This window comes from Paroedura picta, chromosome 7 (genome assembly GCF_049243985.1).
Source record: "Paroedura picta isolate Pp20150507F chromosome 7, Ppicta_v3.0, whole genome shotgun sequence".
NCBI classification, from domain to species: Eukaryota; Metazoa; Chordata; class Lepidosauria; order Squamata; family Gekkonidae; genus Paroedura; species Paroedura picta.
The window spans coordinates 25,643,363-25,778,358 of record NC_135375.1 but is presented as its reverse complement, the minus strand read 5'-3'; the positions used below and the strand labels follow the sequence as shown (position 1 = coordinate 25,778,358).

Genomic DNA, 134,996 nt, shown 5'->3' with positions numbered 1-134,996 from the left:
TTCGTCGCTCTCCTCTGTACCCTTTCAATTTTATCTACGTCCTTCTTGAAGTGAGGCCTCCAGAACTGCACACAGTACTCTGTGCGGATATATTAGCTTCCTCTAAATGCTCAGTGTATTTCATACATACGTAACGTCATTTCTGATTGTGCCTATGCATCTTCACAGGATTGAATTCGCACCTCCAATTGTGTGTCACCTTGAGCTATTGTTGGATGGTAGGAAAGGAGGCATGTAAATATTTTAATTAATTAAACCACAAATATGACTCCCCCCAATACAAATGCAACAAGTATCGCATGTTTTTTAAAGCCCATGCTGCATTACTCTGTTAATCTTTTCACCTGCAATCTTCGGGAGGGTGGTGTAGGAAAAACAATCCCCCCCCCCCTTACAGACTGCAAGAAGAGATTAAATAATGTGATGCTACCAGCGGCAGCAATTTTGAAAAGTTGTTGGAAGGAGAGAAACAAAACTTCACTTTTTGGCATTGAAGAAGAGCATCCAAAGCGAGATAGTTTCCTTGGCTGGACCCGCTAATTATTTTGTTGTCAGAAATTGCTCTATAAAAGGCATAAGAGAGCAATTCAATGCTGTTTCCTTTTATCTGCCTTACCAATTGATGTCTATACAGAGCAAGCGGGGCTCCCCAAACACGTCAGTCTGTTTCAGATACACAAGATTAAGTAGCAAGTGACATTCAAGACCAATCGGCCCACCCAGGAGAAGTGAAACCAGCGGAAAAGCTGTCAGATCCCCCCTTTTCTCCATAAATCTTGAAGCTTTTCAATGCTGCCAGGACGCATCTCCATCAAACAAGCTGGGAAGAGGGTCGGGCTATTTTCTTTCCGCTAACCCTCTCCTCCTATCATACTCTTTTGAGTAACCCCTTTTGTACTGGGCTTCTGTTTTTCAGTGCCTCTGGCGCCCCAGAATTACCTTTACTGGTGACAGACAGAACGCTAGTCAGCCATGGTCCTCAGTCCTTTACAAGTCAGATCCAAAAGAGGGTCTTTAAGCCGTGCCCCACAAGCGACACAAATATGTATAAATGTGAATAAAAGATATGTGGGTCATTTGGATCAAACCCTTTAAACTTGCCTGTTTATTTCACAACCTAGGCTGCTTCTGGGTCTGTGCCCCAGCTCCCAACATGATGTGGTAGGGGCTCTACATCGCTGTTTCCCATTGTGCTAAAGTGAAGATGATTTAGCAACAATTAGATTGAGTAATAGCTAAGGATATGTCGATCAGAAGCTACCGATAGTCGGTCTCCACACACTTTATAGCACTCATTCTATAAATTGCAGCTACTCCCCTCCCTCCATCCCCTATGATAGGATAACAGCGGCACATCTTAAAGGGAGCTTCTGTGATGATGAACAAAACGATGTGTGAGAAAACGGCTGAGAATGTAGGCAAAAGTAAGAGTGCCAAGGCTTTTCACAAAGCCCATTGGCAGCTGTAAGAGTTACCTGCAAGTGAATGTTTACAGAACCAAGTGATAATCCTTGCAAAGGAGAACTGAGGGAGGTGAAAATTGTAGGTTACCTGAAGCTGAAACGAAATCAGGAGACCAAAGTTGAAGCACAGTGGTGCCCATAAGCTTATTCCCAGGATTGTTGGGTTAAAGGGCCACTGACTTTGTTCTGCTGGATCAGACCAACATGGCGGCCCACCTGAGGCTAAATCAGGAGACCGAACTCCTTTACTGGTTGCATATCATGCCTTCACACACACACACACAAATGCTTTTGTCACAAACTGCACGTTTAAATGGACACACAAATGATTCCACTGATTTAATCCATACAATGAGATATATGTGGGAGTATGCAATTGCGTCTTCTTAAATATTTATACTAATAATGTTTTCTGACATTGTCATAATATTTCCATATTGTAAAGAGAGCATAGGATCAGATGTATGATCCAGAGCCATGCAGCTGACTGAGAGAGTTTACTGTGAAGGTTTACATCAAGATAAGTGATCTGATTTGTGTTTGGTGAATTCACACATCACAGCCATGAAAGGATGAGCAAGCAAAAGGGTTGTTACCATTTCTGCACTGGGGACTTCGCTGCCTTGGCTCCCATATGGGAGCACAAATCTGGGGCGGATGAGGTGTATCGGGCCAAATGCTCCCCCATTCAGGGAGAGGTGAGGCAACCTGCACAAAGCCCCTGGTGCAGAAACGGGTACTCTGGAGGAGCATTAGCTTGTATAGATAATGGGGGAGGGGGATAGAAGGGTGAAAATAAGTTATATGAAGAGAGAAGTATTATGAGAAACAGAGGAAAGTACTAACAGAAACAGTAGTGGGGTCAGAGGGAAGACTATTTTGCGCAGATGATATACTTTGGGCCCCCAACTGGGGTGAAAGGGAGGCTGTCAGTGAAGTACTTTCCTGTTCAATTTCCCTTCATAATTGGTGATGGGCCTAGAACAGCCTTTTTCAGCCTTTTGACTATTTTCAGGCTTCAAGAACTCCCAGAAGTCATGTCAGTTGGTCACGCCTCCCTGCCAAACCCACAGACGTGACTTAACCACCTTCACCCTCCTTTCACTCCCTCTCTCTGCCTTTACTACTACTCTGGTGGCTCCACCTGATGCAGGCCACAAAGAAGGGCAGAAGCTGAGAAGACAACCTGGACCACCCATAGCATGCCACAAATGACTATCCCCCCTTTGATCTTTACACCCTTGGCCTACCCACCAAGCCCTGTGGACAGAGGCAGCCAGTTCCCTGGCTTGTGACTGTCCATTAAGACAGGGGGGGATAGTCCACGGACACCCTCCGGAACTCCCGTGGACCCCTGAGTCCATGGATCCCTGGCTGGGAATCCCTGGACTAGAGGAACTTAAATGGTTTTTGATAAATTCTGATTATCATTTGCGAGGAGGAGGAAATGAATCTATTGCATGTGCTTTTTGATAGTTTGTTTTCTCTTGGTGTAATTTCCAAAGAATAAAAGCTGGAAAGCTCGGTTTTAGAAGCACCTTAAAAAGAACTAGATTTATTATATCAGCATAATCTCCAGGAGCTTCCATCCTCCTTTATCAACTGCTGAAATGGCTGCTAAGCACATCATGGAGGTAGCCTGAGCTTTAAAAGTTACCCTGTTGGAATCTTCAACATAAAGTTGACCCACCTTTATTTCTTCCCTCCAGTTTTATAAGGAGATAATGAGGGAAGGTGCGAATGAACGAAGCGTATTCTGCTGAAACGGAGATCCCAAAATATAAGGAGGCCCATTAGTGGTAACTCTGGAAGTGCACAGACAATGCCCCTAATTGGGTCTCATTAGATTTTATGTCCCATGCGCAATGAATGGTGTGTGACTGAGCTGCCTGACACAGCCGTTGTGCAGGAAAGTCTCTTTGAAAGGGAAAGGAAAGGACCGCTCTGTGTTTGACATGCATGGAAGGGGGCCTGTCACCGTGATCACTTTACCCAGCAGTAAAAGACATAAAAGAACAGAAGAGGGGCTTCACAGTTCAGACTAGCAGGCCTAGACAGTGTTTTCGGAGAGCAGCCCATTATCGACGCTTTGAATTATTTCCAGTTCCCTGTAGCATTTAGATGCTCTAGTTCTTCTTTACTGACTACTTCAAGGCTGCTCTAATATTGGGGAACACATTTGCTGCTGCCCCTCCTCAGTCTATCACAGTTCTGGAAGAGGGGGCCAGCCTGAATCAGGAGCCGGTGCAGCTGTTCAAACGCAAATCTTGATGTTGTTCCAGTTGCCATCCAGGATTCTGAGAGGACTCGTTGAAATGGGGCATCCTTTCAAAAAAAATCTGCTTTATATTTTTCAGGGAGATAGAACATTCAAACATTTTTATTGTATCACTTTACTCCATGTCATTCTATGAATCTGTGCTGGCTGCCCATTTCTTTCCAGGCGCAAATCAGAGAGCTGGTTCTTAACTTAAAGCTGCCTTTTTCAACCTTCTAACTGTAGAGGTGCTCCTGAAGTAATTTTTCAAACTTCTAGGAGCCCCGGATGTGATGTCAGCTGGCCACGCCCCCAGAACTGACATCACGACCTGCACCCTTAGCCATCTTTTTGCTCCCTTCCCCTGCCTTTGCTTCTACTATGGTGGCTCTGCCTCATGTAGACCAGAAAGAAGAGTAGGAGTAGTAGCCTGGACCCCCCCCCTCCCATATGCTGCCACTTCAGAGCTCCTGTGGACCCCCTTCAGAACTCCATAGATCCCTGGTTGGGAATCCCTGCCTTAAAGTCTTGACGGGTACTTGAAGGACTGTCTTGGCCTCCTCCCGTACAATGCACTTCCAGCTAAGATCTTCCTCACCACACCCAGTTCTTTATGTCCCTGCTGTGAGAGGTGAGGTGGATTGCAACCAGAGACAGGGCCTTTTCGGTTCTGGCACCTCACCTATGGAATACCCTTCCATAGGTGAGGCTCCTCTGGCACCTGCATGACTCTTTATGCACCAGGCGAAAAGGTTTCTGTTTAGCCAGGCTTTTAATTAAGACGGTGATCGTTTAACACTCTTTTTAGAATGCAAGCTGTTTAATTCATTTCACTATTCAGTGATTTATGGTTTTATGCTCTCGCTGTTTGTTTGTTTTGTTTAAATTCTGAGGTTTTAATTAACAGCTTCTGATGTTTTATGTTTTTATTCTTTTATCATCTGTAAGCCACCTCAGGCAGGTTTCCTGGAGAGGTGGCACAAACGTTTGTTAAGTGAATTAATAAACCATTTACGTTGTTTGAAGACTATAAAGTTGAGAGTGCAGGAAAACTGTGAATAAGTAAGCATACACAAAACTGCCTGTGTCCTCTAACGGGAGTATGTATGATATCTGAGAGCCTACTCATGCGTTTCAGAAATCTGGCTGGGTGAGGAAAATTGACCACAGTAGTTAAATAGCCTTGGTGCGAACTTAAATGGACTCCGGGGAATGGTAGAGGACAGGAAGGCCTGGAGGATCATTGTCCATGGGGTCGCGATGGGTCGGACACGACTTCGCACCTAACAACAACAAAGTTAAATAGAGAGTTATACAGATTTCTAGATAATGATGGTGTTTGCTTCAGTGTGGTGTAGTGGTTAGGAGTGCTGACTTGTAATCTGGTGAGCTGGGTTTGATTCCCCACTCCTCCTCCACATGCAGCCAGCTGGGAGGCCTTGGGCTCATCACAGCCCTGATAACGCTGTTCTGACCGAGCAATCCTGTCAGAGCTCTCTCAACCTCACAGCGTGTCTGTTGTGCGGAGAGGAAGGGAAGGCGATTGTAAGCAGCTTTGTGACTCCTTCGGGCTGTGACAAACGGGGTATAAAAAACAACTCTTCTTTTTCGTATAGTTCTGTGATCTTTTGACTACTTCCTCTCTCAAAGGTTCAAGCGCATGTCTTTACAGACTTGCCATTATAAATCTTTTCCGTACAAATGTCAATGTAGGCTGCTTCCTGGTATCGGAAGGAACAGGATCCCGTGTATCAACTGTGATTCAGTGTGAGCAAAAGGAGTGCTGTGGGAACCAAAGGTAGGGGGGTCTGTGTAAAAACTAAGGTCGATATTCAAAGGGCCGTTGGGAGGCAGCCCCTACCCAGGAAAAACAACTTTATGGGGTAAGGTCTGCCTAGCTTCAACCATTGTCCAAAGACCCCAGGGAAGTGACTTCCCCATCCCAGCCAGAAAGGCTCCCCAGGGATCGCAGCCAAGAGTGGAAGGACACCCGGCCCTTGGCCAGACATTCAAGAGCCACTGGGTCTCTCCAGTCCAGTGGTTCCGGGAAGAACCACTAGCAAGGGAAAATTAGCCTGGCAGAGATTTATCCAAAAACTGTCACACAGTCAGGCTGCTATCAGTCCTCTGCTCTTCGTCTCCATTTCCTGTCCCTTGTGTGTTTGGGAGTCCCTGGCTGGGGCTTCCATACATTTTGTATTTGGAACTAAAAGTATATAGAAACCTGAATCAGAGAGGGATCATGGGAAAAGAGAATTAAGCCTTCTCCACCTAGAGAGTTACTTTTACCTAAACTGGCCCTAAGGAACTGCTTGTTTCCCACTGAGCCCTGAATGAGACAGTCATTTTGACAGGTTTCTGGAGTGAGGAACCAGCCCCGAAGGGTTTTCTGTCAAAATTCTGCATCTTTCCCCTTGCATTGGGGAATTTCTGCAGAATTTGTTTTTTTAAGTGCAGGGGATAGAATCTGGGGCTGGATCAATAACTGAGATGTAAACTAAACAGACAGGGACAATATGTTTTTGTTTTTTAAAGGAACAAGAAAAAAGTTTATGTAAAAGAAAAAAATATATACTAGCTGAAGCGCATATTAATAACTTGACACAGAGTTGTGGAATTTCAGGTTTTAAACTGTGCATGCCAAGGGAAATAAACCTTCCTAGGCAGATTTATTACATATAGACACAGCACCCCGCTACAACTTGTTTCTAATTCTGTAACCCTAGTCCAATTTTGTTGTTTATTGCTTGTCATATTCTGTCTGTAACTGATTTTTAAAAAATTGTGCAATCTTCTTTTAATTTCAGTGAGGAAATAAATGAAGTGAATTCATAAATAAAACAGTTAAACACTAGAACATAATACAAACACATACTGTAACATTTATTTTTCAGATTAGGTTTTAACCAAATCTCCGATACCGGTAAAACGTTTTAAACAGAAGGAAATTCGGGTCCAGTGGCACCTTTAAGACCGCCAAAGTTTTATTCAAGATATAAACTTTCACATGCATGCACCCAAAAGTTTAGACCCAGAATTAAACTTTGTTGGCCTTAAAGGTGCCATGGGACTCAAACTTTGTTCTGCTGCTTCACACCAACATGGCTACCTACATGGCTTTAAAATTGCAGTAGCTGTTGGGATATGATTCAGAAATGTGTGAAGTGTCCTGCAGGGGGCATCGGAGGAGGTGTGTATTTTGCATAGTTAGATTAGGAACTTCCTGACATTTTTCATATCCCCTCTTCCAGTGTCCTGATTGGCTCACTGGAGTCTTCCTTTGAGCACACTTCCTCTCTGCTTGCCTCCAGAATGAACAGACAGAATGTCTGAAGAAGAACTGGCAGACAATTCTCTCTCCTCTTTCTATACAAAGTTTTTTTTTTCTCTCACTGTACAATAAAAATATTTTATTCTTTCATGCAGCCTGGTGCTTCCTGAAATGGACAGAATGAACGAAGAAGAACAGTTAGACAGCTCTCTTCTCTCTCTTCTTTCTATACATTTTTTTCTCGCCTCACAATAAAACTATTTTATTATTTTATGTATTCCAGTGCTCCTTGCATACTTAGACTCTGTCAACAGCAGTATCCCTAGGTCAAACTCCAGGATGTTGTCATGTGTAGTTTGCCCCGAAGCTTTACGGCCTTCCTGCGATGCTTCATGCCTTATAATTTGGAGCATTATTGGCTAGAGAACTAGGTCATCATCCCCTAGCTCAAGGGCCACAAGGGATCACCTCGCAGTTACTTCAGCAATGTCTCTCAGTCCACTGAGGGAAGTGGGCCTGACCACTCTGAGGAGCAGACCACCATTAGTGTGGGGCAGCTCTGCCCTTTCCACCTGCCTGAGTAATTACTTCTCTAAGCCTCCCTTCTAGCACAGGTGGGGGATTTAACAAAACTGGCTGGATATTACACCTGGATTTCATTTTAACTGACACTTATAGGATTGCCAGCTCACCTGGAGAAAAAGCCACCCTTGGGGGGGGGGGGGGCAGATTTTATGTCATTATACCATGAGGTTTATTCTGAAACTCAAATACTTTGGCCACCTCATGAGAAGGAAGGAATCCCTGGAGAAGAGCCTAATTCTGGGAGCGATTTGAGGGCAAAAGAAGAAGGGGATGACAGAGAATGAGGTGGCTGCATGGAGTCACTGAAGCAGTTGGTGTGAGCTTAAATGGACTCCGGGGAATGGTAGAGGACAGGAAGGCCTGGAGGATCATTGTCCATGGGGTCGCGATGGGTTGGACACAACTTAACACCTAACAACAACAACAACAACAACACCATGAGGTGCCCTCCCTTCCCGAACCCTGCTGTTCCCAGGTTCCACCCTTAAAACCTCCACGTATTTCCCAGTTTGAAACTGCCCCACTGTTGGGGTTGTTTAGGGTGAGCACCGGGTAGCTTCATAGGATTTCAGGGTCAAGCTTCCCTCATTGCTGTTTTCCCTCACAGCAGAAGCAAACAAAATCTCACATTCTTCTTTTCCTGACCAGATTAAGGCAAAAGGAAACAACCCCCAGTGTTTGAATGTGCTGGGAGTCCAGATTCATCCAGAATGTGCATGGAAAACAACGGCTACTGGGTTTAGGGGATTCCGTAGAGAACTGAATTCTTCGGTTACTATAGTCTACATGTAAGAAATGCACAGAGTAATGGAAATCCGCCTCAACATACCTTTGTTGCTTTACTTCCAGACACCGGCACATTTGGTTAGTTTTGTATGCCGACAGTGCGGTACCTCGCAGATGGGTTGTAAACACATATTTTACTGGTTGTGTGCAATTAAACTGTTGAGTCAGAGTCATGCCAGCTGTTCAGAAGTCTGTCTTCGAGGAAAAAGCCATTTAAAAATAGTTCACCAGAGTGGTTTATTGTTAATTCCAGTGCACAATACGTTAGTACCTGAAATAACAAATCTCGATATGTTTCTAGAAATGTTTCAGCCACTTCTTTGTGCTCCAAATGTATCTCCCTGTGCATGAGAGATGTGTAAAACAAAATCCCATTGAAAGCGTGAGTCCAGTAGGCTAGAATATTTCCCCCCGTGGACTCATGAGAACTTGGGCTGTCAAAACGAAACACTCTGCTATGCTTATGTGTCCGGGTGCAGCAATTCCCAGTTTGTATAAAGTGGTGATGCGCATAAAGAAAGCTCTCTTTGCCATAAAACTGTTCTTCCTTTACTTCAGGGAAGGGTCGATCTTCATGCATCCAAAGGGGTGTGCAGTTGCCCCTTCCACTGAGCTTAATGGGGAAGTCTATGTGGATGGGGGTTCTTGTTCCAAACTGGCATCCAAAGTCATGCACCAGAGGGATTCATTCTTACAAACTGCAGCTTGTACTACAGCCATTTTGCACAAAGCGCATTTGAATGGCTTGTAGAAGGTCCCAGCTTCAACAGCGAGAATTTCCAGGGAAAGGATCCCTGATTGCCAACTTATAAAACAACTTCAAAGCAAGTTGAGAAGAGAGCGATGAGAATTGTTAGGGATTTGGAGTCTAAAGCTTGCCTTGTGAACAAAGGCTGAGGGCATCAGGAATGTTTGGCTGGGAGAAGATGAGGTTGAGGAGAGATATGCTTCTTTTTAAGTATGTGAAGGGCTGTCATTTAGAGCAGTGGTCCCCAACCTTCTTATCACCGGGAACCACTCAACACTTGACAATTTTACTGAGGCCCGGTGGGGGGGGAGGGTAGTTTACTCCTCTACTCTCAACCACTGCCCTAACGCTCTCTGATCGCTATGGTAATGTTTAAACATCCCTTCAAAATAAGATACAGACACGCCACAACAATGAACATAAGGAACATTTTATTTTCATGGAAATTTTAACTCATAACAATGACAAATCAATGGTAACCCTGAGCTTGTTTCTCTGCAACGAGATAGTCCCATCTGGGAGGGATGGGAGACAATGACACCCGAAGTGTGTTGTAAAGGGCCGGAGGGGTGAAGTAAAGGGCCGGGGGGGGGGGAGAAGGCGTCCTTCGCGGCCCACCTCCAATTAGTCTGCGGACCACATGTTGTCCACAGCCCACAGGTTGGGGATCGCTAATTTAGAGGAGCGTAGGCCACTATTTCAGTGGCTACAGGAGAATAGGACTCATCATTATGGGTTTAACTTGCAGGTGGGGAGATATCAGCAGATATTAGGAAAACAATGAGGGCAGTTCAGTGGTGGAATTGGTTCCACAGGCATGCTGTGGGTTCTTCCTTCTTGGAGGTGTTGGATAATTGGATAAAATGAATGGGATAATTCATTTTCAGGGATATTTTAGATCATTCTACATGGTGCAGGGGGGTGGGGACGGGCTGAATGATCTTTGATTCCTTTCCAACTGTTTAATTCCATGATTCATTCAAGTGTTTTACATTTGTTGTGATCTTCCCTGAGCTGGACACGGAAGGGCGGCATTCCAAAATTAATAATAATAATTATTATCATTCTACATTCCCAGTCATGCTTTTGCTTAAGGAAATGTGATCTACAGCTAATGGCGTTGTTAATTGGTAGCGATTTGAGCTCTTTATTAAGATCCCAGCATGATACAAGCAGAACTGAGAACTGAACCAAACTCCCCCAGGGCCCCCAACTTATATACACAGGCAAACCATGGATCTTCCAGCCAGTGCGTGCTATTGGTCAGTTTCAGTTTATACTGACTGGATCCGGCAGAGGGGATCCAGCCGCTCTTTGGTCAATTGCACTGTAAGCCCTGATCCTGCCTAGGACCTCAAGCTCATTCCTCGGCAGGTCTACAGACGCAGCAGCAACCCCGTGGGGCTTTCAAGGCAAGAGACAACCAGAGGTGTTTGTCATTGACTGCTTCGGCGTCATGACCCCGGTATTCCTTGGCGTTCTCCCAACCCAATATTGACCCTGCTTGGTTTCCGAGTTCTAACCAATGAAGTGGGGGGAGGGACACATGTGCAAAAGGATGACATCTCACCATTTGGAATTAGGACATCCAGCCACCACCCAAGCAGATCCTCATAAGAACTGTTCTTGGTTGCAAGTGGTATGAAATCTGTCTGACTCTTTCTTTCTCTCTCTCTCTCTCCCCGAGCAGAGGCAATCCTATCAAATATTTGACGGCAAGTGTTAATTTAAACCACATGACGTTTGCTAGCAACAATTTCCCTGCATCCAGTGCTAATTTTCTTTAATCCTGGCTGCTGACTGAAAAGCATGATCAATTTGTCTTTTCTAATCCGTCTCCTCTCCTCTCTTCTTTTTTTAACCTTTCGAGCGGCTGAACAAGACTCAACAAAGGAAATTTCGCAGCTTGCATACCCTCCTCGCTTCACAACTGGCTTAATTGCAACGATGTGAGGACGAAAACTGCCTCCGGGGCCGCGGCGACGCATGTGTGTCACTGCAAGCTCGCTAGGCTTTCCGAGACAGTTTAACAATAGTGGCAGACTTCATTACAGAAGTGTTTGTAGGATTGGCGCACACACACAAAAAAAACCCCTTTGAACGAATCTGCTGCCTTCATTAATTTTAATACATTTCACTCGAATTATTCAGGAGGTCGTGAACAGATTCTGCTGTCGGACACCATTTTATGGCTTCTCTCCTGCCCCCCCCTCCCAGCAAGTGGGACACTTATATTTAAACTTTTCTGCTCTCTGGGTAGCCACGTGGCTGAGATGTGCTGTGCATGGTCTCTGGTCTGGAATGGCAGACTGGAAATGCCAGGAGAAGGGTTGGCATGTCATTTGGATCTCCTTTGATTGCCTCGATGCCATTCATAGGCACTTCCCCTTGCAGATGTGTCTGCCGTGCATCCATGACTGATCAGAGTGCAGAATCTGCCGTGTGCATGATTGAGTAGTGTGTGAAGAGTGTCCTGCAGGGGGCAACGGAGGAGATGTGTATTTCGCATAGTTAGATTAGGAACAAAGGTGCTTATCCACAGCTGACAGAAACCACTTATACAGTCTGTGGACTATGACTGCCAAGTCCTAGGTGGGGCCTGGAGATCTTCTGGTATTACAGTGGATCTTCAGGCTACAGAGGTCAGTTCCCCTAAAGGAAAAGGGATTTCTTGGGGTATAGATTTTATGGCATGGTTCTCTGCTAAAGTCCCTCCCATCCCCAAATCCCACCCTCCTCATGCTCCACCCCCCAAATCTCCAGGTTCTTCCAAACCCAAAGCTGGCACTAGGAGTGAGTTAGGGATTCATGGACCCCATATCACCAGAGCTAGTTTAAGGATTTGTGGAGTACAATTGCGGCAGGAGCAGCCAGACTGGGGGCAGAGAGGGGCTCCCACACACAGTGAAAAGGGGTGTCACTCTGAGTGTCCCTAAAGAGGGAAAAGGGGGAGGGGAGAGACTACAGTCCTGGTCCCTGGGGGGGGAGGTATCCTACGGGGCCCCTGGAAGCATGGGACCTGTAGCACGTGCTACATGGATAAACCAGCCCTGGCTGGCACCCCTACTGTAGACTTTACCCACCAATACATACCTGCACATAGATGTCAAGCTAGTATACTACACTCATCATTTCTAATATTAAAGTTCATCCTAACCTTGGGGATCTTTATGCAAGACACCAGTCAAATTATCACTGTGGCACCCTTTATTCAGGAGCTCGTTGGCCCCTCCCCAAACACAATCTCTCTCTCTCCCTTTCCAGGTTTGATAACTGAACCGGTGCTATATGCATGAATGTCTCCTGTTGCATTTTAAGTTCAGTCATTTCTTCCTGGTCTAAGGATACCAGTCCTCAGGGGGGACCTGCAGATCTCCTGAAATTATAACTCATCTCTAGACTAAAGAGATCAGTTCCCTTGGAGAAAATGGCTCCTTTGGAGAGTGGCCTCCATAGCATTGCACTCCACTGAGATCCCGCCCTGCTCCAAATCCCACCCACTCCTGGCTCCACCCCCAAACTCCCCAGTATTTCCCAATGCAGAATTGGTAATGCTATGTACAGCAGACTGCTTTTAGGCATGAATGTCCCTAGATGCTGCACTCAAATAGCAAAGATGCACCTGGCAACACAGGAGGTGGAAGAGCATGATATAGGCCAAATCTTGTTAGATCTTGGAAACTAGGCAAGTACTTAGATGGGGGACCACCAAGAAAGAATCTGCAGAGGAAAGCAATGGCAGACCAGCAGTGCTTTTCACTCACCTTGAAAGCCCCATACTGGGATTTTCTTAAATCAGTTGTGACTTGTCAACAAATATGAACCAGGAAATACAGTGAAAACCAGTGGCCCCCTCCCACAGCTCTCTCTCTCTCTCTCTCTCTCTCTCTCTCACACACACACACACACACACACACACACACACACACAGAGTCTCCTTTAGTGGAGATTAGCTCAGCCTATCAGCAAGACATGAGTATTGCTCAGTGTTCTTCATTTCATTTCCCTCAAAGTTAGCCATTGTGATCTTAGTGCATGTCACTAAAGGCCCTTTTGATTTTCAGGTAGTCTTTAGACATGATCCAACCAAAGCAAAGCAGACTCTCTTGATTTCAATGAGAAAGACTGAGACAGAAGCACTATTAAAATTGGTGGGAGACAATGACCCTTGTATTTGATTGATTTGCACCATATTTGCTGTTTAGCATATCTAAAACAATATTATTTTATATTACAGTGCACAGCTGTGAAGGAAATAACATTTTTTGAGTGGATGCAGACCTAAATGTTTGTTTCATGGGGTGTGGAATATTTTAGCAACAAATTTTTGAGTCCAATGGCATATTTAAGATATATTCAAATGTGAGCTTATGTGTGCATGCACACGAAGCTCATGACTTGAATAAATCTTTGTTGGCCCTAAAGGTACCATTGGACTCAAATTTTGTTCTGCTACTTCAGACCCACATAGCTACCTACTTGAAGATTTTAAAACTTATACTCATCTTTGTTTCGGCTTGATGGTTGGCAACCTATCTTGCTGATTGTTTTCATTTGTCACTTTCTGTAATTCATGTTTTACACATCACAGTCTTGTATCTGCCTTTGGCCCTGTGCAATAACAATTACCTGCTGTAGCTGTTGTTGATCAGATGAGTGCCTGCGAGATTTTCCATGAAGGATGGAGACTGGACTTTTCTGTTGTATCCTAGAAGTCTCTCTTTTGTTGCCATTGTGGTTCAGAATCAGAGCTGGAAGAGACCACGAAGGGAATTCCAGTCTAGCCTCCAACTTTTCAAAGATTTAAAAATCACACAATCCTGACAGATGCTCATCCAATTTCCTCCTAAAAAATTTCAATAAATGAGACTCCACCACCCTTCAAGGTAGCATATTTTGCCTACAAACAGCCCTCACCATCAGGAAATGCTTTCTAATATTTCAGTGGTACCTCCTTTCCATTAATTTAATCCATTGCTCCTAGTCCTTGTCTCTAAAGCTGCAATAAACAATTTGACCCTCTGTTCAACATGTCTACCTTTTACATATGGCTGTGAAAGTTGGAGCATAAGGAAGGCCGAGCGTCAAAGAATTGAGGCTTTTGAACTCTGGTGCTGGAGAAGAGTCTTGCTAGTCCCTTGGACTGCAAGGCAAAAAAAACAGTCAGTCCTAAAGGAGATCAGCCCTGACTGCTCCTTAGAAGGCCAGATCCTGAAGATGAAACTCAAATACTTTGGCCACCTCATGAGAAGGAAGGACTCCCTGGAGAAGAGCCTAATGCTGGGAGCGATTGAGGGCAAAAGAAGAAGGGGACGACAGAGAATGAGGTGTCTAGATGGAGTCACTGAAGCAGTAGATGCAAGCTTAATTGGACTCTGGGGAATGGTAGAGGACAGGAAGGCCTGGAGGATCATTGTCTAGGGGGTCACGATGGGTTGGACACGACTTGGCACCTAACAACAACAACAACAACCTTTTACGTAAACACAGCTATCATGTCACCCCTTGCCCTCTTTTACTCCAAGCTACACATATCCAACTCTCTATATGTTTCCAGTATGGCATGGATCCCAACCCCTCAACTATCCTATTCGCCCTACTCTGGACACATTCTAAATTGTATTTGGGGGTCGCCATATCTTTCCTTCTCTTGAATTTTTGTTTTTGATGAAGAGTTCTGAGAAACCCGCTTATTTCCTACTTTGTGTATTTAAGTGTATCTACTTACGTATTTCATGCGTAGCCCACCTTTCTCACTGAGATCCAACCATTTGGCTGGATGTGAATAAAAATTACACTGCTATTGCTTTGCTTTCCCCAAAGAATGTGGCTACTAACAATCTTTCTCTGGGAGGCCTGGACTTTTGTGTTTTGTTTTGTTTTACAATGATAACATGAACATGGAGGGGGGGGGGTCTTGCTTGGAACCTTACAATCTGCATAACGAGGAACGAAAGGGAAGGTGAAAGGAAAACAGAGGGGACCCATCTGCTGGCAAGGGCTCTTGGTGGGGGTGGGGAGATCCTGAATTTCCGAAGAGTGTGTTAGAAGAAAAGTCAGGATGCTCGGCAAATCATGCATATGAAGCCACTGATTCCTGTGCATGGGAGTCAGTGGTTAAAATTAACACGACTTCTGTGAAACTTCGCCCAAACAAAAACCGTATCCCGACCCAACAACTCCTTTTGTTCTTCCTTGACTTGCTCTCTACCCACATTGGCTGTTTCAAACTTAAAAGACGCATGAATTCAGATTGCATTTCTTTTGTTTGTTTGTACAGTTGCAAACGATAGATACCCCTGTCTCCTAGCGTCTGCATGCGCTGATAGATCGCTTCCTTTCCCCTTTCATCCATTGGGTTGGTAATTACACACAAATAATGATCAGATTAGCGGGCTGTATTGAAATGCTTAGCACCATCTTTCAGCTAGATAGAATGTAAACATTGGTGGTACAGGCCTCCCCAGGAGCACTCCTCATCCTGACAGGAAAAACAAAAGCCATGCTCCGTTTGTTACCTTGGCCAGTTGCCGCAAGCTGCCTTTCTCCTGTAATCTCACAATGGCTCAAAGCGTTGCTTCATTCCAGGGCGTTCTAAGGCTCGGAAAGCTGGGCTTTCCCCTGCTGGTCTTGGTTATGTTCTGTGGCGTAAACAGCTGCAACTCATACCAGAAGATTGAAATGCAAAGAATACAAGCTAGGAAAAAGAGGTTAGGTTGCTATCAGTGGGACACAATTAACCTTTTAGAGTTCATTCCTATTAATAGGGCTTGGCACAAGGCAGAGGAGGAAACAAACAAACAAACAAAGCTCCTAGTGCCTTAAGTTTAAAAATGAATGGGATTTAGGAGACCACCCCACCAGGGACATAGGCTTTTGCATTTCCTAGGAGCAGGGGGCGCGGGGTGGAGGCCCATACTTAATCATCTCTTTTAAATTATTAGATGCTATGATCCACCTTCACTGAGATTTCCTCCCTCTCTTTGTTTTCCTCACAACTTAGGCTGAGTGTTTGACTGGCTCAAGGTCACATGGTGTGCTTCATGGTTAAATGGGGATTTGAACTCTAGTTTCACCAGTCTTAGACCAATACTCTAACAACTACACCACTCATATACTAGATGCTAACTGTGTGTGTGTGTGGGGGGGGGGAGGTTGCCCTGCTGGGAAATCCTAGAGGGCCTGACATGACACCTCTGGGAAATCCTTAGGGGTGGGGCTCAAGGTTCCCACTGCCCCCCTCCATAGTTTATCCCCCTGGCCCCACTACTTCTTCTCCCTCCTAGTAAATTTTAGTTACATCCATGTTCTCAATAGTTCCTTGGCAGGTCAAGAAAGCTATATCAGAACTATCTTTTCACAAAATGTCCAAAAAAAAAGGAGGGTGTTTTTGAAATGTAATGAGATCTATAGCAAGACAGAGTGGTCCGGAGTGGAGGCTCAATTGCAAGCTAAGAGTCTCTTCTTTTGACCTATATTTGGGAGGGTTTGAGATTTGTTTTTAATGTATGCTCGTTGGAGTGCAGCTGTTTGAGAGAAAAGTAGAATATAAACACTTGCAAATTAGAAAAGTAAAACATGTCTTTATTTTAGGGCAGGCTTTCTCAACCAGGGTTTTATGAAACCCTGGGGAGTTTTGACAGCCTCAGAAGGGTTTCCTGATTGGGTGGGAGTTAAAAGTTTTTATATATTTTTAAAATTTGTCAAACATTTATTGGATATGACCAGATACGGTCTTGTTGACCTGTCCCCTTAATGGCCAATGATGGGCCTGGGGGAGTGAGAATGGGAGACGTCCCAGGTGGGCAAGGACATACCTACGCTTCCCAGACATATTCTGCACAATTGTGCCACTTCTGGAGTTTCTTGAATCCTGAAGAATGTTTCAGGGATTCCTCAATGGTAAAAAAGTTAAGAAAGGCTGGAAGGGCAGGATATAAATAAGCATTAATTATTATTATCATCATCATCATCATCATCAACCCAGTATTTTAGTATTTAAAAGGCTGCCGTATTCAGTGATCCCCAACCTTTTTATCACCAGGAACCGGTCAACGCTTGACAATTTTACTGAGGCCCGGGGTGGTGGTGGTGTAGTCTTTTGCCGAGGGACGTCGCTGCCGCTGCCTGAGCCCCTGCTCTGCTTGCTTTCCCGCCAATGCAGCCCCCGAGGCAGCAGCTGGAGAGGAGGACGAGGAGGATCCGCCGCCTGGTACCGCCTGGTACCGACTGATCAGTGGACCGCTACCGGTCTCTGAACTGGAGGTTGGGGATAGCTGATATAGAGGATGGAGCAGAGTTGTTCTCTCTTGCCCCGAAGGGACGCACCAGAACCAATGGGATGAAATTAATTCAAAAGAAATTCCATCTAAACATCAGGAAGAAGTTCCTGACAGAGCGGTTTCTCAGTGGAACAGGCTTCCTTGGGAGGTGGTGGGTTCTCCATCTTTGGAAGTTTTTAAGCCGAGGCTGAATAGCCATCTGATGAAGAGGCTGATTCTGTGAAAGCTTAAGGGGGTGGCAGGTTACAGTGGATGAGCGATAGAGTTGTGAGTGTCCTGCATAGTGCAGGGGGTTGGACTGGATGACTCATGAGGTCCCTCCCAACTCTGTTATTCTATGATTCTATTCTAGGACCACCAGATAGCGAGAGAGAGAAGCTTCCTTACACTAAATATTGGTCCACCAAGGCCAGTACTGTCTACTCAGAATGGCAGCAGCTGTCCAGGGCCTTGGGGAGTGGTTTTTCATATCAGCCGCCACCTGATGCCTTTAACTGGAGATGCTGGGCATTGAACCTGGGACCTTCTACATACCAGACAGGTACTCTACCACTGAACCATGGCCAGGGCTGTCTTAATGCAACGGAACACTGGTCTCATGCTAATCTTTGTATGTATGGACAATCTGTGTTGAACACTTGAATGATAATAATTCGTAGTAGTTTCATACTGTGCCATCTCCAGCTGTATGATTTACTGAGTACCATTTACATGCCGAAATTTTTGTTTTTCAAGTCCAAGGCTCAAGGTCCAAACGTTTGTGCTAATTAACCTTTGCTGTACACATTAAAAAAAAATTAGACCCTGATTTTGTTGGAGGTACTGATAAAGGTAAGTTTAATTTTAATGATAATTTACGGGTTTTTTCCTGTGAATGGTGGTGCGCTGTTTTGCCTGGGGGCCTGTAATGCTATTAAGACAGCCCCTTATCTGAAAGCTTCCTTGTGGAGACCTCAAAGATGAAATCAGGGACCCTCTGCTCCCATTGAGTCAAAGGGATACAAAATCCATAAGGGAAACGACAAAAAGGCCAGTCACTATCTTTGTCTTCCTGCTGCCCCCTATTTCACTTCAGTTAGTGATTGTAACCTTGCATTTCATCAAAACACCTGACTCCCAAACAAACTGACAGCACCCACAAGCCAGAACAATCCAGTTCCCATGCAAAATGTCCCTGGATGAGGAAGCAGGAACTGGGTTCAGGCCTGATGGAGGGGGGCCTGGTGGCCTCAGCCACAGCAGCGGTTGACTGCTGAAAGAGGGTCCCGCCGGGAGATGGAATGATGGGTGCTTGGATTCGGCCTTCCCTTCCCTCTTAATGGCTTCAGTTATTTTAAAACTTTGAGGTTTGGGTGAACGTAGCGGTAACCTGGTTTGGTAGGAGTCTGACTACACGCTGCCTCACTACAATGCAACATTAATGAAGCCTTTATAAAAACATTTAAGTTAAAGGGTTTATTATCTTCCTAGTAATTACATATAGAATGCAGACAAGTAAATAATTTTCTCACTCTTACACCAGTGATGGGAGAGAGAGAGAGAGAGAGAGAGAGAGAGAGAGAGAGAGAGAGAGAGAGAGCACGTGGGGGAGGAGGAAAGGTAGCCAAATGGTGTTTGCTATGATCTGCAGGGAATGCAACAGGAAACAAAATGCAAAGCCCCTAAACAAATAACAGCATATCCAAAAATTGTTTATAAGAGTACTGCATAGTTGGTGTGTGTGTGTTAATTGGCATCCAGTTACTTTTTTCCTTAAATAATACATAATTTATTGCAACCAGTAACTGTTACTGGTAGCAATAAATTATGTATTATTCAAGGAAAAAAGCATGCATTCTGTTGCTTGAGATTTTTCACTTGACACAATAGCTGGTTCAAGCAACGCCGTGACTTATTTGTGCCCAGTTTGGCAAATGAGCCAAGTTCAGTTTTATGTACTCAAATGTTTATGACAAGAAATCAAGTCATAGCAAGGAACAAGCCCTTCCTTAAAGAGGCCTGTGAAGGATGTTGTAATCTTTTCTTTTCTGATACGTTATGCTGGAGAAGTAAAATATTCAGTTCTTAAATTTGTTCATATCCTCGTTCTACAAACATTTCTCCAAATTGTCTTCATTCCACCAAACTCACGAGTGACATGCGATACAAGTATTTTTAGACAGGTTAGGTGCTTGTCCAAACCACAGCACATTTCTACCATGAAAACGCACTAGCGATATCCTTTCTTCCTCCAATGGATCCTGAGCCTTCGGGGAGGGCGGTATATAAATCTAAATAAATAAAATAAATAAATAAATAATTTCTTGTGGTTCCATTCAGAGAGCCAGTGTGGTGTGGTGTGGTTAAAGTGTCAGACTAAAACATGGGAAACCGGACCATTTCTGCACTGGGAACTTTGCTGTCCTGGCTTCCGTGTGGGAACACAAATCCGTGATATCAGGGCTCTTTCAGCTTTACCCACCCCACAGGATGTCTGTTGTGCGGAGAGGAATGGGAAGGCGACTGTAAGCTGCTTTGAGCCTCCGGGTAGGGAGGTGGCTGCTGCTGCTTCTGCTGCTTCTGCTGCTGCTTCTGCTTCTGCTGCTGCTTCTGCTGCTGCTTCTGCTGCTTCTGCTTCTTCTTCTTCTTCTTCTTCTTCTTCTTCTTCTTCTTCTTCTTCTTCTTCTTCTTCTTCTTCTTCTTCTTCACCTGACATAGGCAGGCAGTGGCAGGCCACCTCCAAATGTCTCTTCCCTGAAAGCCAGGCAGTCTTAGGATCTCCTGGCGACATTGCACTATACGGGGTGGAATGACTGCTTCCTGTGATACTGTTGTTTAAGGAAACAACTTTGATAGAAAGCAGCCCAAATATTTGTACAAAGGGACATTCTTGGAATGCAGACACTACAGAACAGCAAACCAATGGTTTATGTGTTCAAGATGTATACAATAATACGTAAATCAAAAATTCTAAGTCCTGTTTACTGTCCAGTCCTTGGAAGCCAAAGGAGAAATTCTTGATCATGCATGCTGAACAAGACTGGTAAAACAAAGTCTGTTTCATGAAGTGGGTAGCCATGTGGGTCTGAAGCAGCAGAACAAATTTAGAGTCCAGTGGTACCTTTAAGACTTTTAGGGCACCCTTATTGCATCTGAGGAAGCATGCACGTGTGCATACGGAAGTTCATACTTCAAATAAAACTTTGTTGGTCTTAAAGGTGCCACTGGACTCTTTTGTTCTTCGGCATTAACCAGTCAAGACATAAGCTCTCAAAGACACCTGGCTCACAGTGGCTTGTGCCTCACCTTTTTATTTATCATTACATTTTTTAATTTATTATGTATTTTTTACATTTGACATTACATTATAACTGAGCGACTGCAGGAGGTCTTTTTCTAGTATCTACTGATCCTTCATGTCATTACAGAACAAGCACTTCCCCCCAAATATGAGTTTCACTAGCACTTTAGATTCTTTGGTCTCCTGTGGAGCTGGAGTCCACAGATTTTTCCCCCCTTAAGGGGTTCTAGCATCAGAGTTTCTTCTGCTGGGGAAAGATTACACCCGTAGCAGGCCAGAGCTGCAGGACGCAGTCACAAGTGTCTGTCTTTGCTATTCCAACAAAACAAAATCAAGAGTCCACTGGCACCTTTAAGACCAACAAAGATTTATTCAAGGCGTGAGTTTTTGAGTGCCACTGGACTCTGATTTTGTTTTGTTGTGCTGCTTCAGACCAACACCATTTTGGGCTGTATCAAATGGACCAATGCCATTTTGGGCTGTATCAACAGAGGCATCACATCAAAATCACAAGATGTCATAGTCGCATTGTATACGGCACTGGTCAGACCACACCTGGAGTACTGTGTGCAGTTCTGGAGGCCTCACTTCAAGAAGGACGTAGATAAAATTGAAAGGGTACAGAGGAGAGCGACGAAGATGATCTGGGGCCAAGGGACCAAGCCCTATGAAGATAGGTTGAGGGACTTGGGAATGTTCAGCCTGGAGAAAAGGAGGTTGAGAGGGGACATGATAGCCCTCTTTAAGTATTTGAAAGGTTGTCACTTGGAGGAGGGCAGGATGCTGTTTCCGTTGGCTGCAGAGGAGAGGACACGCAATAATGGGTTTAAACTACAAGTACAACGATATAGGCTAGAAAAATTTTTTCACAGTCAGAGTAGTTCAGCAGTGGAATAGGCTGCCTAAGGAGGTGGTGAGCTCCCCCTCACTGGCAGTCTTCAAGCAAAGGTTGGATACACACTTCTCTTGGATGCTTTAGGATGCTTAGGGCTGATCCTGCGTTGAGCAGGGGGTTGGACTAGATGGCCTGTGTGGCCACTTCCAACTCTATGATTCTGTGATTCTATGAACACGGCTACCCACTTGAATCTATCTTTGCTCTTCCAGTTTGTTTGTTCCAGTGCCTTTCTTTACTCTGGGGACTGCAGCAAATGGGTTAGTTGCATAATAAACCTCTTTGGCTGATGGTGGAGTTCAGTGGGCTGACTGCTAAACAAATAGTGCATTTTTCACACTGTGCCAGATAACCTCTCAAATAATGAGCTTCGGCCAAGCAAGCTCCTATCAAGAAATTAAAAAGGTGGGAGCTGAAGAGTCTAAATTTAGCAGCTCCTCACCCTTGCCAATACTCTGCAGATAAAGGGCAGATCAGTTTTCCATTTCACAATATCTCTTGCCGGATGGGTTTGTTTAGAAAATTGTCTGTTAAAAACTACATGGTGTAGTAACATTGCCATGAAACTGAAACAAAGCCATAATGTTTTGGCACAGTTTATGTCCCCTTTAAACTCAAGGCTTGCAGACACCATGTTGAATTGTCCAGTGGATTACACTTTTTCTTTTTTGCATATTTGCTACTAGGGAGTTATAACCCAGGAAATCGGTTATTTCCTAACCAACAGACCAACTTTCTAACCCATCCCATCTAGGTTTCAGATCCAGAATAATCCTAGACCTGGACCAAGACCTAGATCTTCTGCTTAGAATTTAATCATAATAATTGAGTGGATGTAGGCTAAGCAATTTTTTGCTCCTCCTACAATGTAAACATTCTGTGACATCACATCAGTCCAACCAATGCCAGAAATGGGGTGGTGGTAGAGGAGAGTAATTGGATGCCTAGATAGGTTTTTAAATCTCAGAGTGATTTCAGAGGACAACACCTCCTGATTTTAGTGGACATACCTGACTTGGAGAGACAGCTTGGGGTATGATCCCCAACACCTCTGCATGCAGCCAGTTGGGTGTCCTTGGGCCAGTCAGAGTTCTCTCTGCGATCTCTGAGCCTCACCTACATCACAAGGTGTCTGTCATGGGATGAGGAGGCAGAGGTGATTGTAAGCTTCTTTTAGATTCCTTCAGATAACAAAAAACAGGGTGCAAAAACCAACTCTTCTTCCTCCACCTCTCAAGAAAGCAATCAGAACCAATCTGTCAAAAGTCCTTGTTCCAGAAGCATCTTTATGTGCTAGTGAACCCAAGATGCATTCATACTTCTACTATAGTATAACAGCTTGTTATATTACCATATTACAGGAGTACCCTAATATTGCATGGCAGAAGGAATGGCACCATTTCCTGCCTATTCTGACTGCTAGCAATAAGTAGCCATGATAGGAAGCATCGGTACTGGTTGCCCTAGTTATGCTCTCATTGAGCAATGAGAAATGCTATAATTCTATTGCAGAAAGAAATTAGAATCATAGAGTTGGAAGGGACCTCCAGGGTCATCTAGTAGTCCAATGCCCTGATAGGCTCGAGAACTGGTCTAAACTGAATAAAATAAAATTCAATAGGGACAAATGTAAAGTTCTGCATTTAGGTAGGAAAAACCATAGACACCAATATAGGATGGGGGAGACTTGTCTTGGTAGTATGTGCGAAAAGGATCTAGGAGTCTTAGCAGATCATACATTGAACATGAGTCAGCAGTGTGACTTGGTGGCTAAAAAGGCCAATGGGATTTTGGGCTGTATCAAACGGAGTATCGTGTCCAGATAATGGGAGGTGATGGTACCGCTTTACTCTGCTCTGGTTCGGCCTCACTTGAAGTACTGTGTTCAGTTTTGGGCACCCCAGTTAAACTGGAGTGCATTCAGAGGAGGAGATGGTGAGAGGTTTGGAGACCAAGACGTATGAGGAAAGACTGGGGGAGCTTGGTCTGTTTAGCCTGGAGAGAAGACGACTGAGAGGGGGGATCTGATAACCATCTTCATGTATTTAAAAGGCTGCCATGTAGAGGATGGAGCAGAGTAGTTCTCTCTTGCCCTGGAGGGACTGACCAGAACTAATGGGATGAAATTAATTCAAAAGAAATTACGTCTCAACATCCAGAAGTTCCTGACACTTAAGAGTGATTTCTCAGTGGAACAGGCTTCCTCGGGAGGTGGTGGGTTCTCCATCTTTGGAAAGTTTTAAACAGAGGCTGGATAGCCATCCGACGGAGAGGCTGATTCTGTGAAGGTTCAAGGGGGTGGCAGGTTCCAGTTGTGAGTAGCCTGCATAGGTCAGAGGGTTGGACTAGATGAGGTCCCTCTAACTCTGATCAAGTGAAACTTTCCCTGTTTCCAAAGGATGTTGAGAAAAGGGTTTTTTAAAAGCTCCCTGGCAAGGGCAGATTATCTGTCAATGTAACTTCAGCATTCAAATAACTGAATGTTCAAAAGCCGAAAATAAGACCCTAACGACTTTTGAGAAAAAGGAATCTTTGCAGTAAGTCCAACATTCTGTTCTTCATGCCTTCTTCCATAGGCTTGAGCCAGAGGTGACCAGATAGTGCTACCTGATTGCAGACAGGATGGACTCTCTAAGACAAAGTTTTAGAAAGGTCTCGGCTGTCATGATGATTCCAAAGTAACTTTGCTTGGTGGGGATGGAGAAGGCGTGGTGGGTGGGGTGGCAACTGTCTATGCAGGCTTGCATAATGCAGCTGCTACTGGGGGCATTTGCATTTTAGGTACAAAACAACCCACACCAGACTCATGGTCTATGTAAAAAAGGTTTCTTTTTGCATGGTTTCAAAATGTCCAGAAACCTCTATGACATTTCTCCTCCTGCCTTGACCCTTCAACCTCAGAGTAAACCTCTGAATAAAGCAACTTCCTGGTTTCCTGGTTATATCTACATCCTGCACTGCCTCTGAGATCAGGGTGGGACACATAGTTCCCTCACTCCCCATTTTTTGTTAGAGTAAGTCATTGACTTAAGCCAGGCTTCTGGTCTTATTGCGACATAATTACCGGATAGGAGATATAGCTTGATCTTCTGCTGCATTTTACCTCAGAATAAGTGTGGTGCCTCTGATCCTCATCTGCTCCTTTCCTAGTGCCTGCCAAGGGATCTTAGGACTTTTTCTGAGAGGACTTCTGATGGGCCCTTAAAAGATCTGGCTGCGCAGATGTCAAAAAAGCTTGGCCAACAGCTGTAACTGTCAAAAGACTTCAAGCCCAAACGACCAAGCGGGACAAGCAACCAAAAAAGGCTGAAGGACCTCACACCAGTCACACAATCCTCCTGGAACTAAAATCAAGAAAGTCACCCTTGAAAGGTGAGACACCTTCAAGGCAAGTTTCACAAACAATTACCTGGTAACTGTATCCACTAGCCATTAGCCAACGAGGGCTAAAGTACTGGATTCAGATTGAAACCCCTTGAATTCCAGAATACTAGAAGAATGAAATTAAAATGATTTATTTAAAATTGTGCAGAAATGATCAAAGCAGAGCAGTGAACTGTGAGGATAAAACAGCAAAACTAAAAAAAGTTTAAGTAAGCACTTTTGCAAGCAATGGTTCAGGGTTTCAGATATTACTCAGCAGTAGACTGAGGTCTTCAAGGTTCCAAGAGTTTTGGTCACAAAGGCCCATCAAAGGGTCATCCAGCTTAGTGGTTAGGAGCGCGGACTTCTAATCTGGCAAACTGGGCTTGATTCCCCACTTCTCCCCCACATGCAGCCAGTTGGGTGATCTTGCGCTCACCAGAGCACTGAGAAAGCTGTTCTGACCGAGCAGTAATATCAGGGCTCTCAGCCTCACCTCCTTCGCAGGGTGTCTGTTGTGGGGAGAGGAAAGGGAAGGCAAATGTAAGCTGCTTTGAGACTCCCTCGGGTAGAGAAAAGCAGCATATAAGAACCAACTATTCAAGCACAGGGCCAGTCAAGAGCAAACACCTGAGGCCTCGGCCTGTGGCCCGACACAGTGGTCAACAGGACAGACAAAAGGAAATACTTTACACAGAGAACGATTCAAATGTGGAATTCACTAACAAAGGATGTAATGATGGCAACAGAAATAAACAGCTTTGAAGGGGGATTAGATGAAAGGTAAGTCTATCAATGGCTACTAGCCATGGTGACTGAGGGGAATCTCTGAATCAAAGAGCCAGGAGGCAACACCATGGGAAGACGAATGCCTCTATGCCCTGTTGTTGGACCTCCAGAGGAACTGGTTGGCCACTATGTGAGACAGGATTCTGGACTAGATCAACTATTGGTTTGATCCTGTAGGGCTTTTCTTATGTTCTTAACCTTTGCTAAATCAGACTGCAACAGCGGTTTGTGGAAATACATGACATTTAATCCAGTCTTCCAGTGTTAATCTTTGTTTAGACAAGGAATGTTTCTTGGAAGTCAGCTGTATAACACAAATAGCCATTTTAGCTGGAAGGTACTTGGGGGAAAAAGAGTTTACAGAACACTGTAAACGATAAGTAGGTATTGACTTCTTCAGCCCTTTAGCTTGATCAACCTATTATCTGTACCATCTGTACCATATAAATAAAACGGTAAGGGGGCGGTGGGATTGGCTGTCTGCCCAGTAGCCGCCCAATCAGCATGCGTGTCCCGCCCCTGACCGTCTCCTCATAGTTCTTTCACCTCACAGTTCTTTCAGTTTGTTGGAGTCCATCGCCCTGTGAGTGGAGAGGTGTCCAATCTGGAAGGACATGTGGCTGCAGCAGTGTGTTGTGTGGGTTGTGGTGGCATGGCCAGGACTGAGGGTATATGTGTGGAGAGATGTGCAGCAAGGATGTGTACTCCTCTAGCTTAGTAGAGTATGAAAGAGGAAGCAAGGATGTGTACTCCTCTAGCTTAGTAGAGTATGAAAGAGGAAGCAAGGATGTGTACTCCTCTAGCTTAGTAGAGTATGAAAGAAAAAGCATCCTGTGGGAAGCATGGTGTGGCTGTTGTGTGCGTTGATCAGAGGAGGATCTCACAGTAGATGACATTCTTTGTCACAATGTGGTCAGATTATGGGAGGAGCATTCCCTGCTCTGATCCAGGGGCAATATGGACCCTCAGGTCTGTGAAATGTCCGACTCATGACATGGAGATATATAGTTGGTCACGACCGAAGACAGGCTCCTCAAGATAGAGGCCGACTTTATCCAGGGTCTGGCCCTGAGATTTGCTGATGGACATTGCAGATGCTAGCTTGAGCAGGAACTGGCGGTGGCGGAGGGTAAACGAGAAGTCAGGATCTTTTAGGGCCAACTCAATTTGAGGAATGAAGACAGTGTCACCAGAGGTGCAGCCGGCTGCCACGTGTGCAGTAATCAAGTTTGGCTTCATGTCTGTGACAATCAATCTTGTCCCATTGCAGAGCCCTTTCTTGGAGTTCAAGTTCCTCAAAAAGAGAACAGTAGCACCTCCCCCCCCCTACCACGCAATGTCCTGGCCCTAATGTAAACGTGAGTTTTTGGGGCACATAATTGCCTTGTGGGTAAATCTGTCGGACTCTGCTGTTGTGGAGTTGAAGCATTTGAGGCCTCTTACACAGGTTGTTATGCAAATGTTAGAGCATGCTCTAACACCCATTGTATTCCTAGATTCAACGGGCTTTCCCCCTAGTATATAATAACCCCCTTATTATAAAAGGAACATTTATCAAGTCTTTCTTTGTGAAAGAATAGTCATATAAACACCTTATTGAACTGTAAAATTACTCTAGAAGGCAAGGCCTGATCTTCAATGTTGCAGCTCATTTCAGGCATTCCTTTTAATGAATTCCACGTACAGCAATTTCCTAGAGGTATGAACACCCCAAATCTCCTCTCTAAATATAGGGAAGTTAGTAACAGGTTCAATTGGAGACTTCAAAAACATTTTAAATAGACACCACAAGATGCATGAGTAGTTTAAAGGTCAAATTTATTAGGAGATTAAGAGATGTATTATACATGGACTATAAATACAGCACAGCTGACTTTATTCACAGTCAGACGCAGAGACAGCCAATGCCAACCTATTTTGTGGACACCCTTGTTCTTTTGTTCCAAGAAAAGTTTGCACCATAAGACTTGGATTTAGGTTTTGGAATCCTCCGCTCTTGAACATCATAGCTCCAGCCTAGGAAAAAACATGTTGAGAATTCTAAACAACACAGAGACAACCGACAATACTGAGCAAGTGCAACACAAAAACAAATGCAACTTCAAGCTTTTAAGAGCTCACCAAAAAAGAAATAACCAACATATCTGATACACAATATGTAATTACTCGCTTATTTCTTTTGTCAAAGGCAGTGGAGAATAATCCTTTAAGACAGATAGGCCTTCAATGTGACTTACACCTGTTCCCAGGTTTGTCAGATCTCAGGCCCTGCGTGTTCCAGCTTTGCCGCTCCTGCTGATAGACCAGCATCGACAGTTGACACATGAAGTCCTGTAATCTTATGCATCCACACCTCTCTATCTGATGTCAGGCCAAGTTTTAGAAATATGCATGGTAGCGGAGAGCCACAATGTCACAAGGAAAGGGAGAGGAATAAGGAGGTGAGCTTAGGAGAATTTATTAAGTGGCCTTCAAATCAGGGTCAGCTGCTTTGTCAGACCTTTACAGACAGTACCATCTGCTCCCACAGCTTCAAATAAAGAGGTGGCATCAAAGGGCACCGATCGGCACGAGTTTTTAGCCGCTGTGGACTGGATTCCTTTTTCTAGCCCACTCACAGATTCAGCAGCTGGAGCAGTCCCTCCATACAAGAAGGATGCAGGGGCAGGGAGATAGTGACCACAGAAGAAGACTCTCTCTCACTGATGGGTGAGATTTGGAAAGATACACAAGAGCTGGATTTTACTCTGCCCGCTCAATGAAAGTGCAACCAAGGTGATCTCAGTTTTCTGAAAGGTAGTGGGATGGGGGAAAGGAGAGTGGCAAGCAATACAGTTTCTTCCATTCTATCTGTATGTATACAGGCCAGGATTTGGAGTGATGTTCTGAACGCTCAAGTGGGTTTCAGAATTATGTCCTAATTTCTAAGTTCTATTTTAATTTATTTAGGGGACAAAACAGCCTCTCCCCCCACCCTCACCTTTCTTTGCCTTATTGAACGGGACATCAGAAAATGGAGTGGTGCACATAGGAAAGAAGTGAAGAGGCTGCAGTACGGGGGCTGGATCACACCTTTACTGCTAATCCTTTGCCCAGTCTGAACCAAGGTGAATTTTCATTGGGACAAATTGAAACATTACTTGACTGGCTTCAGCGATCATTTAAAAGTTGTATGGCTGCATTAATAAGACAGAACAGGTTGTGCTCTTAAGCCAGTTTGTTACCTAAACGCTAGCTAGTCTACCAGAAACATGTAACAGAGCCCTTGTTCTTTACAAACCCCAGTCTCTTTGATGCTTGTCTTTGTTCCTGCCTCTAAGCAGAATCCCCAGTTGCTAGCCTAAGTTCCTTCATGTTGACAGGTGGTTGTCGCAGCCTTACAATACAGGCAGCCTACTGGCTAACGGTCAGAGGCTGCACACAGAAGAACAATGGAGAGGCACAGATTAGGAGAAGGCAAGTCCAATCTCCTTTCTCTTCTCTCTGGGCTAACCATCACCAGGCTATTGCACTATTAGCCATCAGTGGGGAAACTGAGAACTGGAGAAAAGGCAGAGGACTGAAGGAAGTGTCATTATAACATCTGGATACAGCTACTGTAGCAATTGTTTCTGCTGGTTTTTACTTCTTTCTTGGTGCACAGGAGGCTAGGACAGATAGAGCTACCGATTTCTGGATAACAAACTGCGGTTGCCAAAATAGGGACAACCCAAACTTTAGAATCTCAGCTTAGCACCCACCAAGAAATCAGTTTGTTGGGCATCAGAAAAGTCCCTGAGAAGAGCCCTGCTGGGCCAATTCAGTGGTCTACCTCAGGGGTGGTCAACCTATGGTCCTCCAGCTGTTCATGGACTACAGTTCCCATGAGCCCCTGGACATCTGGAGGACCACAGGTTGACTACCCCTAGTCTACCTAGTTCAGCAGCCACACCATTATTCTAGAGAGCCAATGCCTTCCTTGATGTTCCTTTATATCACTGGCATGAAGAAGTTAGCTGCATCTTAAGATGAATGTAGGAGTCTTCTCTACATTTTTTAAACCAAAAGTGGCTAGTTCTATAGGTCTTCCAAAATATAACCATCTTGTGTCCATTTATCAACTGGGTTGCCTCCCCCCTCCGCTGGTCATCACCCCCCCCCCCCGGTTACACCTTAGGCTACCTCAATATTGTCACAATAAGATCCCATGGCTCCCTAAAGAGTCATGGGTTCCACTTCCTCAAGGGAACCCACGAATCCCATAAGGATGTTCACAATGACCTCTGTAAGCACACAGGGTCAAGCCCTGCTAGCACAAAGGGGCTGTCATTTTCAGCATTAAGGAGATACTTTTTACAAAATACCTCCAATAGAATTCATGACTAGGAACCAGCACAAAGAATGTTTACCCTTAAATTAAAAAACGCACACACACACTCAAGCAGGAAGATATTAGACAGGCCTGGGTTCTCCACTCTTGCCTTCCTTCCTCTGGAGACAAGTTCAACTTTTGACTCCAGAGTTTGCGAGTGAAAATGAGTTTAACGTCCCCTTGTTCCTGGAGTGTTATAAACTAGCACATAAACTACCACATAATTTGGCATCGTCCAATCTGCCTGGCAGTGTCTGCACTCGGCAGGAAGAGTCACGGAATTAGCGAGGCTCCGTAGGCCAAGATAAAGGTGCATTGGCACGGGCAGATGGGGAAGCTCGTACCTCACCCACCCTTCTGCTGGGCTCTGGGCCAAGGCTCTTGGTTCCTCACTTCAGCAAGCACTGCAGCTCCTTGTCAAATATTTGCAGGAAACAACATAAAGAAAACGGCAGGGGTTTTTATGCCAACACTTAAGAGCCTGTTGAGCAGTCGGGAGAAATCCTTCTCTTCAAAAAGGCTCAGACTAAGATGTTGAGGGTGACAACTTCGGAACAGGCTTTGGTTCAGCTGGGGAGGCTGCTTGTTAAAACATTTTTAGCCCTGAACAACCAGATGCCCTTGTGATGCAACTGGAGTGCTGCCTCAGAGTCTCACAGCAAGAACACCAAACTATTTGACCATACATTTGTATTAAGCATGTTCATATAGGTGGCCTTATGCAGGGGTAGTCAACCTGTGGTCCTCCAGATGTTCATGGACTACAATTCCCACGAGCCCCTGCCAGCAAACGCTGGCAGGGGCTCATGGGAATTGTAGTCCATGGACATCTGGAGGACCACCGGTTGACTACCCCTGGCCTTATGGATCCCCAGTATTCATTCTCCCCCATCTAATGTAAATTTCACCGAGTTCAGTGGATGTTGCTTTCGAGACAGTCTGCAGCAGAGTGTCTCCCTCCTGATGTCCCAAACGCACAAGGATGTATGCTTGGATGCTAATGTGCCACTGACTTCAAACCACGCCAACTTGACTGCAGCTGAGGTACAGGACCTGAGCCAAGCTGCTCTTCAAGTATTATACTTCGACTCTGTGGAAAAGCTTACATTTCAACAGATTTTTCTAAGCCCCGTTTTTTATAGGAGTCTTGTGGTCTCTGTAAAAAAACCCACGTTCTTTTATGCCTGATGACAGAGGATAACCAAGTTACCCCAGGTTACATAGCACTACACACAGGAGATTATTACATGACCTGTCCTCCCAGAATCATAAATGTTCCCAGTAGTAACCACAAAGTAGGGAACTCGAATGGGACGCTTAACAGATTGGTTTCTGGCCATGGCAGCAAAATTGCCCAATAATATGACCCAGCCCTCTGGCCAACGATGGCAAACCCTACTCACTGGGGGAAGCAGTGGTCAGGAAAGACAGAAACCGCAGAACAATGCGGCATCCAAGCCAGGCATTCCAGGCTGGCTACATACAGAGAAGTTTGCCTTGTTATAGGAGGGACAAATTTCTCAGTGAGGCAGGAGAGCAAGGGTCACAGACAAGGAGGGGAAGGAGGATTGTTCTCTTCCTCAGCCCGTAAGGGAGAATCATTGGGTATTTTCTCAGAACCTTATTATAAAAGGTAGGCACTTAAGGAACGTGTATTGGCAAGTCTGTAGTCTTGCTAATGCACCTTGTCTCACCTCTTAAGGTTGATAAAGATAAAGGCACCGGGTCATGTCTGACCCTTGGGGTGACGCCCTCTAGTGTTTTCTTGGCAGACTCAATACGGGGTGGTTTGCCAGTGCCTTCCCCAGTCATTACCGTTTACCCCCCAGCAAGCTGGGTACTCATTTTACCGACTCGGAAGGATGGAAGGCTGAGTCAACCTTGAGCCGGCTGCTGGGATTGAACTCCCAGCCTCATGGTCAGAGCTTGAGACAGCATGTCTGCTGCCTTACCACTCTGCGCAATGGTGTTGTGCACCCTCTGCTAAGAGTATCAGATCACCCTTCCCATTCAGTGATGTTCAGTGATAGAAGCTGCTACGGTACGTACCGTTTTTTTCAGCAAAGGCGATAGCATCTTCTTTTGTAGCAAAAGACAGGAAAAGATTGGACATCGGATCTGCCCTGGAAAACATACAAAAGCCCTTTGGTTCAAATGAGAAAAGAAGTTAATACTTAAGCAAGCAAGTCTCGGTACAGCTTATGTCCAAGAACCCATACTAAGTTAAGTGCACAACCAAAAACATCTAACCATGCTATTCCGGTTTGAGCCTTCCTACTGGTGGTCTCAGCTTTCAAACCTACAGCATTCCAATACGTGGGGTGGGGTATAGAGCAGGAATAGGCTTGGTAGTCGGAAAGTAGGAGACAACAGTCTTCCTCGTCGCCCTGTTTCAGGTAAGTTGCCATGTTGGCCTGCAGTGGAACAGCAAGATTTGAGTCCAGTAGCCCCTTAAAATAGCATAGTCCAGTGGCACCTTAAAGACCATGAGGATGGCTAGGGTACAAACTCCCCACCACCTCTCTCCTTCTCTTCCACAAGTACTAGATGACTGACAACTTGGACCCTGATGGAGCTGTTGGAGTTCCGCAGGGCCGGTAAGATGGCACTCTTTCACCAGGCTTATGCTTGAGTCCACGGCGGCTGGAAATTGTATGGGTCTCCCTTCTCTCCTTTGCTCCCTACCCTAAGGCCAGTCTAGCATATGATAGAACATTAGCAGGGGGTGGGGACAGGAATGAATAAAGCCGGACTTTGTGAACCACCTTCAGACTGCTTGAGGGGAGGGGTGGTGTAGAAATCAAATCAATCAAGTGCTTTTAGATTTTAATTGCACATATTTAGGATTTTTTTTAAGGTCTGGAGGATCAGTGTCCATGGGGTCGTGATGGGCCGGCCACGACTTCGCACCTAACAACAACAAGGATTTTTCTAGTTTATCTTTCTATGCCCCCCAAAGAGGACTACGCTCCACCACCTCCAACCAGCTGGTGATCCCTGGCCCCAAAGAAGCGCGTTGGTCCTCCAAGCTCTCTCTGTCCTGGCCCCCACCTGGTGGAACGAGCTCCTTGAAGAGAACAGGGACTGCCTGAACTTTCCCAATTCCGCAGGGCCTGCAAAAGGAGCTCCTCCACCAGGCATTTGCTTGAGTCTGACCGGCCCAACAGCATCCACGGGTCCCCCCCCCAGACACCCCCTCCGTGACTTGAACCAGCCTGACCACCTGGGGGTTTGTCTAAGTTGTTGTTATATTGCTGACCCAAACCATTGGAATTCTGTTGATTTAGATCCACTGTTGGATTGTTGTTGATGTGTTATTTTGTGTCTGTGTCATATGTTCAGACTGCTCCATGTATTACACCTACAATGTTGTATGTATACCACCTTGAGCCGTATATCAGGGTGGTATAGAAATCTTATAAATAAATAAGTAAATTTATTTATCTTTATATGTGATTTTACTATGATGTCATCTGCCCCAAGACTCAAGTGTCGGGGTGGAAAATAAGTATAATAAATATAAATAAATGAATAAATACTTTCTAAATTCAGACACTCATGCTGGCAAACAGAGCTTTGACTCTTGAAAGCTGATGCCCTGGAAATCTTTGTTGGTCATGAAGGTGCTACTGGATTTGAATTTTGCATTTCTACCTGGAGGCTAAGAGCATATTTCTTCATAGGAAGAAGACCAAATCACAGAAAAATCAAGAATTTCTAATCTTCCACTTTCCCTCTCCAAGTGAAGGAAACATCCACCCCAGCCCAAAATGCTAAGCATGTGTAATAGTTTCTTTTTCAGAATGCCTCTTTCATGAGTAACAGCACCACAATTACTAAAATAGAACTTCCAGTACTCCCAAGGGAAGCACAATGAATTCTCAGAATTTATGAGAATTCATACTTGATGTTAAAGTGCCAATGAAATGATAAAAAAACTCCTCTCAAGGTCACAAAAGGCAAACAAGACTTGCTGAGGATCCTGGACAGTGGTCTCCTGGTTAAAGTGCTCTTTTGATAGGTTTTGTTGTATTAAAGTAATCCTAAAAAGTGTTTAGTGTCTCCTAATTTTAGATTGCAAGCAGACAGATTATAAACTACGACTCATCACGAGCTGAACCAATGCTTGTATGCAACGTTTTGTTTGAAGCCAGCTATAACTGTCTATTTACACAATTTTAACATGGAATTTAACAAGTGATCATAACATTTTCAAGGTACCAAGTTAACCCGTTTTCTGTACTTTTGTGGTCACTGAGGAGAAATCTTAAGCTGACTGAATCATTGAGATAAATTCACAGGAACCATCCACTAAAGCCAGTTTGGTGTAGTGGTTAGGAGTGCGGACTTCTAATCTGGCATGCCGGGTTCGATTCTGCACGCCCCCACATGCAACCAGCTGGGTGACCTTGGGCTCGCCACGGCACTGATAAAACTGTTCTGACCGGGCAGTGATATCAGGGCTCTCTCAGCCTCACCCACCCCACAGGGTGTCTGTTGTGGGGAGAGGAATGGGAAGGCGACTGTAAGCCGCTTTGAGCCTCCTTCGGGTAGGGAAAAGCGGCATATAAGAACCAACTCTTCTTCTTCTTCTTCTTCTTCTTCTTCTAAAACCAAATTTTAAAAAGGAACTTGATATAATCTTACTTGGCATTTGTATGGTGCTCTACAGCAGTGGTCCCCAACCTTTTTATCACTGGGGACTGGTCAACGCTTGACAATTGTAGTGAGGCCCGGTGGGGGGGTAGTCTACTCTTCTCCTCTCGACCACTGCCCTAACACTCTCTGTTGCAGACATCTGTTTCTTACTCATTTTGCTCACTTGTGGGTTCAATGTGCCTCACTATTTCTACAACTGGGTTGAAGTGCGCTTTCTGCCTTTTGCCAAGGGACGTTGTCGCCACCACCTGAGCCTCTGCTCTGCTCGCTTTCCCACTGGTGCCCCTGACTTCCCACCACTCGGTGGGGGGTGCTGCCAGCAGCAGCTGTGTAGTGCCAGGCTGAGGGGGGAGCCCCAGCCATGTTGGCTGCCGGATACCACCAAAGGTGAGCCGGCGGCAGAGTGGCAGGGCAGCCCCGAGGCAGCAGCCAGGGAGGGGGACGAGGAGGAGCCGTGGCCTGGTACCAACTGATCCATGGACCGGTACCAGTCCCCGGACCGGGGGTTCGGGGCCGCTGCTCTACAGCCTTTCAAGCACTTCTCACCTAGACAATTTCACTGCCCCATCAACCAAACTGGAAGGGGATACTGATGACTTGCCTCAGCTTCCCTAAAACAGTTCAACGCTGTTTGACTGACTTGCATCAGTAAGGTGTAACTTCATACAACTGCCTGGAACAAAGGTGACTGGGCTCGGAACAAAAATGGCTTCCAAATCTCCCCTTAATGCTCTGCTGTCTAGCCCTAGGCAATCTGGCCATTTGAGCAGCTGTACCAAAGGGTAGCAATTTGTTTGAAGGCCTCTACTGTGACATCAGAAGAGATCGGCCAATCACAAGAGAGGCAGGACTGGCAGGCAAGGCAGAAAGAGATGGCCAGATTGACAACATTGCAGAATGAAGTTCAACTGCATTCACAGACTATGCACTATAATTAAGTTAGGGCTTTCCATACTTACGAAGATGCCCAGCCCATCAATGGGTTTTCCCAGCGCTCCCTCGTGTCAAATTCCATCTTCCATTTTTTGGTGTTGTTTACACCTGCTTGCATGGCATTACGGGCTGGAACAAAAATGTGAGCTTTTCTGGTTTTAATATGCTCCTCGGGGACACCAGTTAAAGGTGTAATGTCCTGTTAAAAAAAACAAAACACCACAGTTTCAGACCAGGTCTGCTTCTTAACTCCTCCACAGGTATTTGTATTTATTTGTTTAAACTCTTCTGACTAAAGTCTTGAGCACTGTCAATCAAAAATAGATTCCTTACCAAATACCAATGAATTAGTAATACAGGTATAACCACATTACAATAACTGATCTTGGACATCAAAAAACACGATAGCAATACTAAATACCAGGGCACATAGAAACACGAAGTCCCTAGACTTTCCATCTCGTATACAAGGACAGATACAGCCTGGCACAAAAGCCAGGCCTCAGTCTAACCAAATATGGCTATCCATTAAGTTTAATCACATGACAGAAAAATTTCACAACGGTGATGGTAATTTTACAGTCCCTTCTTTCCAAAAGGATTTGCGGCTTTCAATGGGATGGGAGGCTGACCACATCCTTTATCAAGGAAGAGAGAAACATTACCGTGAATTCATAAAATGTTGAACACCACAGTAAACAACAAAGCAAGGAGTCAATGCATTCTAACAGCTACAAAATCTTTCAGCCAGTTGGATCCTTCCATAACATCTTGCAGTTCTGCCGTTGGAACATAGTTTAATCAAGTTAACATATTTGGAAACTGTCAAGTAATCTAAATCGGCTGGAGATTCCTCCTCATGAAGCCAGCTGGGTGACTTTGGGTCAGGCACAGTTCTCTCAGAACTCTCTCAAGCCCACCAGCTGACTTGGAGAGGAAGAGAAGGCAATTTTAAGCTGCTTTGAGATTTCTTGAAGCAGAGAAAAGTGGGGTATAAAACCTACTCTTCTTGCACATGGAAATGAAGCATATAAACTGGAAGAAATGTTAGGTATTGTTACAACTTTTAGAATCCTCAAAACAATACACACCAATGTGGCCCTCTTTAGTCCTGCCTGAATCCCAACCATCATTTTAAAGAAAAATTATTTATTTTTATATTTATTGATCTCCACTCCTGGGCCAAGCCAGTCTGTGCCAATTCACAATAACCCCACCTCCAGTAAAACATTGGTACTATCTGATTCCCTTTCCCCCCCCCCAGTCCAATACCCCACCCCACTGCCAGTCCGCCTTGGGAAAGGGGGGCTACCTCCCCTAGATGCTAAGGAGGGACCATCGATCTCCCACAACCCAGACTCAACCTGCCTGGTGGAAGTGCTCCATCTTGCAGGTTCTGCAGAACTGTCCAGCAGATAAAGGGTTGCAGGGATGGGTTTGAAAGTAGTCTTCTGCACTGTGCTGGTTCTTGGAGGTATTTATCATGGGCCATCACTGTTAAATATTTTGTTTTTTAGACACACAGACACATAAAAGAGTGAGTGCAGTGATCTCTGAGCTACTAATCTGGAACATGGATTTTACCCTAACATGGTCTAACACAGCCTTTCTCAACTTTTTAGGCAGATTGTGAGTGGGTAGGCAGGGAAGGATGTGCCAGTGTTTGTCTCTTGTGGCCCTTCCTTGCATACTCAGGGAACTGCTGATCGCCAGCATGAGAGGGGAGGTGAATTCCCTCCAGACCAGGCTAGATTCTGGAGGTTTTTGGTGGAGGGATCACTTGGGCATGAAACTGGGGTCAATGTGGGTAGGCAGGTAGTTGTGAGTTCCTGCATTGTTCAGGGGGGTGGGGGTGGACTAGATGACTCCAGAGATCCCTTCAATGATTTTAACCACTGAGAAGGCTGTTTCTGGAATCCCTTCCACCCATTCTCTATTCAGTCTTCTTTCAGATCTGTCTGTTCTCCCGTTTTACGCATAAACGTTCTGGATAAAGAATGGGCTTGCTCCACCTCAAACCCTTGGGACTTGAAGGGCTGCAAAAGGAATGACTTTCTGGAAACCCTCCCAGCAATTCAGCACAGCTTTTCCTGCTGCCCTAGTCCTCCAGTGCCTGTCGATGAAAGGGCATATCACAAGCCACATCGTTTTTCAGAAGCTGCCGCAAAAAGCTTGCAAAAGCAACATGGAGCTGCCACCGACTTAGATTCTTAATACATTCAGTGCCAACGGGAGAGGTTTGGACTCCCTTCCTTTGCCTCTCTCCAGGAACAAAGTTGATCTGCAGCAGGCCCAACTCCAGGCAGACAAAACTAATCCAAACCAGTGATGACATGACTTAAATTGGAGGAGGCAAACATGCTTAAATAGCACACTGGGCTGTGTGGGTTTTTTTTTGGTTTTTGTTTTAAATAAGCCTCAAGCTACCAATCTTAGCAGCTCCTCTGTCGCAGAGCTTAAAAGCTCTTTGGATTCTCACCAGACAATTGGGACATTTCTTCATCCCCCCCCCCCAATTTTATTTTATTTTATTTTGCTTTGCTTTATAAAATAAACTTGGAGGGATCAGTCACAACTGCCAAGTGTGAACTGTTTGTCTTCTGTTTAGAACTAAGGGGGGGGGGGGGAGAGAGAGGAACCCACAGGAAATTACAACACGTCAAAGTGGCGCTCAGACTATCTAAAGCAAACTGTCAAAATATTTTAACAATTTAATCATAAATGTTTTCTCTGAGCCCGAGTCGTGTTTATTTTGAATAGTGCTGCAGTCAAAATACGAAGACACACCAGCTATTACTCAAAACTCTTGCAACACGTAACACCATGCTCGCTCTCTCTCTCTCTCTGACAGATTGGCATCTGATTGCTAAGAAGGGAGGAGGAATCCTGGAGAGGTTGTTTGGGCAACCAATTGTTCTTTGCACAATGCCTTTCACCTGAAGTAAGAAGGAGGAGAGGCTCGACTGCCCCGGCTTGTCTGTTTACAGAAACTAAATGGCGATATATCCGCTTTCACACAAGCGTAGCCTCGGGGTTGAGGCAAGGAAAGTGGAGAAATCTTAACCTTTCACTGACAGCTCCCCCCCCCAAACCCTCAATGTTCTCCCAAGACATGTCTCAGAAATAAACTATCCAACACGCAAAGAAACAAACTAAGGCGGAAACCAAGGAAGGAACTATTAAGGGGAAATAAATATGCAGAACTCTTGACAGATTTAAGTGAACTGTGCATCAAGTTCGCATGGCATGACTGGAATATATGTGATGTAAACTACGTTTTCCCCTCTTGTGTGCATCGTTCCTACTGTTTTCGTTCCTGGATTTTAAACACCGTCGAAGATATTTTTTCCCCAAAATTTTATTTGTCTCTTCCCAAGACTTCGTTTCACATATAGGCATCACAATGTTCTGGTTCTCCTATGCCGGACGGCTGCTGCGTCAGAGGCAACTAGGATCTTACGTGCTCATGGCAGCACTCAACAGGGCAATATAAGAACCGGAGGAAAAGTCACCATGCCAACATTCCTACAGAGTCAGTGGAAACCACACCAGTGTTAGTCAATCCCTTTGTTGTCTGACAACACCACCTCCCCAGGAGACATGCGAGAAAGACACCAATCAGTGCGCAGTGAAGGCCAAACGACCCCTTGGGTGTGCTCTCCAAACCACTGAGCAAGCCAGGAGCCAGCACGAGACCACAGCTCCTTCCTTTACTCAGGCCACCGCGTGGTAAGTAGCAGGTCCATGTGGTCAACCAGCAGGTCCAGTAGCAGGTCCATGTGGTCCACAGAAACAATGTTTCCTTGCAGAGAAGTTTCTGTCATGCAGGACAGCACATGCCTACATTGTTCTCTTAATGAAAATCGAAAATATAAACAAATCAAAAATAGAAAAGCGTCAGCATTACGGGGAGCAGAGTGCTGGGGCCACACGTGCCAAGAACAGTTCAGCAGTGGAATAGGCTGCCTAAGGAGGTGGTGAGCCCCCCCTCACTGGCAGTCTTCAAGCAAAGGTTGGATACACACTTTTCTTGGATGCTTTAGGATGCTTAGGGCTGATCCGGCGTTGAGCAGGGGGTTGGACTAGATGGCCTGTATGGCCCCTTCCAACTCTATGATTCTATGATTCTATGAATAACGGGTGCGAGAACTGCGCCATCTGGGGAGGCAGCATTCTTGAACTGCCCGCTGGCTCAGTGGGCAATCAGAAGACATGACTTTAAATCTCACCCCAGCACAACAGTCGGCTAGGGCCTGGCTCCTGCTGGCCCTATGATGGCAACAATGATAGCAATAATGATAGCAGGTGGCAGTTAAGACCCATGGACAGTGACGACTTCCCCGCATTCCCTTTGGGTGGCCCCGTCAGTGATAGCCAGAGGGAAAAGGCCTACATGTGAAAGCAGGCAAGATAGTTTTCATTACAAACTTTGCTTGTTGATCCTGTATTGCCCTTGAATCCGTTAAACATTTTCATTGCACTGTATGCTGATTTATTGCTCATCCTCTGCCTATATGTGTGGACTGATAAATCCTCATTTTGTTGTGTTTGAGGAAGTATGGGTGCACACGAAGACTTACACCTTCTTTGCATAAGACTCTGTTGGTCTTAAAGGTGTTACTGGACTCCAACTAGGTTCATGGATATGGTGAGCTGCAGTGTCCCAAAACACAGGCCTCTGCCAAGCCAACTGTTCCTTTCCTGATTTGCCCATCTCTAAGCAAGCGATTGCACAATCCCTTTTCTCTCTCAGCATTTGTTCAAAGTCTTCAGTTCTTCTTCTCATGCTTCTTCTTCCATTTATTCCTATGTGAACATTTCAGAAATGCCTCACGGCTCCTCCAGTTTCCTTTGCAAATGTTCAATTGGGTGGCAACCTGAATCACAAGGATCCTTGAGACCGGATTACGTGGAACACTCCTTTCCCCACTCAATTGCTTCCCCTGATGGCACAACTAGAGCTGAGCAGGTTGGTCATATTTGACTCTGTTGCACTTGCGGGATCCGTAGGTGCAGGCTAGGGATATGTGCTCAGATACAACTGAGCCTAATGTATGTTCCTGATGGTCTCCGGGATTTTCTGGGATACTGGTAAATAGGTCCCAAGAAATCCTGGAAATATCTGGAATTAGCTGGGAATACCAGGAGACAGTGTTTGAAGGCTCTCAGGACCGTTTGTCTTTTCTTCCCCCTCTTCCAGAGTGTCTATACCTTCCTGGGCTTAATATTGCCTTTCCAGTTTGATTTTAGTTAGGTTACGCTGTTTTGTTGACTTTGCAAAGTTGTACTCTTTGTGTAGGCAGTTTCACATCAGAGTTGCTTGTTTGTGGGAGATTCTCAGGTTTTACCCTGATTTAGATTCTTGGGTTTTACATTGCTAGATTCTCTAGATTGCTGCAGATTCTCACATTTTTTGTTTGCCAGGCTTGCAACTAGATTTCTATTCAGTTTGGTTTGGGTCATTCTCGAGTTTTACATTCCTCCACCCTTATTGGAATCGTGCACTTGAAATCCGGGGGTTATCTAAAACGGTGGTCCCCAACCACCGGGCTGCGGCCTGGTGCCGGGCCGTGAAGGCCCTGGCACTGGGCCGCGTCTCCCTCTCCCCGCCCCCCCCCGCAGTAAGAAACTTCCCAGGCCGCAAGCTTGCAGCCCGGCAAGCTTCTTACTGTGGGAGGAGGGGAGAGGGAAGCAGGGCCTCGCATGCGCATTGTATTTGGAAACCGGAAATACTGATTTTTTTTTTTTTTGGCTGCGTGATAATTGGAGCTTCCATGGCAGAGTGAGGATTCAAACTTGGGGCCATTCCACATGACTTAAATGTAGCAGAAGTCTTACCTTCGGTAAACGCTACTAATTCAATGTTCCGCATGATGTCGTACACAATCTGTACAGCTTCGTTGTAGTGCTTTTCGGGAAATCGGGAAAAGTGGTTTCCCCCTAAAAAAGCCCGCTACACTTCTGAGAACAAGCTGCGACACATCAGCAAAAGACATGTGCATTCTCAATGTAGCGGTAGAAAGAATGTCCCTCCCCCGCTCTCGCCCCTGGAGAAGCGATCGCCATTTTTCCCCCCTTAGACCGGGGAAAGCAACGAATGAGCGAGGCTTCTCCGGCTAAAGTCTGTCCACAGAAGTGCTTAAGAGTAAAACAAAGCTCCCTACTGCAAGTGTCTTTAAAGTTCCCAAGCACAATACAGCCCACTGCTCGACACTGCCCGTAATTTTGGCCACAAATCGCGCCCATGGGGGGGGGGATTTTTTTTTTTACTTGAAGAGCGTGTAAACGATTAAGCACCAACTCCTACGCCAGCAAAAAAGGTCTTTATGAGACAATGAATGAACACATATGCGTTGCTACGAATGAACACATATTCGTTGCTACTGGTGTTTTCGGCTTTTTAAAAAACAGTTCTTAAAGGGAAAGGGACTTTTCGGGAGCACGAACACAACGGTTCATTGGCTGTTCTGTTTGATTGACGGCCAGGGGCAGGAAGAAGCATGGAAAAATATCGCTTCCTTTGTTGCGATTCCAGCAAGACCGGAAACATGTGGGGAATAAATACAACACTACTGGGATTTCAATATTCCACTAGAATTAAAGGTATGCAGAATGACGAAATTCCACTATTAAATATAGCGTTTCTTCATACTGCAAACATTCAGCAAAATTGGTCCTAGTGCGGAAAGCCTCTTGGTTCTTCCACACCAGCCCAACTCTAAATTGTCAGCTTTGTAGAAAGGTTGGTCACAAGAAGAAGACCTTTCTACTTAAAGCAACATTTCAGCAAGAAGGTATTCTATTTACTAATAGAAATTAATCTCTCTCTCTCTCTCTCTCTCTCTCTCTCTCTCTCTCTGCATGCATGTATGTATAATATCTCTTAGGGGTGTCATGTCCTCCATCATTCCACTGAGGGATGATTAACACACATTGCAGTTATTTTATATTTAGTGCCCAGCCGCTAAGGTATCCTTGGGAGATCTGTAATATTTGTAAGTTATTTCTCATGAAGATCAAGTCAGAGCACAGAAACTCAGTATCTGATTGACTGAAACTAAAAACTAAACCTTTATACCAGTAGCCTGGCAGACCCTCATCCTCTGATAACCCTTATTTGTAGAGGAAGAAGGGGAAAAGGGCCTGCTTTAATAATTTAAAATAGGTACATGTTGCTGCTAGCTGATTGTACTTTTGCTTCATTACAGGCAAAGTTTCCATGCCTTCTGGGAATACAGCAATTGTTTATTGATATCTTCTCCCACCACTCCCTCCTCCCAGTTTAAAGCTGGCAACTGAACAGACGGTTGGTTAGGACAATGAATTTCTGCATCGGGAAGCCCAAGTTGTCCCGAAACAAAAAATGCTAGGTTGTTTCAGATTTTCTTTTTTGCTAGCGGCAGACATGCAAGGTACTGTAGCATAGCTGAGCTGTTGCCAAAGATATAGATTTAAAAAAAGAAAGAAAAAAGCTTGGCTTCTCTCACATACTTGACACCTAAAGAGCACAGAAGCTCTAAAATTCCTATTCCCTGTAGGCGCACTCTCCGTCTAGACAAACTGATTTCTCACACTTTGAAAATGCATTATAACACTCTATTGTGATCGTTTCATCCACACGGCTTCAGCCCGACAGAGGAACCTGTCTTTTTGGCGACATTTCAATGGGCTAAAGCTCCCGCTTCAAGATGCCATTAAAAACAATATAAATACTTGAAAAGAACTAAGTCCAACTCTGTACTGTGTCTCCAGGGCTTTGTTCTGAGTTCAAATTCTCAGTGAAAACTACCTGTGAACCAACTCTTTGAAACAAAGATATTGGCGAGACGGGGTTTTATTTTTTTTGTGTGTGTGCTTTTCTGTTCTTTAAAGTCTACTCTCTCCTCTTTTTAAGCAATGTCATGCTTCCTGATTTCTAGCTCACAGCCCTCATTCATGTTCAAATAAATGCAAGATAGTACCTGTGCAGGTTTTTCAAAATGGGAAAGATGCTTATACAGATATCTTCAAAATATGTGTGTTTGTGTGTGGGGTGGGGGGTTGTTTTTTGTTTTTTAGACTGTTAACAGATCTACTGGCAGCGTTTACATACAGAATGGACTAGAATTCTTTCCGGCATGGCAAAGTATCATTTCCAGCTCTGTGTAATACAGTGGCAAAAGTTTTGGAGGAGAAAAAACAAACAAGGAGGGCAGGTTTCATTTAGCTTTTGCAAAGAAAGAAAAAATCCTAAAACATAACAGCAGAAATATTTGGCCGGTAACATTTAGACTTTTATCCTCCGCCCCCTTTGTCATCTCTCCCCCAAAGGGGAGGAAACGGTGTATTAATAACAAAATTGTTGGTTTTCTTCCTGGCTTTTTTTAATCCATGAAGGTTCCATTGCTCAGAGTCCCATCTCTGAGCACAGTCATTTCAACCATCCTGTTATGGAAGGAACTGGTAATGGAAACATTTAAACCTACAAAATGGCCAGCTAATAATCCAAGGAGTAAAACAGGAAGGAATAAAAGCCCACACTCCTTCCACTAGGTTATTCATAGACATCTGAGCACCAGAGTTTTTTCTTTGCAGATCTGCACTATGACATATCACGCAATTATACCCTCAAGAATTTGTGCAGAACCCCCGAGAGCAACTATCTACTGTTTAACTTTATCCTCCTCTTCTAAATAAAGGAAGCCGGGAACAAGCAATGGGGGGGGGGGGGGGGAGTCGATGTCAAAATGCAGAAAACCTCCCAGCAAGCTTCCAGCAGCCACCCAAGATTCAGAGCCTTGCTAGCTGCCCTCTTTTCAATGCCAGAATTTCACACATTTCAATGACCATTACAACTTCAAAGAATCAAATTTTCATCATTGTCCATCATCTGCCGGCTGATTTGTATAAAGGGGTTCTTCTGCATGCACTCCAGACAAAAGCCCTCCCCCCCCTCCCTTTACTTTCATGGCTATATATCAAGTTTAAAAGTTCTGTTTGTGACAGTTGTGTCTGTGGTAAATTAGGGTAACACTGAAGGAGTACAGCTGCTCTGCAGGAGCCTCCCTTTTTGGCACCATTTCACTTAAATAAAAACTGAATAATTAGCCTCTGCCTTTATTAAACTGCAAAAAAAATGCCACTAGCCTTAGTAATTACTTCCGGTCGCCCAGCCTACTTAACCTCCACCATTTCTGCTTTTATATAAAAGAGGGAGACTGAAGAGAAAGACATTGCTGCTTCAGATGTGTTTACAGAAGTCTGCTGCCATACCCACAAACTTGTTTTAAAAGAGACCACGGGAAGCAGCGACAGATTTAAGTCTTCCTAGGGAAAGAACGTTCGAATCAAGGAACCAAGAGGACGGAGCTGGACTAGCGCAACTGGGGAAACCAAGAGCAACTGCAGTGTGCCCTTTTATTCATTTTATTCCCACGAAATGGTTTGTCGCTATGGGAGCACCAATATGGCGTTGCACGCTGCCGCCATTTGCACTGATGCCTTCCTCGGACCTAATCTTTAGGATGATTGTTAGATATAAGTAGGCAATTTTGAGTAGGTAAGGGGAAAAACTTTTGCCACCCTAAAGAAGTTATTCTCTGCTCTGAAAACACATTTTTCTGCACCGTATTTATTACTTCCTTTAATACGGATGTTTCACCGCTCTACAAAATGTGCGTGAGGATGCGCATTCGTGGCTATGCATGCAGTAACTTTGGGTCAATCTTCATATGTGTAGCCCAGGTGCCATTTTCTCTATTCAATGCCTCTTAAGCATCCCCAGATATGAACAAATTTCTGAGAATGTCTGGAATTACTGCACTTCATGCTTGCATGCATATTATATACCATTCCTCTATGACCTAGTGATGGTCTGGAAGGATCACAGAGAGAACCTTCCACCCAGCCAGCTGGTCCCAAATAAATATTATATATGAACCAAAATCAGCTATTCTTATGTAAACAAGAGTGTTGCAGAACAACTTCAGCTATTCTTATGTAAACAAGAGTGTTACAGAACAACTTCAAGACACTGAAGGAAGACAGAGAACTGATATATGAAGAAGAAGAGTTGGTTCTTACATGCCGCTTTTCTCTACCTGAAGGAGTCTCAAAGCGGCTTACATTCGCCTTCCCTTTCCTCTCCCCTGCAAGAGTTGCTATGGAAAAATCAAGTACTAATCTGAATGGAAGATCTCAGGTTCATAAAAGGAACTAAGAGGAGTAAAGCCATTTAGGGAAGAATGCAATATTTCCTGGGGATGCACTTTGCCCCAATCATTCTTCCACAAATAGATCTGAAAATTACTTGCATCCTCGTCTTAAAACAAATATCCCCTTGAAAATGTAACGTGTGACAAGTATTTGAAAATGAGCACATCACAGACTCAAGCCAGGCCTAGCGATGTCTCCTTTTCCGTGACAAAACTAGGCTTGCATAATTGCGTGCAAAATTCTCCAAAGGTTAAAAGCATAGTAGTTTGGACCCAACCTCTCAACATTTAAGAGGCACAAAAGATTCTGCCAAATGCGGTTCCAATGGCTGATCATCCATACATAAAAATGCATAGGTTGCCTCAAAGAACTTCTAAAAGATGCATTTTGGCAGGCAGAGCTTGGATCTTATGAGCTGGCCTGCCAGGAGGGTGGTCTAAAAATTGAAGGAATAAATAAAATAAATCACTACGTACTTCAGTTAGTTTCTGGACGAAGGCAACTTCTCTCCTACTTCCAGAATAATAAAACTCAAAAGCATCCAATGAAGCGAATGGACAGTAGATTCAGGATGGACAAAAGGGAATACTTCTTTACACAGCAACTAAAAAATGGATGTACTGATGGCCACAGGCACAGGCAACGTTAAAAGGAGATTAAACAGGTTCATGGAAGATAGGTCCATCGGTGGCTATTAGCCATGGTGACTAAAGGGAACTTCCACATTCAGTGGTAGAAAACCTCTGGATACCATTGCCAGGAAGTAACATCATGGGAAGGCTTTGGTCTCTGTGCCTTGTTGCTGACCCTGTAGAGGAGCTGGTTGGTGAATGTGTGAGATGAGGTGCTGGACTAGACAGGCACTAGTCTGATCCAGCAGGGCTCTTCTTTTTTAGGCACTACAACTTCTGTTTATGTTGGTCTGTCTAGCCTGGAGAGAAGATGCCTAAGAGGTGATATGATAGCCATCTTCAGGTACTTGAAGGGTTGTCACACGGAGGATGGAGCACAACTGTTTTGATGCCCCAGAAGGAAGGACCAAGCCACTAGCTGTAAGAAATCACTCTGAATAATACTTAAGGTTACCAACACCTTTCTGCATTTGTCCTCATAGTCAACATGGGCAACAGTCTAATGGGAAGTTAACATGACATTATTTTAGAAGAAGATTAACCTACTTGGAAGACTGCTTTGCAAGCGGCTTCCCCCCTCTTTTGTCTGAGATGAATGATTATGTGAAATTGTAATGTTTGCTTTGGAGTCCCCACAACCACCTGCCCTTTTCTGCTTCCCGCTCAACTGTAGCAAAAACAAGGGGGGAGGGGGGAGGCTAGCCACTGCGCCACTGGTTGCTTTGATTTTCTGTAAAAAAGAAAATACTCCATTGGTGTGGAGTAGTACCACAGGTACACTAAAATTCTGCCAAGAGATGTATCTGAACACCAATCCATATTAACTACATGCACACACGCACACACTCACGCATAGAATGCAGGATCTGGGAATTTAGAGAGTGTTATGCTTCTACCAAAGAAAGAAGAAAAGCTTGCCTACTTGGCAGGCAGACACTCAAATATTTCATTATAGACTTCCTAATATAGGCCTGGCTGTTTTTCAGCTGAAATGCAGGAACTAGACAGACGTCTACCACAAAGAAACAAATTGCTAAAGCAAGAGACACTAAAAATTCAGGGGTTTTATCTGGCCTTTGTCATTTTTGATGATGTGGTATAGCCAGCCGCAGATTCTGACAGATGTCTCTGCTAAAATCACAGTATTTCTCAGCATAAAAACCAGAAGGGAACAAGAGAAGAAACGCTGTTGGTATGTATGGCACCTCTGGAGCACCTACATGGAGCTGTACAAGATACCCCCCAACCACCCCTGTTCCTCATGTTATGTTGTATTCTAGCACTCTTGCTGGGAGGAGAGCTCCATCTTGGGTTAGGCTAACAAAAGCTGTATACTTGAACGCTTGAGTATAAGGACGGTCTAATAATTAAACCAAACAGAGAGAAACAGACCTATCCAATGGCAATGCAATAAATATATTCATAAAAGAAAGAAAAGTGTCCTTTTTTGTAGTTCTCCTTATCTCTTTATTCTGTAGGACTTCTGTCAAAATTGAATCCAGGTAATATCCGTTTTCAGTGAGATTCTTTCATCAGTGACAAGTCCTCTGAGTCTTCATTATTTTTATCAATTTTATAAGTATTAATAATTTAAACCTTATATATATATATAATAATAATATAATATTGGCCACAGGCTCACATAGGTATGGAGATACCGGTCTGTACTGACGCGTTCCCCATACTGACACGGGTTCAAGAACCGGGTTTCTATTTCTTACTTCACGGAGGGGCAGAACGTAACTAATGGCTCTGTGCAGAGTGAACAGTATTGGGGGGGGGGGGCAGACGGGGCACAGTTGTAGGCACAGAACCTACTCCCAACATTTAATTTGGCTCCTCTGCATGTGAAGGCTGCGGCAGGCCTTTTTAATATTTCATTTTGACAGAAGAAATGTTTTTGGAAATTAACCTTCAACACATTTGATGCTCTGCCCCCCCCCCACCCCCTACCCCTACCCCGCTCCTTGTCTGCATCTCCCCACACTGGGTAATGTGAGATGTTGCACTTGCTAGAAGACGCATTGTTATCAAAAGGCAGAAAACAAGCACTGAGTAATGAACCCAATTTCCATACACAGCGGGGTAGCAAAGCTGGAAAAGAATGGGCACAGTTGCCCCGTTAAAGTAGGAGACAATACAGAACAGTTACATGGTGTTAGTGTTCTGCACCGCTACACTTTAGGGATGTCATGGCTATTAGCAGTTTAAACTTCCACTGTATTTTGTTAATTAGTGCCTAGGATTTCCAAGCTTTCATTAAGCACTAATTCTAGAAGTCATTCGCCAGAAGGAACTGAGTACAGAGACCAGTAAGTCCCTTGGTCAACTACAACTCACATTTTGGGTGGTTTATTCTTCTCAACCTCTTTGACCAAGCCTTAGGATGTTTTACAAGTTGCCATTAAAAAAACAACAACACATCTTCACGGATGAGACTGACACAAAAGTACACGACACTTTAACATTTAACCAGCTAAAAGACACCTTATGTGGCCAACCTCTTGGTGGGAGCTGGAGCTTACCCAGAATTACAACTATTCTCCAGATGGCAGAGATCAGTCCTCCTGAAGAAAATGGCTGCTTTGGAGGCATTATACCCTTGCTGAGATTGCTGCCCTCCCCAGACCACGTCTTTCCGAGGTTCTGCTCTCAAAACTCCAGGGATTTCCCAACCTCAGTCTGAGATTTCCCTCAGCCCTAAGGGAAACTGGTCTCTGTGGTTGGGAGATCTGTTGTGATTCCAGGGCAGAGTCTGCACTTACTTTGTTTATTCCATTGTGGATCCTGCTGAATCCAGATCCATTTGAACTCGGGTCTCCCCCCCCCCCCACACACATTGAAACAAAAAAGTGTCCTGCACATGGTTAGGGAAGCTCAGAAGGGGAGGGGGAGCCAGGCGCAGCAGGAGCCTCTTTCTTTCTCTTCTTGAACGAGGAAGGGGGACGATTGGAGACAGCAAAGGTAGAAGAAAAAAACCAAGAGGCAAATCTCTACTGAGAGAATTTTAGGCTTCTAGAGCTTCTGCTGAGAAAAGTTAGGGCTTCCCCTTTAAGGCCTAGAAACCAGGAACTGACACCCTGGCCAATCAGGGCTTCTCTACCATGGAGTTCAGAAACAAATTCGAAGCAGGCATGCTTTCTCATGCTTTCTCAATCCAATTCTTCAAATATTGAGGGTTATATCCACTCTAGGATATTGCAGGATAAAGGTAGGGTCACTCCGGATCAATCTTGCTTGTTGCAGAGGGAAAATTTAAATTGGACAAAATCAAAATGGAGATAGCAGGGACTGAATCGACCTGGGATTGGAATAAAAGCTCCGTGCAGACTGCACCTAGGAGATCTCCAGCACCCACTTGGAGAAAAAGAAAAGGAAGCAGGAGCAGGGGAAAGACTATGGGCATTTCCGGAAAGTGAAAGAGGAAATACTGGGAGAGGAGGAAATGAGATACCTCCTGCAAGTCTTTGCAGATTCCCACTTGTAAATAATCTATTTTTCTTATGCTAGTGGGCTTTAAAAAAAATTGCATGTATGTACTTGTGAGCATAGAATTGTCTGCATTAAACCACATGTAGCTTAGTCCACTTTGTTCTTCTTTGTAGGTTCAAACCTGTAAAACTGAACTGCATTTGCCCAAAATGAACTTTGCACATTGCAGCTGTATTGATTACAGATCACTGGGGGGATAATTTTATTGGCTCAAAGTGTATCAGATGAGATGGGTGTAAAAAGCGCCGCTATCTTAAAGATGAACAATAAAGTTGCCATATGAATTCAAGTTCTGAAATCTGCATTAGAAAAAGGCACTGCTGTGCTTGTAGACCTCAATTCAAGTATTAGTTTGATTTTATTTATTATTTTCACATTTCTATACTGCTACTCTCAAAAAGTCTCACAGCGGATTACAACAGTCCAATAAAACACAATAAAAACCCTTAAAACGCCCCTTAATACATTAACCAGATGGCGGTCAATAAGAGTTCCAATCTCCCACACACCCCTGTTCAGCCCATGGGTCAAAAGCTCTCTCTCATTGGAAGCGAGGATCCTGATCTAAGCACACACTGGGGAATGTTATACATTAAAGCTAACAATTCCTGAAACGAAAAGTCCAGTTTCAAAGGCTGCCTTATGTAGTGGCATAAGGCAGGGTCTTCTCAGCCATGATTCTGGAGCACTTCCCACCCTCAAACAACTTACCTGGCCCCCCTCTCAGCTAGCATATCACAGATATGTCAAAATTGGCCTCTATTAAATCAGTATTTATTTCTAGGCTTCCCAATCCTATTTAAGTTTGCTCTGCTGTTTACCGCTTTCTATCTTATTGGGTTTATGAAACTAAAAACCTTTTCTAAATAACTACAGTTACTGTCATCACTGACAGAACAGATCATTGTTCTGAAGAGACAGAAAGCCGGATTTTTAGGCTCCAGAACTCCTTCTGTGATACGATGGGGTTGAATTCAGTCCCCTAGCATCCCTCCCCCCCAAATGCAAGAGATTAGCACTGTCAAAGGTGATAACTGTTTTGCACTGTGGAAGTGCTTTCCGGTGGGGAGATCAAATACTGGGGAGAGAGTCTGAGCTCACAAGAATACATGCATAGATGTCCACTGGTCTCTCTGTGTGTAGGAGCCTAACTATGAGTTATGGTAACTACATATATCTGTTGGTCTAATATATGGGTTACAGAGAAACGTTGAGTGTTTTGGTGACAAATCTCCTAGATGAAGCTCCAAACTGACTGTATATGGTTCACATCTTTAAAATCATTGTACTGAACTGCGATCTGAAGAAGAAGAAGAAGAAGAAGAAGAAGAAGAAGAAGAAGAAGAAGAAGAAGAAGAAGAAGAAGAAGAAGAAGAAGAAGAAGAAGGTTCTTATATGACACTTTTCTCTACCCAAAGGAGTATCAAATTGGCTTACATTCGCCTTCGCTTTCCTCTCCCCACAACAAACACCCTGTGAGGTGGGTGAGGCTGAGAGAGCCCTGATATTCCTGCTCGGTCAGAGCAGTTTTCTTGGTGCTGTGGCAAGCCCAAGGTCACCCAGCTGATTGAAAGTGGGGGAGTGCAGACTCAAACCCGGCTCCTCAGATTAGAAGTCCTGAAAAACAACTATTCCTTGGTGTAAAGTGAAATACCGCTTTGTGAATAGAAAGACCTCCTGTCTGCCTGTCAAATAGAAATGTTCTGCTCAAGAATGCTGCATGAAGCAAAGTCCAGACAAGACATACACTTGAGATCTTAGAAAACTATATAACCCCCAATCTCAGCCCCTCTGGAACCTAACAGAGATAGCACTGCCATGCACACACACACAAACCCTAAAGGAGAAAAATCCCCAAATATCTACCACCACCACCACCACCACCGTTTGTTCTAGAAACGAAGTACTACCATCAACACAAATATACATTTGCCAGGTTAGGAATTCAGAATGAGCTACTGTTGCTGGTCTATGGAATTGCTTGAAAACCTGTCTGAAGATGCCAATGTGCCGTGATAGGAAGTCAGTGTGATCTTACAGCTCTAAATTTTCATTTTTCAAAAAAAGTTTCTTCTCCTTCAAAAGATTTCAAACCCCAGCTAATATACTGATTTTCGTTGCTTGATCTGCCACAGCTACAGTCTGTCGGCTGGCGGAGTACTTGTTGCCTGCAGACATTTTGCAGAAAGCTCCGTATCACTAGCCAGCCAGCTGAGCTTGCTAACGCTGCCTCGTGCTTAATCAAACAGTAATTACTTAGAAAAGCAAGTGGCAGCAAGCGCTGGGGGTTGAACTGAGATACGTTATTCTAATTAAAGAGGGAATTAATTGGCAGGCAATAAATTGCAATGAATTAGCAATTTTTTAAAGGAGTGAATATGCTGATCTAAATATAAATATCCGTGTACTATTTCAGAGGAGACTTTTAAACCAGGCATACACTCTTGCAGAGGGTACTTTTAACGCCATTCTGAAAAGGCCCCCTTTAAAAAGAAAAACTAGCGTGGAATATTTATTCTAGCAGTAAGCCATATTCACTTTACTACAAGCCACAATGATGTGGCTGCATAAATGCCTCCTTGCTCCTGAGAAACCACCCTCTGATAACCGCTTGGTCATGCTACTTTCTAAAACAGTGGTCCCCAACCCCCGGTACAGGGACCGGGACCGGTCCGTAGATCAGTCAGTACCGGGCCGCGGTTCCTCCTCGTCCTCTTCCCCGGCTGCTGCCTCGGGGGCTGCCCTGCCACTCTGCCACCAGCTCACCTTTGGTGCTCTCCGGCGGCTGTCATGGCTGGGGCTCCCCCTTGGCATGGCATTGCACAGCTGCTGCTGGCAGTGCCCCCCAGCGGGCGGCAGGAAGTCAGTGGTGCCGGCGGGAAAGCAAGTGGAGCAGGGACTCAGGCGGTGGCAGCGACATCCCTCGGCAAAAGACTACCCCCCCCCGGGCCTCAGTAAAATTGTCACGCATTGACCGGTCCCCAGTGATAAAAAGGTTGGGGACCACTGTTCTAAAAGACATTTTTAAGAGACACGTTGCAGACCAAGAGATCCTGTAGCCTTTACTTCTGCTTGTATTAGCTCAGTTTTCTTTAAAATGTTATTATGTTAACCGCCCCGAGCATGACAGCTGGCATCGATAGCTAATCCAAGGAAACCTGTGGAAGTGTGTAAGGGAAGATGCCTCCACTTTACAGCATTGGCAGAAACCTGCCCATTTACAAATGGTTTCTATTTTCTGCAACTTAGCTTCACATGCACAACTCGAAGAGTTGAATCTGCCACCACTAATTGTGGCCCTGATTATCACTTTTAACATGACAGACTTCAAAGTGATAATCAAGAGCACAATTAGGGGTGGAAGAATGCGACAGAAGCTCAAGGTTAAGTATTTGGGGGGAAAGCGAAAGCTGGAATAAGGTCAGACATGGTGCACTTAAATAACACTGCAATGTGAACTATTAAGCAAACAGTGAGTGCATAAGGTTGGGTCAAATTACTGTCTTCTGTTAACTCAGGAACCTTGCTCTGGCAAAAGGAAGTTCGTCGCTTAGCAGAAGGGAATGCCGGACCCCTTGCTAGTTGCTTATACGTTTCAGTCCAGCCATGCCTCTGAATCTAGCTTCAGTTACTGTGGCATCTCCTTCCTGAACAATGTCAGCATGCACAGCTAACTAATACACACAATTATAAATGGCCCCTTGGCAATAAGCAGAAGAATGGTGCAGTACAAACAGTTTGCCTACAGCTACAGTCTGTTGTTCTGAACTGATGTCTGCACCTGCTTTGGCGGATCTAGTCTAGCAAATAGTGCTAATAGTTTTTGCAAGTCTGAACCCCAGATTGAGCCCTGTCCTGTTTTATAACACTAAAGCAGGCTTTCTCAACCAGTGTTTCATGAAAGCCTGGGGGGGGGGGGTTCCTGAATGGAACTAAAGTAATAAATTGTTAATATTTTTAAAAATTTGCTAAACATTTATTGGTTGAAACAAGTATATATGATCATGTCAACTTCCAAACCCACCGCTTCCAAAATGGCCAATAAAAGGCCTGGAGGGGCCCCGGGTGGGCATGTCTACAGCTTTGCTTCCCAACCATATTCTGCACAATCTCACCACTTCTGGGGGTTTTCAAAGCCTGAAGAATGTTTCAGGGGTTTCTCAAGTGTAAAAAAAAAGTTGAGAAAGGCTGCACTAAAGTGTATGCCTCAGAAAATTAACCTTACAGTGAAGTTCCTTAGTTTCATTGTTTTGATTGAGAAACCTCTTGGTCCAACTATCATTCATGCCATCTCCCTTTCTTCTTTCCAGAGCTTTAAATCATTTTTTTTGTTTAAAATCTGTCATATGGCATATCAAGTTTTCAAAGGTCTCCAGAGAGAGATGTCAGCATGTTTTACTGACTTGAGAGATTGTATAGCCCTTGACAAAGATATTTTTTAAAGCCAATCCACTATCCCCCCCCCCTTTAGATTCTGTGAATCCTGACAACACAAGCAATTTCTAGAGATATGCCCAAGACCCAATCCCTTCTGCTCCAAAGGAACAATCCATCATGTCAGGGATCTCCGACCCCTTCTGCATGTGGGCACCTTTGGAATTTTGAGAAGGGCTGCTGAGCACCACTCCAAAATGGCTGCCACAGGAGGCGGAGACAGAGAAATAAAAAGAAAGAGGGACAGAAAAAGAGACTAGAAATTGTTTTTTAAATGGAAATGAAGTGACTAAGGAAATGAGTTCACTGCAGTCCTGACCCTCCAGTGGCTGCAGCTCCCGTCGGATCCATGAAAAACCATTTCATTTGAAAGAGGGCAGCCAATAACCCCACTCTGTTTCTGAAATACTCAGTGGGCACCATGGTGCTCATGGCTGCCATGTTGGGAATCATTGCTTTAGGGATTTTTATCAAGTATGATTCGCAAATGCTGTCTGAGCTTTAGAGAACAAACAGTATATATCAGGAAACACAGCCTTTTAGTGCTCAATATGAAAGGAAACCTGTGTATTGATTGATTGATTTGGCTGCAAATGGAGAGCTAGTTTCTAAAGGTGTGGGAAAGAGTTTCTAAAATTTGTGGGAAAATTAACTCATAGTAACCTGACCCTCTAAATCAAATGGTAAGAGGGTGCTGGGAGGAGTTGGGACGCATTGCCAAACCACCAATCAGGTAGGCTGTCCCAGTTGTCCCAACCCCTGACTGGCTGTCCATCTAATGAATGGCCAATCAGGAAGGATGTCCCGTCCCTGGCCACTTCCCCCTCCAACTTCTTCCATATGGAACTTCTTCTTCCATATGGAAGAAGTGCCAGCCACCAGTAAGGTAGGCCGGCAGCTGGAGCTGGGAAGGAGGGTGGCAGGCGAGGGATTGCGGCCGGGGGCGGTGGGAGCCCCTGCCAGCGTTCCTGCTGCCCCAAACAGCTCTGGCCATGCCCTTGCCAGGGCTGCCCAGGGTGGTTTGCGGAGGAACAGAGTCCCCCCCAACACCCCCGCATGCCCTGAAAAGGCCCTCCAAGGCTTGCAGAGGCCTCGGTGGGCCTTTTGGGGATGGCGGAGAGGAGGCCTTGGCTGGCCTGCCCAGGGGAGGGGAGGGGTGGCCTAGCACCTGCTTTATTGTTAGATACAACTGGTTTTGTTGATAGTGTTGCTTATAAAAATGAAGAGTGACACACAGGCTTCAAAACTGAAAAGTAGTTTTATATATAAAGTTTAATAACTTACATAAGTTTTTTTTTTTGTTTTCTGTCAAGACATCATGACCTCTATGCTAAGAAGCTCGGTATTGGAGTTGCCCGCCAAGTTATTTAGGCATGTCTTGGATTTACTTCTGAGGTTCCTTAATTACCCTTGGAAAAGTCGAGGGGGGGGAAAGGGAGGGAAAGAGAGAGAGAGAGAGAGAGAGAGAGAGAGAGAGAGAGAGAGAGAGAGAGAGAGAGAGAGAGAGAGAGAGAGAGAGAGAGAGAGGGATCAAGTGATCAAAATAGAAAGCACTAATGTTGTGGTAAACAAAAAGAAAGGTTATATCCTTTAGGCAAATGGATAGTGCGTTAAACAGAGTCATTCAAACTCAACAATCAACAGACCAACAGAGGGAGAAATTCACTGCATTTTTTTCCTAGGGAACGTCCCCATAAGATCCAAACAGCAGGTTTTTAGTGAAGGACTGAACACAGTACGGCATGAATACCTCCAACAGAAGCAATTCCAGAAGATATATTGGTGATTTTCTAGGAAACTCTAGGAAAAAACAGTTTTCCTCCCTAAGCACAGAAAAAGAACTCACTTTCTATTCTTATGAGAGGAGTTGTAGACCACTGGAGTACTGTGGTGGACTCCCAGGGGCCTCTAGGCCCCCTCTTGAGTCACGTTTTAGAAAACTGGTCTCCAACAAGTATGTTTTACTTTAAGGTAAAACAACAACAACAACAACAACAACCCAAAACAGACATATATACGAGTTAAAAAAAAGGGAGGGGGGGAAGGTCTTTAGCTGCCAGATAGCAACTAGTTATGCAAAAAACTAACATCTACTGTTCTAGATTTCCAGACAATTGAATGTCATGTTAGTTACATCTTAAAACATGCTAAAAGAAATACAAGAAGACTTGGGATGTATCTTCCAATGGGCGGTGAAAAAAATATTATAATAACATTGTATTTTTAGCCTGTCCTTCTGTGTTGCTCAGGGCGGGTTGAAGAACTGTGTCAAAAAAAGGAAGCATTTGTGATCAGCCATCTTAGTGCAATTTTCCCATATTTGTTTTTAACAAATCAGGGTGAGGTAAGTGTAACGAAAGAACATACATCCAGTACTTCAAAGGGCGAAGAAGGAAAGTTTCTTTCCGTCAATGACACAGGCTCCAATTTAAACACAAAGCTTTGGTCATATAGCTTTTCTAATCCTTCCACTGCCTCTGTCCAAGATACAGCTGTCCCTCAACTATGCTTTGAACTGGAACAAGATGTAAGAATATATCTGGATGGGAGAGGGAGAGCAAAGCACAGCTTCACAAGTTAAACGGAGGAGGGGAAAATCAGAACTCTTCATGGAATAGAGACTGGTACTAGGGCCCCTAGCCTGTTCTTGTGCTGGTAGAGCAAAGACTCTGCACAGGAGAATGGACTGCCTGCGGGATGAGGAGTACGGAACTGTTTGATTAACCCTGACCCCTGAGGTCTGCCTGAGAAATAATGTGCTGGCACATTACAGTCATGTTCTACATGCCGATAGGCAAGTTGTGCGGAGCTGGACAATTTTATCAGAAAGGACTAAACCATTTGGGGCGAAAGCTTCTCGTTTCAGCGCAACGGGCAAGATGGCCACACTTTTGTTCAGAATAGTTCTAGGTCACCTCCTACTCCAGAATCAAGCCAGTAAAAAGCAAGTCACTGGATGTAAACAGCATAAATAAAAACTGTCAATAAAACAGAAGCAGACCATTAAAAAGCCGTTCAGATAAATTGCCTTATTAAAGCCTGAGCAAAAATGTTTTCTACTCGGGATCTTGAAGTTACCCACCCCGAGCTGACAAGGGAAGGGAGGGCTAAAAGAATCAAATTATTATGATGAAATATTATTCTTATTCTTATAGTCCTTCGGGTATCCTGGATCCAAGCTGTTTAGGGCCTTAAACGTTAAAATACCCCAGCACTTTGAATTATGTCTGGAAACACTGCAGATCTTTCAGCACACGAGGATTAGGTCCCTGTAGCCAACAGTACTATGGACACTGTTTTTTGGACTACTTTCTAGGAAATTTTCAAAGCCATGTAGAGCACACTGCAGTAATCTAACTTGGATGTGATTGGAGCATGGATCACTGTGCCCAGATCATGCTTTTGGCTGGTTAATCAGCCAAAGCTGATAAAAGGAGCTATGTGCCACAGAGAAGTCCTGAACCCTCCAACAGAAGGCCAGGGTCTAGTAATACCCCCAAGCTATGAACCCACTTCTTCAAGTGCAACCCCCTTCAGGGCTGGCTGACTCTGCCATCCTAGAGAAACCTTTATACTAATCAGCAGCACCTGAATCTTCAGTTTACTCGCTATCATCCATTCTGTTACTTTCTCCAAGCATCTATTCATGACTTCCACAGACCCAGCTAGCTAAGCTGTTAAGGAGAAACAGAGTTCATCCGCATATTGGTAGCAGCTCATTCCAAATCCCTGGATGTTTTCTCCTAATAGTTTCATGTAGATGTTAAATAGCTTGGGAGATTAGCTGGAATCCTGTGGTAGCCCCAACAGCATAAATCCCCCCAGGTCGAGCAGCAGCCCCCCCTCAGTTGTTCTCAGGTATACCCCTGCATTGATTTGCTTATGCAATTTCTGTGGCTTTTCTGCAAGGCTGCAATTATTACAACACTGCCAATCTCTAGTTTTAACTTAAGCCATCAACTCAATCGCCGAAAAAGCCATGGAAGCAAAAGTATATTTGGTATTTTTAATGTTCCTCCAAATTTGATTCATTTGTAAAGTATTCAGAATCACACTAGATTTTCTTTGAAAGCAGAACACATAACTGTTGGTTATTTCTTGACTGGATTAATAAATAATAATAAATAAATAATTGTCTGATAAGGAGCTGCTGCCCTTTTTATAGGAGTGGGGGAATGATTGCATTATGCTAGAATGATGGGCTTGTAATGAACATCCGTAGAGCTTGGGCACGGAATGCAGTGATGTAATCCCTTGTTTGATTAATAATCCCTCTTGTTGATGGCAATATTAAGGCAAATATTCTGACATAATCAATAGGAGCATTGTTCACTTTCAGGGCTCTGGATTGCAGTGAGTTCTGGGAATGATCTGCTCTGTTCAAACTGGAATGGGCTCTATTCACACTCTCAATGGATGTCTGGACAAAGCTGGTCTAAGGCCCCTCTCCCAGGTCCTTACATTGCATGCATGCTGATGGTGCAGCATGTACATACGTGGCAATCTCACTCCCTTAACATTACAGCTGGGTTTCATCTGCTTTGCATCCATCCCAAGCCATGATGGAGAGCCATTTGGAAATTCAACTGTCCTCCCTCTTCTGCACAAATGAAGGACTAACACCTACTGTCTTATCACAATCACAGCTGCAGAGACAACGGTCACTTAACAAAAGGCTTCTTGGTTGGGTGAACAGTCATAGAGTAGTTTTATTGGGGGTAAGCTGTTTAATATTAAAGCATTTCTGATCATGCCTAAGAAGCGACTACCTTTGGCATGGAGTATGTTGGACATGAAGTGAATCTAATTAACATTCAGAGCTGGAGAATTTCAGGGGGGAAAGGTTCAAAAGAAATCTTAAGCCTACCTTAACTTTTCCTCTCACGAGAATCAACATGAACGCCTGGTCTTAGGCAGAACTTCAATACGCATATAATCATGGAAAAAATATTTTTGCGATCCAATATCGCAAATAAGCACAAATAAGCACAATATTTTGTATTGCTATTATCATATCAATAAGGACTGGCAAATGATTCAGTCTCTGGCTTCAGGAGATGCTTATTTTGTATTACCACTAGAAGGGTCGTCCACCAAGCCCCTCCCCCCATGAAATAATGTATGTTCCTGTTTTTATTCTGCCCGAACCCTTCATGAATACTGTAGTTTTACCAACAAACAGAATGATTTCCTTTTCATCTTACATATCGTCTGATGGCCTCGATCCCGTATGGGCTTTAATAAAGTAACAGATAACCATTATGTATACTGCTTTGAACTCCATGGAGGACAAGCAGGATATAAATGTGATAATATCCCGGATTCAGACTGATGTTGGGAGGTGCAAGGATTCCACCATGTGCCACTGTAGCACAATGTTCTTCTATCCCAATGCCTCCTGCAACAGCAAAAAAAAAATGCCACTCCTGAACATTTGGGGCTGTTGCAGGGAGGCTTGTGCATGGAAACCCCGCCCCCCCCGGTATTTTTAAGATTCAGATATATTAAAGGGAAAGTAGCTATCCCTACAGAAATGCCCCTCCCCCTTAGATTCTACTCCAGAAATTCTCAGATGTGAACTTGGGCCTATTGGGTATGGGACTGCCATGGTGGCACTAGTTCTGCCACTGAAACAATGAAGGATGGGGGGCACCTTCTTTGGGTGCCCATAGAATTGGACCCTTTGTTGCACTCTTTTTGAAACTTGGAGATTCTTTTGAGGAGAGGCTCTAGCCATTATGCTGTAAATTGTGTGCTTCTACCTCAAACTCTACACCCACCAGACTACTGAATAAGGCTAGATCTGTCATTGACTTTAATGGCCCCATAGGGTATAAAAGGGCCAAAAATAGTTGGTATTCCCCAATATTGGGGGGGGGCTAGCATTGAATATATTGGTTCGGAATACAGATTATACAATCTGTATTTGGGATAGAAAATACTGGCAATACTTTTTCCCTGTATTTTTTTCAGGTTTACTGAACCGATTGTACGTGCCTAGTTGCAGGACAGGGAAGGTAGCAGGGGACGTGTTGGTCTGGATCTATCCAATTCAATAAACAAAGATAAAGTGCTAGTAACTGCCTGCTCTCTCTGCACAATGAGATAAACCATTACAATAATCAACAACGTACCATACTGAATATGCAACACACTATATAACATTTTCTAAAAGAACTTGTATCAGTCCTTTTTTAAAAAAAATATTGTCTTGCTCCTAAAAGGAAGTCACTCTTGTAAGACAAATCAATGAGCTAATCATAAGAATCTTGATTTCAGCCTTCAGTACTGAAATGTTCTAACTGAGCACAAAAATTAAGCTCTGTACAGAATGCTTCAAAGTGCATTAGTATCTGCTCCACATTGCCATCCTAGGAAGATGACATATTAAAAGAGTTCGGGAAACCAAAAGCATATTATACTTACTGTGTTCTAGCCATGCAACTTTCTCTTTAAAAGGATTTCTTCTCCCTCAAACAGTTAAGCTCCTCTCTAAAGCTCCAGTATGCAGCGCACTGTTTTTGTCACAGGCAACTTGAATAATCTCACACCCAATTAGCCAGAGGTCCCCTAGTTGGCCTCTAGTTCTGAGGCAGAACCTTGAGTTCTAACATGTTCCATTATATCAGGAGATTCCATTTCAGCTAAAAGATGAAGCTTACCCAATTGATAGTATTCACCTAATTGCAATTAAACATTACTTCTCACCACCCACCCCACAAATTCTTCTCCAGCTCAGAATGTAAAGGAAATTCTGGCACATGCACAGCCAATATTTAAGCTAAGCAGGCTACTTAATGAACACATGTTTCAAAAGTGACCCTGAATTTCCATGTGGTTCTCAGCCACGCCTAGAGCTGGAAACACCCGAAGCGACAAAAGCAGGTTACGGCCTTTGTGTACACCACCACCATGTATGTATACCACTGCTGTGCATGCACACTGCTACAAGCTAGGAAAGTAATCTGGAAAACAAAATAACTTTTTTTTGTTAATAATCAGTAAGAGAGCTTGATTAACAAGGTTTCTTCCTTTCTGCCTTGGGGCAACCCACCTGCCATTCTAAGAAAAGGAGAAGGGAAGCTTATCAAAGAGCTTGGGCAGGATTTCTACCTCAACTCCTCTCTCATAAGGATATTTACACTTGCAGAGATTCAGGAGGGAATTTGCATCTCTCTGCCTCTCCTCCTGTCCTCTTGTAATCTTCATAGATCAGAAGGACTGAGTTGAGATTCACGAAAGCTCATACTGAAATAAAGGTTGCCAGTCTTTTAGGTGCCACCGGACTGTTCATTTTGAGATGCAGAAAGTCTTCGGTCCAGTGTTATATTCAATCAACGAATAACGGTGTTCATTTTTCTTTTTTCTTTCTTTCTTTTCATCCTTTAGTTGGCAATTGGTGGAGCAGGTTGTCCTCTCAACCAATAGGCTGCTGTAGGTTCCACTGGATTTTTTTCGCCTTGTTTATAATGTTACCACTCTTGGTGATTTGTGGCAGGGGTTTTGGCCATATGGATAGTCAACTGCTGGTTTCTAAGGTCTTCCTCGATCTGTTTAAGCCATGTTTTCTTTGGTGCCAGCTGCTGGATCTTCCATTCAGTTGGTCGTTCTTGCCAGAGGAGTTTTTGAGGCAGTCTGCTGGTGTTCATTTTGCAGTTCACTTTCTAAGAAGCATCAAAAAACCACACCTTTCCAAGGTTGCAACAAATCCAGCACAAGTAAAATTCTTTTCAGGATTTTTTGGACTGCCAAACTACCTTGTGTCACTCAGTTATCAAAAACTATGTTTTGTGTGTCTGTGTTCTTGCTTTTTTGCAGTTAAACGTCTTACTTAACCTGCTAGGCTGAAACTCTTTAGGAGAAAGCTAAATCCGTCAGCACTTTCTTTTTAAGACGATGAAGCCTAACATATTCAACTTCTAGAAATGAGCGTATTCGACAGATCCACATAATTTTGTCGCCAAGGATTTCAATTTCTTTCATGGCGCTGCATTGTCACAGGCTGCAATTCGTACTCCGACACAGTTCAAATGTTGTCCTGTGGATTTTTTTCTGGGTAGATTTGGAGATTGAGCAATAATCAAACTTAATAAACCCTTACCGAGGCTGATGAAGATATGCCACATCTAACGGAAGCACCGTTAGATCCAACTATGGATATTCCCTGCTACAAACCTTTAAGAGAAGGAAATCTATTAGGAAGTAGGCACTTGCAATTCACCTGCTTCTTTTTTTAAAAGCTCCCAAACTTCTTGCTACCAGTCTTAAGGATCTAGCAGGGCCTTCTCTTGAATGACACATTAGACGTGCAAGATTAGTGACAGCTGAATGACTACTGCCAGGGTGGATCTCCTTTGGCACAACCTTTCGATTGGCTGCCAACTTGCATGAATGCACTGTATGCCTCTTATATTTGACAAAACCTAATTGCTCACGGAGCATTTACTCTTCCTATTTTACTCATCTGCAAAAATTAACGACCGAGTTTATGAGATCAAGGCTTGCTCACGATAGTCAACTTTACACGTCAATTAGCGCTTTCAATACGCTGCGTTCCAGAACAGAAACTTGAAGTATCGGTAGTGATGTCTATAAGAGGTCCTAACGCTGTGCCAGAATGAACCTTTCCCAAGTCAAAAGAATTATTCAGGCCTCCAAGCGTAACCAACACACAGTAAAGACAAACAGCTCAGCTGGCAGCATTCACTCATCTCCGGCCTGAGGTCAAGCGGATCAAAGGAGAAGACCGGGATCAGAGAGATGCTTTCAGGTCCCCTGCAGAAACAAAGAAGCCATGAAAAATAAGAGATTGCACCGTGGGCCCTCACCAATATGAGTTCAAGAAGTGGGTGGGCACACAATTGCTGACCAAGAGAAAACGAGATAATGTTGTCTTCTGATCCTACCATCCGTGTATCTGTAAAGGGCTGAAGAAGGGCTAGGGATAAACTGAGCTTATATCACCTCTAAGGGCATCCCTTCCGAGGGCACTCAGACCTTTAGCTTGACACATATGAGTCTGCCTCTTAACGTGCACTTCTGAAAACCAAACAGAGAAAGTCTAGAACACTTAACTAGTGTGCTCATTAAAAAGGTAGACGCTGTTTGTATTTAGGTAGTATATTTCTGCTGACATAGCACATGGGTTATTGCTGTCATTAGCTATGGCCCATTCCACTACAAAATACGAGAGGAAAAAATTAAGCAGGTTCCCACTATGCCCATGTTCTGAGTGAGGCATAACGGTTTTGAATATGCTTCTTCCAACACAAAAAGGCTCGCTGTGGCAGGAAGAGGTGCACTTCTTGGACTGATCTGGAAAAGCTTAGGAAATCTGTCTTAAACTGACAAAGAATTACATCAACATTATTATGGGAAGATTCATTTGAAAAAAAAAAAACACATCCTCTCCTTTCTCTGGGCCCATACTATCCTCTGTTACAAGTCAAAATGAGAGGGTTTACAACAAAGCTTGCCCAAGAAAGCCAGCTCCTTCTGTTGGTTTCTTTGATATTGAGGTGGAAAATAAGGGGCAGCAGAACAGCCCCACAACAGAACGCCAACCGCAAATTTAAATGAGTTGGACTGACAAGGCATACGATCACCATCATGCTGGCTCGATGCAGAAGCACTGCAGGGATTACTGCAGTTTAAGAGAACCATATGTGAAGCACACCACTTTATACAAGGAGAAACATGGTCTCTGTACTAGTACTGGAACCAATTTGGTTTCATACATTAGAAGTTAAATCATTTTAAGCCTCACTGAGGGAGACTACTGCTGACATCTCACATCAACAAGAGGGCAATTTCCCAACACAGAGAAAGCCTACAGGGGCCATCTCTTACCCTGCAATGGATCACACCAGCCAAGATCGGATGGCAAACCTCGGCTATCAGGTTCTCAGGATAAACTCCAGACTTTTGGAATTCTAAATACTGATCGCTCAGCTGAGGCTGCTGTTAGGCCACCCTGGAAGGACCTATGTTTTAATTTTGAAGTCCCCACCACTTTATTTCACAAGGAAAAACATTACGGAAGCAGGAATGGCTAGGCCTAAACTAGGGTTAGCAAGCCTCCTGGTGGGGGTGGGAGACCCCTGCCCCCAAATTCTTTTTTAAATGAATTACTTTAAGTAACTAAGGGTAGCTCTAGGAATCACCGGAAACGCTATGGTTTTACCATAGAGTTTTTGTCCTGTTGTTACTTCTGGCAAGAACTTCTGATAAGGATGTGAGGGTGCATTTAAGCAAAACATCCTCCAGCAATGCTGCATGCCCCCAAACATCCCACCAGTTGCCAGGCAGTTCCCAGAAACCCTAGGCTAAGCATGGTGTCTTTTTGGGAGGAGCTTACTAGAAATGGCTGCCTCAAGGCACTTCGGTCTTTGGGGATGGTATAAAATGTAACACACTTGACGGTTTGAGAACAGTGATCTTCCATTCTATCTAGCACTGCTTCATGACACACTTAAACCAAGCGTAGACGTCACAAGCAGAATATCCTTTGTTGACTTTCACATTCTATTTCCAGGAATAACGACAGCATTTTAACTTATTTTATTAATCCTTAAATTTATTATTGTAAATAGGAGAGCAAGGAAACAGCGCGTAGTTACAGCTAGCAGACAACTCAAAGTTGCACAACATGCTGGCTGTTCTGCAAAAAGCTGCGATTCCTTACACACTGCAGCTGTACAACTATTTCTTGGCAAAAGCAAAATGCAGCTTGTACACTTTCTGCAAAGGAAAATAATAGTTTACTGGGGTGTCATTCTTTTTTTAAAAGGCAGAACAAAGAGCAAAAACATATGTAGAACTGATAAATGAATCAGTCGTACTGCATCCTAATTTGGCACCCACATTTCAAGTTTGCCATAATAAAAAAAATATTCCTGTGGTCAAACTACTGTGCACCATCCTTTCATAAAAATCAGAAAATAACAGCAACCTGAATAGCTTTTTATTAACAAACATTTATGAAGTGTGGGCAGATATTTAAAAACCAAAACCAAAAAGGAACAATTGTTCCACCAAGTTAAAATTCTAATATATGTAAGGGAGAGGAGACAGAATGGAAGCCAGATCAGTAACATTCTTAACAACCATGGTGTGAAATTCAAAAAGCAACAGAAGTTGCCTCAAATTATGAATGAGTACACAGAGTCCTGCCACATTATTAGGAAACTTGAATAAGCTACAGGAGTAGGGCCAACTACTGAAAAGGCTGAAGCTGCCCTAATTAAAAGTGGATTGCATTTATCAGTTACCAAACTTATTACTGCCACAGACAGACATATTGAACTTTGCCTTTTTGTAGCTATATGATAGATTGCAAACCAGCTTCGTCATTCTACTTCACCCAATTCCTTTCCTTTTTATAGCCCCCTTCGCACATGGCTTATGCCCATTAGCATTCTATGACCCCCCAGCATAACCTTGGTGCTATTTAAAAGAGGCATTCTCCTCTCCTTTCCATCAGTGGAAAAGCTGGATGGATCCCACCTAGCATATGAGTAAGGGGCGGTATATAAGCTGAATAAATAGATAAATAAACACTGCTCATACTAAAAATTTGCAGCGACCAGTCCAATGGTTTGCAGCATCACTCAATTATGAACAGGACTTCAAACAGACTGGAACAGAAAAGCATATGATTCAAAAAGGCATGGCAAAGTGGCTAAATGAAAGTTTTTTTATAGGCTAGTGTCTATTGTTTAAAGCAGGGGTAGTCAACCTGTGGTCCTCCAGAAGTTCATGGACGACATTTCCCACGAGTGCCTGCCAGCAAACGCTGGCAGGGGCTCATGGGAATTGTAGTCCATGGACATCTGGAGGACCACAGGTTGACTACCGCTGCTTTAAAGAATGACAATAAAGACATTAGGAGAAGGCATTCCAAAAATGTAGAGAAACGTTTCTTTTCAAAAGTCTGGAGAGAAAGCCTGGAACAACTGTGTTGGCTATATAAACTAAAACCTGAAAAAGTTGTCTTGCATGTAAAATATTTGCCCATTACAAACAAACACACAAACAAACACATACACACACACTCTGAGTACAATGTTCATTAAGAGAAGTGCTTGAGGACAACAGCCAACATTTTGCAGCAAGAGCTGTTTTTCAGGTTTATGGATCCTTCAAGAAGTAAACCTAACAGTGCAATCCTAAATACTCTTTTAAATTAACTGAAGTGAATGGGTTTAGAAGGGGATAATGCATTGTAAGAGATCCGCTTTCATGATTAATATTAATTTTGAAGGCATCACTGATATATACACACAGATCTGCATGTGGCCAAAGTTGAGTTTGTTAGGGACTGCATGTCCTAGGTCAGGGGTAGTCAAACTGCGGCCCTACAGATGTCCATGGACTCCAATTCCCAGGAGCCCCTGCCAGCATTCGCTGGCAGGGGCTCCTGGGAATTGGAGTCCATGGACATCTGGAGGGCCGCAGTTTGACTACCCCTGTCCTAGGTGGTTGACTATCTTCCCCCCCCAAGATCAAATGCCATGCAACTGCTAGTGGAGATCATTACTTCAGCCATGCCATTTCCACCAAAACTCTTGGATACATTATAGAAGTTAGGCTATTGTACAACGTAAGCATAAATATCAGGTTGCATCACAGGACTAGTAACGGACCACACGCGGCAATATGTTAAAACTTAAAGACTGCCAAAGTGGTGATCTGGGACTGATTAGGAAAAGAATGCTACACGGTCCTTTCTAATTGTAATCCTTCGTGCATATTTTAAAAAAACAGTGTGCATGAACACAGTTTACAATTAATTTGCATGGCTCCTTTGTACTGTATTACTTTTGAAGATGAGACAACCCCAACCATTAATCTTAGGAAGCGTTGGCAAATTGTGCATAATTTCCATGGAGAGGAAACTGTCTGGATTTCAAAACGGCACATCTGCTGTAAAAACAAACGCTTTCTTCTGGGGTCTAACAATTTAGCTCACATCAAGATATAACACTTCCATGTCCAAATGCATACTTTTATAAGGATTTTAGGACATAGAAGCGCTTGTCTTACATAAAGGGCGGTTCTGGACTTAGCAGTTATACTAACACTGCTTCCTTAGAAGAGAATGGGACGACATGAAGCGCATGGAATACTAGTTGTGCAGAGACTGCTCTCAAGGTGCGCGTGCACAGCCGTGAGCGCTTACCAATTTTTCATCGACTGTGATGAGTTGCGTGTCTTGGGCTTGGTCCTGTGCCAGCTGCCATGTGGAAGTGTTCAGTGACCTGCAGCGCAAGACGTGAAGTTAAAAAACGATTCGTTCAATGAGAAAACAGAGGCAGACAAATCTTACATAAACAAGTTACTTTAACAATATCCATCTTGTTAAAAAAAGAAAAAAAAAGGAAGAGTGAGATGAGGGCACAAAAATCCACCCCCCCCACCCCCCAATTAGTTCTGTCTGCTGAGTTTTTGGCAGACGACCACTTAGCAGTTCACAACAGGCTGCACTTCGTGTCAGCCTACAGGCTCTCTATCACTGAAAGACTGCCAGTGGCAAGGACTGTACTACTCTATGAAAGTACAGTAGCTGGTTTGTCACGAATAGATTTTTTTTTTGGGGGGGGGGGATGACAAAGCTACTGCCACTCTCCTGGAACTTTGAACCTCAAAGATGCCATCAGGAGGTCTACATGACTTTCATAGAATAATAGAATCATAGAGTTGGAAGGGACCCCCAGGGTCCTCTAGTCCAACCCCCTGCAGAAGGCAGGGAATTTACAATGACCTGCCCACCCACAGTGACCCCAATTCCATGCCCAGATGATGCCTTTCTGCCCACCCGCTTACAATCTGCCTAAGTTCACAGTGCTTACCAGTTCAGTTGGTGATTATAGGTTTTAGCACCAGGACTATAAATGAGTTTCACAACAGGACAGGTTGATGCACAGATTTTGAACAAATTGTTAGACCTTGTGCAAGGTTCTTCTGATGCACTCCTTCCTCTACAAGTGATCTATACAATCCTTTCCAGGATTCTGCCTCTGCAGAATAATTCACTTGCCTCCGCAGAGTAATCCATACTCTCCATGGACCTCTGGAGAGCCACAGTTCGGCCACCCCTGCTCTATTGACACATCAGCTCTAACAGTGAGCTGGATCTGAAAGATACCCTTCCTAATGTGGAAGTCATCTTCTGCTCACAGGAGGGCTGTTTTCCACCTTCCCACTAGAGCTCCGTATAAGAAAAACAAGATTAAGTTCACATATGTTCTTTCATTTGTGAGAGAGGTTGAGCAGGCTGTTGTGCAAGTGGAAGCAGATGAACCACTATATGAAATAGTTGGTAATATGCTACAATTAATTCTTCTAATAGCTTTTGCACAAACCTTTGAAAAATAACAGCTCTCCCCTTTCGCTGGATCCAACCCATGTCTTCCATTTATTAACTTAAAATAAAACCAAAAAGAATTGGTCTGAGGGGAAAGGATGTATGTATGTATGTATGTATGTATGTATGTATGTATGTATGTATGTATGTATGTATGTATGTATGTATGTATGTATGTATGTATGTATGTATGTAATTAACAGTTACTGCATATTCCATGCCACTGCTTTTTCATCACTGGTGGCCTTACAACGAAACTGAAATATTAGATTTACATATTTAATCTGTATCTTTTTCCAGCTACAGGAAAGCCCAATCAGCAGAGGCAGAAGATAGAATCATAGAATAGGAAGGGATCTCCATGGTCATCTAATCCAACCCCCTCCAGAAGGCAGGAAATTTACAACAAGCTGCCTACCCACAGTGACCCCAGTTTCATGCTCAAGTGATCCCTCCACCAAAAATCTCCAGAATCCAGCCTGGCCTGGAGGAAATTCACCTACCATCCCACAGTGGCGATCAGCAAATCCCTGGGTATGCAAGGAAGGGCACAAGAGACAAACACTGGCACATCCCTTCCTGCCCACCCACTCACTATCTGCCTTGTTGTTGTTAGGTGCAAAGTCGTGTCCGACCCATCGTGACCCCATGGACAATGATCCTCCCGGCCTTCCTGTCCTCTACCATTCCCCGGAGTCCATTTATCTGCCTAAGTTCATAATAAAAATAAATAAAGCAGACTTTCTACTACTTATGAACAGTTCAAATACATACATAAATTAGAAAGTAAAACAGATGTCATAGCTTCCTTCCTTGCACAGATTGGAATGCTACATTCATTTATTTATTTATATTGTATTTATATACCGCCCTCCCCGAAGACTCAGGGCGGTTTACATGAAACAACAAAATAATACATGAGCATCTCACAATATCTGAAAGCTATGTGGTATGAATATAATCTAAATAGCCTGACAGACAGAAAGACAGAAGGTTCCCCTACTGTCCCCCAGGAAAATGGAAAGCCCAAGCAAAAACCCAGCTTCAACAAGCTAACAAATTCGAACATTATCTAAATGTGAATTTGCTGAGGCCTCTGTACTTTAAATAGCTCTAATAAATTCCTGGCCCTTAAAAATGAATGCTGAAGAAGTACAGTGCAGCGATTTGAAGATGTTGACACTTCATGATTATTAGGTGCCACACTTGGAGGGGTGTGTGTGTGAGAGAGAGTGTGTGTAAAATGCCATCAAGCCACAGCTCATAAGTCACCATGACCCTGCAGAGTTTTAAAGGCAAGACTTGAACAACGGTGGTTTACCACTGCCTGCCTCCGTACTGAAACCCTGGACTTCACAGTAGCCTCCAAATCAAGTGCTAACTAGGGTTGTCCCTGCTTTGCTTCTGAGATTGGGCTTGAGTGCACAAAATTCAGAACCCCCCCCCCCTTTAGCACCTCCCTTTAAAATAGTACGATTTTATAAGCTACTAGCAGAAAAGCCCAATGTACAAAAATATAATGGGCTCAGCCTGCCCCCCCCCCCGGCAGCTCAACCAAGGCCTGGTGTGGCTGCTTGGGGTGGGGGCGAGCTCTGGGGGAGCTCCCTGCCTCTCCCCAGCCCTTCCAAGGTCTGGCAAAGCCATGGCACGGCAGGGCTGCTTGGGCCCGGGGCCGCCTTACCTGACTGCTGCCTCTTCACGCGCTGGAAGGCAGATGGGGAGGCTTCTGGGGACGGGACGTCCCCTGCTTGATTGGTACTCCAGGATAAGTGACTCCCCAGGGGCCCAATCAGATAGGCGATGAATCCCAACTCCTCTCACCGCCCCAGTAGGGCTTTATTTATGTTACAGGATAGAGGCAAAGCGTTCGCTGGCAGGAGCTCATGGGAATTGTAGTCCATGGACATCTGTAGGGCCACAGTTTGACCACCCCTGGGTTAAAGGCTTTCAAGTAATTTCTCACCAGGAAAGATTAAAAAACTCAATTCAGAGATATATGCAAATCTATACATGACTCAATGGAGTTAAGACATTTCAGTGGTTCTGCTATAGCACCAAACAACATTAGAACTTTTTTTTTAAGACCATGGAAGATCATACAATGAAAAAGGGCAGGATTGTAGGAAGCACTATGGACATTTTAAAGAGAACACCACAATGATTTGGAAACTAAACGAAGGGGTAGAAAACAGAAGAAAGATGTTTCCTTCAAAAGTGACTCAACCATGCTTTAAGCACCTTTAAGACCAACAAAGATTTATTCAGGGCGTGAGCTTTCGAGTGCAAGCACTCTTCGTTAACCCAAAGCAAGTGGGTTTGTAAGAACAGGTAAATAATTGCCACTAGCAGCTGTTTACTAAAATGGGTCTGTCTGAAATGACAAAAAATATCCATTAGCAATCAGTTACTAAAATCGAATACAAAGGAAATTTAAAAATGACCAAAAGGTTAATTAATTTACAGCACAATCCTAAACAATTAGACCATTCTAAGTTCACTGAAGGAAGACACCAATACAGCTGCCTGTGTTTCTCTATAAAAACCTGTAAATACCAGCTCAATCTGATTGACATCACAGTAAACTGCAGAGAGGGTAATCATTAGTAATACAAGGACTGGTCTACTGCATGCATAACTCCTCAGAAGTTGAAGCTAGAAGTTCAAAACTGGCCACCACCTTTAGGATAAAGATAGTTGGAATATTATGGCCTACATAATCCCCAGACACCATCCACCCAACCACAAAAGGAACCAGACTATCCTGGCCCATGCAATCTTTAAGACACCTATGCACCACTTTTTGCCCTGGAAGCCACAGTTGTCCCTGGCAACATAATTCATCTGAAAATAAAGCCTCTGCTTTTGACAACCATGTTAGGAAAATCTGTTTTCACTCATTATCTTCCCAAAAAGTTCTTGAAAGGAATTTTTACTTTGTTTCCACCAGTGACTTGGCTCTATTGGAGTCTGTCCTCGGTCTTATCCCATTTAATATATAAACTGTTTGAACCCATGACCATGTGTCCTTTGTTGTCGGAGTGTCTTTTCTAGCAGTGGTCACTTCTGTCCCAAAGAATCAGCAAGCTCATGGCCTCACAAGCAGTTCTATCCAAGCCTTGCCATTCCACACAAGATGGTGTCTCAATTTCACCTGCCACCATTTTCATTCCTCTACCATGACTCTGAACACACACTTCACAACTTGGGATATTTGAAGGGCTTTATTGCTTTGGTGGAAAGCGCGGTCAAGTCACACCTGAGTTATGGCAATCCTGTGTGGTCTTCATGGCAAGAGACTTCAGAGGTGGTTTGCCATTGCCTTCCTCTGCCTTGGAGTTCCTTGGAGGGCTCCCTTCCAAATACTACCATGGATGACTCTGCTTAACTTCTGAGATCTGGCTAGCCTGGGCTACTGTTTTAGCTGAACCAAATTCAGGTTTTCACACTTTCTCCTATGCTAGGAAAAGAGGCTTCCTCTTAGACATGCTTGAGGTGAATTCTTGCAGTCATTGGACTTTGTTACACCTGAGCTGGTGTCACTTATGAGTTGCAGATTACCACACACATTTCAAGAGCTTACACAACCTCTGCAGTGTTTTCCCACAAAGCTTTACTTGACAAAATATGCCCACAGCAGTTCTCTTGGAACAGAATCAGAAATAGATTTAAAATCAATAAAAGAAATATAAAGGAAAGTTGATTTCTTAGAGGAATATTTAGCTATCAGGTGATCTACCAGCATACAGTGATCCAGGGTAGAGTGTCCTTCTCTAAAGCCCCCTTGTTCCTTTGCTAGCCAATCTCTATATTTCCAGTATAGATGTCTTGCATATAATTTATTTATGGTACCGAGGAGGTTTAGTGGTCTATAGTTTTGAGGTTCATTCCTGTTACTTTTCTTATGTATGGGTACCACCACGACTACTTCACACTCTTTCGGAAGGCTCTGGCTCTGGCTACAGCCATACCACCCTAAACACACCTAATCTTGTCTGATCTCGGACGCTAAGCAGGGTCGGGCCTGGTTTGTACTTGGGCAAAATCTGCCACCACATGTTTTTCCATTTTTATTTTTATACGTCACCACCCTGTGGACACAAATTCCAGACATGACGCTGCAGTTGGGAAAGCAGTTCTTTACAGCTTGTTTACTTAACATCACACTCGTCACCTTAGAAAGTGACCTTGCTATTCTGCCAATGTGTGACTGCACAAACAGACCTGATGATAAAAACAGGGCTGTACTTACCCAATCATTGTTCATTTGAGTCTTCTGTACAGGCACACATTTCCTCCCTCCTGGTCCCACTGAACAATCCATGATTTTTTCTTCTACATGAGCTTCTTTGTTAGCTTTGGGGAACTAATGGAAAGGGGCACTCACCCTCCCATACCATGCAATTATTTTGTTGGGAAATTCCACTGCAGCTTACACTGTTACCCCTTGTTGCCTTTATCATCCATCCATCCATCCATCCATCCATCCATCCATCCATCCATCCATCCATCCATCCATCCATCCATCCATCCATCCATCCATCCATCCATCCATCCATCGTACTGTAACTTCTCAAGTATACATGTAACAGCAGAACTAGTACATTTAAATCATATTTAACAACATTAACAGAGGGTGTAATAAACAAAAACAGCCAAACAGTAGCCAAAGCTCAGGACTTTGTGTGCTGGGTAATAGACCAAGTCAGAAGGGGAGACAGCAGCTGAGCAGCAGCTTTAGGTTGTGTGTATTTGGAATGTCAGAGTTGCTTGACAGGGGGCCGGGTTTGAAGGAGGTCCTGGCACCGGTCTCAATCAAAAGCCTGGCAAGCTCCATTTTACAGGCTCTACAGAACAGTTTGGATTCCAATAGGGCCTTAATTTAATTGGGGAGTTTGTTCCACCAGGTTGGCACAACAGAGAAGGCCCTGGTTCTGGTTGAGGCCAGGCAAATCTCCTTGGGACCAAGAATCACCAATCTGTTTGAATGGATAGAGCAGGTCGCTCTTTGGGGAGTATAAGCAAGCAGACGGTCCTTGAGATACGCAGGACCCTGGCTGCGTATGGCCTTGAAGGTGAGTACCAGTACCTTAAACCTGAACTGGTATTCAATTCAGAGAATTCAGTTCTCTGCGCAGCATCCCTGTGAGGTAGGTTAGGCTGTGTAACTGGCTCAAAGTCATCCAGCAAGTTTCCATGCTAAAGTAGTGATTAGAACCTGGGTCTCCTATAGACTATGACACGATACCACACTGGGTCCTCACAAATCTCCACAGTAACCAGAGAATACCTTATTCTTTCTTCTGCCACTGTTAAGTGAATGACAATATATGCATGATTTTAAAGAACATGCCAGAGTGCAGGCTGCCAAGTGTAATGGAAAAGGGAAGTTCCATTAGAAAATTGTATATTCACACACTGGTGACGTATTATTTTTACGTGCGAGAAAAAAAATATGGGGGTGAAAAACCCACACACACCTGTTTTATTATGCCACCTATCCATACATAGAATCATCTGCATTATATATCTGCAGTTTTCCTGCCTGTAAACAATTTTCACATCACAAGGAACTAGGCTGTTTGCAAACTGTGCTCCTCTAAACAAACCGTTTTAAAGGTTTTGAAGTACATTCTTGAAATGAAGATAGCAAGAAGGATATAGTGAAGCTGTTAAACTGGAAAAGGTACCTGACATTTATATATCCAAACGACATGGACAGGTGAATTCACTATATTTGTCTCCCAAGAGAGCTATGACTTGGAAATACACAGATGTCGCTCATCTGGTGCCTAAATAAATACCAAAATAAAACTAATTTTAAAGTTACTAGACAAAGGTCAGGCTGCCACTTAGTATCATATATCAAAGCTAATCACTACAAAAAGTTCACCTGTTTTTTTGAAACTGAACTCATGACCCTTTAGGTACATCACTGCTGATCCTAAACTGAGGAATATGGGTGTTGTAAACTCACAGGGCGCAAAGATTCCTTCATTAAGCTACCCTGGCAGGGTATGTTTAACAGCTCTACTTCCACGATCTCATTTTCATGCAATTTCGTATGGAAAACAGTAAGGCCATAACATCGTGAGTGAAAGAAAGCCATCTGCTGATAACAGTCAAGGCACTGCTGTATAAACAAGACGACACAGTTGTGATGACAATTTCAGAGGGCAGCAGTACAGCAGCTAGATTTCAAGGCCTGGAGCATCTTAAGAGACTGATTTTCAGAGGATAAGCTTTCAAGAGTCAAAGCTCCCTTCGTTTCCACCCTGAAAATCCCACTGGTCACTAAGGTGATACTAGACTTGAATCTAGCATTCATGGTATTATTTCAAATCTACCCTGCAACAGCAGAAGCATTAGCTTAAGCGGTACTTAAGAACAAATCTGACAGAACAATAAATTATGCCCATGCAGCATCTTCTTAACTCTTGACTGGCACTGGAATTTTGTGTTTGTGGGCTGACTGGTGGGAACAGGGAGAAGACTGGGGGTGGAAGGATTACAAATCTGCAAAAACCACAGGTGACCTAAGTTTTGCCCTGACTGTGTTTTTTGAAATGTCAAATGTCTCCCCACACAAATCTATTCAGACCATACCAAGAGCTGCAGTAACCCAACAAGCATGCTTTTATTATCACAGAGTAGTACAAAAGTCAAAGGGTTTAATTCCAGAACTGGGAGGAATGAAAAAGCTAACGTTCCACAACCCACCTCGTCTTCGGGAAAGGCTATGATCTTTCACTCTTCCAAAATGTTACTGAATTCTATAAATTTTAGATATTACTGGGGCGGGGGACACATCCTCATATTTAAAAGACAGCTAATGTCATGCAGTACATTTTAAACCATAAAACACTATTCAACTCTCAGCACAGGGCATAAGCCTATTATGAAATGTATGGGAAGTAGAAATAAATGGCTAACTACAAAAATTTCAAGTACAGAACTTCAGTTTATAAATGTACAACGTTAAGGACTTCTGGACAACTAACTCAGCTATTTTTGGAGGGACATCTGGGGGTACCTGGCAAATTGTAGTTACGTTCAAATTTAAAAATATATTACAATATTATTTTTGTGTTCTATGAAATTTTTTGTTGCTCCATACAGACCTAATTTTTAATCAAGAACCACCCCCCCCCCCCGGTCAATGGTGACCCGCTTTACCAATGTTAAAATCTGGTCACCTTAGTCTGGGGGCAAGTGGCTCTCCTTTCTCCCTATGTAAAAATATTTAGTTTGTTATTTTGATTTCTACAAGTATGACCCTTGCCAAGATTTTGCCAATTACTGTATCATCTATACATTTTTAAATTATTGTTATTAAGACGTATTGTCCATATAGCTGGTGGGTTTGTGTGGTGGATTTTGGGTTTTTTAAAATTATTCCACCATTTATATCCTTTTTATTGTTTTACCTCATATGAAAACCACCTCACAAGCACTACCATAGGAAAGAGGCATACCAATGATTAAAGTAAATACTCTTTTAAATGAGTTGTTGAATGTTTAATCTGTTTCTTTCATTGAAAGAGACATACAATTAAGACACAATTTCTTATTCTAATGGATTAATACTAATAGTCCTGAAGGCTTTTAAATGAAATAAACACTGGCTTTAAGTTAGAAATGTCACAAGATATGGCCTGATAATTCTTTGGAGCAGTTTTCTTAAGAAGCAGCATATGAACTTCCCTGACCTGGATAGACTGGCCTGATTGTGTCCTTTCTTGAAAGCCAAACACAATCTTCCCTTGTCAGTATTTGGATGGGAGACCACCAAGAAATGTGAGGGTTGCAAAGCAGAGGCAGGCAACAGCAAACCTCTAAATGTCTCTTATCTCGAGAACCCCATGGGGCCGCCATAAGTCATCTGCAACTTGACAGCAACCCCCCACCCCCCAAATGTGAACTAACATTTACTAAACAGAAGAACATGGCTAGTTTATATAAACAAAAACAACCTGGAAAGAGTTCTCACCTTCTCTAAATCGAAAGGAATATATCACTTCAGCCTGAAAAACTGTCAGGAAATGTACGAAAGGACTGCAATATATATTTGCATTGCCAACAATCACACGGACTGAAGAACAAAGTTCAAATACTGCTTGAAACTGCCAGTTCTCTCTGGCTACACAGACTGACCTTACGAAAAGAATTGAGGTTTCTCACACTGACAATCAAATATGTGCTTTGTAATGAATAACATTCTTGGGATTCCTGCAGCAACAGAACGGCTGGTTAAGTGATACATCTTGCAAAGAAGACTGTTTATTTGCTGAAGAATATGGCAGCTATCAGAAGCAAAAAAACAAAACAAAAACCCAAATGAACAGTAGACAATTATGATGCTATGAAATATGTGGGATGCTTGCTGGACATGTCATGAAATTGATTATTTGAATGCAGTAGGAATATCTCTGCATTTTGATCTGACATGTGCCATGTGGAGATGAAGGAGCAGAGACTTCAGTCCAGAAATGTTAATTGCTCTTGCATTATTGTATTAAAAATGTGTATTAGTTTCTCCTCAAAGATGGTTTAAACCTTATCAACTCACATACCACTCAGAAATTGCTACAGTGGCTCGGTAGCTTTAAGAATGAACCATGTGAGATTCAAATCAAGTAGCACCAGTGGTGCCATTGGAATTTATGAAATTAAGTTCATATCATCACCATAAATCTTCCAAGGAATTTCCCTGCCACTGAAATTTTAAAACTGTATCATGAAACGGACCCAGAGTAGGGTCAACTGCACAAGCAACCCAATCCACTGCAGTATTTTAGGGGCACAGTGAAGCAGTGTTTGTGCCCAAGCAAAGAAACTGGGGATTCTTTGCAAACCTGCAAAGCATATCAGTGTGCAATTCTCATCACACTGTGCACAACCATGAGCAAACACTACTGTCTCTAGAACACTAAAAAAGAATTATTCAAGACCTGGGATGACTGGGACAACAAAAATTTCTTTTATTTTCTTTGAATTTTGGATGAATTTGAATATGGATACCAGATGAACACATTAGTTCTCAAATACCTATGAAAGAGATTTAATATGGAAGTAACAGGGATTCAACCCTTTTACAAAAAACTCACAAAACTATGGAATTTATACATACTTACTAAGGTATAAATACCAATGTCATACTGTGACTTTCTTCATACATAGCATTTTATGTGCACAGTATCTCAGAAGAGCCACACTATGTACTCTCTTTTCCAGAACAAATACTTACATATTCGGTTCCAGTGCAGATCACACAGAGTCCGATTTGTGAAACAGCATCATGGGTGCCTACATTTCATAGTGAATTTTCTGCTCCAACATTTTCATCAAAGATTACTTTGGGTACCAACCGGAAATAAAACTTTAATGGCAAGAGATTATTTGAGGTGCTTTGGGATGAATTATTCCTGACACCCCAATTCTATGCTGTTTCTGTCTTGGCCAAGTCCATTAAAAACAACTGGCTTGTGACTAATTATGCATAGGATTGAGCTGCCTGTTGGCATTCTATAGGAAGAGTGTTGTCCCCATAATACATCACGGACATAAAGAAGTAACAGGAGACAAGTAACTAAAATAATCAGTTCGTTTTAAAATGGAATGATGTGGGTCAAAAAGCAAAGAAAATCCACATTTTGAGTATGCACAATTAAAACTTTTCTTCTTTTAGGGTGTGAAATAAAGACTCCTCATCTCCTTCTTTCCCATATCCTTCAGATTAGCCAGTAGTGCAAGAGCATATTTTTGTTTTAAACTCCACAGCTGAAATCAATAATTTTCTTAAAATAAATGGGTACTTGTTTCTGGCTCTAAGCTGTCACCATTTCAAAATACTAAACGTCTGCAACTAACAAACATCAACATTATAAACACAGCCAACATTAAATCTCAGAAGCCATCTTCAATAAAATCAGCAATCGTCACATGCTATTCTTTGGAAAGTAAAATACTGTGAGTAATTTTCATATTAATATCTGTACTTCTAAACATATTCAGTGCTCCCTTTTGAAAGTTCCAGAAGAATTGGTTGTCAAATAAGATTTGTTTTAGAAGCAGCTACCCTAAACTACCATTATCCCAAATGTTCAGCAAACACATAATATACAGGCCTAAGAATCAATAGTTGCCTGGACTTTAAACAACCACTACTCTTCTCTTTTAAAATCACTTCTGCTTGTCCAAAATCTTTGGGATGCGTGTGCCCTTTCAAGCCATGGTGACAGATGAGAACAGTAGTCTGTCAGTTTTACAGGACTGCCCTTCCTGCTTGGAAGCAGCATCTCCAGCTAGTCACAGATCACATGACATTCAAAAGCAAGACAGGTGAAATGCAGGTGTGAAAAGGTTTAGTGAGTATGGGCAGGGGAGGAGAAGAGGGGAATACCCTTCACTGATGGTCGGGCATAGCATGCCACACCAATAACTAATTACCCTGGCAATAACCGGGTTTTTGAAATCATGGGCTCCTTTCCCAGTCCAAGCAGTTACATTACCTCTGCACCGCCAGAAAGCTAGTACTACTGTCGTGATAACTACCCTGCACATGGATTGCTCCGTTCATCTTCCGGATATACAATTTGGCGCCACGCAGACATGTCACCAACTTGCATTTGGCACCCTTTCCGCTCCATTGCCCGTGTGCGTGGCAAGGTGAGCATGGAGATGTGTCCTTCTCGACCCAAGCCAGCCCAACCCCCCTAGATGCCTCCAAATGACCGCCAACGAGGGCACTGGAAAGTGGCTCAGGCCCGCGCGTGTTGACGAAGCCAGGCAGGGCCAGTGCGACGCCCGCACCCCGACAGGCTGGACGCCAGACCGCCCCCCTCGCCCCGAACAATCGGGGCTGCTCCCGAGTCGCCAGATGCCGCCCCCCAGGACCCTCCTCACAAGCCAAGCGGTTGCCTTCCTCGCATGGGCGAAGCGACGGGCGGGCAGGCAGGCAGGAGAGGAAGGGCCCTCAAGCCTCCCCCGCCGCGCTCCTCCCCTGCCCCGCGTACCTGGCCGGAGCCGGGGAGGCCCCGCGGGCGGCTGCTCCGGCCCCTGGCCCTGCCCCCGGCGCGAGGAGCCTGGCCCAAGCGGCGGCTGACATTGAGCGCTCCCGCAGCAGCAGCAGCGCCGCCGCCATGATGCTGCTCGCCGAGCCGCGGCGTGGACGGAGCGCCGCTAGGGACAATGTGCCGCCGTCGCTGTCGAGAACGCGAAGCCTGGGCCGGGGAAGAAGCGGAGGAGAAGCCGCGGTCGAGGCGGGCGGAGGGCGTAGTTCGGGACCAGTTCCGGCGGGGTTTGGCGAACGGGACGTTTTTGCGTCGGTTCTCTTGCCCGCTTGGGTTGCCAGCTCTGGGTTGGGAGACAGCGGGAGACTTTGGGGGTGGAGCCGGGAGTGGGCGGGATTTGGGGGCGGGGAGGGGTGGGGTACTATGGAGCCCACCCTAAAAAGCATCCATTTTGTCCAAGGGAACTGATCTCTTTCGTCTGGAGGTGAACTGTAATTCCAGGGGATCCCCAGGTCCCACCTGGGGATTGGCACCCCCACTTGCTCCTCAGCCCTGTGTATGTTTGGAAATAAGCCCCGTTAAAGTCAGTGTGTGTGTGTGTGTGTGGGAGGGAGGGGGGGTATGTATTTAAAAGTTGATACCTCGCCTTTCACCCCAATGGGGACCAAAAGGTGCTTACAAAGTTGTTCTCTCCTCCATATTACAGCGACATAGGTTAAGTAGGGTTGCCAGGCCCTTCCCAGCCACCAGTAGGGGATGGGAGGGTAGGGCTGCCCGATCCAGTTTGGGACACGCCTGCACCTTTTGGGGTGGAGTCGAGAGGATAGGGACCTCAGTGGAGTACACTGCTATAGAGTCCACCCCAAAAAACATCTGCTTTCTCCAGGAGGACTGATCTCTACGGTCTCATCTCTTTCCTCTGGGGTTGCAAGCAGGGTAAGAATAAGAGAGAACCAATCACATTGTTGGCAACTCCAGTGTGGGGTGCCACAAGGAGCAATTCTCTCCCCAGTCCTATTCAACATCTTTATGCGCCTTCTTGCCCAGCTGATAAGGAGTTTTGGGCTGGGATGCCATCGGTATGCCGATGACGCTCATCTTTTCCTCATGATGGACGGCCACCCTGACGTACCCCCAGACTCATTAGCCAGATGTCTGGAAGCAATGAGGAGCTTAATCCTGCAAAGATTGAAGTTCTGTGGTTCAGTAGGAAAGGGCCAATGGTTGAAGCGTGATTGTCCAACCTGGATTGGGTGCAACTATCAGTTGCACACTCTGTCAGGAACCTGGGCATGATCTTTGACTGCTGGCTTTCCATGGAGGAACAGATCGCAAAAGTAGCACAGTTGGCGTTCTTCCACCTATGCCAAGCCAAACTACTTGTGCCCTACTTAGCCCCAGGACACCTAACCACAGTGATCCAGGCAACAGTCACTTCTAGGCTACATTTCTGCAACTTGCTCTATGCAGGCCTACCGTATCCCTGACCCGGAAATTCCAGCTGGTACAGAATGCAGCAGCTGGGGTTCTTACGGGATTACCTTGAAGGGCCCATATTTGGAGTCCACTCCAACAGCTGCACTGGCTACCAGTTGACTACTGGATCAGGCTTAAGGTTCTGATAATCACCTTCAGGGCCATACGCGGTCTGGGCCCAAAGTATCTGAGAAACCAGCTCTCCACCCATGCCCCCCAAAGAGCTTTATGCTCCTCAACCACCAACAAACTGTCAGTCCGAAGCCCCAGGAAAGCTTGTCTATCAACGACTAGACTTAGCCCCCGTCTGGTGGAACAAGCTCCCAGGGCCCTGTCAGAACTAAAATGATTCCGCAGGGCCTGCAAAAAGGAGCTCTTCCAGGCATTTGGTCAAGACAGTTGAACAAGCCTCCAACCATCATCCAAAACTTAACAAAAATGGAGCCACAGTGCAGTCAGACTAAACTGTTATTTATTGGGTACTGTTGTCATTACACTGTTGATACAAGTTTTTCACTGTTAAATAAGTTTTAATATTTTTTAATATTTGAATGTTTCACTCTACTGTATTGTTATGAGAGTTATAGTGTAAACTGCCCTGATCCAAAAGGGAGGATGGTATATAAATATAAATAAATAAATAAAAATAAATAACCCCGATGCCAGTATGAACAAGCATATGGCTCACCCCACCATGAAGAGCTATCAACTTCCCAGGCATGCTGGGGAAGACAGATATAGCAGGCCAGCCTTGGGTGGACCCAAAGAGTAAGAAGGGAAGCGAGACAGCCTTCTGATAAATGCCTGAAGACAGAGAAGGAAGGAGTCTAGGCTTCAATGGGCAGAAGAAGATGGGAAGAAAAGGGAGCATCTGCAAATTGGCAGAGGGCATTCTAACTCCAGCATGGCGGGTGGGGCATGACATAGGCACAGTGAACAGTATGGAGAAGACTCTGGAGGACAGAAGGGAGATGCCAGAAAGAAATTCATGCATCAAAAAGGTGGGTTCTAATATCAAAGAAGAAGAGCTCATTCAGAATGTAAAAAGATAAACAGAGGAGAATTATTAGGGTGAAGAATGGAAGAACTAAACCATCATTTATATGTGAAAGTACGTGAACTTCTTTTCAGTGGCTTATCTGGAGAAAAATCTAGTCTTCCATTGGAATAAATACTATGCTTAGAATCCTACTCAGGTTTATTTGATGGGACAGATCCAGGAAACCGTTCTTAAAATCGCCCTGTAAGAATCTTGTGGTTTTCATGCCTCTGAGTCCAGGTCATTAGCAGCATGATAGAGAGTAGATACATATTCCCAAAATTAAAAAGGGGAAAAAATCCATGGGAGTAAGAGAGAAAACAGACAGCACTACAAAGCCAGACAGCCCATTATCCCGAGACGTGTGCATATTATTTTGAAATAAATCCCATTGTGCTCCACTTTACCCTTTCAATGCAGTTAATTGCATGCTTAATTAGTCCTGGTTTGAAAATAAAATCATTTACATTTAGAGCCACCCTTGCACCTATTTGGCGCGTGCTTCTTTTTCACAATGGCACGCTTCCGTCTCTTTCCAAGTGCAAAATGGTCTCTGCTGTTGGTGGATATATCAGCCATTGTTCTCTGCCTTTCCGTGCTTCCCAAATTAGGATTTGAACAGGAATTAAAGGCAATTTCCCCATACTCTGCCACTTTGAAGTTCTGCTAAACCATGGCTATTAATGCAATAGATTTTATTGTTTTGACACCAACATGTGTGTTTAACAATCAATGAGGATAAACACATTTTATTTGTGGTTTGGTGCAATCCTCGAGTGATCAACAAATAAGTGATGGGGGTGGCGTTTGTTAAGGTCTGCTGGAGTGCATATGACATTTACAATGAAGTCAGAGCTGTCTGGTTTTAATTCTCCACTCGCCTCCCCTCCCCCTTTTTTTGTATGAGCCTTCAATAAAACATCATAGTTCATGGAGAAAAAGAAAAATTAAAAACAGGCTCCTTCTGCTCCATTGCCCATTTTATATGCAACCAAACAGATGGCATAGACCTCCAAGGAAACCAACCCTGGCTTTTCCCTGGAAAAAAAATATTATAGTTTAATAAATCTTAAAAAGAACATAGTTAAATAGGTTCTGCTGGGCAGATATGTGCACTGACATTTCCATTTAAACATATCAACCAAGACAAGTGTGAATCTCAATCAAACAATTTCTATAAGAATTAAGGTAGGCTTTGGGCTTTTTGGTTGCACTTTCTCATCATTTCTGTAGTGATCTCTCGGGGAGGTTTTGTTCCAGACAAACCTTGCATATGCAAATAATGGATATTTTCTGCCCCTGCAGGTGATCCCATTGCAGTTCCTGAGTGGAATCCCTTAGTGATATGAGGTCATGAATACCTTCCATGTGCCATTGTGACTTTTATGACTGCTCATATCCTATTTAATCATACAGGCATTCTTGAAAAGAATAAATAACTTATAGCTCTATATCAGTCTCTCCCAAACCAGTTCTATTTATTAAGGATATATTGAGAAGCCTCTGACCCTGTTCGTTTGAAGCTATTTCTGAAAAGACTGTTCCTTTTTAGGAGGCTAGTTCAGCCAGGTGGGGAAATGTGCATAGCTCTTCACTCCTTGGACTTACCTGGCAGGAAAGATTCCTCCATATCTTGGCTAATGCCTCTCAACAAGTCCAGCACTTGGTACTTGGCTTCTGTTTCTTATACCCAAGTTTCATGATCCTGGGTTTGACACCACTGAGGTCATAACTCCAGCTCCTCCTCTTCTCGTCATGTGACACTGAGAGAACGAAAGAAGGAGAGTTGGTTCTTATATGCCACTTGTTCTCTACCAGAAGCAGCTTGTTGTTGGTTCTTTCAATGGAGACATTTCAGCTTACAATCACCTTCCCTTTCCTCTCCCCACAACAGATACCCTGTGAGGTACATGAGGGTGATATTACTGGGTGGACAGAATAGCTTTAGCAGTGCTGTGGCGAGCCCAAGTTCACCATAAAGGCCCAAGTTCACCCTTGAACGTTCAGAGGGGTAGGACTCACCCAGCTGGCTGCATGTGGGGAGCGGGGAATCAAACCTGGCTTGCCAGATGCACTATGTTCTAATAACATATAGTTTATTTAGAAAACATATTTTCTATGTATGGAAGTCTGGTATGCCTTGGTATACCAGATTTCCATACATGGCTTATTAAGAAATTGATTCATGAATGGGGGAATGACCTTGTTTGTTCTGGCTGCTATATTGTGAAAAACTTCTATATGCTTGTATCCAAAAATATATATTATTTAGGTTCAGGTTTATTGGACCCCAAAAATATCAGTATTCCTAATATTCACTAGTTCAAAAAATTGGTATGGTATGTGGATTTTGGTTTTTCTTTCTTTATGGTATCCAAATTTTTCATGTCAGTTATTCCCTATGGATGACTGGGGGGGTTGGATTTTAAAGAGAGAGGTGTCAAAATTGCAGCACAGCTGCTTGTTTCTTTCATTTATATAATCCCCAAGGTTCAGCTACTGGACCAGTGGTTCAATACTATGAGCCTCTGAACGGTGTCACCAGCCATCTTCCATTATTTCCTACGTAGGGGAGGGACCTCCAAGCTGCTTCCTGGGCAAAATCAATACCTGCAGGTGGCAACCACTGGTGAAATGTCTCCAATGAAAGAACCAACAACAAGCCCAACAGAACCACTGCAGAACACAGTAATATCAGTAAATCCACAAGTCAATGTACCGTGGCAAAACCAAAGTCAGCCAAAAAAACTCTACTGTAGAAAATAGGAGGGGCCACTTTTGCAAGACCATCAAAACAAATGACAATATACAGAATGAGCAGCAGAACCCAGTGCCACTGTGGCAGTGTTAGCTCAACAGAATTAATGTCAAATCACAGTGAAATGAGTGAACAGCAACAGTATAAAAATTTCCAAGGAGACACAAAGTAATTTTGGCAAAGAGTGGGAAGAGGAGGGGAGAAGCCCTTTTGAAACTGGCAAATACATTTGAAATAAAAGCAAGCAGCCCGGCATGCCCAAAGACTATCTCTTTCTGTGACACAAAAACAAAGAAGGGGAAAAGAGGAGAAAGAACGGGGGACCCAGTCCCCAAGAGTCTGCAAATGCTGGCTCCCAGTCTTCACAGTAAATCCTGAGGGCTTTTCCTCACATCTAAGAAAATAGCATCATGCCAATGAAATTGCATGACGGTACTAAAAATCATGCCTCCCACCATTTCTCACATTCATGCGCTCCCACTTTTTTCTGCTACTTTTTGCTGCTTCCTGGCATTGCATGGCTGCCTGAAATGGCAGAGGAGAGGGAAGCGCTATACACGCAACTCTCACCCCGCCTGTCACTCACAGCAGGCAACCAATCACGTTTCTTCCTGTTTTAAAGGGAAAGTAATGCAAGTGTTTTTTTTTTAAGTTAAACTTCTTTGTTGGGACACACATGCATCTATTTATATTTTAATGCCACCCCCCAGCCTTGAAGCTCAAGAAAAAAAATGATTTTTAGGGGGGGTCTGGGAGGCATGCGTTGTACATCAACTGGTGAGGGTTTTTTTAAAAAAAATTCTGCCTAGGTTAAGTAACAGGTATTCATTGCTCCAGGCAGTTTGCTCAAAAAAAAAAAAAAGCCCCGTTCCGGGCAGAAGGGAGAAGGAGGCGGGCTCATGGGCAGGCCCTGGAAATGAAGATCATGCTACTTTGCCCACTTTGGTCACACACATGTCCTTGGCGTGTGGCTTGCTATTTGCTTTCCTCCTGCTCACACAACATGGCTGGGAGAATCCACTTTTTCGGATTCCCCAGCTATTGCTATCACTTTAAAATGGAGGATGTAGCTGCCAGTTTGCTGCTGGAATGCTGGATGTTAGCGACATCATGCAAAATGCCAAAAATATGGCATCTGCACCTTTTTTATCGGGTGCTCTGAATATTTATGTGATTTTGAGACCATTTTTTTCTGGTATCCTGAAAAATTACTGGGTATCTTGGATGAATATACCTGAAAAATGCCTTTGATGTATTTTTCAGTTATATTTTTGGCTTGGGTGTATCATTTGAACTATCTCTTTAAAATTCCCAGTGGTATACTTAATGGCATTAGTACAGTTTTCTAAGATGGTTTGCTGTTGCATTTCACAATGCTTTGATGGTTGTTTTCATGATTTTAGCATTATATTTCAGCGGTTGGTTTGTGTGATTTTTCTTTTATCTATACCAGCCCAAGAAAACTGTTGGCAATTATCTCACCAGTTTTATTTTGCTGACACACTCTGTTGTTGACACTCTTAGCAAACTTGCAAGAGGAGCGTCCGGCAGGCAGGCTGCTCCAGTTTAAAATAAAACTTCTCTCCTGCCTTGTTTAGTTGCTGCTGCTAAGAAACTGCTCTTATTGTTTGACGTCAGCAGGGATATTCTTCTCTTTCATTGCATTGTCTGTGTAACTGGCCCCTCCCCCCCATATAACTTCTTCTGTGGGGGTAGGTTTGATTATGTTTTCCATGAGGAGGAGGAGGTAAAACAGATCTTTTCTTTGAATTTTTATAGCCATATGTTCAATGAGTTTTTTGGGGATTTTTTTTTTTTTAAAGAAAGTGCTTGGGTGTGCCTGGCTCAGCCTTGTGAACAATAAATGGGGAACTTGCTCATAATGGCCATAGTGCCTGGAGCAGCACAAATCAGACACATCTTAGTAGATAATAATGTTAAATGCTAATCATTCTTTGCTGGGAAGAAAATCTCTCTTTGTTGTTCTTTTTTTTAGAAGTCTGGTCATGGGGAGAAACAGGGACTTTGGAGGCTGGTTCAGCAAAGCCCTGACATTATACATTTGACGGGTGCCTTGTCCGTTGGGTCTCCCTACTCAAAGTTAAATAGCCTCTCTTCAGTTGATCCATCTTTACAACGGACTGTTGTTCTCTCCCCCCACTCCACCCCGTGCGCCTTTTCTCTTGCTCTGTCAACGGGTCTCCAACACAGCTCTAGAGCAAGAGATCTTTCTCAGTTCTGGTCCCTGTGATGGCAGAGCTCAAATGTGAAGTCTGCGCTCTGGCTTATGTCCGATTTTCCCAAGGGGTGAAGACAGGTGTAATATGTTTTGGAGCAGCAATGCTGGTTTGGAGTCAACTGCAATGCACTTAGTCCAAATGGAACCTTCCTTTCCTAGGTCGTTTGGGGAAGGAGGTGGTGGGGGGAGTCCAATAACTTCGGCAAATCTGCAATAGAACTCAGTAGCACCCAGTAAGCTGCAGTTTTAAAATATCCTTTAGAAATGAATGTGGTGAGAACAAAGTAATTTACCTAGAATCATAGAATCACAGAGTTGGAAGGGAACTCCAGGGTCATCTAGTCCAACGGCCTGTGCAATACAGGAACTCACAACTACCTGCCCACCCACAGTGACCCCAATTTCATGCCCAAGTGATCCCTCCACCAAAAATCTCCAGAATCCAGTCTGGCCTGGAGGAAATTCACCTACCATCCCACAGTGGCGATTAGCAATTCCCTGGGTATGCAAGGAAGGGACACAAGAGACAAACACTGGCACATCCCTTCCTGCCCACCCACTCACAACCTGCCTAAGTTCATAAAATTGGCATTTTTGTCAGATGACTAGCCTCTGCTTAAAAACTTTCAAAGAAGGAGAACTCATCACATCCCGAGGAAGCCTGTTCCACTGAGGAACCGCTTCAGCTGTCAGGAACTTCTTCCAGATGTTTGCCCCAAAATTCTTTTGAACTAATTTCAACTCATTGGTTCTGGTCCGACCCTCTGAAGCAACAGAAAACTACTCCGCTCCATCTTCTATATGAGACAGCCCTTGATTATCATATCATCTCTTAATTGTCTTTCCTCCAGGCTAAACAGATCAAGCTCCCTCAACCTTCCCTCATACGACTTGGTCTCCAAAACCCTCACTATCTTTGAAGCCCTCCTCCAGACACGTTCCAGTTTCTCTACATCTTTCTTCAGTTGTGGTGCCCCAAACGGAATACAGCGCTCCAAGTGAGGTCTTCACAGACCGGAGTAAAGTGATAACACCACCTCCCATGATCTGGACACTATACTTTTAATACAGGCCAAAATCTGGAACACTTTTTAAAACACATGCTTGAAACATGGAGAAACATCCTTTGGTTTCCTAGTCTACTATTCCAAGAGGAAAGCCAGGTATAAGCTAACAGCACAAGTGAGAAATCCACAGTGTTGTTTTTTTTTAATATAAGTAATCTGTCTCCCACCTGACATTCTGCAAAGACTGGGCTTAAGTGGAGCATGAGATGATATCTCACAGTTGCCGCTGTTCAATTTGGATGCGGCAGGATTAGTGAGGAATAGTTTTCGGGCTGTTCTAGGGAATCATAGAATCATAGAATCATAGAGTTGGAAGGGGCCATACAGGCCATCTAGTCCAACCCCCTGCTCAATGCAGGATCAGCCCTAAGCATCCTAAAGCATCCAAGAAAAGTGTGTATCCAACCTTTGCTTGAAGACTGCCAGTGAGGGGGAGTTCACCACCTCCTTAAGCAGCCTATTCCACTGCTGAACTACTCTGAATGTGAAAAACTTTTCCCTGATATCTAGCCTATATCGTTGTACTTGAAGTTTAAACCCATTACTGCGTGTACACAGGAGTTTGTTGGGTGTCCCTGAGGAAGAACTTCTGCTGTGACCAATGCCCACACCTACTTCTCCAAGAGGGTTCGGGCACAGTTCTACACTGCAGTCTTTCTCTGCAAACATATCGTTCTGTTCTGGCATTAGATGCTTGCAGTTTTATAAAATAGGGTCCATCTAGCATTGGATAGTGCACTCTGGAAATAATTATACCAGATAATTTACCTCTTGTAAACATTCTACATGTTACAATGGTTTCTGCTGTACTATTATAATACATTTATTTCTCTGATCCCTGATGCCAACTGAGAATACCTCCCTTTTCTTCCCCCAGTTTCAGCCAAGTAGTGCTAGTACATCATGGCAGCATATCAGTAGTCCCACTGTTGTGTATGTAGTTTTCAAGGGATCCTGAGCCCTCGCACGAGATTCACCAGCCTCGGACTCTTAGCCAATCACAGAACAGATTTATGGACTAATCATGAGCCTCTGTTAAGGTCCAATTGCATGTCTTGGCAGGAACCTCAAAAGTGTACATAAATTCCACAGTTCTGATTGTTGTTGTTCTTTGGTTTTCTCTTGTGCTAGTGAAGTTGTTGGTTGTTGGAGCTGAGTGCCCGTGTCCTACTGAACCCACAGATTTAATACCTATGACCCATGTTGGGAAAAGCACAACAACGCCCAACCTCCCTCCTTCTTGACAACCCAGTTATCAAATCCAACATCCACCATATCCAGCGGACCATGGATATAACCTGTAAAGGTCCATAAACCATCCAGTGGATCCATAGCAGCTGGCTCTTTAAGAGTCTGTCAGTTACTGTCAGCTGGCCCTCTGACAGCCATCTGCCAATCCGCTGTCTGAAAACTCCACTCTGGGAGACTGGGATGGAGAAGGGGGATGGCAGGAAAGAGATTCCTCAAAAGATACTATAGGTCCCAGGCTTGCCCATGCCCTGAAAGGCCACTGGGCATTCCCCAGATCTGGCTAGGACCTTTAAAAGGCATGAGGGCAGAGTTTGAGGACAGCAGTACAGCTCTGGCTCCTAGCTCATAAAGCAGCAGAACTAAAGGAGTAGAAATGAAGCAGTGGTATTTGATCCATGCCCCTCTGTTTGAGGCAAGAGAGCCAAACTGAGACAAGGACTAGGAGCAATGGATTCAAATAATGGGAAAGGAGGTTCCATTTAAACATTAGAAGGCATTTTTGGACAGTGAGTGCTATTCATAGATGGAATTTGCTGCCTCGGAGGGTGATGGAGCCTCCTTTGTTGAAAGTTTTTAGGAGGAGTTGGATGAGCACGTGTCGGGAGTATGTGATTCCTAAGTCCCTGAGAATCATAGAATCCTGGAGTTGGAAGGGACCTCCAGGGACATCTAATCCAACTCCCTGCAGCCTGCAAGACATTCACAACTACCTGCCCACCCACAGTGACCCCAATTTCATGTCTAGATAATGCCCCCCCTAAAGAAAAGCAGAAACTACTATACGCCGTAGAATGTTTACAGGAGGTAAATTATTTGGTACTTTATTTGCAGAGGGGCTGGGATGGGCTGGCTGGCCCTCTGTGGTCTCTTCCGGTTCTGTGTGATTCTGATGTTGAACCCTGGTGCCTGACCACTGAGACCTGACAACCAATATGCTCTTCTGCTTCAGAAATGCCATGGCACAGTCTCTGAGTGGGTAGAACTTCTCCCTCCCTGCCTCGCCCGAGCTCTTAACTGAGCCAGCTGATGAGAAAGTGCAGGTGTCCAAGGCAGGTGACATAATTCCTTCCAAAATTTCACCATCACTTCCATTTTATCAGTGTTAAGGCTCAGCATGTTCTTCCTCCTCCGCTATAACTTTTGTGGATATATTTTCGCTCCTCATTGGCAGTGGGGCAGCACTCCTCATCTAACCCCTAGTAAATATCCCCTCAGCAACATAGCGAAAGGATGCCGTATTGTGGTGGCTACTCAGAGGTCCTGCCACGTGGGCTCTTGGCCCATCATTTGCTGCCTGTGGCATTGGTGGACTCCTCTGGCGGGTACCAGACCAAGATGCTTCATGGGCCTCATTGTACACTGATGCGTTAAATTGTTTACATTGAATTTGGTGTTTTTTATGCACCCTTTTGGGTCCTCATTGGCAAGAAAAGTGGGATAGATGGTCTAAGAATAAATATACTAAGTCAACTATCATGCTGTCAAAACTGTGCCTCTATTTCTCATAAAACAAAACAAAAGGGAACAAATCAGCTCCTAGAAAAATTGGGCCCATCGCAAGGAAAAGACCAGAAGAAAGCAGACCAATACTGCTGTTGCTTGGAGCCACTGCTATGACGACATTTCTGAAAAATGGTAATTCTATTTAGACTCTTGTGGAATCGACCCTGGTTCTTTCCAGGTATCCTCCTCTTATTTCCTACAGGCCAATGCTAATAAGTCTGGCCATTGTTCTGTATGAGTTGGCTATGAACCCTATAACAGGAATCAGTAGATTTTTAAAAAACAAACAAACCAAATTTGGTTTTAAATCCTAACAAGTTTCAGATTCTTGAATACAGATTATGAATTACAGACAACTTTGGAAAAGTTGGGGAGAACAGGACGAAGCTATCTCATGCCCTGTAAAGGCTTAGCATATTAATGGCCCTTTGACATTACCAGCCATTCAGCTGCAGGATCTGTCATAGGGAAGAAAGGGCTTCTTGCTCCAACAGGAAGCACTGGTAAAGCAAAAGTGACATTAATTCCCTGTCAAGTGAAACTAAACTCTTGTTTTGGAGATGCACCACACATACAAACAACTCTGTGAACAAAATATGTAGTTTGAGTGTAAGTCTTCTTCATTTCTAAAAAACTGTTCCTTTAATTTTGGGAACTTTTGGAGGGTTCAGTTTTATTACTATTATTTTGCAACCCAGGCTTTTCATGTTACAGTGCAGTTCAGATCACAAGCTGTCACGTCCAGCAGAATGCCCAAATCAAACGTTTCCCATTTCTCAAAGCTCGCTCCGTTTGTAGCCAAAAGCAGACAATACTTCTGAGCTTCTGTCTGACACTAAATCCAAGGAGCCAAAACAAAATCTGGAAAGATCCAGGCAATACTGAACAAAAGAAGAAGAAATGAGTTCAAATTTCAATTTGCAAAATTTGGTCTTATTGTTTACTTTTCCTTGCTGTCATTCCAAACATGGGGATGGAGGGATTGTGAAATCTTGATCTTTTACTAATTTTGTCAATGCAGACTCTCTACTGTCCTATGTGCCTTATATTTTCAGGGTTTATTTTTTCAGTTAACATTTCAAAGGATGGGAAACATGCATTTGCATGTTTTATTTTATCATTTTAGACATTTTATCTACATTTTTAGTTTTAAACGCTTCTAAAACAATTGTTTGAAATGTTTTAATGTTCACCTCCTTGAGGACCCTGAGTTGGGGGGCAGGGGGGAAGGGGCATACACATTTTTAAAATCATAAATAAATAATCATAAAAAATAAATAGAGATAATTTCTGGTAACAAAAGAGGGCAAATCATGTGGAAATGAGGCAGAACCTTGTAATGTATATTGTGTTTGTATATTCCTCCATTCATAAAACATAATATTAAAGACCCATCTTGGAAATAATTATTTCCCCTCTTTTTTATTTTTCATGCATTCAGCTACCTCTGTATAGCACAAGTCCTGACAAACCTTTAAGCAACAAGATAACTTACACATGACATTTGACTCCCGAATGTATGGCCAAATCAAGGTGCAGTTTTACACCTTTTTCTTAATTGTGTCGTCCCCCCGTCCCCCCCGGGTTACATGGAACTATGGATGTGGCATTTTAGATTTCTTTTTCTTTTGCACATTCAGCTTCCTCAATATCAAAAGGGACTACTGGGGAGGGGAAGAGGGAGGAAGATCCATGGCCATCAGTGTCTTACACAGCTAGATCATGAGGTCCAGCCCATAAAATTCTCATAGTGCAAGTCTCATGTGCACTAATATGACAGCCAACACTAGCCTGAGTTTGTCAGAACATGAAAGCGATGCAGTATTGGCCATGATTAGTACTTGGCCGGGAGGCGACTAAGAAAACCAGGGATGCTGCGTAGAAGAAGGCAATGATAGCAGAGCAAAGTTTGAGTCCAACAGTACCTTTAAGCCCAACATTTTATTCAAGGTGCGAGCTTTCATGTGCATTGTTGTAGCGGTCCCCAACCTTTCTCAGGTCAGGGACCGCCTCCGGAGTGAGGGAAGAGCCGACGGCCCGGGTGCTGCGGAAACGCGCACGCGCAATTGCCGCGCATGCGTGTTTTCGCCACCAGGTACCTTGGCCTTTGCGGCCTGCCACCGGGCCGCGGACCGTAGGTTGATGACCCCTGCATTATTGCACAAATAGCATTTGCACTGCTGTATTCCAAGCTGCGTCGCATGACTGGATTGTGTGGTTTTTATTCTACAGCAGGGGTAGTGAACCTGTGGTCCTCCAGATGTCCATGGACTACAATTCCCATGAGCCCCTGCCAGCATTTGCTGGCAGGGGCTCATGGGAATTGTAGTCCATGGACATCTGGAGGACCACAGGTTCACTACCCCTGTTCTGTAGGACTGCTGCTGTTGATGCAGCTCCATCAACGTGAAGGATTCTATAAATATGAGCCATACAGGGTTTGTTTTGTTTTGTCTTTAAACCACATTGAGCACAGCATGAAACGGTGTTTGTTGAACTGGTCTTTTAAGTTTTTTACTTCATGGCCGGATGGCAACACAACATGTCTTGACGCATCTGTAAAAATGACTTGAATCTGGATTTCATACCTAACAACTTACTTCTGTGCATGATGAAGTAGTCATGGGACCAATTCTACACATTTATGTTGCAGTCGGGTGATTTTGGAGTCTGGTCCTAATGGTCTTGGCCCCCTTGGAAATAAGGCCATAACTACTACAAATGTGAGCACAGAATGAACATTCAACAAGTGTTCATGGATGGGCTCATCCCAAAACTCCTGGCTGGCCTACCCCGGATCTCAGGAGACATGCCAAAGCAACTCACAGGAGCTACAAGAGCAGCAGCTCCAGACTCACTACAGGTAGCAGGGGCTCCATCACACTGGAAAACGGCAGTGGCAGCATCATGCCACATCACCAAAAGAAAAAGGTGGCTAGTGGAGAGGAAGGAGAACAAGCAGCATGGGCAGTCACTGGGACTGGGCAGGCCTACAGGAAGCCACCTTTGCCTATGTCCATATGACAGCAGCCATTTTCTTCAGGGGAACTGATCTCTGGAGGTTAGCAAGGCACAGTGTGTCTCATCTCACACTTCACAGGTAACTGCACAGTGTATTCAATGCTTATTTACTCAAAAGTAAAATCTCCTCTGGTCAGCAAAGCTTGCTAGACCAAGAACTTCTGCCCTGGCTATGATGTCACCAGTGACAACCAGTTGCAATCTCCATGTTGGGACCAAGTTAGCCCTGTGTAGAGTGAGTTGCAGTGATCCAACCTGGCAGTAATCCTTGTGTACTGCCTCACTGTGGCTAGTTTTCTGGGGCCAGATAGGGTGGTCATAGCTTTACCAGTTGCATGTGGTGAAATGCCTGGCAAGCTACATTCATATACAACGGGTATACTTTCTCCCCCAAAAGGTAAATTCCACTGTGTGGAAACTCCCAGTGGAGGAAAAGTATATAGGAATTTGAAGAGCATAGTGCTATTTTTGCAAATCCATAGTCTATAATGCTGTTTATTGCTGATAGATAGATAGGTAGGTAGGTAGGTAGGTAGGTAGGTAGACAGACAGACAGACAGACAGACAGACAGTCCTTATTCTTGTAGCCTGCCCTACCTTCGAGGCTGAGGGTAGGTGGTTGGGTAACATCATTCAATAAAATACAAAAATTATTGTTCATGTATATATATTGGCTCTTTCCAGCAGCCCTCCAGTGGGTGTAGAGACTGGGACAGACTCCATCCACAGTGCAGTGCCAAGTACCTGCTAAGTCTGCAACATGAATAAAAGCTGCAGTGACTATTTTTGGCTGGGAACATGGTGTGTTTGTATGTGAGGTGTAAGAACCTCCCCCCCCCCCTTCACATACACACCATGGTCCTGATTTGAATTGTGCTCCCATGCATCTGGGAACAGAGTTCCCATCATGAAACTTCAGCCCCATGACTGATCACTCAGGCCCAGGGAGATCCCAGAGAAAATATAACTTGTATTCAGGCCCATTCTAGTACAATCATAAATGGCATTCATGGTACAATTGAACGGGTGAATAAAATTCAACAGCAAATGAAGACAATTGACTTATGTTAAATATTAGCAATTCATCTTACTTTGTACTCAGTCTTGTATATTTTACTTAGTGTCTGTTTCCTTTGATGTTTCTAGAAAAGGGGGGTGGTGGGATCCTGATTTGGACCCTAATTTCATTGTGATTTGTCTGTCAGTTCACTGGATTCAGAATCTTCCATCACAATTAGCACTTTGGAATCCAGATTTCCTTCTCTTTGAATGCCCACTGACTTTTCAGAGAGAAGACCTGTAACAAGAGGATGGATTCAACAGCAACCCCGACTGGTGAGTGAATGGTATTTGCAAGCTATTGTGCCAGTTAGTTCCACGTGGGGAGGTAATAACAGGGTATTATAGTCTCGTCTACATATCCGTCTCACAAGACCAGCAGCCTTTTCAACCACAGCTTTCCAAAACTAAGAGCTAAGAGGTGTAGATTTCCCAGGACTGCTAGAGTGAACATCCGTCATCTGCAACATGTACAACCACATTTACACCTCACTCCTTGCCAGTCTCTGTTGCATATAGTATTGGCCAAAGTTTAAATACATTTAAACAAACATAATTTGAGAACCAAGCCATATTTTTAGCAATTTAAGTGCAGGATGTTGGATATTCTGTTGATGGTACATCTGTTTGCTTTTCATTTCAGTACAGTTCCTGATTCTGAGTTTGTCTCCCCCCCCTCCCCCCAAGAGCTCTTTGCTCAACCAAATCCAACCTGGTAGTGATTCCTGGCCCCAGAGAAGTGTGTCTGGCCTCAACCAGAGCCAGGGCCTTTTTGGAATGAGCCGCCAGTGGAGATGCCGGCACTATTGGAGCTGTCAAAATTCTGAAGGGCCACCAGCCATGTGGTTGAGGCCGATGCCAGCACTCATTGACAACAGAATGCCCCCCCCCACACTCCTCACCCCCTTCCATATGAACCTGGGAAGTAAACTGGATTTTAGAACTATTTTATTAACAGGCTCACGGGAGTAGTGACGGAGCATGTTTTTAACTGAAATTAGCTTTAACTGTAAAGGATTTTACAATTTTACATATGGGGTTTTTACCTGTGGGTAGCTTCCCCAAGACTACTGCCAGAGAGCGGTAGCCTAAAAACCAGTCCATCACTCAATCACTCGATCACTTGAACAAACAAGCAAATCCATAGACTAATGGCAGGCAGTCTCAGTTTGTCCTAACTTTCTTGGAATACCTGACTACTCATAAGTAGTACATTTGGGTAACAAAATAAACTTCAGGACACTTTCTGGAAAACAGACATCATTTCCACATGGAGAGGTAAAACACGAGTGGCTTCCTGCTTACAAACTGTGGGATGGTAAATCTTGCGTTTGCAGCCCTCCTTATGAGGAGACCCCTCTCGTGTTTTCCCCTCTGCCCTGTCGCTGCTTTTTGCCTCCTGACGAGGCTACAAGGGAAAGCAACACAAAATTCTCCCTTCGCTCCTTGGCTTGTCAAACACAGCAAGCCACCAATCACAACAGCAGTTTTCTTGTGGATGAAACTTTCTCCCCCCTCAGCCCTGAAATGAATTTTTTTTTGTTATGCGGTAATGCTACAACACAGATGTATTTTTTATAGAAATCAACACTGCCCCATTGCTATGAAAAAATGCCAGAATTCCTGTCTCGGTGGATTTCTGAGACCTTGAACATGATAACTGGAGCCCAAAAAGACATTTTGTGCTAATGGTTGGCTTTTTAAAAGGTGCTCAGACCCCTGTATGATCAGGAGAAGGCTGCTCCATCACTGCCCCCCCTCTTTTCCAGCTTATTCCCCACCTCCAGAAAACAGAAAAGGGGCTGTGTTTTTCCTGCCTGATCCCAAAAAGACCATAGACACTTTAAAGAAGATTTTATTTCACCTTTGACAATGTAGGTTTGTGGTCATGCTGCAATAGAGCAGGAAATGGAGAGGGGAGGGTGGGTGCAAGGGCAGGACAAAGCTGCTGAGACTATCGCACATTTTCTCCTCCATACAGTCTTATCCCTGATTGCTCACTGGTTGCTCACCAGTGGTTCTTTTGATTTAGGGTGATAAATCCAATTTTCTGGATTCCGAAAAATGTGACTTAAAAATGGCCAAATCGCAACCTGGCCTCGAGATGTTGGCGACATCATGTGGAGGTGGCTCTATATGCCGCCAACATGCAAAGCCTGTCCAGGAACATTTTCCTTGTGCAGAAATGGCCCTATTTACTATCCATAACACACTGTTTATCCACACAGTCTCTGGAATAAGATTTGCATAATGAATCAAGCCACTTTTGGACTCTGTGACTTGGCCTATAATTACTGCATCAGATGGGTCCATAGAAGTGTAATCAGGCATTTGGAGAGATGGATGCCATAGAAGATAGTGTCAGATGTAATTTTGAAAGTACATTGCTTCACATTATTGATTTTGGTGGCCTGTCTGGGGCTTTGTTGTCTCTCATTCTCAGACATGATGAAGCTGAGCATAAAAGATCCTATCTGACTCTCTGGACTTCCTAATCCATGGACAGAGTCAATAAAGAGACAACTTGGATCCTGAGAGCAGAGAACACTGAAGTCTCTGTCGTATTACAACATCCCCTGGGATGCCACACACATCTAAAAACAGGAAATACTGCATAATACAAAGTCTTTGCTTGATGCATTACTAAACACAATCCTGCAGACAGTGACCTTGCAGAGTTACATTAATTCCAGCAGCTATGGCTATATTCAGACATCCCTACAAACCCACGTTAAATCTATATGTGCTACACTCAAACACAACAAAGGAATCCTCGTTTTAAATGAATCCCAGTCACTTGTCTTGTATGGATTTAGGCATGTGGTTTAACCAGAGCCAGGTCCCACACCCCATCTTGGATCCTAGGTCCGGATTAAGCCCTGTTTTAGAATCATATGCTTGCCTATAACCCACGGAGATGGGAAGATTTCCCATCTGTCTGCAGCCCGAAATCCTGCCTGAAATCCTATTCCTAGGGAATGGGAGACCTCCAGAATGGGGACCTCCTGCAATAGCTTGGGAGTGGGAATTTGGTAAAAGTTGCTCTTCCAAGGTGGGTAGAAGTTTTTAGGTATGACTCTAGCTTGTGATGGTGGTGGGAGTTGGGGAGGGGGCAAAATAAATAAATTGGCTAGTTAAAAGGAGGCACCTGTTCATACCTCTCAAGTAATCAAAGCATACTTTAAACTAGATTTTCTTCATTCAGCTCTGTATCGGGAGGATGGGGGGAAAGAACAAGGTGCATACATGTGCCCTAGAATGTGCACATTCTGGATGAACGTCACTTTGACATCCTGTATGAATGCAGCCGAAGGCTGAGGAGCACCTTGAAGAGGCTGGGACCTGCTCTAGATCCAGTTCTCTTTGTTTGCTATGATGTTGCTATGTGTAATGTAAACAGAAATACAACTTGCTTTTTCTCTTGCAGTCAGAACCCACACTATAATCTTTCAGTAGCTCTTTGCTGTTTGGGTCACTGTGGGCGGGCAAGAAGTTGTGAATTTCCTGCATTCTCCAGGGAGTTTGACTAGATGACCCTGGAGGTCCCTATTACCCAGTGTGCCCAATCAGCAAATCTAATCAAAGTCGTGCATCTTTAAGCCCCACCAATTTGCGTCTTCATGCAATGTGATCATCACAGTGACACCTTGTTGTCTTCTCTATCTTTATACCTTTTCCTCCCATTCAAGCCAAACCTGGATCTATTGAATCACTTATCACATTCACAATAACTTTGTTTTTTGTGTCCATAAATGGACTCTTCAGATCCCCTAATAAAATCCAGGAGCCCCATCAGCGCCGACTGGGAAGTCATAGTATTACAAGTCAGCATTGCTGGGGCCATGGCTTAGACCCTTTGGGGGTCGGGTCTCTTCTAGGGTTTTTTTGGGGGGGGGAGTTGTTGCATCACGAAGTACCAAAGAAGATGAGGAGTCCCTTTTTGCAGATATAACACATAAAAATAGTTAGTTTAGCCAAGGAAGTCCATGAAGGGAGCTTAGCACCAGAGGGATAGTCTATTTGCTGGGAAGTTGGATAAGATTTCCTGGGCACTTACCACTTCCTACAGGGTAAGTGAAAATTATACATGTGAAAAGTTATGCAGGGGAAGTATTAAATGTAGTATGACTGGCATTGTGATTGAAGCTATATGTTAGTGTTCCATTTTTCTTATAAGTCAGGATTAGGGCCCTCACTCAGGTTTTCGCTCTCAGGTTCAAACAGCAGAGACCGATGAGCAAATTAAAAAGGGGATATAGGGGTTGGTGCAACAGAACAAGAGAATTCATGCTGACTTCACTCCCAGCGTGCAAGCAGTGCTAGATGAGTCAGAACTCTGTTGCACGAGATTAAACCAATTCATGTAATATGTTGCAATATCTACAGTAAATATGCCACACATATTGTAATTTTAGGGCTATATTTCTCTCTGTATTTCTCTAATCTCTCTAATATTTTAAAGTTGTTTACTTCCATGGCCATCACTACATCCTCTGGCAGCAAATCCCACATTTTAATCACTCTCTGAGTAAAGCAGTAAAGAACAGAGGGACATCCTTATCTGTCTCTTTATTAGGCTACTTCCAGGTTGCACATCCTATAAAAATGCTCAAGATGTTTTACAAGTTAAAATATCAATAGGCAATCTCGAACAACAATGAATATAAACACGGCAATAAACTGCAAATTAAAAGTCGCAGATACTATGAGCAGTGCAATCCTGTGCAGAGTTATGGCATCAGCCTAAAACCATCTTCACCGGCATCTAAGCATGATTGGATATTGAACTAGTATTGGGAGGCAATCCTAGCTATGTCCACAAATTACAGTGAATGAACATACAATCCATGTAGAGAGTACACTCAATTGTTTTTCACATGTATGCTTAGTAATTTTCAGGTTACAATCAATATATATACAGCAGAATGTGTGATACACTCACATTTATCCATGTTCTGTTCCCTGGTATCAGTAATAAGGTGATGCATAACAAAATTTCAGGCCAGTGGCACCTTGAAAACCAACTAAGTTTTATTCTAGGTGTGAGCTTTCATGTGCATGCACACTTCCTCAGACAACGAAATAGGAATCATCAGAGTGAAGACATGAGGACAGAATTAATAAACTGGGAATTAGTAAACAGCATCATGAAGATAGCCCACAAATACACGGCATAATATCTTGCTAATTATCAGTGAATTATCAGTGAATGCATGTTGGCTTTTTCTTACAAACAGATGTATGCATGTACAGGGAGGATGCACATGCATTCATTGTAAACGGTGAACAGGGCTCATGTTGTGAATCATGATTGTGGCACAATGATAGCATAATGTGCTGCAATGAGGGGTTACAGACAATGATGTGACAGTGCTGTGAGATCTGGTAGATCTGACATCTTTTATACTCCATTGCAAAGTATCCCTGTAGATCCCTATGTGTCTTTCTAATGTATTACCAAAGTATATATGTGTGTGTATTACTCTTCTAAATTACTTCCTTTGCTTTTCTGAGCCCCCCCCTTCCCCCCTAAAAAGATCACATAAGCACAGTATGAATATGAATACAGCACGGAACAGTTGGCGGGTTAATACATTTATGCAGGTTAATGTGGACACCTCATATTCAATTCATCTGCAGCTTTGTCTGTTCCGTTAATCCGCCTTGTTTATGCATTCAGCTTGGATCCCACAGGAATAAACGTCTCACACATTCCGTGCATTTCTGAAACACAGTGGTATCTCTTTAAACGGGTGGCAGTCTTGGTCCCACAATGTCCTCGTCTATTTCAACCCCCCCCCCCCACACACAACATCACCTCCCGATTACTACGTAATGTAATTGCTGCTCTTATTATAGAATACTTTCTTTTTGTTGGCTGTGGCATGAAATATAATTTACATGTTGTTGCGGGTGAGAAATAGAGATCGAGAGAATACATAGATGCTATTTTGGCATCCTGTTTCCTGGAAGGGAACTCCTTTGTCCACTAATAGCATCAAGCAGATTTTTAGTATTGCATGCTAGTAAATTGCTCCAGACATGGAGAACAGATTGGGAAATTGGCCATTCAAAAGACTGTTTGTTGTTGTTGTTATTGTTTTTCTGGAGGACTGTATTGTTTTATTTAGACAGGGTAAAGCGGTTTTGGAAGGACGAGAATCTGCTTGTTTGCTTTAAGGTCCTCAGGCGTGGCATGGTGGCCTCCTCACAGACTATTTCATGTTGGATTGTGCAAGCTACCAGATTGTCTTATACCCATTCCAAGGTGGACTGCACACTGTACAAGGGCTCAAGCTTCCATGATGCCTTCCGTGTGGGTCTGCCATTTGTAATGCAGCTGTTTAATCTCTTATCTGTGCATGCTCCATGCCTCTGGTGAGGTCTGGCTCAACAAAAGCTGGAAATTGCTACAGGTCCTCAGTTTCATTTCACTGCAGTGACCAGAGAATAGAAGAAGATTGTGACTCCCTGATGTCACGGTGAGCAGCAACATTAATAACAAGTTTAGAGAGTCGCGTGAGGCCTGCCTGGCTTTTGCATCCCTTTTGCACTTCGCCCATCGGCCTTCCTGCAAAGAAAGACTGTTTTCTTTGTGAAAGGTATTTTTTCTTCACACACCAAGAAACGACACACATGTGGCTGTGCACAGAGCTCCAGTGCCTTGTGGGGCACATCCTTTTATTGATTATCCTTAAGGTACACATGAGCACTAAGCAGAGAAAAAAGGTGTAGCCACGCATGCCCATATGGTTTGGCATTTCACCTTATCTGATCAGTGTACATAATGAGTTGCAAGCTCATGGAGTCCTCAGGAGGAAATATTTTCATATGGGGGTGGAATTTCTGGCCTGAGATGAAGGCCTTGGCTTGGGATAAGAGTCCTGCACTGATCCAGCTTGTCTGCACCTGGGTTTGCCCAACCATGCAATTATGCAAGATCTATGTTAGCACTCCTACAGTGCTTGGTCCACACCAAGGGTTTTCATTCACAAGAAGATATTCCCTGAACTTCAGAATCCTGTTTTCCATATATGGCTCAATGAGTTCTGTACATTCCTAGAATGTCCCCGTATTTACTTGACATTGCGATGAAGGTTGCTGTGATCTGCACAACAGTAAGGGAAGCCTGACAGATTTTGAAAAGGATAGCACAGTTCTGAAGGTGAGTTCCTCACATCTTCAAGGTGTCCTCCAGTTTTGGTTAAAGGATATTCTGAACAATTCAAAAGAGAAACAGTGAGACTTGCCACATTTTCCGGTGGTTTTTTATATACATACTTAACACTCTCTGTGGACCACACTGCCCATTCAGCACAACTTGGTAGGGATGTGCGCATGGAAATATACAAGTCAAGACTGGACTGGCGCATTCACATTTGTATATCTTAGAAGTGCTCAGAATCTTTTAAAAATATTTTGGGCATCCAGGGTGGGTTGAAGAATTTCAGCCTCACCTTAAATTCTGGTACTTGTTGTCTAGCTTCAATTTCCCTAGACAAAGGGAAGTGAGAGGGGCTGGGAACAAGTGATTGCCACAGTGGTCCATGCGATGGTCACCTCCAGGTAACTCACTCTATGCATTCCTTCCCATGTCCTTGATCTGGAAGTTGAAACTGGTACAGAATGTAGCAGCAAGGCTTCTCACAGGAACATTGTGGAGAGCCCATATGCAGCAGTGTTTATGGCAGCTGCACTGGTTGCCAGTTGTATGCTGGATCAAGTACACCTTTAAGGCCATTTGCAGTCTGGGTCCTGCACCTATCTCCCTATGCCCCTTTTCTTTTTTGTGAAGATATTGTGACATTGTTTTGAATTGCTATGGGTTGTATACACCCTATAGTGATTCCAAACCATGTCAAAATATCTTCCTGATCCCTAGCGCTCCCACATAACCCACAAACTCCCCATCTGGACCCATACCTAAACTAACCCTAGCCCTAACCTGAGAATTTATGGTAATATAAATCCCTCTATTTTTCTATGTATTATAATTTCAAAAATTACTTTAAAGACATGAAAATTTCTAACCATGTCACAACATCTTCGCCATGTCTAACTCTCCCACAAAACCCACAAACTCCCCATCCGGACCCGTACCTAAACTGACCCTAACCCTAACCTGACAATATACACTAATATAAGTCCCATTATTTTTACATGTACTATAATTTCAAAGAATTCTTAAGCACCCCATAGTGATTCCTAACCATTTCACAACTTCTTCCCCATCACTAAGGCTCCCACGAAACCCACAAACTCTCCATCCGGACCCATCACTAAATTAACCCTAACCTGATAATTTAATCTAATATAAATCCCACTATTTTCACATGTACAATAATGTTAAAGAATTCTTATACAACCCATAGCAATTCCAAACCATGTCACAATATCTTTCTGATCCCTAATGCTCCCACAAAACCCACAAACTCCCCATCCGGACCTATACCTAAGCTAACCCTAACCTGAGAATTTATGCTAATAGAAATCCCTCTATTTTTATATGTATTATAATGTCAAAAATTACTTTAAAGTCTCATGACTTTTTCTAACCATGTCACAACATCTTCCCCATCCCTTACACTCCTCCAGACCCACAACCCCCCCATCAGGACCCATGATTAAGCAAACCCTAACACTAACCTGAGAATTTATGCTAATAATTCCCCCTATTTTTACATGTACAATTATGTCAAAGAATTCTTTTTGTTATTGTTAGGTGCGAAGTCGTGTCCGACCCACCGCGACCCCATGGACAATGATCCTCCAGGCCTTCCTGTCCTCTACCATTCCCTGGAGTCCACCGACTGCTTCAATGACTCCATCCAGCCACCTCATTCTCTGTCGTCTCCTTCTTCTTTTGCCCTCAATCACTCCCAGCATTAGGCTCTTCTCCAGGGAGTCCTTCCTTCTCATGAGGTGGCCAAAGTATTTGAGTTTCATCAGGATCTGGCCTTCTAAGGAGCAGTCAGAACTGATCTCCTCTAGGACTGACCGGTTCATTTGCCTTGCAGTCCAAGGGACTCACAAAAGTCTTCTCCAGCACCAGAGTTCAAAAGCCTCAACAACGAATTCTTATATACAGCCTAACCTGAGAATTTACACTAATATAAATCCATCTATTTTCATATGTAAACAATGTCAAAGAATACTTCTACACCCCATAACCTTCCCTAACCTTATCCCAAAGTCTTTCCCAAGACTAATGCTCCCACTAAACCAATGGTTCTCAACGTGGGGGTTGCGAACCGTCGAAGGGGTCATCCGGCCCTTTCCTGTGGGGAGCTGAGATAGGTTGGCAGAGGCGGCAGCTGCTGCATGGTGCTGTCCTCCTCCACACCATTTCAGAGGTTATGGAAGCCGCAGAGGAGGCCTGCTGTAGGGGCTGCGGCATTAGGGCGGTTGAGAACTCCTGCTATAGGGTAAATCTGTTATAATAATCTTCCTCTCTCTCCAGGGTACCTACAAACTGTATTCCACACAGTGGATAATGCACTTTCCGTGTGCTTGTCCAACTGGATTTTCTTGTGCGAAATGGGAAAGATAACTTCTAAAGCGCATTGGAAGTGCATTATCCAAAATGTGTAGAATGAATCTGTGATTTGGACCCAGGACCTTTCAACAGAGAATTTCCAGCACTTTAACCAAATGTCAGTTCCCAGTAATTTTTACAGGAAGCTGAGGTTGTTCCTCTGCTGTAAAACTTATTTAGATGTAAGCAAGCACGTTGTTTGATCCGTCTGCATAAACTATTTAATATCATTTCCATTACGGACATTAAAATAACAAACATCCAGCTATGGAAGACTTATTCAGTCTGAGTACACAGTAAATATTTCCGACCTCTAATCCAGCCCCCTTGGCAATTTCCTAGCAAGTGGTGCTGGTTTAAAGGCTTGAATCTGGTTGCTTGCCTTGAAGCCGACGCTCGGTGCTGTCAAAAGTCTAGACAGACAGATGTCTTAAGATCTCGGTCCCTGCCGAGCTTCAGTCGGGTGGCTTAGTTCTGTACAGAGCAGGTGTTATTCACAATGTTAAACCCAAGTGAGTATCGGCATGTACGTGTGTGTCTTGTTTCAGTATATCCTGCAGACAATGTCAGATACCTTGTACATGACTGCACAGTAATGGTCTAAATGCAAAATCTAGCATATGGGAACATCAAGCAGATATGTGATACTCCCTGGGAGGGGGACTTTGTGCCCATAAATCATTTAATGGAATATTAGCATCTGCAGAGCTCCCCCTCTCCTCCTTCACTCATGACACCAAATATATAGATCATGAACATCAGCTAATACAGCGAAGGACCCGTGTGTAAATCAGCAGGAACTATATATAAATCAGCCATAGGAAATGACTTTCATTTGGGGGCAGAATCATCTCTTTTAAAACTTAGACCACAGTAACAGTGCTTCAGAATACAGAAAGGTTTGTTACAATCAAAGAAATAAGGGAGGATGAAACAGATTTGGAAATGTTAATACGTCAAAAGCATCCATGTTCAGAGTATACAGGAAAATGAAACTCACAGTAGATGCCAGAGCATAGTCAGTGTGGTAGGATGGTTAAAAGTGTTGTACTAGTATTCGGGAGCCCAGCTTAATAATGTTAAGTAATAGTGTTAATAATGATGTTACTAATGTTAATGATGATGATGATATTGTCATCCGCCTCGAGCCTGCAGGGAGAGGTGGGAAATAAATCGAATCATCATCATCATCATCATCATCATCATCATCATCATCATCATCATCATCATCATCATCATCATCATAAATTTTTATTCTGTCATTCCATGCCACTCAGAGTTGAAAAACTACATACAAATTTAAAAGTTATGATCCCTCAGGGGCCTTATCTCTCCCGGGAGTCCATTCCACCAGGCTTGGGCCAAGGCCAAAGAAGCCCTGGCCTGGGTTGAGGCCAATTTCACTTCCTTTGGGCCAGGGACCCTGAGCACCTCTTGATCTGAAGATCTTAACATTCTTGGGGGCTTCTAAGGGAAAGGCGGTCCAATAGGTACGCTGGTCCCAGACCAGTTAATACCTTGAACCTGATTCGATCTCCAATCTGGATCCAATGCAGCTGGGTGAGCACTCATGATATATGTGTTCTCCGCTGAGTCCTTGCCAGGACTTTTGCCACTGTGTCTTGGACCAGTTGGAACTTCATCTACCCACTTGTGCTTTGGAAGCTTGTTGGGTGACCTCAGGCCAGTTGTGTTCTCTCAGTCCAACCTACCTTACAGGGTAGTTATGAGGACAAAACAGAGGAGGTGCGAGAGATTTGAGCTGCTTTGGCTCCCCTATGGACAGAAACTGCCATAAGGGAGCTGCTATAATGCAGTGGATGTGAATCCCAGTCACCAGTTCGTCATATTTCCTTAGGTACCGTCTTTCATTCTGCCCTCTCTACTCCTTAAAAGGATTAAGGGTCAGATAATAGGACTAGTAATAATGACCTAGGTACTAGGGTGGTGTGCTAGCACCATTCGCATCCCGAATCGCAATATTCAGAATGTTAAAAATGCCAAACTTCTGAATAGATTCAAGCCGAATGTTTGGGATTCCGTCAAAGTCCATAGGAAACAGCCATTTCACTCTAAACTCAAGGCCTACGATTGCCAGAAGATTCCCCTCGGCCCCTGATCTGCATCTCATAGAGCTGAGGAGATGTGGCCAGCTCACAGTGATTTCCCCAACCACCAGCAGTAGAGTCTGGGTTTGGCCAATGACTGTGATTTGAGTCTTCAGAACCTGAGTAATTCTGGACCTGACACTGTGCAGCAGACAACAGCTGGTTGTGGGAGGGAAGGCCAATATCCTGAGAGCAGCACCAACAGGCAGACTGGAGCAGCAGACAGCTGGTGGCGGAAGGACAGGCAAATGATCCCCAACACCATTGGGACACACGGAGCATCAATCAACGGCAAATGGTCAGGAGACAGCAGGGAGGGGGTGTTATAAAAGAGCTATGACGGACTTTCAGTTGGAAATGGCCAACGGGAAAGTGCTTTCTGTTTTCTGTGCCTGCTCTGGGATTCCATAAATGCAGACAGACATTAATCAGAGGCTTTGCTCTCATCCCAATTCCCCCCTCCTCTGGCAAAACCATGGCAACACCAATCAGGGGACAGTCGGCTCCTATCCCCACCATCCTTGGTGCCAGACTGTCTGGGGAATATGTTTCACTTTCATTTCTCAGGTAGCCCATCCTGCATTGTCAGGGGCTGATGGGATTCTGAATACATGGAATTACTCCAAACACCCAGAATTATTCTGAATGCACAGAATTTTAAAACTTGTATTTGGGAAACATTTGAAAATAGCCTGAACAAGGCATTATACGATGAATTGTGGGTATTTGCAAGTCAGAATTGTACATCCCTCCGGGAAGCTGGAAGGTTTTCTTAGATAATAAACTTGAAATGTTTGGAATAGTCTTAATGCCTTATAAATGCTTCACTTGAGTAAAATCCCTTATGTGCACACCATCCTGAATAATACTGTCAATACTGTGGATGTTTGTGTTGTATCTCCTTTTTGAATCTTGTGTAGTTACCTGATGAGATGCTAAAGATCCTTGGAGATCTTGAGCATCAAGCACTTATCTCCTTGACCCCTGTCCTATCTGGCTGTTGAAAGCTAGTCAGAAATTAACAAGGTATTTCTTGCTAATTATTTTCATTAATAACATTGAAAAACTCAGGGTCCCAAGGGATGAAATACATCACCCTTCTCTACAAATTCTGGGATGGGATCTCAGTTGTGGCAGCATGGAAAAGTTCTACTTCACCCCAGAGACCTCTTTCTCTGGCCTTATGTCTTCTCTCTGGCTAAGAAGGAGCAGTTTGGCCCTTCCTCCTCAGGGGTGGCCTAATAAAGGGATGTCTGGAGGTGGGATGACCCTGGACTTACCCAAAGTCCACTGTCTTGGGACAGGATTGTGATGAGTGAAAGGCACAAGGGCCAATGTCCTCCATCTTCCCTCAAGGTCACAAAAGACTGCTTGTCTGGTTCGAGCATGCCCCAGGAGTCCAGAACTGCTTACGGTCTCCTCTTCCAGGTTACCCTCAGGTGCAGTCTGTTGCCTGAACCCTGACTCCCTTCTAAGCCATCTACTAGCTGTGCTGGACTTGGAGCCATATTCTGAATGCACTCCTGGTATACTCCGTATACTCCTTGTATACTCTGGTGGCCCCAAGCTGGGCCATATGTCCCAGTGGTATCTGAGGCAAGCTGTCTATCACGGGAGCAAGACCTAAGGCAAGCTGTCTATCACGGGAGCTCGATCCCAAGCTGCGTATGAGAAGGTGTCACCACCCTTGGACAAACATCTCACAGTTGGGACATCTTGAAGCCACTTTGAAGGAGGTTGAGCTATGCCTGATTATTTTTTTAAAACTTAATTGACCCCACCCATTTTACAAGCTTAATCTGCTACAGTGGGGCAAAGTGATGGCGTAGAAAATGGCATCCAGTGGGATTGTGGCATGGAACATGTTTTCTAGCTTTGGTTCATTCAGAGTTCAAGTGCTTCCCCCAATGATTGTCTGAATGCTCTCAGTGTGGGTTCAACAACCCCAAGTAGAATTCTCCCAAGACACTGTGGATTTGCAGACCTGGATCTATAGACCTGTCCTTGACCGAGTCTCCCAAATAATTAGGCAAGAGTCATGTTAGGGAGTCCTCTTGGATCCTGGTCTGCTGTTTAATGCAATGGTATAGGCAGAAATAGCCAGTACTGGCTATTTGTTTTGGAGAAGAAGTGACTGGGTCCCGGGAAATATATTTTGGGGCACCATGGTTGCCATAATTGCAGGATACGTATGTAGGTAATTACTTTGTTGGGAGGAGGGCTCTGTCTGCAAGTAGTTCCACCTTAATGGGATCTAGTCCCAAACATGTATCCAAAGGATTGTAGCCTTCATTTCCTTTTGATATCTTTCTTAAAATACAACCACCTTTTGTTCTATCAAGTATATAAACCAAGCATAACTTATAACAACTCAGATATACTTTTCAGTTCAGGTGGGTAGCCATGCTGGTCTGAAGCAGCAGAACAAAGGCCTCTTTAAGATCAATGAAGTGTTATTCAAGGTTAGATTCAAATGGGTAGCCGTGTTGGTCTGAGGTAGCACAACAAAAGTTCAATCCAATAGCATGCACATGAAAGCTCATGACTTGAATAAATCATTGTTGGTCTTAAAGGTGCCATTGGACTCAAATTTGGTTTTATTCAAGGGGTAACCTTTCATGGCCATGCACACCTCTTCAGATACTGTGAAACATAATTTCCTCAACCATTACGTATAGATGTCTGTGTGTGTTTAATTGCCAGGAAGGGCTAACTAGAGTCAAGATGCATGAGTACCTGGGTGATTATAGCTGATATTGGTTTCAGGCAGTTGTCAAGATCTGAGAATGGCTATAAATCAGCTTATAAAAGCAAGGGTTAATGAACAGACATGAGAATAAAGTTTGAGTCCAGTGTCAACAAAATTCAACTTTGGGTAAAAACAGGAGCTGAGAACGTTACCATGTGCAGATGCATACTCCTTCAAGGACACTGAAATAGATTTCCTTAAATGTGACATACAGTTGGGGGCTAATTACTGTCAAGATGCATGAGTAACTGAGCAATATTGGAATAGCTTTTTGCTCATACTTTTTGGTTGTTATTACTACTCAAGATTTTCCTGATGCTTGTGATGCCTTATTCAGATGAAACAGTGACTCTGTTGAGAAGATTGCATGTAGTACACACCCCAGGAATACACTGTTGGATGCTTTCAGACATACTGGGACATAATTTTGTTTCCTGTGCCTCCGTAGACAGGGAGGCATTAAAGATCACCCCCAAATTCCTGACCACTGTACGCCACTTTGAGTCTCCACTGGGGGAAAATGCGGGGTATAAATGAATTGATGCTACACTTATAACTTTTTTTTTTTACAACTAAACTGTTGAGGATCTTGCTCCACATAAAACAATGGTTAAATCTATACCATCTGTTTTCTGGAGTATTATTCACACTTTGATGAGGATAGTGTTTTAATTAAGAGCTCGATTTGTCCTTCCCAGATTATTTGAATACTAGACTGTATTGTGCTGAATGTCCCTGGACAACTTTTCTTAAAATATCCACAAGTATGTAAAGTTTTCTTCTTGTGATGTTGTTGTTATCCCAGCCACATCAGAGCTTGCTTATTAATCCCAGTCGGGGCGGTGGGGGTGGGGGAAGAGTCTTTAAAATTGCTAGCACTCCTTACTTGTTGCTCCTTAGTGAGTGCTTAAAAATGCAGCAGAATGCTTCATTGTTTTCCTTGCTATTTAAATTTTGATCCACTTGTACATTTAGCAACTGTTTTCTATATTCTGTATCAAAATTCCTTGCTAAACCCATCATGGAATTTAACATGGCACCTATCAGTTCCCTTCTCTTGTAATATAAAATATAATATAAAATGTAAAGGGAAAGAAACTACATTTTTTTCCAGCGATTTCTCATACTGGTCTTTGTACATACTAAGTCATCCTAATGATCCACGCAACTTCTTTGTGTAATATTTTTATTTCCATTTCTTTTTGTCAAGTTAAAAGGTGCTGATGCACCAGGAGAGCCTGAACCATTGAAAATTTTGAAGCCCCTCTGCTTTCACTACGAGTACCAACCCCAAGGTAGATGGGACTACATTGTTTGCTACAGTTGTCCCCTGCTCTATAAGCAAGAAGGATAACTCTAAGAAGGAATGGGAAGGGATTGTGGGGTTTTTTGCTTGTTTTACGGTAAGGATTTCCAAACTTTTTGAGCCTGTGGAAACCTGAGATATGGGGGTGGGTACAACTACAAAATGGCTGCCACAGGAGATGGAGCTACACATAGAGATAAAGCTCAGCTGCAAGTAGGAAGTGGGATTGTTTTAAAAATTACACTGGGAAAGTGAGTGCTGAATTGCTCACCTAGTGCCAACCAATACCACTTGGTGGCCACCAGGAAAGTTATTAGTTGGCAGTATGGCTCTCACAAAGACCTTACTGGGAACCGCTATTCTAAGATTACTGACTGGTATTCCGTTCAGAACAGAAACCCTATTCAGACATTACATTATTGATGGTCTAAGGAGAGAATGGAAAAAAGGTGCAGGGGAAAAATATATTTCATTTATAGATATAGACATAGAACTATGCATAAAATATATTTTCCCACTGTACCTTTCTCCCTTCTCTTCATGGACTGTATTGGTGTAGCCTTCTGTTTCCTTTTATCATGTGTACTGAGAGAACAATCTATGCACAATCCTCTGAATGTACATGGTCACTGTTTTCTGTGAGCAGGAAAAGGTGTGTGTTTGCCAACTGCAGCAAGCCCAGTGGGAAGCCAGATTTGTTGCAGGCATGCCTTTCAGCTTGAAAATATGTGTGGTCCTCTTCACTCAAAACGGTGACTGCATGTCATGAGAGGATCGCATCATGTGCTTTCCTACTATGAAGGGTAGGAGTGCTAAAACTTAATGCCTGAACAGGACCAGAGATGTTATAGTTATCCAGAGTTGCAGTCTAAATAAATAGTTTGTGCAATGCAAACCAGTATTGGGAAAAGATTCAACCGTGAATGAGGGAGGCAACTGAGAAGTCCCTAAATCAGTGGTCCCCAACCTTTTTATCACCGGGGACCGGTCAATGCTTGACAATTTTACTGAGGCCCGGGGGGGGGGGTAGTCTTTTGCCAAGGGATGTCGCCGCCTGAGCCCCTGCTCCACTTGCTTTCCCGCTGGTGCCCCTGCCTTCCCATCGCCCACTGGGGGGCTCTTGCCAGCAGCAGCTGCACAGTGCCACGCCAAGGGGGAGCCTCAGTCATGGCGGCCACCGGAGAGCATCAAAGGTGAGCAGCAGCCGGGGAGGAGGACGAGGAGGAGCTGCGGCCCGGTACCGACTGAGCCACGGACCGGCACCGGTTCTCGGACCGGGGGTTGGGGACCACTGCCCTAAATGACAATCACATACAACATAAAAATAAGAAATACTGGATCCTTTAGGAATTATATTAATGTGGAAGTAGAGCATCAAAACCCCGGGCGGGGCGGGGTGGGGGGGAAAAGGCGGTAGAGGCAAAGATCAAAGTGGCGCTAGAAATCTCATCCAGACCAGCTATATTCAGTCTATAAAAACAATGTAAGTTTACTTTGGGATTATCTCATATTTTCTTGATTCCCTTATGATTATTTAATTATTTTTCATTTTTTTAAGCAAATAATATAAAACATGCAGACTTGTGAAGTCACGAAGAGCACAAGCTTCTACACACCTAAAATGTTAAAACATGCTTTGGGGATTTGCAAGATTAATATATCTGTAGTATGGTACAACGTCAGTTATCCAGGGCCAAGTCATTCCCTTGTAAATGTATTACAGTCTCTTCACCAGTTTTAAGAAATGTGTTTATATGCTCTCGGGAGATGCTGGTGGGCATGAAACTGTGAATTAGGATTCAGGGCTGTGTGGGAGACAGGTAGTCAACACTTTAATTGTTAACATGGGAGAGTCCAGAACTACAACTGTTCCAGCAGATGGAAAGTGAGAGAAAGGCACCATGAATAGGCCCGGAGTACTGTTTTAACCTGTTTGCAGTCCTTGCTCCCTATGATACCTCCAAATACCTTATTTTTCTGTAGTGAGAAGGAAGTAGTGGGACTTATCTGCACTTGTGCCCTTTCTACAGCCGCTTCTTCTATGGCAAGAATTTCTAGAGTTTAAAGTTGCCTGAGAGTTTTCTATCCTTTAAACTCAAATCCCTGATCTGATTGAAGGGAGCGCATATAGATGTTAAACAACATCAAAAAGAGAATGGCTCCCTTTGAAATAATTCATAACAGGGCATGCCACAGGGAGGTTCTCCCTCCTAATGGCCTCTTTCCTCAACCTTGGAGAAAAGACTGAAGTCATTTGAGGGCATAACTAGGTGCTGAGCAAGTAGCCCACGGACGACTCAACAGTTTCGAATGCTGCTGTTAAATCTAGTAAAAACAGCAGTGCCGACCCACCTAGATCCAAATGTTTGTGGAAATCGTCCGAGGGAGACCAGAACTGCCTCCATTGGAAGCCAGGCTGGAACAGATCAAGAGCTGATGCTTCATCCATGAAGCTCTGTAGCTGTTCTGTGACTGCATGTTCAACCACCTTACCCAGAACAGCAAATGCCAATCTGGTGGTAGTTGGCTGTGTCGTATGAATCTAGGGGTGTTTTTTTCCCCCAGAAGTGATCTAATCACAGCCTCCTTTGATCTCTCTGGCAAAGTCCCCTGAAACTAGGGACAGGTTAATAATCTCCCAGAGAGGGACCTGAATCTCCTCACCACCAGCCTTCACCAGCCATGACATGCACAGGTCAAGGGGGCAAATGGTAGGCCAAACAGTTGCCAGGGTCCTGTCCGCTTTGACTAGGGATTGCGAACTGAAGCAATCCAGAATGGGACCTTGAGATGGCCAAGGGGTCTCCTGTTCCTTAACGGCATAAAAATAAGTGAATAAATCACAGCAGAGTGACAAGATTTTCTCTGCAAAAACCTTTCAAAAGCTTCACAGCTAATGTCCAATTATGCAATTTTGGACGGTCCTGTAAATAAGGATGTCAAAGATCAAATTGTTTTAAATAGTTGTGCTGGGTGTGAACTAGCAGAGGCAACACAGGTTGCAAAATTACCCCTTTTAGTGACCTTTACCACCATCTTATAAGCACTCATAAGCATCTTGAGTTTTCCACCAAACTCATCATGAGTTTTCCACCAAACTCGTTTTAGTCATCTCAGTTCTTGCTTAAGTTTGTGCAGTTCATATGTATACCAGAGTTGGCTCAACTTGTCATTCTGCCTCTCCTATCTGATACCCTCAACTGTAGAATTCCATTTGAATAGCTTGCCATTCAAGGTTCTCAGACCAGGGTAAAACATTAACCATTTACTGTCCACCACAAGTACCTACATATTTGGCTGGGATCAGTCATTCCTATAACAATCTTCCTAACTTTCCATTAAAATAAATTTGAATATATGGTTATGACCACAGGAACATTGATCCCTTTTGTGAATATGTCAAAACCTGTCTTACAAATAATACTAAAACAGCTATAAGTCTATAGCCAGTCCTGGCAGGAGAATTGTTAGTAGACCATATGTATTTTGCTGGCGTGCATAAGCCTCAGACTCTTCCTTCCAATGTTGCAGTTTACAAAGCTTCTTTGCCTGGTCATCTGAGTGCAAGGCAAGGTGCTAGTTCATGTAGGGTTACCAACCTGAAGGTGGATCCCAGCATTCTCCTTGAATTACAATTGATTTGTGGACTACAGAGATCGGCTCCCTGGAGGAAATGACTACTTTGGAGGGAAGATTGTCTCATAAACAATAAATTCTTAGAGGAACATAAGTCCTAGGATGATATTTAATTCCTGATAAGCACCCTTCCCTCCTCAAATCCTGCCCTCCCCACACATCATCCCCAACTCTCCAAGCTGAAGTGGACAATCTATTGCCATGCCTGGGATATACTAACTCTTTGATGGAATGCATCCAATGTTGGCTTTAGATATTTATGTACCCAAGGAAAGTCAAAATGATATCCTGGATGATGCAGACTACCACTCCTATTCCTAAGCCAATTCTAAAGGTGCTCAAGCTTAATGTTAGAGCACATACAGAATTTCTCAAGTTCGATCCCTGTTATGGTTGCCATCAAGTGGTTGGCCATCAGTTGGAGTTTAGAACAGCAGGAACATGTTGGGGATGTTGTCAGATGACTTCCAGGGAAAAACAATGTGACATCACACTTCTCTGGACATTCTATTGTAATTGCTGGACATTCTTTTGTAAAGCCATAGAACATTTGGCAATTCTTAGAGTGGACTCCTGTAATTTCCAGGTTCTCCCTGAAAGTGAGGTCATATTGTTGCCCCAAAGCATTTTTCCCCATGGGTTTTTCTCTTTCCCACTGCAAAAGTGATGGGAGGAAATAGGAACAGGGGGCAGGGCATCCCTCAGTCCTGGCAGGAGAATGACAAGCCTGATCTCTGGCGTCTTTAGTTATAAAGACTCTGAAGTAGCAGATTTTAGAAAAGACCTCTGCTTGAAAACTGCTGCCAATCAGAGTAGACAATACTGGCCTTGAAAGGCCAATTGTCTGACTCAGTACAATGCACTTTATGCTCAAACAGAACCACTAAACAGCCAATAGCGAGAACCAATGTATAGGGAAAAATCCAATTTTTTTTATTTTTCACTCATAATTTATTTACAAATACACATTATAACTTTTATATACATTGCACATTTACATGGTAGAAAAGTACAAAACTATATATTTAAATGAATTTATATTTAACTCGCCATGTTTGAAAATATAAAATTGCCTCAGGGAAAAAAAAAAGTATTATGAAAAGCAAGAAAGTTGACGTGATAAAAGTTTTTTTGATATAATATTTCATGAACACTTTGAATGAGAAACAATAAGGAGCTTTGTTGGTTTTCTTACCAAAAAAAAAAAAAGAAGGAGGACTGTTGGCAAGGAAACACCCAAGGAACACTGATGCATGTGACAATGTATTTAAAAAAAAAATTATACTCTCATTACATTTAGCCACATCATTATTAACAGCCTTCATAATCCGATTTCTTTGGGTCTAGGATTCTCATAGTACAATATCAATGTCCAGTACTTTGAGATCACCACAATGCATGATGTAATCAGAAGAACAGCAAGCTTAAAAGGGGGGCAAAGGTTTCCTTAAAGACTGCCTCATTGCACCCCAAATATATAGTTAAGTCATTTTACAGCGTCTTTTGGTCAGTCAAGATTCCTTGTAAACAAATACCTGAGGGATCGTGTATGTTTGTACAGAACCGGCAAGAAGGAAAAGTAATAAATTAAAAAAAAAAAGGGGGGGGGAACAGAAATGGACATGCAAAAGTTTTGTTAAAGTGGAAAAAGAGTTAACATTGGTGGAAACGAGGAAAAAAGATTTGTGATGGGGAGGGGGGGGGCTTGAACTCTAAGGAATGGATTTATAGTTTACAAGAAAAAAAAAGCTTTACTTTACAAGCAAGAGACCTCACAATAAATAACATTGCTCATCCCATAACAATTAAATTTCTTCCAAAAAAAAAAAAGGTGTACAGTCAACCAGACATTTTTTTATGTATAAATTATAAACCATGACACAGTATAAATAAAATGTCTACAAGACTCAACTATATGTATACTTTTTTTTTTCTTCCCCCAAATAAATAAGCATACACGTATGTACAGTATGGACATTTTTGTATATCTTGCCCAATGAGTGTCCCAACAGTGATGGAAGTTTTACCACTCTAGAATGGAAGATATAGGAAAGGTGTAGTCCTGGTCATCTTCGTCATCCTCTTCCTCTGGATCTTCATTGATGGCTAGATAGGAGAATACAGGGGAGCTGTTGTTTAAACACGGACAACAACAGCGCAGAAGAATCCCAGCTTTTGTGGCCAAAGCCCCCTGCGCAGCCATAAGAGTGTTGCTTTTTTTTTATTAAAAAAGAGAAAAACATGTGGCTTGCGGCGCGATGCGCGTTGGCACCTGCTGTTTACGCAATAAAGTTTTGTTTTGGCGTGCGTGTGTGCGCGTGCGTGTGTGCGACACATAATCTATGAAGTCTTAATTGCAGCAAGTTCTGAAGACTCAATGGCTCAGCTTTTTATTGGCAGATTCCTGAAATTAGATAAAAAGTGCTCTTTGTGTTCTAGGTTTTGAACTGCTTTTTTTTTTTCTTTCTTTTTATTTTTTGGAGTCCTTCATTCAGAGGCAACCGCAAGGGGACAGCAGTCCGTCGGGTTAAAGGGTTAAGCTCGTTTCAGGGGGGTGGGGAAGGGGAAGGGAGGGTGCGATTAGGGGGTGGCAGAGGGTTAATCAAGCAAACAGCAAAGCACACAAAAGCAAACAAAATTAAGGGAGGGCAGGAAATAGCTCAAAAGATGCACTCATAGGGCCACCCTCTGACGATGACAACAAGCCCCTTCCTACCAAGAGAGGAGATGCCCCCAAAATGTCCGCTCTTCTCTATCTGTTGCATCTTATCAAGCACCAAGAAGTCTGTATAATATATAAATCTCTCTCTTATATGCAGTTCCCTTTTACTTTTAATGATAATAAAGGAAAGATGCCAATCTTCACTATGCTAGGGAGTTTCTCTCTCTTTTTGATTTCAAAAAAAAAAAGAAAAAAAGAAAAAAAGAAAAGTTCCTGCAAGGTTAAAACTCTCACTTACAGTTGCAAGATCCTGAGTGCTTTACTTCCAAAAGCACACCTAGGGAACAGGCTGCCTCTTTCATGGCACACTCGCTGGGATAAGTGGTGTTATCGCTGGCGCAGACTGCTTCATCTGATTTGCTTTCAGGGCACAGCTCATCGCAAAGGGCGCACCGTCCTCGGCCCACTTTAAAATCCCACAGGCATTTCTTCCCAGCGCTGCATTGGATGTCTTCGCAGGATTTCGCCTCTACAAAAGACGTCCCATGAGAAAGAGGCAGGGAAAGGAACAAAATAAGTCTGAGAATTGGAAGGTTCCAGTGGGGCAAGAGGGGGCGGGGACTGGGGGCCAATGACCGCCCTGGAGGCAGTCCCAGGAAGGACATGGGAGAGCAGCCGAGTGGGAGCAGACCTGCCCTATTCTTCCTCTGTACAAAGCAAAATGTTGGACCCGACCTATTCTTGACATCATGGTAAAGGCCAAGGCATTACAGATGGTGGGAAGATTTGCATAGCTGGCCGTATAGAGAAAAAGATTCAGTCTAAGGCAGGGGTAGTCAACCTGTGGTCCTCCAGATGTCCATGGACTACAATTCCCATGAGACCCTGCCAGCAAATGCTGGCAGGGGCTCATGGGAATTGTAGTCCATGGACATCTGGAGGACCACAGGTTGACTACCCCTGGTCTAAGGCATTGGAAGTGGTGGCTGCAAGCTCTGGGTGAAAGGGACTCCTCCTCATGCTGAGGCCATGTTCTATGCTTGCTTTTGGAGGGGAAGTGTTCCTGAGGCAGGGGGCTTGAAATCCTTGCTGTTCCAGAGGCCTGTCTTAAAAAAATATATCTTTAGCAGTCAATGGCCCAATGAGTTGCTGCCGCAAGGGAAACAACATTCCCTAAAGAATGCAGAATGGGTTGGGTCCAGCCATTTTTTCCTAGGGGAAGAGAGGATGCTTTGGATCACTCAAAACAGCTATGCCTCTGGGAATAACTTCATTTATACCTTGCCTTTCTCCCCAATGGCAGCCCTAAGACCGTTTACGCACAGGAGGTTTCATGCTGGGCTGCAGGCTGGAGTTTTAGTCGTGGCAGGTTGCCCCACCTCTTCCTGCACCCACACAGGGAAGTATTTGGCCCGGTTCACTTCATCTGCACCCGATTTGTGCTCCTGCACGAGAGCTGGGGCAGTGAAGTTCTCAGTGCGTAAACGGTCTAAGTGACTCACGTTATTTTCCTTTCCTCCGTTTTATCCTCACAACCCAAAAAGGCAGCTTATTATGAGACCTGCATGGACAAAAGCATGGATGGGAGCTATAGGGAAGAGATGGATGGGAGCATGGATGGGAGCTATAGGGATGACTCAATGAAACAGTTGGCTGGATCCAACCCAATGTATACAGGACTGTGCCGGATATTATTCCCCTTCATCGATGCCCACAACGGCCTTTAGCATGCCATGTAAGAGGCAACAGAGTGCCGCAAGGTTAGTAGGAAGCCAGTCCCATTCAATTCAAGCAAGGCTTACTTCTGAATAAACATTCTTAGGGCTGAGCCACACAAGTCTTTGCATAATATTACTTTTCCAGCTCGGGAGAAATGGACAACAGCCAGTGTGCCAACAGCTGCAGAGCCAACCATGGGCATAGAAACAGTTTCCACTATTGGAACAACGTCATCAACCGGTAATTGCTAGTTGCTAAAATCCCAGTTTTTGACTTTGGAGAACCAAGAAACAAGCAGTACAATAGGACTCCTAAGGAATGGCATCCAGGGGGCAGGGGGCACGATAAATACCCTGCTTGCCTTACTCTGGATAATAGACTTTGTGACACTAGAGGTGCCCAGATTTATAAATAAAAGGCCCAAACAGAAAGAACCGGATATCCAAAGGCCAAATCGACTCCATGATACTGGGGATGCAGAAGCAGATTCCCCTGACTAGAGATTTAGATTTATTTGTAACACAGCTCTAAGTCAGCTATAAAACCTACACAACGCCAAACTATAGAGTAAGCTGCCAAAGAGAGCCATGGCAAGGGAAGTGGCAGTATGGATCTAGGTCGTAGCACTACAGAAGTGTAATGTTAAGTTCCCTGACTGAAAATACATTTTCCCCCTTGAGGGTCTTTTTAGGTCTCGGAGAGGAAAAAGACAGGTACAAATGCTATGTCTCTTGTACTGTACTGGATTTAAAAACAGCTTTTGGGTCCAGCAGCAGGGGTTAAGGGTAATTGTATCTTTGTGCGTAAAACAAACTCTTCTAATAAACAAGCTTGCCAGGATGCATCTAATAACTTGTCTCATCTGCTGTAGATGTCGAGTTGCTTCCGGATTGATATTCTTTCACTCTGCATCTTCATGTCTTGGTTTCTGTTTGCTTTCTTCAATTTTTTTTGACCTATCCATCTGAACCTCATGAAGTCTTCCAGTGGTCCAGGATAACTAAATCATGGGTCACTCTTCTTTCCCAAGTTTACTCAAGATACTATTAGCTCTCTTGAGCATTTGTGGTTTCCCTCAGCTGTGGGACAGGGAACTGAAGATGTCTGATGATCAAATTCCCACTGGACTGCAGAATGATTCTGACATGACTTATGGGCCATCATCTAAGAATACAATATTAGCTATTCCATGTGGGGCAAAGAACTGCATGTCAGTTCGTGATCTGGTGTCTGGCATTGATCCTATCCTCCAAAAACTGGAATCATACAAAACAGTGATGAGGTAGTCCTTTTTTTGCCATAATTCTTCTCAAGTCTGGTTTACCATCTCATGGTGCCACAGCATCTTATATTTCTGTCGACCAGCGTACAAATCCTCAGTGAGAAACAAGATGTGACGTCCTCAAGCAGGGAGTGCCTCACATTAGGCTCCTAGTCCTGATACCCCCTGTATAGTTTACAAATGGGGTCAAGCAGGGGAGCATCTCTCTCAATTCTAGGCCCTCCCCTACTGAAACCCTCTTTACTTCCCTATGAGGTAACCTGTGCCATATATGCCAGTATGAGGTTTGCTTAGATCAGGGGTAGTCAAACTGCGGCCCTCCAGATGTCCATGGACTACAATTCCCAGGAGCCCCTGCCAGCGAATGCTGGCAGGGGCTCCTGGAAATTGTAGTCCATGGACATCTGGAGGGCCGCAGTTTGACTACCCCTGGCTTAGATAGTACAGGGTGTGCCATGGTATATCTGTATATTTCATCATAATTTTGAAATTATTTTGAAATCTTCCTTGGGAAAGCTCAACAACAGTTTTGGCATTATGGTTTCCAGTGACTTATAGTCCAATTGGTCATGTACTCTTTGAACAAAACTTAGCAGAGAGAAGCACACCACTCCTAGCCCTGTCCCAGATGCAGCACGCCATAAATATAATACTCTGGTCAGAATTCTTGGCTAGGTTGGCCTTAATGTTCTCAGATGTTTGACGATGACTTTTTGTTGATTCCCACTTAATCGCCTTGTGGGTCAGATGTCAGAACAGCTTGCATAAGCTATGATCTCTTCACAAAATTTTGCTAGGCAAGTCTGCCATTCTCGCCAGTTTTTGGACTGTCACAGTTCCAGGCTTCGGCATCTTCCAAATTGTTTGAACCTTCCCAGGTTCCACTTGTATGAGTCTTAACTTTACGTTATCTGCATTTACCACTACATTTCTCTCTCAGAACTCCTTCAGGGTAAGGGGGGGGGGGAGAAGAAAGAACATTTAATCTTGTTGCCACTGTTTTTGTATCTTTCCCCCCCATTATTTGGCTGGGAATATTTTCCGGCTGTTGGTCAGGCCTGAGCAGGGAGATTTCCTTTGTTCAGCACTTCAGTGTTTGGACACAATTAGTTCCAGTAAAATCCAAGGGTGATACCACTTTCAGGCCTTGATCCACAGTTCAAATGGCATTGCTCCATTGTTCGTTTTTGTTGCATTCCTCAAACTGGGTTGTTGCAAAACTGCTGTCATCAAGTTGCAAGAGGTGTTTCCTATTATTAAAAATCACTCTGTCTTCACTCTGAACAAAGCCTACCTTACCTCATCTCTGACTCCCTCCTGCTTCTGCTCCTGTCTGCTGTCATGTCTTCCCTTACTTAGTTCCACCTACACTTGAATGGGTGGGTGGGGGCCTGCATTTTTTAATCCTCTCTTCCACATCAGTGCATTGCTGGTCCATATTTCTCCCAACAGCAGCCAATTTTTGGATCTAAAGAACATGTTGGTGGGATTCAGTCATGGAATTCCAGCATCATGTTTCCTTCAGCTACCAACATCAAGTTGGCTCCTACTTTGCTTGCTAACTTTGGTTTCCCAGGGTGGGTGCTGGCAATGTTACTGGTGCCCAACCCCAGCTGTTTCCTATTGCTTGCTTGCTTCTGCTTCTCCCAGAACAGAGGGAAGAGCAACTCTGTGCAATAGGCAGTGGGTGCTGCAGAGTTTCTTCTCCACTGGGGTCTGGGAGGAAGAAAGCAAAGGAATGAGTGACAGGAAGGAGAGCTGTCCACCCAGGGTGGCCAAGCCTGAAATCAAACTTGTGATCCAGGATGGGGTCTAATGGGGAGCAGTATAGGGTCACACATCACAAGTATTAGCCTAGCACAACAAATCCGGGAAGAATGTGTTATCATCATTTACTTCTGTGATTATGCCTGTCTTGAACAGATGTAGCTTTATATTTAGAGATGTCACAAAAATGTGCCTTTTGCATGCTAATGAGAACAACTAACTATGCATATCCACAAGGCTAGCACTTCATGCATTAGCAGGGGTAGTCAACCTGTGGTCCTCCAGATGTTCATGGACTACAATTCCCATGAGCCCCTGACAGCAAATGCTGGCAGGGGCTCATGGGAATTGTAGTCCATGAACATCAGGAGGACCACTGGTTGACTACCCCTGCATTAGAGAATGTGGGCTTTAAGCCCACAACTGTTGCTTTAGCTCCATAACAGTGGAGGAACAGGCATTTGGCCATGGCCAGTCTCTTCGCCAAGCAGGAAAAAAGAAAATTTCCAAGACTGTATCCTTTGCTCTTATATCTGCGAGTGCATTTAGTATGAAATCTATAATTTCAAATAATGAATCACTCCCAATTCACTTATTTAGAGCCATACTGTTTACTTTGGTGGTATGTTAGAGCAGTGAAGAATGTCAAACTCCAACCAGTATTATCCAGCTTCAGATCCCCACACGGAGTCAGAAGCTTGCTGTGTGACCTTTGGCCAGTTGCATACGTTCAATCTAATCTACTTGATGGGATGTTGCTAGGAATGTACAATGGAGGAGGATGAATGATGTTGAAAGCTGCTTTAGAGTCCTATTGGAGTAGGACTACTGACCTTCAGGTGGCATCTGGAGATCTTCGGTTATTTCGAGTGATCTCCAGACAACCATGATCAGTCGCCTTGAAGGAAAAGGCTGCTTTAGAGCAGAGGTAGTCAACCTGTGGTCCTCCAGATGTCCATGGACTACAATTCCCATGAGCCCCATGAAGGTCTCATCTGAATTGTAGTCCATGAACATCTGGAGGACCACAGGTTGACTACCCCTGCTTTAGAGGATGGCCACCATGGCATTCTGTCTGCTGAGGTGCCTTTCTTCCCCAAGCCCAGCCCTCTCCAGGCTCCCTACACAAAAAACTCCAGTTGTTTCCTACCTCAGAGCTGGTAACCCTATAATGGGGAGGGGAAGCCACATATAAATGTCTAAATAAATATTCAACCTCTGAACCAAATGGGATGGGCTTAAGTTTCTATCCCACTGAAACTAATAGAAGTAAAAGTGCTTAATTTTAATGGGATTACAAGTAGACTCTCAAATATAATTATCCCTTTTCATAGGGATGATTTACACAGACGTTTACGACGTCTTTCGTTTTTATACTGATGATTTCATGTCTTCAGTGCGTTAAGGTTTTGAAGGGAGACCAATGTTAATGTAAAAAGTATTTCCCCCAAAACTCGCATTAGGATAATGTTTCCATTGGAATTTAGTTAAGCACTGAAGCCAGTAGTCTGAAAATGTCTTCAAAGACATGGCATGTTAAAGTATCGTAGGTTCCATGTGGAGTTGAGGCAAAGATTAGCCATCATAAAAGATGAGCTGGAATCAGTGGAAGGTTCTCTTGATCCAGTTCTGGAATTCTGGGTTCCATAAGTACATTCCTCCTTAGCTTTTAAATCATTCTGTAGGCTTTTTTTCATGCTGTGAAGTGGTTTTGGTGTGGGAGATGGGAAATGGAATGTGTTATGCAAGGGATATGCCAATATTATTTCATTTAATATTTTTGGGACAAAAGTAGCGATTTTGGTAGAGTGGAAATTCCTCGTGAAAATTCATTTCCCCCTCATCCTGTTTCTTCTGGCTGCTGTTTCTTTGGCTTAATTTCCCTTCCTGGCAACTTCTTTCTCATTCCTGATTTAATCATCAGGATTCTCCTACCCAATCAGAGACCATCTAGTGAACAGAATGACATCACACGTCTATACCACCAATCAAATTTGACTGCTCAATGACAAGATTGAGAGGAACTGAGGGCAACTGAGACTAAGGTCAGGTAATGGTAAACTGAAATATGTTATCATTTTTGGCAAGAAGTGCAAAAATTGAGATTCTTTTTAACCAATAAAAAAGGCGGCGGGACAATGGATATTTTCAGCTCAAAATCTACTTCCAACTTTTCCACTATACAATTTTAAGGCTTACGAGTAAAATGTTATGGTATAAGGTGGGACGAAAGACTTTCTATACTAGAGACCACAGTCAACAAGATTCTCTTCCCATGTACAGAAGCCTGAGAAAAGTCTATTCTGGACATGTGGGGTAAGCACTAGGATACTCCTCTAAAATTTTCCATTTGTTTAGAACTTATTACCATTTGTAAAGCTTAAACTGTCATCTTAGATCTATTTCTCACAAAGATCAGGTATGGTGGTAAAGTTGTAGCTTGATTGTATCACTTGGGTTGATGGTGGAAGTTCATATGATTGAATGCCCCTTTTACAATCTCCATCTCAACTCCCTGAATATATTTAAAAAAAACTATTTTGCAGGGAGAAGTGGCCTAGCCAAATCTTTCCCTCTTGAGAATATTTTCTAAGTAAGGGGAATTTTATGATATGGAAGAATATTCAATCCTGAATTGCAGTCTGAGTTAGTATATCCCAGATTCTAGTTTTTTATCAGTTTTTCTGTTTGTGATATCCAGGCCTTAAGCAGCAATCCCAACCAGTTCTACCTGAAGTCCTTTTTTAGTCAACGGAGCTTATTTCCAGGAAAGGATTTTTAAAATTGCAGGTTTACATTACAATCCTAAACATGCTTTCTCAAGACAAAAGTTCCACTTTATTCAAAGGGGCTTACTTCTAATTAAGTGTTGTTAGGATTTCAGCCTTAATCTCACAAGAATTCTATCATTCATATTTGGGTGAGAGAAAATGGCTGAAAATCAAGGTTTGTTGTGACAGAACAAGTCTTTGGATGTAAGTCTTAAGCTTTCAAGGGAAAAGACAGGATAAAAAGATATTTTAAATAAATACCCTTCCTTCCTCTCACCTGCTGTGTGCTATGTCATGATTGTAACCTGGTGAAGAATGAACTAGGATGGTTTGTTTAATTACCTACAAACCAGGACTTTAAACCAGGGTTAACTGTGGCTTGAAATCCTGGTTCATATGCTAGTAACAAGCTACAATTTGTTAAGATGGCTGGTTCTAAACCAGGAAATCTTCAGCTATGTTGGGGGGGGGGGGGAGGAAGCAGAACTCAGGGACTTGAGGGCTACTTCCTGTCTTGAACAGGCTGTAACTTGTTTTTCACCCCTTGGTGCTGCTTGACTTCCCTTAAAGTCATGCAGTAAGCTTGACTGTGAGTTTGTTTCTATTCTACTAGGGGTACTTAAACCCTGGGTATGTCTAGAGGTGTGAATCAAAGACCCTTTTGCTTGTTTATTTGGAAAACATCTGTGCCACCTCTCTCGGTTTTGGCCATCTGCCTGAGGATGATAGTCAAGAGACAGTAGAAATGTCAACTAGAACAGAGAGAGAGAGACACACACACAGACAGACAGAAAGAGAGATGTTCTGTATTCAGATGCCTTTTCTCCCTTCTGTTTATATATGCTATATTTTGTATATTGTCTTGACATTTTATATCATAAGACACTTGGGATCTCCACTGGGAAGGAAAATGGGCTATCAGTAAACAAGCAAGCAAGCAAGCAAGTTTGTGTAGCAGGGTCTTGAAACTAGATTTCTTGCATCATAATCCATTGTTCTGCCTAAGCGCTTTCACACACACTAAATAACTTACTTCCAATCCACTTTCAATGCACTTTGCAACGGGATTTGCCAATGGTCACTGAAGTGGATTGAAACTGCATTACTTAGAATGTGCGAAAGCATCTTACAGGCTCTTTTGTACTCTAATGATTTATATTGGAGTCTACTCTAGGGCACCAACAAGGCCCTTTTCACAGGTGCTCCCATGCCACCTGTTAGCCTTAAATGCATCATGTCAGTACATGATGAACAGCAAATAAAAAAGCAGAGAGGTTCACATTTTATTCAAAGGCAATCACCATGGACTTTCCATATGATTGTTGCACATGAGAAATGCAAACATTGGCTTGAGCAGTATTCGTGGAAATACCCTATATGTGAATACCTGCCAGGATCTAAATCACTACAAGCATATATGTTTATTTCCTGCATCTTGCTTTGCTGGCCCTTTCACCACCCTCTGCTTTGCTTCCATTGCAATGTCACATTGTAATCCTCTTACAGAGGGAGCTGGACTTGGAACCAGGGATGGTTGGTAGCCAGACTGCTAACCTGTATTCATCAAGCAGATCTGAGGAATCCTTCTCCCTCTCTCTTTCTGCCTATTCCCCAAACTTTAAAACTAGACAAATAATAGCAATATCTGTGAAGTAAAGGTGGCAAAGCACTGTGCAAATCAAAGTAGCTATGCACAGAATATACAAACGGCATGGATGGCATTGATAGCTTGTCCTGTACAGCATCAAATAAAGTCAGCCCCACCCAAGAATTTCAGCAATTACTTTGATCTGCCTTCTCAGGTCTGCTGCCATCACAGAGGAATGGACTGGCCTTTTAACTTACAGGGAAATTTCCTGGTGGGAGACTGCTCTGGGAGGAGCTAAGACTCGGCAGTTCTGGCAGTGCCGCAGGGTCTCAGACCTTCAGCAGTATTAATGATCTGCATCAGCTCACCAGTTGCCCTGGCTTATGGGAGGAAGGAGACCCATTGATGGTACTTCAAGGGCTGGTCAGCGTTGTTGGCTCTAGGGTGGCTTTTAACTTGCTGGACTGCCCCTGCCACTGCATAAAGTTTAGACAGCCTTCAGCTAGACCTTCCACTTCCTGAGAATACTCTCTGGTAAGCCATGCAACTGGTCTTAGCCTCACTCTTGTACCATAACGCTAGGTAGTGTTTCAGCACCCTTAGGACTCTAGCTTTGATTCCCTGCTCCTCCACATGCAGCCAGCTGGGTGAACTTGGGGCTCATCACAGCACTGATAAACCTGTTCTGACCGAGCAGTAATACAAGGGCTCTCTCAGCCTCACCCACCTCACATGGTGTCTCTTGTGGGGAGAGGAAAGGGAAGGGGATTGTAAGCCGCTTTGAGACTCCATTGGGTAGAGAAAAGCAGCATATAAGAACCAACTCTCCTTCTTCTACCTCATGTGCACAGTGTTCCTGGAATACATGACCCATTTCCCATACAGCCTGAAACAGTGGCTGTCCACTCTGGAAGTTTCACGTGCCTTCAGAGAACGTGCTTCTGAGTGTCTCACACAACCAGAATTGAACCTTTTTGCAAGAGTCTGCTAATTACTCGATCAGGTGAAAAAGAGCTCCTTTAGCTTCCACTGGAGGTGGGGAATCTGTCTTTTACTACTCCATGTATAGGTAAACTTCTACGTTTCAGTGTCTTAAGAGTTTTGGATACATTATCTGGGTCTTTTCTGCAACAAAATTTCATCTTGCCTTTAGTCTCCCTTAATATCTAGTTTCCTAAGTATTCCAAAACTGGCATCTGAAATACTGGCATCAGAAAACTGGCAGAGTAAGTTTGGTGAGCATAAAAGAAGGTGCTTAGCTGATATCCCCCTACAAATGCTTCGCCCAGGCCATTTCCCTCCCTCCCCTCAACTGGACTTCTTTTCAGTTTAGAACTGTTGAACAAAAAAGTTTAAAAAGGTGTTTTTAGAGGAAAACCAGTAGTTGGGGAAGTTTACTATCTTCTCTGTGGGCAGAGGATTAACCACATTCCTGCTTCCGTCCTTCCTGGGAAATGCCCCATTCTGTTATGAGGGAACCAAAATATGGAATCCCACCCATTCTGTGAGACTACTCTGCACACGTTGGAAAATGCACTTTCACTGCACTTTATAATTAGATTATCCTGTTCCGCACAGGAAAGTCCAGCTGCAAAAGCACTTTGAAAGTGCATTATCCTATGTGTGCAGAATAGGCCCTGGTCAGACATCCTAGTTTCCTTTCCATTAATCCTGCCTTGTTTTAGAAGATACAACCTCACATACAACCTCTCAGTCTCCTTTCTCCCAAATGATACTTACTGATACATTTTCCTTCGTAGGCTAGTCCGATGGACCTTCCCAGCAGACAGGTAGCTTTCCTCAGGTGACAGGCACTAGCGTACGTTATCCCATCATTTCCACAGAGATACTGTTCGGGGGACGTAGGCTCTGGGCAAATCCGATTACAGGTCACACAGTTGGCGTTATTGTTTTGATCAACCACACATGTGGAGCTGCCTGGACATAAGACATCCCTACAAGTCTCTGAAACAAAAGAGAAGGGAGGTCAATGAACAAGGAGCACCATCGGTATGGAGGATAACACGCTGTACCAGTTTAAAAGCTTTCAGTGTCACAAGGAAGTTACAAGGTGATCTTGTACTTTAAATACAACTGCAGCACAGATGACACAACAGTTTGCCAAGACTCGCTATAACTTGGCCAGGAACAGTCTGGTCAGTATCCTGTTGCCCTTTATGGTGAAGAGTATAAGAAGGTCTTAGCTCAGGAGTGGATGACAGAGCTTTTATGCGGAAGTTCACAGAACTGCAAAGCCTTCCCAATGTTAAAGAGGGAAAACTGACTCCATTGCTTTTGAAGTACAGTTGGAACAAGAAAGGGAAGTTTAGAGATTATGATCAATTCCTGAGCTTTGCAGCTATCCTAAGCACACTTCTACAGAAGTAAGTTCATCAGTATCTATGGCAGCCTTTCCCAACTTTTTAACCATTGAGAAACCCCTGAAATATTCTTCAGGCTTCAAGAAACGGCAGATGTGGTATGATCATGCAGAATATGGTTGGGAAGCATAGCTATGTAGAGGAGCCCTCCCCTTCCCACCCCCTCCAGGCCCATCATTGGCCATTTAGGGATGGGCAGGTTGACATGACTATATATGGTCATATCACCTGATAAAAGTTTAACAGATTTTAAAATATATATAAAAAATTAATTCACTCCCACCCACTTGGGCCGTCCAGAGACCCCAGGGTTTCATGAAATCCTGATCTAGGAAGGTGGCTTTAAGGCAGGGGTAGTCAAACTGCGGCCCTCCAGATGTCCATGGACTACAATTCCCAGGAGCCCCTGCCAGCGGATGCTGGCAGGGGCTCCTGGGGATTGTAGTCCATGGACATCTGGAGGGCCGCAGTTTGACTACCCCTGCTTTAAGGTAACCGGGCTGGAGCCAGCCAGTTCGGCTGATGGGAAAGGGAAGGAGGGGGCTATGCTGGGTTAATGGGACCTAAGCACAAAAGCCAGATAGGATGGGGGTATTAGTGTGGCAGGAGTTTGAGCTGGGGAAGGTTGCCCCATCCCTTCCTGCTCCCGCATGGGGGAGTATTTGGCCTGGTGCACCTTGTCTGCCCTGGATTTGTATTCCTGCCCAGCAGCCAGTGCAGCAAAGTTCCGGGTATAGAAATGGTCCAACTGTTAAAGCTGGTGGCATTTATCCCAAGAATTATACTATTTAATCGGTAATATTTTTTGCCTTTGCTTTTGGAACATGATCTTGTGTTATTTTGCAAATTGGGATTTTACATTCATGTCAATTATTCACACCGTGACACTGTTCCAGCTTGAACATTTATTTATGCCTCAATTCCACCTAGGGTTACCACTCTCCAGGGTGGGCTGGAGGTCTCCTGCTTTGCAACTCATCTCCAGGGGACAGAGATCAGTTTATCTTGAGAAAATGGCCACTTTGGAAGGGGGGACTCTAAGGCATTATACTCAATATAAGTCCCTCCCCAAATCCCACCCTCCTAAATCTCCCCCCAGGTTTCCAGGTATTTCCCCACCTGGAGCTGACAGCTCTAATTCAACCCCTAATTCAGTGGAATTGTCCCAGGACAGACGGTGCGCCATCTTTCTCCTTTTCCATGTCAACTTTTCCTCTCCCCAAACATATCTCAATAACAGCTTTCTTAGAATCTTACTTCTGCATTTGCCCTGATACTGGACTTCAAGTTCTGGCTGTTCTTTACATCTGGCCTTCAACAGGGCACACTCATTCCTGTAGGTCTTTCCATCCAAGCCACACACAGGGCCCTTCCATGTGATATTAGAGCAATCCGGAGCGCAGACACACCGGGGTTTGTTCTTCTTGTTCATTTTACATTTTTTCCCAGGCCCGCAGTCCACATTTTCACAGGTTTCTAAAGACGAAAGGGTGAAGGGATGGAGCAGGGTGGAGACAACAAAATCCAGAAACACTGCTTTAATAACATCCAGAGTCCCCACCTTGAAAATGCTCACCACAGCTTCAAAAACCACAAGCAGCTCATGACAGGATATTATTTTCTGGTTGACCCAGAAAACGCTATTCCCCCACCCCATCATCAAAAGACTATAATGTAAAACAACAAAAACAACAAAGTAACCTTCCATTTACTTAAAAGGGTTGGCGTCATGCTTAGATGTGACTTAGAATAGCATATGCACGATTGCCTTCCAAATGTTTCCCATGCTGGCGTCTCATGCAGAAGATTATATTCTTGTATTCCTCAGGAAATATGGCAACTGGTACTGGGTGGCTTACTGTACAGTCTTAAGCATACTCACACCGTGCTAAAGGTATTGAATTTGATTGGCTTAAAAGGATGTAACTCTGTCTGGGCTTGTGGTGCTATTCACACAAATCCCAAAATGCGCTAGGTACAGGGGTAGTCAACCTGTGGTCCTCCAGATGTTCATGGGCTACAATTCCCATGAGCCCGTGTCAGCATTTGCTGAATTGTAGTCCATGAACATCTGAAGAACCACAGGTTGACTACCCCTGCGCTAGGAGACGTTCTTATAACAGGGATGAAATTCAGGGCAAGCCAAGCCAGCCCAATTATTATTTCTTACCTTGGGGTCTGATCTAACTTCTTGCCTGTATTAGGTTCTCTTGTGTTTAGAAGCTTTTAATTTCTGGTTATTCTTTAACTTAATTTTAATCCAAATAGGTTACACACTTCCCCACACACTCAAACACACACGCCCCATTAAATAGATCAGTTACTGGCCTTGCACACTTTCTGGCTTATGCAACATAATATTTTTCCTTTGCAACATTTGTACGCTGCCCTTCAGCCCTCATCAGGGTCAGCAAGGCAGTTAACAGATGAATAAACAAGATAAATGGTGCCATGGAGTCACAGCTGACTCAGGATGACCCCAGGAAGTTCCACTTCATGGGGTTTTCAAGGCATGAGATGAACAGAGGTGTTTTGCAGTTGCCTTCCTATACACAGCAGGTGGCCCCAGTCTTCCTTGGTGGTCTTCCATCCAAGTACCAGCCCTGCTTAGCTTCCAAGTTCTGACAACCCCAGGCTAGTCTTTGCTATCAAGACTGCGACAACAGATTAATAACTTGCATAATAAAAACAAGTCTTATAAACCATTGGAGCTGAACAAATATGAATCTGGCCCATGGTAGATGAATAATGGTAGCCTCTACCATTTGGGGGACCTATCTTAGGGTTTGAAAGTCTCTCCTGGGTGTATAGGGTAGAAAGGGTAGGAAATACCACCCATTTACATCACTGATTGTAGGCCAGGGTGTCTAATCTCTGTTAAAGAAATTTTAGCACATACAAATCCTGTTTCAGCTTTTCCTCCTTAGACTTGCAGAATCTTTCCTGCTTGTCCAGTGCTCCTGGTATTGTCCTTGTATTTCAAAAGGGATGTGGGCAAGATTGAGAGAGTGCAGAGGAGTGTGACAAGGATGACTTGGGGCTTGGGGAATGGCTAAGGGGAATGTTCAGCCTGGAGAAGAGGAGGTTAGGAGGGGACATGATTGCTGTCTTTAGGTATTTGAAAGGTGATAACTTAGAGGAGGGCAGGGAGCGGTTCTGTTGGCAGCAGAGGATAGGATCCCCAGTAATGGCTTTGAACTATGTGGGGAATGGTACATGCTAGATATCACGAAAAAAAATTCACAGTCAGAGTAGTTCAGCAGTGGAATAGGCCACCTAAGGAGGTGGTGAGCTCCTCCTCACTGGCAGTCTTCAAGCAGCGGCTGGACAGGTACTTTTCATGGGTAATTGAGGCTGATCCGGCATTGAACAGGAGGTTGGACTGCATGGCCTGCATGGCCCCTTCCAACTCTATGATTCCTTGATTCTATACCACAACAACCCCACGGCTGTGTGGCTCATATGAAAGGCGTGTCTCCTGTCCATTGCTTGTCTTTTTCAGATTTATCAGATTGAGGTGTTTCTCATAGTGTCAATTCAGTTTTATATAGTGTTTTTAAAAACTTTTTGTCTCTTCAGCTGGAACTTAAATTGGCTCACAATATCACTGACTCTATTCCATTCTCCTCACAACTCCCTTTTTCACAGAATCACAGAACCACCGAGTTGAAAGGGGCCATACAGGCCATCTAGTCCAACCCCCTGCTCAACGCAGGATCAGCCCAAAGCATCCTGAAGTAGTCCCTAGCATAGTGGGGGATCCAAAACTGGTTCCCTCAGATCCTAGTTCAACAGTCTAACAGTGATCCCCAGGGCAGGGCCCATGGGTCCCAGCGACAGCTGATCTAGTGCACTGAGCAGGGGGTTGGACTAGATGGCCTATATGGCCCCTTTCAACTCTGAGTCCAGATTCTAGTGTTCATTTGCTCCCCCTCCCCCTCAAAGCATCTCTTCCTGACAGAAAATTCACAGTCCTAATCTTCCTCCTCCTAATCGGAACAGGAGGTTCTTCAGAAGAACCCAGGACGTATCACTGTTCTGCCTGCCAGGATCACCCCTTCAGAAAACATTTGCTTGGCTGGCAACCTCCCAGCATTTTGCTATTGGCCCCAAGACACCATGGCAGCCATTTTGGGGTGGGTGCCTAATCCATTTTCTCAAGATTCTAGAAGTCCAGAGCACCTCACAAGAGATTGGGAGCCCTTGCTTCAAACACAATATCACTGCAGCTTCATACACTGTTGGCACTTTAATGGTAAAACATCCCCTGCATCATTTCAGCTTGATTTTAATATGGAACTCTTCTGCCAAGTCTTTGGTTGAGGCTGGGTCCTTAAGATTTACAGGCCCCTCTCAGGCTATGCTATATCACTGAACAAACTGTGAGTTGGTAGGTGGGATTTTGGCTATCTTGATGCTTTTGACAGGAGTTACTGGTTTTAGGGGTAAGGGTTTTAATAAGGTATGTTTTTATGTAACCTGCCTTGAGCTTGGGAATAAGGCGGGCTATAAATCGAATAAATGATAATAACAATCATATACCAGTTGCAGGAGTACAGCTGCAAGCTCACACACACACACACACCCAACAGGGGGCAAGCGGAAATTTAGCAGACAAAACTACAATATGAAGGTGAGGGCTTAGGGGCAGTGGAATGTTAGGCCACTACATCCCCCTAGACAAGCATTCTTCTGCCCGCTCACACAATGCGGACCTAGATCCCAGACATCTCACATGAAACAAAATCATACAAGTAGTTGAGCTCCAGTGGCCTCCAATGTCCCTCTCACCTTAGTTTCCTAGCATCCCAGGCTGTAGAGGAAAATTTGGCAATCCTATTTAGAAAAACGCCAGTGGGTGGGATGTTTCCTTGCCTGAGCAAAGTTTGGAGCCGTTCATCAGCCTCCCTGGATCTTCCTCTGGAAGAACCTCTGAAGCTACTGGATCTACCCTAGTGCTTATTCGGATTATGCACCAAGAGCCCCTGCCCCCTGCACATAGCGTGAGTGCCTTTCAATTGATAACAACCATGTCTATAATAAGAAGGAGCCTTAGGAAAAAAATGGCTCTTAATTCCTAGAAAAACGAACTCAGTTGAGCCTGGACACCCTAGTGCTTTTTTAGCTGGATGCCGGTCTCCTTAATTCCCAGCTGTCAGAGATTCAGTGGGAAGGGAAATGCACTCTGCACTTGCTCAGAGGCATCTGCCGCAATCCTGTCTCTCTTTCCACAGGTGCCAGGAAGAAAGGGCCAGGAGGGGAAGAGACCGCCTCCTTCGGAAAGGCAACCTTGTTCGCTTTGCTTTGGAGGAGAAACCCACCTTTGCACGGGACGCAGTTCGGGGCTCCCCCGCTGAAAATCATCCACTTGAAGAGCACGTGATCGCTGACGTCCTCCTCAGTCCACGAAGTGGTCAGCCTGCCCGTTTTGCAGCACTCCTCTTTGCTCAGGCCATTCTTGTAGAGAACCTGGCAGCGACCGTTTCGGGCTTGCCGGAGCCAGCAATTCCCAGCTGCGCTTGGGAAAGAGAGACAGAGCAGGGGTGGGGGGAGAGACAGAGAGAGAGAGAGAGAGAGAGACAGAGACCCAGCCATATCAATGTCAGTTGCAAGTGACCCAGACACAACACGTGCGGCTCCCATTGACTTTTACTAGACTGTTTACTTTCTTTTCTTTTCAAAAATGCGTCCCGTTTCATAACCTGCAGCTACTCCGCAAGCGCCGTTCAAACAACCTGATGAAACCAGTAGGACGCCTCGTTATTCAAGCAGGGTGAAGGGGGGGGGGGGGCTGGGGGCTGCGGAGGGAGGGTGGGAGGGGGGCGGCTTAACTGCACGTGACAGGGTTTTGAAATAGATCTGGCGCATTTTTAAGAGAAGTCGGGGAGAGGCATGAAGGGGGGGGGGCGAAGAAAAACTGGCCATCTCCCTCTCATTGCAACTCTCATTAACCAATATAAAAAAAATTAATCCGTGCAACTAACTGTTGGGAAAGCATGCGTGCTCGCTTGCTAGTCCCCTCCGAATTCCGCTCCGGCGAAGGCACGAGTTGGAGACGGAGGAAAGAGCGCGGAGGATGAGCAAAACCCAACGTGGTGTGCTGAAGACCCGGGGAGCAGAAGGACAGAGACGCGAGTCTGCGTGCAAGCAGCTCCCCGGCTAGACAAGTTTACGCGGCTCCGGAGGGAAACGCTCGGCGTTTCAAAGCCGCACGGGTTACAGACAACGCGCAGACGCCCCGCCCGACGAGCAACCTTGAAATCTGTCTGTTCGGGATGGATCGGAGCCAAG

At 44.0% G+C, this 134,996-nt stretch overlaps 2 protein-coding genes across 3 annotated transcripts in view; both read right to left on the bottom strand.

Moving 5' to 3' along the window:
• Positions 1-27,520: 27,520 nt before the first annotated feature.
• NDUFS4 (NADH:ubiquinone oxidoreductase subunit S4) lies at positions 27,521-82,882 on the bottom strand. Its single transcript, XM_077346384.1, has 6 exons — positions 82,791-82,882; positions 79,792-80,154; positions 67,595-67,673; positions 35,689-35,861; positions 32,120-32,193; positions 27,521-27,735 (listed from the first exon to the last, which is right to left on the bottom strand). The coding sequence occupies exons 1-6, from the start codon at positions 82,880-82,882 to the stop codon at positions 27,632-27,634; spliced, it is 885 nt and encodes a 294-aa protein (XP_077202499.1). The 3' UTR covers positions 27,521-27,631.
• A 32,565-nt stretch (positions 82,883-115,447) lies between these two features.
• Positions 115,448-134,996, bottom strand: part of FST (follistatin) — a 20,957-nt gene continuing 1,408 nt past the window's right edge. The window contains exons 2-6 of one of the 2 annotated variants that reach the window (XM_077347098.1): positions 134,027-134,218; positions 129,963-130,181; positions 128,065-128,289; positions 117,496-117,726; positions 115,448-116,939 (exon numbers count right to left, since the gene is read on the bottom strand). In XM_077347098.1, coding sequence (XP_077203213.1) covers positions 116,938-116,939; positions 117,496-117,726; positions 128,065-128,289; positions 129,963-130,181; positions 134,027-134,218 — 869 coding nt within the window. In that variant the 3' untranslated portion in view covers positions 115,448-116,937. The remainder of the gene's footprint in view (positions 116,940-117,495; positions 117,727-128,064; positions 128,290-129,962; positions 130,182-134,026; positions 134,219-134,996) is intronic. The other variant, XM_077347097.1, reaches the window with a different exon arrangement.

Coding starts and splice junctions, on each gene's coding strand:
- NDUFS4 (XM_077346384.1), bottom strand. CDS start 82,882: ATGGCTGATATATCCACCAACAGCAGAGACCATTTTGCACTTGGAAAG. Junction 67,674..79,791: donor GCCTCCCCGGCTCCGGCCAG/GTACGCGGGGCA, acceptor CTTGCGCTGCAG/GTCACTGAACACTTCCACAT. Junction 27,736..32,119: donor CGCCTTTGCTGAAAAAAACG/GTACGTACCGTA, acceptor GTTTTTTCCTAG/GCTGGAGCTATGATGTTCAA.